This window comes from Hyla sarda, chromosome 3, assembly GCF_029499605.1.
Source record: "Hyla sarda isolate aHylSar1 chromosome 3, aHylSar1.hap1, whole genome shotgun sequence".
NCBI classification, from domain to species: Eukaryota; Metazoa; Chordata; class Amphibia; order Anura; family Hylidae; genus Hyla; species Hyla sarda.
In genome coordinates, this window is record NC_079191.1 from 261,528,517 (window position 1) to 261,672,695 (window position 144,179).

At 41.4% G+C, this 144,179-nt stretch overlaps 2 protein-coding genes across 5 annotated transcripts in view; one reads left to right on the top strand and one right to left on the bottom strand.

Moving 5' to 3' along the window:
* LOC130362296 (enoyl-[acyl-carrier-protein] reductase, mitochondrial-like) overlaps positions 1–3,892 on the top strand; it is a 90,260-nt gene extending 86,368 nt beyond the window's left edge. The window contains exon 10 of one of the 2 annotated variants that reach the window (XM_056566524.1): positions 2,642–3,892. In XM_056566524.1, coding sequence (XP_056422499.1) covers positions 2,642–2,805 — 164 coding nt within the window. In that variant the 3' untranslated portion in view covers positions 2,806–3,892. The remainder of the gene's footprint in view (positions 1–2,641) is intronic. The other variant, XM_056566523.1, reaches the window with a different exon arrangement.
* A 3,363-nt stretch (positions 3,893–7,255) lies between these two features.
* ARHGAP18 (Rho GTPase activating protein 18) lies at positions 7,256–115,514 on the bottom strand. 3 transcript variants are annotated; one of them, XM_056566525.1, is made up of 15 exons: positions 115,280–115,514; positions 43,512–43,708; positions 43,044–43,279; positions 39,702–39,777; positions 36,310–36,470; positions 35,671–35,836; positions 34,756–34,847; positions 33,943–34,020; positions 28,798–28,957; positions 23,082–23,164; positions 21,600–21,806; positions 15,657–15,791; positions 13,046–13,170; positions 9,263–9,324; positions 7,256–7,667 (listed from the first exon to the last, which is right to left on the bottom strand). In XM_056566525.1, the coding sequence occupies exons 1-15, from the start codon at positions 115,396–115,398 to the stop codon at positions 7,573–7,575; spliced, it is 1,992 nt and encodes a 663-aa protein (XP_056422500.1). In that variant the 5' UTR covers positions 115,399–115,514; the 3' UTR covers positions 7,256–7,572. The 3 variants fall into 3 exon arrangements, with proteins under 3 accessions (XP_056422500.1, XP_056422502.1, XP_056422501.1); XM_056566527.1 differs by lacking the exon at positions 115,280–115,514 and adding an exon at positions 105,421–105,574; XM_056566526.1 differs by lacking the exon at positions 115,280–115,514 and adding an exon at positions 54,381–54,566.
* Positions 115,515–144,179: the final 28,665 nt, after the last annotated feature.

Consider the following 144,179-nt stretch of genomic DNA (forward strand, 5'->3'; position numbering starts at 1 on the left):
TAAAAAGGCTCTCTAATAGAAAGGGCCTGAATTCCCCTAATAATTCGGACTGGTGTAATTGCAATTAAAAGGATACTTTCCATGAAGGGAATTTAATTTCTGCTGAAACTGGCTCAAATGAACACTGTTATATCAAATATCACTATATTTAGATCCCAGCTGGGCACAGAGGGTCTAGACCTTGGTTTATTGATACCGGCACCCTTTTAACTAGCTTGTCCTCAGCTAGAGACACCCCTAAGAAACCCCTTGATAGATCTGCCACCTGTCCTTTAATAGTGCTACAACTAAGACTCTTCTGCAGTACTTACTGAAAGACATCTAGGACTAAAGGAATACTAGGATTATCTATTATCAAAGGGCCTATAATGCAACCAGGAATTAAACCTATGCAAAGGCCTCGAATAATCAGAGCCCTGTAGAGGGCTTACTCTTTGACTGGATAGTGGAGGTGACAGGGTCTGAAAGGCCCCTCTGCTTTAAGATCCCCCACTCAGGATCCATGCAGTGGAGTCTACTTACCTCTGAAACCATAGGGGACCTTGATGTAGAACAGCTGCTTTCACAAGGAGAAGAAGATCCTATCACTAGGATCTATGGGGGGCATTAATCATTGGCTTTACACCAATTTAATGCTCTAAATGTCCCTGTAATTTTTTTTGCACAATTTTCAGTAGAACATCTTTCAAGTTGTCTACTGTTTGGTGCACTGTACACCACTTTTTGCAGTGGAGCTCCATTTATTATTTGCACAAATTAAATTTCCTTAGAAGTGTTTTTTTGCGCAAAGCCTACTTTTTTTTTGCACACACCTACATCACCTAGTAGAACACGTACAAATGTGTCAGATGCCAGAGCACAAAGCTTAAACCTCACTCTGCAGCTCACTGGTTTCTATAATTGTGCAGAATTTAGTCTGTGCACCTTTTTTGGTAAATTTTGAGAAACAGTGTAAAAAAATACACCAAGCAAACAGGGGTAAAATCTATACTACCTCTTAGCAACATTGATAAATGTCCCCTTATGTGAGGAAGACCTCAACTCTGGACGATCATGTTAAACATTGCTTCTTGGAGGTCCTTCTCCCCTGGGTCTACTCTCGTTCCACTTAAGAAGTCTGCTTGGACATTGTCCATTCTTCTCAGGTGTACTGCCGTGATAGATAGGACTGTCTTCTCTGCCCAGGAAAAGATCTCTCTGGTGAGACTCTGAAGATGATGGTGTATTGTCCGTCCTTGGTGAAAGAAATTGCTGTTGTATTGTCTGAGTAAATACTCATGTTTTTTTTCATATTGTCTGTTCCTAAACTTTCTGGGAACCGAGAACCTCTTATTAACATCCACTCATTCCTCCATAATGATGTCTTCTCGGTTTAAGTTCACAGTGAAGACCTTATGTTTTCTTGCTCAATTTAGGATGAGATGTTTGGGAGTCTGAGGGCAAGACTGTATCTCCTTCTCAATATTCATAGTATTGCGGAGGGCAGACAAAAGGAATCTATGTTGCCCAAGTCAAAATAGTACTTCCCCCATCATTTCTACATCCAAGCCCTGCCTTTCTCCAATTCTACATCTGCGGAAACATCCGCCACAGGGGTCTCCTCAGGAACAGATAAGGAGTCTGAGGAGATTCTAGTGCGCTTAATGGGCACAACTTTGGGGCCTGGTTCCAAAAGTGAATGCTAAAGTTATATTTGTGTATATTGATTTTAAGTAACTCCATTGTTTGTTTTTTTTCGTATTTCAATATTTAGTCTACAGTTAGGCTGTGTTCACTTCTTGGGGGGCTATCTATGACACTCCACATGGTTTAATAGTGCAATGTTGGTATATTTACTTTTTATACACCCCCCCCCTTCCCCCCAAATTATGCGTGTTTGAGAATGCAGGCTCAGTTTTACCTTTTTAAGGTGTTTTGCAGTCCAAAGCATTTTTCCTCAATCCACTTCAAAGGTGATAAATGTGAATTGGAAGTCCAACTCCTGTGTCCCTTATCAATCACCAGAATAATTGTCAAAGGTAGAGATGAGCAAAGTTACAGTGATTCGATTCGTCATGAACTTCTCGGCTCGGCAGTTGCTGACTTTAGCCTGCATAAATTAGTTCAGCTTTCAGGTGATCCGGTGGGCTGGAAAGGGTGGATACAGTCCTAGGAGAGAGTATCCTAGGATTGTATCCACCTTTTCCAGCCCATCAGTAAAGCTGAACTAATTTATGCAGGCTAAAGTCAGCAACTGCCGAGCCGTGAGTTTCGTGACGAATTGAATCACTGTAACTTCGCTCATCTCTAGTCACAGGTCATGTGTTCCCTCCTGGCCTCAAGCCTGCAGCTAGAGGAGCTTGAATGTAGTAGCCATAATGGATGTTCTTTCCATCTCAATTCAAGGTCTTTGGCACTGACAAAACTAGCAAAGTGTTTTGCAAGGTGGAAAAATGTTTTAGTCCGGACCAATTTAATAATGTATAATAAATGTCTACACCGCTTTTCATATCTTATCAAAACCACTGCTTTCTGAAAAAAAAAATTATAGCTTTTAAAGACTAAAAATGCACTTTGTTAGGGATGTTACTTGCATGAAGATTGAACACCCCCTATAAAACGCTCCCCTATATAATACCATTATAACTTTTTATTTTGGTAGATCTAACAAAACTAAACATGATGCTGTCCGAATTATCAGAGATGGCAAGAAGAGGACAGCTGCTGGAACCCATATGCACAGAAGTACCATTCCATGACTATCAAAAAGCACTACAAGCCTGCATGGATCCCTATAGTGTCAAACATGTAATGATCATGAAGTAATACAGATGTGTCTTTAATATATATTTATGCACAAAGTGTTAAAGGCATCTCTTACCCATTGCTCCAGTGCTGACATGACATCGAATGGATTGAGAATCATCTGATAAAAACATTTAGGTCTATTTATCTTGAAGTTTGAAAGACACAATGTTACTTATCAGAATTCTTCACATGAAACTACAGTGTTGATGCTTGCTTCTTATGCAAATATATATATTTTCAAAAATCTAAAAAAAGTATTTAATAAATTAAATTTCATTGTTGATTTGGGTAAAGAAGACCAAAACTTGAGCACCAATATAGTTGGAAACCTGCATTATTATAATTTTTTTTAAACTTTAATTCCTCTGTATTAAAACCAATTATTACAATGCAGTTTTTACTTGCACATTTTATGTTGTGGCCTTTTGCTAAAATAAAATATAAACACAGTGTCAAGGTTTTCCCCATCAACCTGCACCCAATACATCAAAAAGTTTAAATCTTTCTTGCTCTTGCCCTTTAGGTGTTCTCTTGCAAACACCAGGCAGGCTTTCATGTGTTAAACTAAAAAGAAGCTTTGTTCTGGTTACTGTGCCATGAAGCACAGATTGGTAGGGTGCTGCACTGATGGTTGACCCTTTGGAAATTTCTCCCATCTACAGACATGATTTTTGGAGCTCAGCCACAGTTACCATTTTTTTCTTACTCATCTCCCTTACCAAGGCCCTTCTCCCCTGTTTACTTAGATTGGTAGGGCGACCAGCTCCAAAAAAGTCTTCATTGTTTCAAACTTCTTCCATTTATGAATTATGGAGGCCACTGTGCTCGGAGACTTTTAGTGCAGCAGACATATTTTCTCACCCCTCTCCAGGTCTGTACCGCCGCACAATCATGTTTCTGAACTCTATAGGTAGTTCTTTCCTGCTCATGGACTCCTATCAAGGTGTAGAAACATCTGAAAGATGATCAAGAGAAGTGGGAGGCCACAGAGCTAAATTTAAAGTATACATGGCAGGAGTATATAGCAAGGATAGCATGCAGAATAATGGGGGAAACTATATTTTTAATACTTATTTCAGCAGAAGGCCGCAACATAACAAAAATGTGGAAAAAGTCAAAGGGTCTGAAGACTTTCTGAATGCACTGTATCTTAAGTATGAGGTTTAAAGTGTTTCACCAGAAAGTGACCTAATGTTTAAATAATGACCTTATTAAAAATAATAATAATAATTATTATTATTATTATTATTTTTATTCTGCAGTTCTCAATTTAACCACTAAGCCTGCAGCCTGTCCTGTAGAGAAAATCTTTCAGCAATCTCCTCCTTATCATTACAGGAAGTATAACTGTGAAAAGGGACACCAGTATAGAGATAAAATGGGATCAGAGAATTCAAAACAGAACATAGTTAGAACTTCCTCTCTATCTCCACGCACAATGACCACTGTACACGACATAGTTCATGTCTTAAGAACTCTCCCAAAGAGGTCAATAAATCTCTTCCAGTCTACCTTGTCCATGGGGCTTGCTTTAAAGGGGTACTCCACTGGACAGCCTTCTGGCTGCATTCAGAACTAATGTTCCGAACTCTGTGCGCGCGCTGCGGGGGTCGGCCATGCCCCCTCAATGTAAGTCTATGGAAGGGGGCGTGACGTCCGCTACGCCCTCTCCCATATACTTATTGGGGGTGTGGCCTGACATCACGAGGAGCCGTGACAGACCCCACAGCGGGGGCACAGCCTTCGGAACTGCATGTTCCGAACTCAGTCGGAAGGCTGCCCAGTGGAGTACCCATTTAAAGCATACATTTATCACTATTGGTATATTAGAATGGGAAAAGATTTTAAAAAATAATTATCAGTATTTTAAGCTAGATTAGAAAAACCGACAAGTTTCATTATCTGGCTCTAGTCAGTAAAAAAATTATAGGCGACACATTCCCTTTTAGTAACCTGTAATAGAGAAAAGGGAAAAGGAGATCCAATGGTGAAGAATCACCGGTACATGGATAAGGAGACCGGGAACTTTGCTTACCACAGTTGGTTGTGTCAATCAATACACAACAATGGAATGAGTGTAGGAGACATAAGTCCTGTCTGCAGCCTTTCCAGGAATCATGATAGGTCAGAACTAGAGATGACCGAACTTACAGTAAATTCGATTCGTCACGAACTTCTCGGCTCGGCAGTTGATAACTTATCCTGCGAAAATTAGTTCAGCCTTCAGGTGCTCCAGTGGGCTGGAAAAGGTGGATACATTCCTAGGAAAGAGTCTCCTAGGACTGTATCCACCTTTTCCAGCCCACAGGAGCACCTGAAAGCTGAACTAATTTATGTAGGAAAAGTCATCAACTGCCGAGCCGAGAAGTTAGTGACGAATCGAATTTACTGTAGGTTCGCTCATCTCTAGTCAGAACAGGTAACTTCGCGCACAGGTGGGAATATGATGGCGCTGACCAGGAAGGCGTTACGAGGAGCCAAGGTAAAACCCAACTCGTTTATTTAGGACCAAGATGCAACGCGTTTCACTGCACATGTTACCTGTTTTGATCTATCTTTTAGTAACCTGGTATTCCACCAAAGAGAGTACAAAGAAGGGCTCCTACTGTAGAAAGAGGTCTTCTAGACAGATTTCTTTGAAAAGATAAATTTAAAGAAATGCCTCACATGACACAAATAATATTGTTATTTATTTACATTCTGTATTGCAATGTGGGATAGCATGACAGCAAAACAGATAGTGTGTGTTGGTTGAAATTTTCTTTATTACATCTATTGTTTCTTTGAGGTCCAAGTCGTTACTATATTAGCAGATTCAAACAATGCTGGGTAGTTGGGCATACTCAGATTGCTAATTTAGAAATAAAACAAATCCTAAACTTTCTCTTAAAAGAATATGCAAAATAATACTATGTCACACAAATTAAACTCAATGGGCAACATTTACCCAAGTCAGTCTAGGTGCTCTGATGTTATACACAGGTTTTGATGGTGTAGTTGGAGTGTACATACACCAAATTTAATAAATGGTGATAAATATGAGGTTAGCACACATTTTTGTGAAATTTCACTTCAGAACACTCATTGTATGACTTCTTTTCTGAGACTTTTTCACCCTTGTGACTTTTTGAAACTGCTGTCTACAGCCAGGTCTGGGCTGGGGTACGTTTGTAGTGTAATTGAGGGCTAGGAGACAAATCTGCAAATTTTTGAGAAAAGTCGTATTTAATAATGTCTTACCACTGCAAAGTGAAAAAAGCTAAAGTGTGTACCTAAGGCTTTTTAGCCAAAATCACGCAAATGTGACAAAACTATATTATATAAAAGTGTAAAATGCTTGATAAATGCCCCACATTGTTTTTGTCTCTTGTTTGATAAAAAGGGTTTATCATATTACATTCAATCCTACTAACCCCACAACAGCCTTGGTACAGACCGGAATAATATGTCTGATACACAAGTTTTTAGTTTACCAACAAAGTTTTAATCTAGATAACAAAAACATGGTCACAACTATTGACAAATCATAAATTAAACAGAATCTTTCTACGGGATTATGCTGGATTAGCAATATATACACAGATCTGATGATCATATTTCGCTATAAAGGTCTGGTGCATTTTAAACATAGCATACCACTGGGTCACACAATGCTATATGCTGGACTCAGGGGAGGTGTCCGCAGAGCAGCTCCCCTCAGGCTACCCCTGACTAATTCCCTATGATGGACAGTTTCCTATTTGTAACCCCAGGCACAGCACATGCAGCTCTCTGCAATATGGAGATTTTTATTATTAGACCTTATACTAGTCATACTTCTTGCAGGAAGAGCATTATATGGGCGACATACTCCCTTTAGGGACTGCTAGATTTGTTATGCAGTGCACTATACAGTAGAAAATCTAACAATATTTGCAAAATACAATAAAAGTCCATTGGTACAGACGCTATGTTATTTCTCTTATTGTTACAGATACTGTATCAAGGAGAACGGTGTTCACAGTATCTGTCATCATTTTACGTCCTACAAAATGCATTTTCTAACTGGAAGTACCCAAATCGATTTTCTGCGCTTATAAATTAATCTAATGCAGCTTCCAGGTTTCAGTCCAAGTCCGCCTGAGAAGTCACATTAAGAATTTAGTGACGGTACATGAATGACATTTAAACCTGAACAGGTAACCATACATTTACATGAAGGTCAGGCAGGGGCTCGTGTATTGTAAAAGAAAAAGAGTGCATAAAGCTATATAAAAACAAGTAAAATAAGGTACACACAAGTCCCACAAGTTCTTCATACAGTCCTTTTAAAAATACTGTATATAATTATATGTACATGTATAACAAAATAGTATCTATACAAAAAAGAAAATACAAAGAAAATATAGTCCTACAATAGTTCCTTCATGTACTTAGGAGTAAGGCAAAATTTGTTTTCTGGAAAGCTAAACCATCAAAGTATTTGGAGTTTTGCACTGATAAAATACCTTTTTTTTTTTTTTTTAACCGAAAGGATTTCATGAGCAATATAGCAATTACTCCTGAAAGATGGCGGCCTACCAGAAAGGGCAGAGGATAATCTGCATTATTGTGAATAAATGAACAGAACTGGTCATCACTTGTGGTGAAATGTGCATTGCCATGGCTATAACTTATGTGCTTTACTGTACCCTGAAATGAAACAGAACATTCTGTGCACACTGTCATTTTCATTGCAATGAATCTTTTGCTTTATACTATATTATGCTTGTTTTGAACACTATGCTGTTTTCTATGCCAGGCAGCTCATTCCTTGGGCTTTGGTTTTATAACCCATTCTGCATTTGGATTCAGGAGAGACAGATCTTTCATGTACGTTGTGTCTTCAAGGCATCGCTCACCTAGAGTAATATACAGAAAAGATTAGAACATGATTACATAATCTGAAGCAGCTGCACGTTACGGGAAAGGGAGTGCGGGTCGGCAGACACTTTGGATATGATGCTAAGACTAAATAGTTGTATTCAGCCCTGACATACAGTACTTTGTGTAGGATTACACTGATTGTATTTTATGTTATCATACCTTTCAGACTACTTTTTCAGTTCAGTGTAAATGGGAGTACAGACACCAAACTTGACAAAGGGCTTATTACATTACACAGGGCAATTATGGGCCAAACAGGCTGATATTGCCCGTTGTAATAGGCCTGGCGGTCAGACGACAAACAATCGAACACTTGCTTGTTGGCTGATCACAATTTTTTAAGTAGGTTAAAAATCATAACTTATCGGCCCCACATCACCTCATGTAATAGAAGATGTTCAGCAGACAATGTATATGTATTGTTCCTGTTGCCCTGCCTACATGATAATCGAGCCATGTAATAGGCTCCTTGAATGAGCGTCAATCTACTTGATCAGTGCTTGCATCGGACGCAGATCTCCCTGTGTAATACCTTCGGAGGGTATAGTGATGGGGTCACTCATCAGCATCTACCAACCCACTGTATTCTGATGTTGAAGACAAAAAGGGGCTTTCGGGTATGAAAAGCAATCACTTTAACTGAGAGTATAATGTTCTATTTCACAACAAATTTCAAGTTTTTTTTATTATTCTATCCTATTATATCTTTCTAGAGCAGTTCTACTATTATTTGATTTGTTTTCTTTAATGTCTGATCATTTCTAGCAGAGTGTTGGACACACATATGATATCTATGGTAGATTTGAAAACGTCAAGCAAACCGCTATTCATTTATCTCACAAATGGGTTGTTTAAAGGAAGCACATGCATTCAGCATGTTACAGAGGAGGAAACCCCAACTGATTTATGTATAGTTGTCTAAGAGAAGATTTAGCAGAACTTTTTGTTTTATTTATTCATTTAAGTTTCTGATCATTCAAGGCTTTGGAGTCCCACTCAGTGATTGACAGCTTTAACTATATACAAAAAAAGTAATGTGCAGACACCGGCCAATCACGTAGTAGGACCACCCACTGGACTCCTAAGCATAGAAAGAGAAGAGGTTTAAATGAATACTAAATCTTTTGCCACATTAACTATATATCCCAGCTTCTTCTGTTCAAAATATGGTCTCCATAGAAAACATCTCCACAACAACAAGTTCTTTTCAAAGCAGATAAAAAAAACATTGGGGGAGATGAATCAAAACCAGAAAGAAGCAATTTGATTTGATTGGTTGCTATGGGTAACTGCTCCACTCTTTCTCTACATGGGTTTTGATTTATCTCCCCCATTGATATTTCCCATTAAGAAGTAGGGCATCATCAGAAGCAGAAGATAACAGAAAAACTGCCTGGTCAGTGAAGCTACCACCCAGTTCATGTCATGTGACTATGGCTGACAATGGCTCACATAACATGGCATCTAACCGAGTTGGCTATCAGTAAACATGACAAGTATTCATGCTTCATTGCAAACAAAGGCCAAGTGAAGAATCCAAAGAAAGGTGGCACGTTAAATGTCCACTTACCAATATTTCCTCCAATTTCATATAAGCTAACTTCTTCTTTTCTTAGATTTCTTGATGAACCACTGTCAATATGAAAAAATACAATAATAATAATAACAACAACTAAACAATATAACATATAAGAGTCTACAGTTAAAATAGATGTTCTGTTTTACATCTGCAATGCTATATTTACAATACTTAAAGGAGATCGGTATATAACTTATCTCCTATCCACAGGATAGGGGATAAGTGTTTTATCGAGGAGGGGGGGTCCGACCGCTGGGACTCCGCACGATCTCCCATACGGGGACCCAGCAATGCCGTGGCTCTGCGCGGCTAATGCATGTGTCCCTTCCTGAGAGGTCGACTGACATGCCTACGCTATTTAGCTCTATGGTAGAGATGGGGATGCATGAATGCTGCATCTCCGCCTCTCCCATAGGGATACACGGAGGGAGCGTGTCTGCCGTGGCATCATGCTGTGGCTGACACGCCTTCTACATGGGGAGAGTCGGGGCCTCATACAGGAGATCGCGGGGGTTCCCAGTGGTCAGAACCCTCCCCCCCCCCCCCAGTCAAACACTTAAGTTACATGCCGCAGCAGATCTCCTTTAACTCTTAAACAAATAAAACCATTAAAAGTGGAACATTGAGTCCCACTTGTCAAGCTTAGCTAACAACTAAAAAAGGTGTATATTATGTTAATTATGAATACAGTCATAAAAGGACAATTTTTCTAAGCTGCTCTATTCAATGTAGAAACAGAGAGTTCTGGATGGCACTCACCATGAGTCAGGTAATAAAACTTGTTTATAAACATTGGAGAAATAAGCTGTACCAGCTGCTACAATGACACTAGTCGGGTGGCTGAAGTGAATGAGGTTTGCTGGAGAGTTAAGAGTGTATTTTAGGTGCTGAAGGCCTAAATACTGTATTTTCTACATTTCATATGTGTCTTTCCAGATTTTTTTGTCATAACCTGCATACACTGACTTCTACAATGTTCAGATGGATAACTATTGTACTGCTTTACTTGTACAGCTCAAACTAGAATCTAGTCACATTTTGGACTCCTATATAATTAGTGCAGGAATTGTCTCAGCTCTACCCCTAGCCTGGAAATAAAGGTGGCTCTCTCGTCAGTCATTTCTGCATCCTAATAATAACTAATTCTATGAGTCTGGGTACAGCTAAAGTCAGGCATACTTTTTACAAATAAACCACATTGTCACCAGTCCTGTCTTCAATCAAGTTAAGCATGTGTCTAGCCCAAAGTCCCGCTGTGGGGATTGTTAATCTTTTCAGAATTCTATTCAAGGGATTTGCAAGTTGTACAAGAATCTTGTATTCTTCACACCTGCTCTTGTATTTGTCTTTGGATGGACCAGTGCCCAACCATGAAACCAGGGAAAGTTCACCTGGATACGTTTCTCGTGTCACAGCTTGCCAGAAATGAGTGAAGTGGAGTTCTACGGTCTCTTTTCCCATGCTAAATCCCTGTGAGCACCGTTATCGCCAAAAATTAGGACATTAAGCTAATACAACAGCACGTTGTCTACGTCTGTATATGTCTGCTTTGGGCATACTTAAATGGTAACTCTCATTGAAACTATTTTTTGCTATTGCCCTGCTTATGGTAAATAAAAAATATTTCTAATTATACTTTGTTTTAAAAAAAATTAAGTTTTCTATGTTTTATTTGAGCTTAAAAAAGCTCAAGAGCACATTTCTTCCATCTCATACACAGACTTTGGACCGAAGCCCAAACACAGGAAGTGCCGCCTGAAGTGCTAAAGGGTGTGTGTCCAACCAACAGCCTATGACAGTTAAGGGTGAGAGGAGCTATGATTGGATGAGGCTGGACACCCCCCCCCCCTCAGCACTCCAGGCTACACTTTGTGTTTGGGCTTCGGACCAAAGTCTGTGTAGGAGATGGGGGAAAATGTGCTCTTGAGCATTTTTAAGCACAAATAAAACATAGAAAATTTTATTTTTTTCAAACAAAGTATATTACAAATATTTTTTATTTACCATAAGGAGTGCAATAGCAAAAATTAGTTTTAATGAGAGTGCCCATTTAAGTTTATGTGCCAAAGCTCCAAAAAGATATTTCTGCTAAAATCATAGTCTGCGAAAGTTTCATCACCTTCAAGGGACCATGATTAAGTTCAGCAAAATTGTATCAACAAAGTTTTACTGTTCCAAGCTGAATCTAAAGTATATGTTCTATACTTGTCTGCATCACAGGTTAAATATAGTTCAAGTTGTTTCACAAAACCCTGGTTTTCAGAGGTCTCATTACTGGCCTTTGGCATAACAGTTTTAATAGAAAAAAAGGTTTTGGTAAACCGAGGACCTTTGGGTTACACCACCAAGCTATGTGACAATACACTTCAGAGACTACTACCCTCATCATCAACCACAACATAATTCCAGTGCCCATCACATACACATGTTGGTCTAAGTATTTGAGAAGTTATTTTTTAATTTCTGGTAGTAAGCACAAACTACAGCAAAGAGTGCCCCAAAACAGGCCATATCAATGTAAAAATCGGGAGGGAGACACACCTAAATAAACTTTTAATAAGTTATGTGTTTTCATAAGTTATATGCTAGCTTATTAAAAGTTAAGTTCTATTAAAGTGTGTCTCCTCTTAATTTAATTTCTCTTGTCAATTTCTTTAGAAATACATCAGATGTAGGATAAAGAATAATTTGGCCACATCCTAACCACAGCTTCCTCAAAAGTGTTGCTTAGAAACCGATGAAAATAATTTACAAACTGTTATAGGACATTTTTTTGTCACTGCAATTTAGTAATGATGACCATTATTAATCCAATTATCAATTGTCTTCCTCTATATTATTCAGATCATAGTATGACAATAGAACCTGCACTACCTGCAAGAACATCTGAGTGATTATAATTCATTTGCCTTTTTTAAAGCATAAACTTATGGAAATTTGTCCTATATTAAAGGAGATCTGCAGCCATAGACACTTATCCCCTATCAACAGGATAGGGGATAAGTGTCTGATCGCGAGGGGTCCGAATGCTGGGACCCCACTCTATCTCCTGTACTGGGCCCTGGCTCTGCCGCAGCTTTCCTGTGCAGAAGGCGTGTCGACCGACACTTCCATGCATCTCTATGGAAGAGGCGGAGATGCAGCTTTAGCGCATCCTCGCCTCTCCCATAGAGTTGTATGCAAGGGGCGTGTTGTCAACCTCAGGGTGGTCCACGACACATGAATTAGCCATTCAAAACCGCTGCAATGCTGGGTCCCCATACGGAAGGTCACGGGACCCCCGCGATCAGACCCTTATCCCCTATTTGCAGGATAAGTGTCTAAGACTGCAGTACTTCTTTAAGATATTGTATTTCATGTCATAGGAAATATACATAACGTACATTGTATTCTTCAAGTAAGACGGTGCAGCTAGAACAGGCCCATGCAGACCTAAAAAAAACATGGCCGTTTAGGCAGGGGAAGGCACAGGATGGTTGAGTTTTGTGCTGACATGTAAACAGGAGCAAACCTCCCACAGTGTGGACAAGTCTTAAGCGTGTGTGACCACCAGCAATGGACACATTAGGTGGACGTGAGAAAATATCAAAAGAACACCAGGGGGCACCACAACAAGTATGTAACAGGCATATCTATACACAGGAGGGTTATTTGTAAATTGTTCTAATGTAAAACTTACATTTTGTGCAGTCTAGTATTGTAAATAAATATTCATTTGGGAAAGAATCTGTTTAGAGCGGATAAATAAATAAAATAAAATAAATAAATAAATACCTTTCCTGGTTAAGAAACCGGGCTAAAATGTCACCAGCTTTTAAATCTTCTGTTAGTTGTACAGCCATTGAAACCTTGGAAAACTGTGGTGCGTGTACCCGTATGAATCCCTGAGATATGTCACTCTATTATTACAGGGAAAAGAAAGAGGGAAAGAAAATGAACATCTATTTAAATACACACAGATGCGATACTGCAGTGGTACACGAATAACTACAATGAGGGCAGAGGCGGCATCAGTTGTGATGTTGGACTGCACCAGAGGCCACATACAACTGATACAGAATATGTGCACTCATTCTTCATTTCTTATATTGCTGAAAATGATAAATATTTATCATCATCATCATCTAAATATATTTATCTAAAATAAAATGTTCTATTCTTTTAGAAGAAGCAATGTAATCTGAAAAGACCATACTAAAAAACACTATTTGACGAGCTAATGTGTTCTAGGGGATGACATTGTCTAATTTGTTATTGAAAAGATTATTAATATAATAGGGAAGCTATGGGACAATATGTGTTAATGCAATTGCTGAATTAAAGAGATCAACTTCCGTATTCTTCCACAAGAGGGCATATGAGTCCTAGTTAAAATATTTCACCAATGCACAGATACAGTTATATTTGCAAAGTATATAATTATATAATGGTATCACCATGGTAGATGTTGTGGGTATGTGTATACAATTTTACAGTAATAATAAAAGAACTATAAAGCTGAGATATACTGTGTGTGTGTGTGTATATATGTGTATATATATATATATATATGTGTATATATATATATATATATATATAGATAGATAGTAAATTTGAGTAGCCGTATTAGTCCAGTGATGCAGATGCAAATCATAAAATGTTGCAGTATCTTGTAATACCTTTTTTTATTGGACTAACAGCATTTTGTCCTCGACTCTGTGCACCGAGGACAAGCAGGGCTCTGTGCACCGAGGACAAGCAGGGCTCTGTGCACCGAGGACAAGCAGGGCTCTGTGCACCAAGGACAAGCAGGGCTCTGTGCACCGAGGACAAGCAGGGCTCTGTGCACCGAGGACAAGCAGGGCTCTGTGCACCGAGGACAAGCAGGGCTCTGTGCACCGAGGACAAGCAGGGCTCTGTGCACCGAGGACAAGCAGGGCTCTGTGCACCGAGGACAAGCAGGGCTCTGTGCACCGAGGACAAGCTGTTTATCCTCAGTGCAGAGAGCCCTGCTTGTCCCGCCCTCACTTACTGTATTTGGTCTCCTCATAGAGAAACACAGGCAATAGCTGCAGGGACATTATTATTTCACCCAAAAATATACACATTTTTTAACCAACTTATATTACAAATATGCATATAATGGTTTTATCTACATTATATAAAAAGTTTTTGCTAGCGACAGGTACAATTTAAAAGGGTTATCCAGGCAGAACTATTTTTTTATCATAACAAATGAAATTTTATAAAAAAAAAAAAAAATATGCATAACTTACCTTCCTAGCTGCCCTGCCAATGCTGGTACCATGGATTTCCGCTCTCTGCTGCGCATCGTTTCCAAGCTCGGAGACACGGCATCATAGGTCCACTCAGCAGCCATTCAGCAATGGTTTCCAGGTCGAGGGGGCTTATGATGTTATGTCCCTGAACCGGGAAGGATCTCCATGACACTGGTGTATCTGTAACATGTGTCCCTACCCAACTCCGGAATGAAGGGGGTGTAAACAAAGTAGACACCTTTGGAGACTGCAAACTGTTATAAATATAAAGAAACTAATTTTTCTTCAAACTGATCCATTAAGAATGCATACTGTACTATACTAGTTAGTACAGTGCAGCCTTGGCATATGCCCTATTGAAGCACATGAATGTCAGAAAGAAAACTGCTCAAACCCCCCTTTACTCCATAAGAAAACATTTTTTTTTAATCAACTGGTGCCAGAAAGATTAAATAGATTTGTAAATTATGTTTATTAAAAAAAGATGAACCCTTCCAGTTCTTATCAGCTGCTGTTATGATCCACAGGAAGTTCTTTTCTTTTTGAATTTCCTGTCTGTCTGACCACAGTGCTCTCTGCTGACACCTCTGTCCATGTCAGGAACTGTCCAGAGCAAGATAGGTTTGCTATGGGGATTTGCTCCTACTCTGGACAGTTCCTGACAGACAGAGGCGTCAGCAGAGAGCACTGTGGTCAGACAGATGGGGAATTCAAAAAGAAAAGAACTTCCTGTGGATCATACAGCAGCTGATAAGTACTGGAAGGACTAAGATTTTTAAGTAGAAGTTATTTACAAATATGTTAAACTTTCTGGCACCAGTTGATTAAAAAAAAAAAAAAAAAAAAAAAAAAAAAAAAAAAATGTTTTCCAGTTGAGTACCCCCTTTAACCTTAATCAACTAGAACAGAAATCTTCTCTGCTAGACCCTGCCATATTTCTGATGTTTGGCCACACTCATGCCACCTCACTAAAAGATCAACAATGATTGTGGCGTTTATTGGGTTAACGGCTGAGATCAGATGTGTGTTTGGCAGACTTAAAGTCACTGTGTATGGCAAGGAGTTAATTTTATCCTGCAGAACAATATGGCAAAAAAAAAAAATCTCAATGTATAATCGACGCTTACATCTGCATTCTTTTCTGTCTTCTCGGACTTCTCTCTGTCGTACGCCATTCTTTTCAGTAGCCTCTTCATGGCTCTTTCCTTGGAATTTTTTTTCTGGTTTTGTTGTCTTACTTGTGCGACAAGAAATTTGGGAATCTGTAAAAACAAATTATACTTTAATCATAATATAATAAATGAATAAAAAAAAATAATACTTACATTGCCACAAGCTACATGACCAGATGGGAAATGGGACCAACAAGTAGATCAGTGTTTCCCAAACAATGCATCTCCATCTATTGCAAAACTACAACTCCCAGTATGCCCTGGACAGCCTTTGACTGTCCGGGCATGCTGGGAGTTGTACTTTTGCAACAGCTGGAGGTGCACTGATTTAGATATTAATATGAGCCTTTAACCAAATAAATATTCTACAATACCTAAAATATAATAAAGGTCAACTATTCAGCATGTCACATAGCATTAAGTAGTAATCTATCCTTTTTGTGTCCAAAGAATGTGTAAGATGATGCTTGGAAACAGCAGTCCCAATGAATGGGTGTGGTAGAATGTGCTAGAGGATGTGTCTTCACGCAACCTAGTACACATACAATACTGCCACAAAAAAAAAAAAAAAATAATGAAAAAAAGAACCTGGCCCACACAACAAAAGCATAGCATTCATGGTTTCTATTTAAAATCAACTCTAAAAAAATCCATGGGGTGAGGGGGAGTTTATTCTGATATTTTGTAACAGCAAGAAACTCTCTCTCTGGACTCGATGGTTAGAATAGTGCAGTCTACAAAGTGCGACTGCACCCCAGAGCCTTAGGCACTATTCACACTAATGCACACCAAGATGCTAGGTGTAATAGTGGATTCCTATTAATCCACTGCAGTTTTGTAAAAAAGGCATCTATAGACACACTATTTCTATTCTTTCTTTGTTTCTTTCTTGTGGGGGAAAATGAACATGTAAGATTTTGATATGCAGTTATTAATGGTAAATAGTTTAAACATATCCTCGAGCTATAAGCATGACAGTGAAGGTGACTGATCTGAGATCGACACAATTACTTTATTGCAGATGGAATGCTAGGCTTGGAGCAGAATTGAAGAGGAATCATTTTGGCCAGAATATTTTTTTTATTTTTGGCATTGTATCCCTTCTGCGGAATTGGCGCAGAATTTTCACATGGAAATGAAGAGGATTAAAAGGAGGAGGAGAAATGCTGTGGGAAGGGAAATTCTCCTTTTCAAAACTTGGCATGTAAATTCTGTGTGAATTCCATGCAAACTCATTTCCTCAGAAAAAAAAATCCCATTGACTTCACTGGGCTTTTAGCCACATACAGTCATGGCCGTAATTGTTGGCGCCCTTGGAATTTTGCACGAAAATTAAGTATTTCTAACATAAAAGGATTGCAGTTACACATGTTTTGCTATACAATTGTTTATTTCCTTTGTGTGTATTGAACTAAACCAAAAAAGGGAGAAAAAAAAGCAAATTGGACATAATGTCACACCAAACTCCAAAAATGGGTTGCACAAAATTATTGGCACCCTTAACTTAATATTTGGTTGCGTACCCTTTGGAAAAAGTAACTGAAATCAGTTACTTCCTATAACCATCAATAAGCTTCTTACACCTCTCAGCCGGAATGTTGGACCACTCTTCCTTTGCAAACTGCTCCAGGTCTCTCTTATTGGAAGGGTGCCTTTTCCAAACAGCAACTTTAAAGGGGTTCTCCACTGCTTTAACCTTCTTGGGGCAGTTGGGTAGTACTGTGGCTATATGTTATTACCCCTTTGTTTCCTGCTGGTAACGCTGCTGTAGTTGGGTTATTTTTTACCTTATTTTCAAACCCGCAAGCTGGTTACTTCATTAGTTTGCTGGCTTTTTTCGACCACTGTTTTTTTTCAGCTGCCGCCATCTTTCCATCGCTACGTCACCCTGCAGGGTGTTGTGTTGGAGGCCGGCCTGCCCCACGCTCCCTACGTGCCTGCCTCCTGCGCTGATGAATATTCCACCGTCATAATCGCGACCTGCTTCCTTTCAGCTTCTTATAAGCTGATTGCTGATTGGGCTGCTCGCGGCGAATCGACTCCGTTGTTGGGCGCATGCGCAGTTAGTCCTCGGTCGGGAGGGTCATCTGCGCATGTGCCATTGTGTTTTCAGCTTTGGGACTGACGCGCTGGGGTATTGTTAACACTCCCGAAGATTTGCTAGGCGCTCTCTGGCAGATGACCCTCCCGACCGAGGATGAACTGCACATGCACCCAACAACGGAGCCGATTCGCTGCGTGCAGCCCAATCAGCAATCAGCTTATAAGAAGCTGAAAGGAAGGAGGTCCGCGATTATGATGGTGGAATATTCATCAGCACGGGAGGTGGGCACATACGGAGCATGGGGCAGGCTGGCCTCCAACACAACACCCTGCAGGGTGACGTAGCGATGGAACGATGGCGGTGGCTGAAAAAAAACTGTGGTCGAAAAAAGCCAACAAACTAATGAAGTAACCAGCTTCCAGGTTTGAAAATAAGATAAAAAATAACTAAACTACAGTAGCGTTACCAGCAGGAAACAAAAGGGGTAATAACATATAGCCACAGTACTACCTAACTGCCCCAAGAAGGTTAAAGCAGTGGAGAACCCTTTAAGATCTCTCCACAGGTGTTCAATGGAATTTAGATCTGGACTCATTGCTGGCCACTTCAGAACTCTCCAGCGCTTTGTTGCCATCCATTTCTGGGTGCTTTTTGATGTATGTTCGGGGTCATTGCCCTGCTGAAAGATCTTGGACGCAAACCCAGCTTTCTGACACTGGGCTGTACAGAGCGCCCCAAAATCCATTAGTAATCCTCAGATTTCATGATGCCTTGCACACATTCACGACACCCAGTGCCAGAGGCAGCAAAACAACCCCAAAACATAAATTGAACCTCCACGATATTTCACTGTAGGTACTGTGTTCTTTTCTTTGTAGGCCTCATTCTGTTTTCAGTAAACAGTAGAATGATGTGCTTTACCAAAAAGCTCTATCTTGGTCTCATCTGTCCATAAGACATTTTCTCAAAAGGATTTTGGCTTACTCAAGTTCATTTTGGCAAAATGTAGTCTTGCTTTTTTAGGTCTCTGTGTCAGCAGTGGGGTCCTCCTGGGTCTCCTGCCATAGCGTTTCATTTAATTTAAATTTTGACGGATAGTTTGCGCTGTCACTGATGCTCCCTGATACTGCAGGACAGCTTGAATAACTTTGGAACTTGTTTGGGGCTGCTTATTCACCATCCGGGCTATCCTGCGTTGACACCTTTCATCAATTTTTCTGTTCCGTCCACACCCAAGGAGATTAGATACAGTGCCACGGGTTGCAAACTTCTTGATAATGTTGCGCACTGTGGACAAAGGCAAATCTAGATCTCTGGAGATGGACTTTTAACCTTGAGATTGTTGATATTTTTACACAATTTTGGTTCTCAAGTCCTCAGACAGTTCTCTTCTCCTCTGTTGTCCATGCTAAGTGTGGCACACACAGACACACAATGCAAAGACTAAGTGAACTTCTCTCTATTTTATCTGCTTTCAGGTGTGATTTTTTTTTATTGCCCACACCCATACTTGCCCCAGGTGAGTTTAAAGGAGCATCATATGCTTGAAACAATCTTATTTTTCCACAATTTTGAAAGGGTGGCAATACATTTGCTTTTTTCCCCTCCCTTTTTTGGTTTAGTTCCAATACACACAAAGGGAATAAACATGTTTATAGCAAAACATGTGTTACTGCAATCCTTTTCTGTGAGAAATACTTCATTTTCTTGAAAAATGTCAGGGGTGCCAACATTTATGGCCATGACTGTATTATGGGTGAAGAATGAACATGTTCAATCCCCAGGCAGAAAAGAATTCAGCGTCTGAATGCTGGAAACGGAAAGTACATTAAATCAATGGAACTAACATTTAAAGGGGTTATCCACCATAAGGTGATTTTAGTACGTACCTGCCAGACAGTAATGGACATGCTTAGAAAGGATCTGCGCTTGTCTTGGGGCTAAATGGCTATGTTGTGAGATTACCATAATACTATGGATAGCTTTTTGTGAACTGGTATTTCCTGTTTGAGTTTTCTTTTTTGCCTACAAATCCCATAATTCCATTTTCCTCCCTCCCACACATCGGCCACCCCACCCATTAAAACATAAATGAGCTACAGCCATTCAAAAGACCTTTGGTTTTCAATCAGCTTTTGCATTAGTTGCAGATTGATCACTCTCTCACCAATCGATCCCTCCACCCATTGAAGCAGACAGGCTCCCTGTCATCAGCTGACTAGTGAGTCAGGTCTCGGCCGCATTGCAACCTGGGAAAAATCTGAGACAACAGTCATTTTGTATGCTGTTAAAAATAAATATTGGGGTGAATATCACAGAAGAATTGTGAGAAAACCCTCACACACAGGTAAAGACACTATATTATGAACTACATTAACTTTAACCCCTTAAGGACTCAGGGTTTTTCCGTTTTTGCATTTTCGTTTTTTCCTCCATACCTTTTAAAAATCATAACCCTTTCAATTTTCCACCTAAAAATCCATATTATGGCTTATTTTTTGCGTCGCCAATTCTACTTTGCAGTGACATTAGTCATTTTACCCAAAAATGCACGGCGAAACGGAAAAAAAAATCATTGTGCGACAAAATTGAAAAAAAAACACGCCATTTTGTAACTTTTGGGGGCTTCCGTTTCTACGCAGTGCATATTTCGGTAAAAATTACACCTTATTATTCTGTAGGTCCATACGGTTAAAATGATATCCTACTTATATAGGTTTAATTTTGTCGCACTTCTGGAAAAAATCATAACTACATGCAGGAAAATTTATACGTTTAAAAATGTCATCTTCTGACCCCTATAACTTTTTTTATTTTTCCACGTACAGGGCGCTATGAGGACTCATTTTTTGCGCCGTGATCTGAAGTTTTTATCGGTATGATTTTTGTTTTGATCGGACTTTTTGATCACTTTTTATTCATTTTTTTAATGGTATAAAAAGTGACCAAAATACGCTTTTTTGGACTTTGGAATTTTTTTGCGCGTACGCCATTGACCGTGCGGTTTAATTACTGATATATTTTTATAGTTCGGACATTTACACACGCGGCGATACCACATATGTTAATTTATTATTTTTTTTACACTGTTTTATTTTTTTTATGGGAAAAGGGGGGTGATTCAAACTTTTATTAGGGAAGGGGTTAAATGACCTTTATTAACACTTTTTTTTTACATTTTTTTTGCAGTGTTATAGGTCCCATAGGGACCTATAACACTGCACACACTGATCTCTCATCCTGATCACAGGCGTGTATTAACACGCCTGTGATCAGCATTATCGGCGCTTGACTGCTCCTGCCTGGATCTCAGGCACGGAGCAGTCATTCGTCGATCGGACACCGAGGAGGCAGGTAAGGGCCCTCCCGGTGTCCGGTCAGCTGTTCGGGATGCCGCGGCGGTCCCGAACAGCCCAACTGAGCAGCCGGGTCACTTTCAGTTTCACTTTAGAAGCGGCGGTCAGCTTTGCCCGCCGCTTCTAAAGGGTTAATACCGCACATCGCCGCGATCGGCGATGTGTGGTATTAGCCGCGGGTCCCGTCCGTTGATGAGCGCCTCGACAGACGCGATCCCGCTTCATATCGCGCGAACTGGCGCAGGACGTAAATATACGTCCTGCGTCGTTAAGGGGTTAAGCCCCTGTAGCATAGTCAAATAAAAAAAATTCCTGGAATACTCCTTAAAGGATAATTTGGATTAGAAAAAGCGAGCAGAATTACTTGAGTAAATTCCTCACCTATTCCTCAGTGTGAACATACCCTAAAGTGTATTTTCATTGTGGTTGTCACCCCCTATGCCTCCATGTACAAAGAAGTAATATTTCTCCATATAACAGACTGGACTTATAACATACCGTCCACAGAAGTTTTTGGTATTTGATCATGAAAAGCATGACAGATGCCGTCCGGGCTGCGCTGGTAACAGCGTCCTGATCGAGAGATTTTACAGGAGATGTGTGGAGAGAAAAGAGGTTAGGTGCCATGATCATAGCCACGTTTTTCAGAGTCATTTTATTTTGTTCTCTGTGATCAACGACCCTTTGAAGGAATTCAAGTAGAGCCTAAAACAAAGAGGAAACACTGCATGCTTTATGTCCCAAATAACAGGATCGAGTTTATTATTCGGCTTTTTCTTACAGATGCCTTGAGAGTAGGCCAATTATTTTTTTTTTTTTTAAGCACTAGTTCCTTTAACTCCTGTGCTGCCAAATATGAGAGCTTTGTTAACATTTAATTCATTTAGCTGTCCCTTTCTCTCTAATTTATTTACTGATTTCTAACACCAATTACCCATAACAATAAAGGGGTTATACAACTATTAAAAATGTATCCCCACCATCTCCAGAACTTGGCGCGACTCTCCCTTCTGAATGCTCTGGCTCCCACCTTCTCAGCAGTGATGGCCCGCTCAGCCAATCATTGGCTGCATTGGTGTCAGTCGGTTATTGGCCAGGCTCTGACCATTGGGATTCTAAGGATCAGTTTTTGATAGATGGATAACCTCTTCAAACCCTTCAGCTTGATATTGTGTAAGTCTCCCTTGTGCTGTCAAAAGAGCTTAGGCTTGTGAAGACATGGATTGCACAAGGTCTGTGGTATCTGGCACTAGACATTAGTGCCAGATATTGACGTTACAGATACTGTATGCTGCACGGTAAAGAAAGCATGGATTTGACTTGTCATCTCCTCTCACAGATGCTCTATCAGAAACCTTAAATTCCTCCTCATATTCCTTAAACCATTTTTTCTCTAAATCACTCAATTTCTAGTAAAGGGGCCAATGCCATAAGAGAACACCACTACCATAAAGGGGTTTGCTAGGTCTGTTCAATATTTAGGTAGGGGATATGTGCTAAAGTACCATACACATGATGCCAGGACCCAAGCCTTCCCAGCAGGGCATTGCCCAAAGCACCAATGTCTTCTCCAGCTTGTTTTTTTTCCCGCTATCTGCAGATTCCTTATTCTAATCCTAAACCATCCCTTAGAAGAGGTTATCCACAAATAGAAAAACAGACCAAATTTCTTCCAAAAATTGCACCACCTCTGTCCTCAGGTTGTGTGTGGTATAAAAAAATTGAGTCCAATTACTTCAACGGAACTGAGCTGCAATATCACATACAACATGAGAACAGGTGTGGTGTTGCTTTTGGAAGAAATTAGGTCTGTTTTTTTCTATTCCTGGATAACCCCTATAAAAGATTGGTACATTATTTTATTTCTTTTTCAGTAGAACCACTTATGTGGTCTATGAAATAAAGGCTAAAATGCAGCTACATCATATCATGACTGTAAAACTGGCTTTAGTATATAAGTTACTGAATGAAGGTGCTTACCTTTAGAGCATCACGGTGTACATCAGGGAGAAGGATGACCAGGAGATTCAAAGCTTGGAGGCGATGCTTTTTACTTGGGAGGTCTGAAAAAAGGAGGAAAAAAAAGGAAAAAAGATACAGTCCTCTACTGCTACAGTTGCTTTACTGTTTCTGTAATGGTTGCTACTTGTTATTTCTATTCACTAAATGAAATTATCTAAAAAGGCAGAATTTAAAGGGGTTCTCTAAACATATTTCTTTTTAATGGTTCAGAAAGGGGTATAATAATAAAGCCCTCATACTCGTCTTACCAATCCCCTGCTTCTCCCATGACAAGGATATTCCTGCCCAAGTCCTGACAGTGTCTATACTTAGAGTACCTGTCATAATCTTGTTAAATTTCAAAATCCTCCCAGTTCACTGCCCATATCATGATAAACCACCCCCTGCCTTTATTTTTGTTATTTTTTTTAGTTTCTACCTTGATATGGCTCTGTATTTTCTGCTCAGTCTCAGTCAGATTTACAGACTGGGAAGGGGCGTTCCCCAGCAGGCGTGACATCATCTGAAGCCATACAGGGGAGACCTTCCCTCACTCTGCTACACACAGCCCAGAGCAATTCATTGTGAGATGAGCTATGATTGGTTAAAGGAGTAGTCCAGTGGTGAACAACTTATCCCCTATCCTAAGGATAGGGGATAAGTTTGAGATCGCAGGGGGTCCGACCGCTGGGGCCCCCTGCGATCTTCTGTACGGAGCCCCGACAGCCCGCGGGAAGGGGGCGTGTCGACCTCCGCACGAAGCGGCGGCCGGCACGCCCCCTCAATACAACTCTATGGCAGAGCCGAAGCGCTGCCTTCGGCAATCTCCGGCTCTGCCATAGAGATGTATTGAGGGGGCGTGTTGGCCGCCGCTTCGTGCGGAGGTTGACACCCGCTATCTGGTCGGAGAGCCTGGCCCCCGTACAGAGAGATTGCAGGGGGCCCCAGTGGTCGGACCCCCCGCGATCTCAAACTTATCCCCTATCTTTAGGATAGGGGATAAGTTTTTCACCACTGGACTACCCCTTTAAGGCTGCACACCCCCCCCCCCCCCCTCAGCATTTCCTGCATTTGGACTTCCTCCAGGCCAGCAGGAGTCCAAAGTCTGTGAAAAAGATGGGGGAAAATGTGCTCTGGACAAGTAGGGAAACACCTGGTGGCAGCTTTTTTTAAACACAAATAAAATATAGAAAACTTCATTATTTTTTTTTTTTAAACAAAGTACATTAGAAAGATTTTTTATGTACCATATCGAGTGCAACAGCAAAAATTAGTTTTACTGAGATGAGAGTGCCCATTAAAAACTTCCCCTTGTCATGGACAAGTGACTGCTTCAGACTAGACATGTACACGACAGGAAAATGTGGTTCTATTCATTTAGTTTAGTTAAAATAATTTAAAAATATTCCTTATTACCGTAGACAGTTTTCATTTTCGTCATTTTAGTCTTCTGCATCATTCAGATTTTAGTTATTTCATTCTTCATATTCATATTTTCTATTTGGATTATCGGATTTGTACAAATATATGAATACATATGTTTGTAGTTTCGCATAAATCTGAATGTGCTAGTAAGTACATTTTTGTACAAAAATATGTACCAAACAACTTGCACGTCTTCAGACAATGACTAGCTGTCCTTGGTCATCATTGAGGCAAGTGATTGGCTGCAGCAGTGACATATAGAAGTAGAGACCATAAACTACAGAGACCAGCAGAATACGGCTGGGTTCACACTACGATTTGACTCATTTTTGCCCCATATCCGGTTTTGTGAGCGGTGTGTGACATATTTTCATAAATTTACTATTATATTTTGCTACAAAAGTTTATCAGTAAAGAGTAGTCCAAAGGAATCCTTAAAAGAATATTTCACAGGATTGGATACTTTTTAGATTATAAAAGTATATACATTTTAGTGTGGTATATTAAAAATATTTTCCCCCAGAATACCCCTTTAATGCTTCTGAAGAATAACATGATTTGACTATTGCCGAGCTGCTATCCCCCTTCTCCACTGTCAGCACAGTACCAGTCCAGCTTTGAGATGATCTGCTGACTCATATCTGACAGTCCAGGTCCTAGATACACAGCCAAACAACCAGTCTTTGAATACCCTTCAGCTCGAGGCAGATGTGTTACTGAAATTCAAATAGAACCTGTCACATTGAAAAAGCTGTCTGTCTGATCTGCTAGCATCATGTTATAGAACAGAAAGAACTGGGCAAATGATACATAGTTTTATTGGAAACACAATCAGCATATGTTGTATTTTATTCATTTAAATGTCTGTTACTGTGGACTTAGCAGTCAAGTTGTCCGTCCTTATTACTAACTGGCAGCTATCTCATGCATACCTGCTTATGCAAGAAAGGCTGTCAATCACTAAATGGGACCACCCACTGGACTCTTAAGCCCAGATTAAGCAGGGACTTCAACCAATAGGTTAATAGTTACAGTGAATCTTTTTATACAAAAGTATAAAACAATCTGTTCCACTCCTTCTGCTCTTTGACATGATGTCAGAAGATTAGAGCCAGATGCTGAAACATGCTCTTTTTTTCTTATCTGTTTCTATTTTTGTTTTAAATTCTTTTTATTTCATTTTTTTTTTTTTTTCATTATTAGGGGGGAAACCATAATGGCTGAGCATTTTTTTTTATAGCATATAGAGATATGATTTAAGGCCGGACCAATGGACACAGACAACAATAGACAGGAGCTGTGTGACCTTCTCACCTTTAATGTGTCATTTCACCGGAGAGGGGGGTTGAGTTGTAAGCTTCATCTATCGTCTTCTCCATCTACCTGTGTCACTATTCACTGTAATGCTATAGACTTTGTATAAACTTTTGACATATTGTCCAGGCATGTCAAAAGCTTAGCTAAAGAAAAACTGTCACATGTTCACTCCTGCACTAACCACAGGTACTGACAGATAGTGCAGGGGACGCTGATTCATATGATGTCTACCTTGCCCGGACCCGTCCAGCCGTTCGCCCGCAATCTTAGTTTTTTTATATATGCAAATGTGGCTGTAACTAGCACTGTGACATCTGTGCCGTCCGCTTATGAATATTCATCCCCCTCCCTCCGGCTCTCCCCGCCGCTCCTGTCAGGAAGCGGCACATGCGCTGTGAGGACCAGTTAGGAGCTGCAGGGAGAGGGAGAGCCGGAGGGAAGGGGGATGAATATTCATAAGCGGACTGGGCGGCACAGACGTCACAGTGCCACTAGGCTCCTGAAAATCCCGCCTGTGCCAGTTACAGCCACATTTTGCATATATAGAAAAACTAAGATTGTGGGCGATTGGCCAGACGGATCCGGGCAAGGTAGGGCTCATATGAATCAGTGTCCCCCGCACTGTCTGTCAGTACCTGTGGTTAGTGCAGGAGTGAACATGTGACAGTTTTCCTTTAACTCCAAAAACATATACAGTGAAAGAGCTGGGTTTTAGTTACAGCCAGGGAGTGAGGCGCACACTGCAGCACACTTCATCTGGCTGTAACTCGCGACTCCATCGGGTCTCTCAACAGTGAGACACGAAGCAATCTAAACATTTGTCATGGCTGGACAACATGTCAAAGAATTATTCAAATGGCATTAAAGTTTTACATAAATTTGTCTGAACTTTTTATTTATATATTTGGGTCAGGTTTAGGAGTGGCATTTACTAGCAGGTCCCTCAAAGGGTCCCTGGGAGCAAACCAAAATCATCTAGTGATATTTAGCAACTGACTTTGATTATGAGGGCTATTATTCAACAATGTCACATTATATGGACATTATTTATAAATCACACATAAGCAAAACCCAGGAAACCCTCTTACAAAAGCATTTTTTAAAGCAGAAAAGTTTTCCCTTATGTTAATAGCTGAAGTTCTTTATCTACCCTTTATTACCAGTAGCGTTGCTAGAGAGTGACCGGGGGGGGGGGGATACCGCATCGGGTGAAAGCACTAAATAGCTGCACTGCAACTATCCCGCAACAACCCATCCACCCTCCTCAGAAATAAAAAAAAATATTAAAACAGACTATGCCGCACCATGAATATCCGTACTCTGGAGGCTTTTTTTTTTTTAAGGAAAAATTTTAGTGCCACATATGGGTTATTTACGTAGTCTGTAAAAATTCTTACACAATTATTTTGTGCCTTATTCTATTTTAACACAACATTGATTTTAAAATTTAGTGGGTATGCCAGCATGTATGTGTTCTAAAATTAACAAGGTGTGCAGTGTGTATTTTCAACCTTAAAATTAATAGAGTTATTAGTTATATAATAAATTTTTTCTATAATTAACATTAACATTAATGTAGTAGGTTTGTTTCATGATGCAGAACAAGAACAGTTGTTAAAGTGGGTGTTAATTTCCTTTTCTGCAGACGTTTGCACTTTCTGTAAGCCAGGTTGGACCTGGAATACATATGCGACTTTTAAATGGAGCAAAAAAAAAAAAAAAAATGACTATGTGAGCAGATTTCAGAAATGTGCTTTGGAATAAGCTAAAATCAAAAAGTCGCAGCATGTATAGAAAAGTTGCACGTGCGCAAGTACGTGCGGCTTTTTTACGCAAAAGAAATCTACTACTGAGCTTGATAAATCTCCTTCTATATGGTGGAATAAATGTTGTATACGGCAGTATTAACTTTGCCCCAAATGGTCGTAATAAGTGGGCTGTAATTTAAATGGGCACTCTCATTAAAACTATTTTTTGCTATTGCTTTCTTAATGGTAAATAAAAACATTTTCTAATGTACTGTTTAAAAAAAAAAAAAAAAAAAAAGTTTTCTATGTTTTGTGTTTAAAAAAAAGCTTCCACTAGGTGTCTCCCTACTTGTCCAGAGCACATTTTCCCCAATCTTTTGCACAGACTTTGGACTCCTGTTGGCCTGGCAGAAGTCCAAAAGCAGGAAATGCTGAGGGGTGTGTGTGCAGCATTGGCCAATCACAGCTCATCTCACACTGAACTGCTCTGGGTTGTGTGTAGCAGAGTGAAGTTCTCCCCTGTATGGCTTCATATGATGTCACATCTGCTGGGTAACGCCCCTTCCCAGTCTGTGAGGCTGACTGAGCAGAAAATACAGAGCAATATCAAGGTAGAAAACTAACAAATAATACAAATAAAGGCATGTTTATCATGATGGGGGAATGTGTACTGGGCGTATTATAACATTTAACAAAATAATAAGGGGTACTCTTTAAGGGAAAACGGTCTTAAATGGCAAGAACTTTCTTGAACCACTTGTTAACTGTATGTTTACAAAAGTAACATTAGATGGCATCTAAACATAAAATGTTAGAATCTATTCTGTTTGTGTTTATAATGTTCTGTATGTTAGCAGATTGCTGTCCAGCTAAATTCAGTTAAAGTCTTAATCTATTATAATATGTTCAGCATTGTGAGTAATCATATAATCCCTTGACCTGCAGTGTTTATGGGTTCTGTATTCCAGCAATGAAGCAATAAATGTCACAATGTCATGCACAGCAATAAAAGGCAAAATTGAAGGGCCTGAAAGAGAGCGCCAGCTTTCTGTGGTTTCATTATTTTCTAAATAAAGGTCCTTTTATCCAACTTTATATGTGGGATCACAAATAAAATGATGACTGCAGCAAATACACAAGATTTCAGATGGTAAGAAGCGCAAAAGCCAAACACTATATTAAATTAAACAATAAAATGATCTCACGCTGCACAGAATGGAAAGCTTTCATATATTCCACCGTAAGCAATGGGAGAGGGAGCTCTCGGATGAAGAACTTCAGGATACTGGCTGCATCATGCTGCTTTACGTTATCCCAGTTGAATGTTCCCTCATAAAACTTGCCTTCTAATTCCGCACATAGAGACTGAAAAAAATAGTACATTATGATTTGTTATGTACTGTGTTGATTTTACACCGAACTATTAAAACTATTTACAATAAATAAACTAAATAAATAGTGTAAATAAAATTAAATACACAGATGCAAAATAGTTCATTGTAGGCCTGACTTGCACAATAGTGCAAACATTTTTTTTATATTATATACATATATACATACACACACACACACACACACACATATATATACACACACACACACACACACACACACACACACACTCATGGCCGGAAATGTTGGCACCCCTGAAATTTTTCAAGAAAATGAAGTATTTCTCACAGAAAAGGATTGCAGTAACACTTGTTTTGCTATACACATGTTTATTCCCTTTATGTGTATTGGAACTAAACCAAAAAAGGGAGGGAAAAAAAGCAAATTGGACATAATGTCACACTGAGCTCCAAAAATGGTCTGGACAAAATTATTGGCACCTTTTCAAAATTGTGGAAAAATAAGATTGTTTCACGCATGTGATGCTCCTTTAAACTCACCTGGGGCAAGTAACAGGAGTGGGCAATATAAAAATAACACCTGAAAGCAGATAAAAAGGAGCATGGACAACAGAAAGAAGAGAAGAGAACTGTTTGAGGACTCGAGAACCTAAATTGTGGAAAAATATCAACAATCTCAAGGTTACAAGTCCATCTCCAGAGATCTAGATTTGCCTTTGTCCACAGTGCGCAACATTATCAAGAAGCTTGCAACCCATGGCACTGTAGCTAATCTCCCTGAGCATCGATGGAATAGAAAAATAGATTTTTTAGGGCCGATACCGATAATCTGTGGCCTTTCAGTCCAATAGCTGATAACTTAGACCGGAATATCGATATAAGTTATCGGCTATTTCTCCACCCCCCAACCCCGAAGAAGTGTCTGCAGATCATTGATTTAAAGCGGGCGCTTTAAATCAAGGAACTGAAGCAGCTTTTGCGGGGCCAGAGACCGCTGCCGCCCGCTTCTCTCCCCCTGCCGGTCGTCAGTACAACCACCGCCGCTGCCCCATTGCCTCTCCCATCCCCTGTTTTATAATTACCAGTTCCCGGGGACCTCCTGAGTCCAACACCCCCCCCCCCCTACCCTCTAGCCAGAGACTGCCACCGCAACCGCTTCTCTCCCCCTGCCTATCCTGAGGTCCTCCTGAGTCCAATTCCCCCCCGCCTTATCCTCGGGCCAGAGACCGCCACCCACTTATCTCCCCCTGCCGGTCCTTAGTCCAACCACCGCCGCTGCCCCATTGCCTCTCCCATCCTCGGTTTTATAATTACCAGTTCCCGGGGCCCGGGTCCGCACTACTTCTGGCTCCTGCGGCATCCTGAGCTGTCACTGTGCGCACTGACAGTGACATCATTGCGCAGCGCACAGCGTAATGCAGGACGCCGCAGGAGCCAGAAGAAGCGTGGACCCCAGGAACAGGTAATTATGGGGGAAGCAATGGGGCAGCAGCAGTCTCTGGCCGGGGCGGTGAGGGTGCGGTGGTGGGGGTGTGGGCGCATTATCGGCAATGTAATTGCCGATTCCGATAACATCCAAAATTGTGAATATCGGCTGATAATATCAGCCAAACCGATAATCGGTCAATCCCTAGTCTGGATGGTGGATAAGCAGTCACTTACCAAGTTCCAAAGATATTCAAGCTGTCCTGCAGGCTCAGGGACCATCAGTGTCAGCGCTAACTATCTGTTGACATTTAAATGAAATGAAATGCTATGGCAGGAGACCAAGGAGGACCCCACTGATGACACAGACATAAAAAAGCAAGACTACATTTTGCCAAAATGAATTTGAGTAAGCCAAAATCCTTCTGGGAAAATGTCTTGTGGACAGATGAGACCAAGATAGAGCTTTTTGGTAAAGCACATAATTCTACTGTTTACTGAAAATGGAATGAGGCCTACAAAGAAAAGAACACAGTACCTACAGTGAAATATGGTGGAGGTTTCATGATGTTTTGGGGTTGTTTTGCTGCCTCTGGCACTGGGTGGCTTGAATGTGTGCAAGGCATCATGAAATCTGAGGATTACCAACAGATTTTGGGTCACACTATACAGCTCAGTGTCAGAAAGCTGGGTTTACATCCGAGATATGGGGTCTTCCAGCAGGACAATGATCCCAAACGTAGGTAAAAAGCACCCAGAAATGGATGGCAACAAAGCGCTGGAGAGTTCTGAAGTGGCCAACAATGAGTCCAGATCTAAATCCCATTGAACACCTGTGGAGAGATCTTCAAATTGCTGTTGGGAAAAGGCGCCCTTCCAATAAAAGAGACCTGTAGCAGTTTGCAAAAGAAGAGTGGTCTAACATTCCGGCTGAGAGGTGTAAGAAGCTTATTGATATAGGAAGCCACTGATTTCAGTTACTTTTTCCAAATATTAAGTTAAAGGTGTACTCCACTGAAAACTATTTTTTTTTAATCAACTGGTGCAAGAAAGTTAAACAGATTTGTAAATTACTTTAATAAAAAAAAAATCTTAAACCTTAATCCTGCTCTTTTCTTTTTTAATTTCCTTTTCAGTCTGACCACAGTGCTCTCTGCTGACACTTCTGTCCATTTTAGGAACTGTCTGTCGCAGGAGAGGTTTGCTATAGGGATTTACTCCTACTCTGGACAGTTCTTAAAATGAACAGAGATGTCAGCAGAGAGCACTGTGGTCAGACAGAAAGGAAATTCAAAAATAAAAGAACTTCCTGTGGAGCAAATAGAAGCTGATAATTACTAGAAGGATTAAGATTTTTAAATAGAAGTAATTTAAAAATCTGTTTAACTTTCTGGCACCAGTTGATTAAAAATAAATATATGTTTTCCAGGGGAGTACCAGTTTAAGGATGCCAATAATTTTGTCCAAACCATTTTTGGAGTTTGTTGTGACATTATTTGCAATTTGATTTTTTTTCCTCCTTTTTTGGTTTAATTCCAATACACACAAAGAGAATAAACATGTGCAAAGCGAAACTTGTGTTACTGCCATCCTTTTCTGTGAGAAATACTTAATTTCCGAGAAAAATTTCAGGGGTGCCAACATTTATGGTCATGACTGTGTGCATATATATATATATATATATATATATATATATATATATATATGTAGGTTGTTGTTAAACTTTCACAATTACCTGCAGGATATTGTGGTTTTTAAAGCGGAATTTGAAGTTTAGGTCTAAATAATTATGTTTAAAGAACTACATCCTGACACACATCTGCTGTTTATTGTCTTGTGTTGGAGCGATTTCCTTTCATATTGTCCTGGGGAAATGTTTTAGGTGCTGCACAAGAGAAGATCCTTGTGCAGGTCCTCACATGTTACACCTGTGCTCAGTACAGGAAAAATAAGCTGTCTGCTTTAATTCATACGTGATTGGTAAGAGAATGTCTAACTGTTCTATCTGTATTATCTGTCCGTCTCTCTCTCACTCTCATATTTATCTATGCACTGTCTTTTGGAGCGTACTGTATCTCGGACTCGGTCTGGAGATCACAGGAAGTCTCAGCTGTCCGACCCCTCATAATCAGACTTATCCCATATGCTGCGGCTAGGGGTTAAGTTTAAAGGTAGAGGAGTACTCCATTGAAATTATGCCCCTCTGCAAAAATGTCTGCAACCCCCCTCCCCATGTCATTGACTGCAGCTCAAAACTATTAAGATTAGAAAGACATTTTATGTCAGTAGTAACCAACAAAAACATAAACACAAAACACAGAAAAAAACCAGACAATGGTTTACCACATCTATAAAAAGGCTAAATTTCAAAAGCAAAAGAATTTTTATCTACAGGTGACTCAGATTTCCCGTTAATCCTTCTCCATAAGCATGGCGGATACCATATACTTTAGCACCCTTACAATGTTTAACACTAAGGAAAAATAACTCCACTATATAGAATTACAACTGAAATAATCCACTACATTTCACAACTGCAATGTATCACCAAGAAAAAATCTCAGTGGAATATAATGGAGGTCACATACAGCACAAAGCAATAGTCACATTGCAAACATACAGGCTCTGGAGGAGATTTATCAAAACCTGTGCAGAAGAAAAGTTATCCAGTTTCAAAAGTTATCCAGTATAGTCTTCAACTGTTGTTTGTGTGTCTCGATGAGGAGTCCAATACAGAAAGTGTGGGTGGACAAGCAGGGTTCTGTGCACTTAGGACAAGCAGAACTCTGCACACTGAGCCTCTATGACATGCTCTTGGCTCACACAGCAGGATAATTGACAAGCCAGGAGCCTAAACAGAGCCCTTCTTATCTTGCTCTGACTTCCTTTATTTGGACTCTTCATATACGCACACAGGCAATAGCTGCAGGGACAGCATTTTTTCATCCCAAAATATACACATTTTTAAATCAATGTATATTACAAATATACATATAATAGTATTATCTACATTATATCAAAAGTTTTTTTTGGTGACAGGTACACTTTAAAGGAAGTCTGTTACCAGTGTCACCTGCACTTACCAGACAGGTAGTGCAGGTGACACTGATGACAACTATACTTACCATGTCCCGGTTCGTGCAGTCGATCTTCGGTAATCTTCTCCGATATCTTCAGCTCCAGGCCCGGCTTGGAACATGGGCGGAGCTTAGCGACGTCACCACTGCCATGCTCTAGCAGCGTGACCCAGCACAGTACTGCACTTTTGACGTCACTAAGCTCTGCCCATGCTACAAGCCTGTCACAGAGCTGAAGATACCAGAGAAGATTAAGAAGAACGACTGCATGGACCGGGACAAGGTAAGTACTGTTATCAGTGTCTCCTGCCCTACCTGTCTGTACCGACAGGTTAGTGCAGGTGACACTGGTGACAGATTTCCTTTAAAGGAAATCTGTCATCAGTTTCACCTGCACTAACCTGTCGATACAAACAGACCAAATATCTTTGGTTCAGTCTCATTATGAATAAATAAAGTCACAGCAACAGAATAGTATATTAATAAATGATGTTACTTTAATCCTTGAAGCTACTCCAGGTATCCTTAGGACGCCTTCTGTCTCCAGTCCTCCCTTCTCTATTTGTTCAATCAGCTACAAATAAATACAAATCATTACAAAAAGAGAGTATAATACATTTTTTGTCAAAGCAACTTGATGGCTCATGATCTGCAACAATCCTCTTTACACCATTTTTAAACCAAAAGAGAAATAAGTCAGGAATATTTGCATAATATTCACACTGCAGCGAAACAAGAGTCAGAGTACACAAGTATGGAGAAAATGTACAGCTTATCCATTTATTTTTTCATCCACCTTGGACCCCTTAAAATTACCTATAAACCTGGATGCTCTAATATACTATACATATAACTGATCTGAATCCAAGATACTAAAGTTTTGGGTTGATTCACACAGCCTTTGTGCCTCTGTAAAGGGAGCTCTGATGCAGCGTTCATTGGAAGGGCGGGAGTGAAGTTGAGAAACAAAAAAAGTGCATGTACTATTTTTTTTCTCCGCTCCTGTAAAATACTGGATCCCTGATGGACCCTTTTCAAATAAATGTGATCTGTTGGGACCCAGTGGTGTCAGTTGTGCTCCGACCTGTTCTGTGTCCTTTTAGGGCAAAAATAAGGCTTAGGGTGCCTATTAAGATCATGGTAAACCTGCTCTTTACTTGTCTAGACAAGAGTTGGATGGACTGATGGTCTAAAGTGACTCTTTTGGTGACAAAGTACATACATTGGATGTTTTGGACCTGTTTATTTGCCAATAAGTGCAAAATATATCCAGGATTTACTTAAAACTAGTATGGAAATGAAAACTTACACTTTGAAAGATGAGTGGGACTTTGGTGCCTGGAACTTTCCTCTGATCTAACTCCAGCAAAACAGACAAAGGAACCTGAAAGACTCCGGATTCTAATTGGGGGGAAAAAAAATTCAACTATATGTAAAAGTGGAACATTTCTTTACATACAAAAAGAAAATAAGCAGTAACTATGTAAATTCTATCCATTTAGTGAGCTGTCTAGGAGCAAGAAAAAAAAAAAAAAAAAAAAATACAGATTTTCATGTTTCTTACATATTTGGATTGTATATTATCCCACTTCTGCTATATTTTAAGTGCCAACCTTAGCCTGTAATTCACGTACAGTATCCTCTACAGACAACCTCCCATGATGTACTTCATAGCAATGATACAAGTAACTGTATGATAAATACAGTGTCCACATAATATTCTCAAGGTTCTCAAATAATATTTGTAGTCTGCTGTCTAAATAACACTGAACCGCCTGTTGGTGACAAAGCAGAACATGTACAATATACTGTAGGCTCTAAAAGAGTTATCCAGTATAAAAAAAAAGGAACCCCTATTTGCAGGATAGGGGATAAGTGTAAGATCGAGGGAGGTAGGACCGCTGGGACCCAACGCGATCTTCCACCCAGCACCAAGGCTCTCTGCATGAATGAAGTGTGTTAACCATGGCACGTAGCTGTTATCAACATACCCCCTCTATGCATCTCTATGAGATAGCCGGAGAAACCACGTTCATGTCCCAGAGGTCGGACCCCCCGGAGATCTGACACTTATCCCCTACATTTTTTATACTTGACTACTCCTTTAAGACATCCCCTTAATGACTTTAAATTATATTAATAGGTTATCCTAATTCTATCTGACCAGCAGAATGTTCTTTTTTGTAGTCAAAACACAGACTATTTGTTCTCTTTACTTATTTACCTTTAACTTTTATTTTGGCAGCTCGTTGAAGTTTTAGTTCTGTACCCAGGACGTCAAATAAGGCAGTAAGCTCGATAAGAGCTAAAGAAGTCACCTTCTTCATATCCTGAGGTGCCAAATCCCCGATCTTTGTGATGCCAGTCTTGTCTTGAGGAAGCCTGTAGTTCTGTACATAAACAGTGTCATTGGTTTGTTGAACTTCAAAAATAAATATTACAGTAACACATAACTAAATTAACTAGCGACATTAGTCACGGGGACAAAATACATATTTATGCTACAGAACAAAAAAGTTTTCCAGCGACTTCAAAACTACAACTCCTGGCATGCTGGGAGTTGAAGTTCTGCAAAATCTGAAGGTACACAATGGAAAACAATGCATTAGAAGATCTAAAAACCTTTAAATATCCAACAAGACATATACATTTTTCAATCCATTTTTACAGACCGGATCACATATTGGAAAATCAATACTTTCTATTACAAAGGTAGACTGTTTGTAAGAGAGAAAAGCACAAAGCACTCTCATAGGGATCCTTAAACTCCGGGAGGAGTACTCACTCTTTAAATGGAAGCTGAAGCATTATATCACATTGGCAAATATTCATGATACATTGCAGACTATAGGGGAATACGCACTGGTAATAAAGAGTCATCTTCCTTCTCGTTCCTAATAGTAGTGAACTCTCGGAGATTAGAGGCCTGCTCAGCAAATGAAATCTCCAGATTGATGTCAGTTTCAGAAGTGGGAATATCTTTTACTGTATTTTCTGCTCCATCTGTATTTTCATTTACTAGTCCTAGGTTTACAGGAAGAGTAAGGGTGAGGTCAGATTTTTTTTTTCCACAATAAATTCACTATAGATTCACTATCAATTTGCAACACACTTAGACATATTAATATTGTTAAAATAGTTATGCAAAGACATCACCATATCTGTCCTCAGGTTGTATGTGGTATTATAACTTGGCTCTTTTCACTTTAATGGAATGAAGCTGCAATACCACACACAACCTGAGGACAGGTGTGTTGCTGTTTTTGGAAGAAAACAGCTCTTGTTTTTCTATCCCTGGATAACCCCTTTAATTTACAAAAACTATTTAAAGTGGTACTCCACCCCTAGATATCTTATCCCCTATCATTTGATGCTTGCTGCGGGGAAATGAAATGAAACAATGAAACATCTTATCGCCTATCCTTTGGATAGGGGATAAGATGTCTAGGGGTTGAGTACCCCTTTAAACAAAACAATTTCCATACATGTTAATTCACCCTGTTACAAATTTTAGTGCCACTACTGGGTTTCTGCACCAAAAAAAAAACTTTACTATTCATTTGTACTGGCCAAGCATTCAGAGGAGGCAATAGAACAAAGAAAGAGAAGAAGAATATACTCTCTTCATGATATACTGTATTTTCTCCTCACCGAGTGAGCAGCAAAGCAGTAGAGGTGGGTGGAGGGAAACAACAATCAGCACCCCATTCACAACAGTAAAAAAGGGGCATGTAATTGGCACTTGGGACTGGTGGGATACTGAGGTGCTGAGTACAATGCTGTATAATGCGCTGTAATGGTCTTGGTAATTGTTTATTTGTATCTTTCACCTCTCTTTTAATGCTTTGTATCCCTTGTGTCTCTATCTTACATCCTTCGGCAAGGATGAGAACTAGGAAATAGTCTGTAATGCTTTGCATATCCCCAGGGAGTTAGGTTTGTGGTTTTCTTCAGCATGCTTGGATTTACAATAGGGAAATGTTTTTATTTCTACAAAACATTTTAGTCTGCCAACCAAACAGTCTCAGTAAATATCACATGCAACTGAAAAAATAGAAATGTTGTGTGCAGTCCACAGGGACACTATCCACAAAATTCTTCTCCCCAAATAAAAAACAAAACCAGAATCTAAAAGGACTCCCAGCATTCACTGTTGCCAACTTATTAACGAATCTTTGAAGTCTTTAGTCAAACTAAAAAGGCATATAAAAAGGCATATAAAAAGGCATCTTTTTCCCTCAAATAGTGGTGTAGCCATAGGAAGTGTACAGGTAGCTGGCACACCCGGGCTTCTCCATCACCAAAGAAGATACAGATATTCTTAATGGCACATGGTAGGTAGGAAGCCTTGTAAATTTTGCATTGAAGCATGACAGCTTCATGTTACGCCTCTGTTCTCCAAAGAGAATGAGTAGTAAAACATTTTAAAAGAGGGAAGGAAAAGGGTTAGTGTAAGAGAACTACTTCCCATTTCAGAAATGAAATCCAAGAAAAGTGTGAACATAGAACAAGCATCTTTTCCAGTGTTGTGCTATATGGTTATAGCTATAGTTGAGCAAACATTTCAAAACTTCAGCTTGGGGGGCTCCCCAAACCTTCCGAAAAAATTTGGTTCGTACTGAACGGGCAATAGAATAATCCTCAAACACGTGTACAATGCTGTCTTAGAGCTTAAAATTTCTGTATAACACTGCTAGAATCACCTAGGAATGTATTAAAGTAGTTTGAAAATGATTTTAAGTTAAGTTAATGTCAATGTTATAGTGGCATGAGGTCACTCATGGTAACTAAATGCTTGTTTAAAAACACACTGCACCAGATTTTGTATGCTTTGTAACTGTAAAATGAAGCTGGATAATGTATCCTTGGTTGTTGACAGATGTCTGCCAGGGATAAAATGCACACTGAGGTATCGCAGTGGCTTTTTCCAAGCTTTACATACATTCTCCCATTAGAGTAGCCACAGGTTTTAAGTCTGGAAAGTAAAGATGCCATAGATTTTTCTAAAAATTGGAAGTTGCAAGAGGATTAGTGTATTTGTAAACAGTGGACCGGACAGCAGGTCTGGTGGGACTAATAGTGTCTGGTGGGACTAATAGTAGCCAGAGGACAGGACAGTAGGGCTGGGCAGTATACCCGTTCATACCGAATACCGAAATTTTTGTGCTGCACGATATGAATTTTTCCCCATACCGCAATACTGGTATGGGGAAGTTGTAGTTTTGCAACAGCTGGAGGTTGGCAGGTTTGAGACCACTGCTGTATGCTGTATCCCTATGCCCAGGCTTCAAAAGATAAAGAAAATAAACTACGTCGGCCTTATGCTGGGGACGGTAACGTAGGCAAGTCAAAGTTTATTTTCTTTATCTTTTGAAGCCTGGGCATAGGGATACAGTGTACAGCAGTGGTCTCAAACCTGCGGACCTCCAGCTGTTGCAAAACTACAACTCCCAGCATGCCGGGAGTTGTAGTTTTGCAACATTTGGAGGTCCGCAGGTTGGAGACCACTGGCGTACAGTATAGAGTTCCAGCGTCGGTGGCCCGCAACAAAGAGGAGGACGACAGTGCTTGCGGGTGACATATGTGAGTAGTACCCCGCTGGGCTGATAATTTATTGGGGGGAGCAGAACAGCGCTCGCGGGTCACATGATTTGGGGGGTGAAAGAAATACTGTTATATACCGTGGAACCGCCATAAGTTACAAAAATACCGTGATACACATTTTTGGTCATACCACCCAGCTCTACAGGACAGCAGCAAATGATGGAACAGACTGTAGGATGAACATTTTTGTTGCGTCACGTAACTATAGACAAAGAGAAATCCACAGACAACTGGTTCATTGTCATATCGTCGGACTTTTTTTTCCCTCCTCCTGAGAAGACTTTGAACCAGTTAACCAGACCACAAGGGCCATACTATCCTCCAAAACTACACAATCCCTGGAAGACAGTGAGAACTTTTGCTTGCTGATGCAGTTGCTACTACTACCACCTGGCTGTTGCTGCTGCTACTAGTGCTGGTACTGCCACCAATGTCTATAGTTACATAACTTAACATGCACTAAGCCAATAATGTAACAAAAAGTGTTAATACATTTACACAAGCAAAGACTGCACTTTTACAGTTGAATGGCAATCCCTCACACATACAAACACCTCACAATAACCCACTCAGGACCACCCACTATTAACCACAGTGGAGAGTTGAGTGAAAAGAGTGGGCCTCACATATCAGATAAAGTAAAAACAATACCATCAGATTTTTCATGTTGTTCTTCACTAGTTGCTTCACTTTTTTCTGTAGATTCAAATCCATTCAAGTCTTCCACCTAAAATGCACAGCAAGGGGTTGTTAGATGGTTGAAGAATTTTTTTTTTTTTTTTTTACTCCTTTTTTAACAGCAATAATTTTACCCTACAGTGGCTTGGAATGGAGATAACTCTAAACTTCACGATTTAACCCCTCAAATGAAGCATAGTAGGGGCCAGACATTCCTAAGGGGCCCAGTCTGTTACCCAACTGTGGCCCACATGATAGTACTGCATAAAGCTATTTGGCTTTTATGGCAACCAAGAGCCTGATTAAGGCCTCAAGGCCTGGTTTCTTAGTAATTTATATTGCCCCATTCCCAAATGTCTAGACTGTTCAATGGCACCATTGCTTCTTTTCAGACAAGGTGACTGACACCCACAAAAAAAACAAAAAAAACAACAACATTATAGTAAGACAATTTTTTTTCCTTTAAAACATTTTTTTAAACCCAGTAAAACACCATTGCATTATTATTAAACATCATAGGGAACCTACCTGATCACACACCTTTTTACAGTTTCTTGATACATCCTTCTATTCCTAATATATGAAGGTTTGAAATTTGTCTGAAAATTCAGGGAATCAGTCAGATGAGTCTGAATTTTATTTGAATAATGGAAGTGAATATCAGATAATGGGCGGGATTATACACGTCCCTTAATGTTAAACATTTGCACCTTCTGACTGTATAATCCCGCCCAACACCTGATATTCACTCCCATTATTAAAACTAAGTTTACACTGACCGTCTGACTGATTCCCTGAATTGTCAGACAAAATTATAAACCCCAATATCTCAGAAATGGAAGCGCATATCAAGAAACTGCAACAAGATGTGTGATCAGGGTACCCTATCTAATATTTTTTGGGGTTGGCCACAGGGCCCAACCTCTCTTGTTCAGATACAGACTATTTCTCAATCAATTCCAAACTTTGAATCTAAATCCATATTGGTCTGTTTTGCTTCCCTAGGATTAAACTTATTAGAAGAAAAGAATCAAATAAACCCAACTTGAGCAGTTACCAAATAAATTAGAGATATTAAACTACAACTCTCATATACATAAAAAAAATCCCAGAATGGCTCTCCAATGGACCATACTCTGTATTTTAACTTGCTTAAAGGGGTATTCAGGCCCTAATACATCTTATCCCCTATCCAAAGGATAGGGGATAAGATGTCTAATCACGGGGGTCCAGCACAGGGCGTCATGATACTCTGGCCCCGTGGTCGTCACGTTGCACACTCGGAGCCTCTAGCGCTGCAGAGAACTCATGGGTGCTGAATGACAGATTGTGGGGGGCCCCAGCGGCAGCTATAGATAGGGGATAAGATGTATTAGAGGAGAGTACCCCTTTAGCAAGTTAAATAACTTATTAGCAAAACTCCAAGAACAAGAATGCACAAACACTGTCCACTCCATGAAATATGCCATAAATTCCACCAAAACTTAAATACATCTCAAAACACCCTGTATACCCCTCCATTCCTCAAAATGAACTCCTTTAAAAGCTGCACCCTAACAACTATTAGAAAAACATTCTCCATCTTATTCAGAACATTTTAATCTTTACCAAAATTTCTCTTATTATCAATTATCTCTTAAAACCTCCAACAAGCACCAAGACCTCCTCATATGAAGTAATAGGCATGTATCAACCCAGTTGTAATACTTTTCTTATTATACTCTTCCATGACACAACCACATCCACAAACTATCCATAGGTTTTATCTTCCCTTCTAACAATATTTAGGGTCATGGAACCTGCTAACCTGTTCTTTACCTGCTCCTCTTGTAGTATTCACCATAATGGATCACTATGTCACCATTATAAGTGGTTCCACTAGGAGTTTAAGGCCTATGGGGGAGATTTATCACAACCTGTCCAGAGGAAAAGTTGCTGGGTTGCCCAAAGCAACCAATCAGATCGATTCTTTCATTTTTCAGAGGCCATTTTTACAAATGTAAGAAGAAATCCGATTGGTTGCTGTGGGCAACTGGTCAACTCTACCTCTGGACAGGTTTTGATAAATCTACCCCTATCTGTTTTGCATAGATTAATTCATTTGCATACTGTATAATCTTACACCATCACGATATGTACCACATGCATGGGGCTACTTCACCAACATCTTGCTTTAAGAGTCAGTCACATGCATGAGTCCTAAAAAGTTAACCTTTGCCAACAGTGCTGTGGACAGTCATACTCCAGTAGAAGCCAACACCATGAAAGTCATGTGACATTTAAACTATCAATATAGATGGCTGACTATAGCATTAATCTCGCATGGAGCAACATACATTTTATGTCACTTGCACTGATATCACAAGTTGCTCCGTATATAACAAATATATCATGAAAATTGCTTTGTACCAAATCCTTTTAAATATAGCATACTTTTTATACTATTATATGTCAATATTAATCATTGGTTTACATAATGATTACCGTATTTATCATCGTATAACACATACCTAAAATAAATAAATAAAAAACAAGGCAAAAACCCTACCTACGTGTTATACACAAATAAATCCACTGGTCACTGATTGAAAGTGGCCACAGCACTAGCTGCTTGTTAAAGATCAGCAGCCCTCAGTTTAGGTGTCACGTCAGGGCCTGCAGCCGCCGCTGGTCACTGTTCTAACATCAAGCAGCCGCTGCTTTGGCCACTTTTAATCAGCTGCGGCTGCAGGGGACAAAGGAGCCGGCAGAGGATGTCACATGTCAGTGGCGCTGAACCTGCACGAGCATGGCAAGGTAAGGAAAGGTAAAAAGAAAAGGAAAAAAAGCAGGGGAGAAGTGGGGAAATGATGAGAGGGTGATCACATACACAAGGGGAAAATGCTGAGGGGGTGATCACAGGGGGAAATGAGGCACAAGGGAAATATGCTGAGGGGGAGTTCACAGGGGGAAATGATGAGGCTCAGGGGAATCACATGGGGAAATGATGAGGCACGGGGATAAGGGGAATGTTGTGGCACAGGGGCTGGTAAGGGGGATGAATGATGTGGCACAGGGGGGGGGATCAGACTGGGGAGGAATTGCAAATAGAGAGAATCAAAGTTGGGTGAATGATGTGGCGTTAAGTTATTTCTTTTACATTTATTTGTTTTACTCAAATTTCACTGTTAAACTGAGGATGTGTGTAATACCCGATAAACACAGTATATATTTCACCTTTAAACCATAATAGGATGTTTAATATTTTTTTAAAGAACACTATTGCTAAGAATTATTTACAATTATGGCGATCTGAGTTCAGTCGCTTGTACATACTTTGTCCTTTGAGCTTGCTGGCTGCTTAAAGACATCCCGGACATCAGGGATCTGATGGTGTTTGTTTTTTTTCCTCAAGGTCTGAGAGAAAGTATCGATCCGTTTTTGGACAGCTGCGGACTGAGTCCTTGTTAGCGTAGATAGGAACACCATGCTGTCCTGGGAGTCTGCTGAACTCTCTCCAAATAAATTGGAAAGCCCGGCTTCTTTAAGCCATTCCTCTTCCAGTTCACCCTCTAAAAATAAGCATGAGTCAAATACAAAGTTGTCATTAGTTCTTAATAAACATTACATATAAAAATTTTTTATCCTATATGGATTTATATCATAGTGCATATTACAAAAATCTAAAGGAAAATTCCACTCAGTGAAGGTTCAAATGTGTTTTTTTATAGAGGCTAGCTACACATAAATACTAATAAAGAAATAATGGAAATGTTCCTCAACAGGCTCTTGACAAATTCTTACCATCCGGCTCTTTAACCACCACACGCTGTTCCTCGTGAGCATTATCAGAGCTCTTTTTGATGTTTTCTACTTCTGTCCAGTAGTCATCGAGAGATAGCTCATCTAAGGAGTCTTGTGATCCCGATCTGTTGAAAGCTATTTTATCTAAGGCACTGTTCATGCTCCCGTGGTTCATCATATATTGCCCAGATTTACGACTGAAAAAAACAAGAAATTTTATTATAAGATTGCCATATATTAATAACTGCAAAACACACTAGTATCATGCTTGATGTGACAACATTACTGCTTTAGATCTCAATCAGAGGGGAAGATAAAAGAGGTGACACTCCATTATAAAAGTCCTAAGATCAAACCCCAAGTTCTGACAACACTAGACTCAATGCTAGTTAGGAAGGTCTGGAACCTATTGGACCTGTCTGCTGATTCTTTAATTACAATTACTATTCTGACTTTCAGGGTACGTTCACCCTGGGGACATCCCGCCGACAGAATTCTGCTGCAGAAATCCGCTTGCAGCAGCTTGTCTCAATCCATTTGTATCAATGGGATTCTGTTTCTCTGTGCACGCTGCAGATTTTGTGACAGAGTTCTGCTGGCGGAAAGTTCATCTGGCCAAAAAATGAACAAGTTCACTCATTTGGCGAAATTTCGCTGGAATGCATTGCTGTCTATAAGATGGCACATGTACACATGATGATTTACGCAGAACCTGCTGCAAGAAGCCTGTATGCCAGGAGCCTGCTTTCTTGCATATAATGCATTCAAAATTTTACACTATAACTTTTTTTTATTATTATTTTGAAGTCTTGAGTTGAAATTAAAAAAATACTTCAGTCTCTCCTAATCATTCTGCACTTACCACATAAAACCGAAATAAAAAGGAAAAACTAAAATATTGCATTGACCCAAGTATTTAGATGCTTATTACTCATTACCCTTTCTGCCATTCTTCTCTGCAGATCCTCTCAAGGTCTGTCAGGTTGGATGGGGACCAACGGTGTACATCAACAGAAAGGGCTCTGCTGGCCACTCAAGTACATTCACAGAGTAGTGCCTGAGACATTTCTGTGTTGTCTTGGCTGTGTGCTTAGGGTCATTGGCCCACATTTATCATTGTAGGTGTAAGTGAAGCATTTTTCTACACTTTTTTTGTGTGCTGGTAATGTGTAGGAGCACCACATTTATTAAATGGTTGCAGAGCATTTGATAAATAATGTGCAAGCACACAATTTCTCTCTTCTCATCCACCAAAAAGCTAAGCTAAGTCTGGGCTGATGTAGTTTTAGAGACTTTTTAATGGCTTTGCGCCTTTTCACAAAAAGGCGCAGTTCATAAAACCCTTCCATATCATGTGTATTGCCAAAATCAGTGGATCGCAACTCAAAATCAGCAGAAATGTGCAAACCAAAAGTCACAAATAAACCTTGCTTGCGCCTTTTTTGCACCTTTTCTAGACACAAAAAAAGTCTAAAGACAATGATAAATGTTGGCCATTGTCTTGTTGGAAAACAAAGTTGATGTTCAGAGTACTCTAGATAAAGTTTCTATATATAATTTCTCCGAGTGTGCTAGTCAGCTCACCTGTCCACCACGCTCAGTTGAATAATACAAAATCTCTATTCCCTTTCTGTTAAAATGCCATAGAGAGAAGTGCAATATAAGATGATAGGAAAATGTCATATAGAGAAGTGCACTATAAGAGGATAGGAAAATGCCATATAGAGAAGTGCAATATAAAATGATAGGAAAATGCCATACAGAGAAGTGCACTATAAGAGGATAGGAAAATGCCATATAGAGAAGTGCAATATAAAATGATAGGAAAATGTCATACAGAGAAGTGCAATATAAGAGGATAGGAAAATGCCATATAGAGAAGTGCAATATAAAATGATAGGAAAATGCCATACAGAGAAGTGCACTATAAGAGGATAGGAAAATGCCATATAGAGAAGTGCAATATAAAATGATAGGAAAATGCCATACAGAGAAGTGCACTATAAGAGGATAGGAAAATGTAATACAGAGAAGTGCAATATAAGAGGATAGGAAAATGTAATACAGAGAAGTGCAATATAAGAGGACAAGAAAACGCCATATAGAGAAGTGCAATATAAGAGGATAGGAAAATGTCATATAGAGAAGTACAATATAAGAGGATAAGAAAACGCCATATAGAGAAGTGCAATATAAGAGGATAGGAAAATGTAATACAGAGAAGTACAATATAAGAGGATAGGAAAATGCCATATAGAGAAGTGCACTATAAGAGGATAGGAAAATGCCATATAGAGAAGTGCACTATAAGAGGATAGGAAAATGCCATATAGAGAAGTGCACTATAATAGTATAGGAAAATGCCATACAGAGAAGTGCACTATAAGGGTGCATTCACACGGGCGTATTTGTCAGCGGATCCGCAGCTGCGGATCTGCTTACAAAGGCCCCTAAAGTGCTGCCCTCTTTGTGCCTGCTAATAGCGGCAATCCTCCGCTACCAGCAGACACTGCGATGTGCGAGTTACCCTGCAGTGTACTCGCACACATCTCGGCCTCTCTCTGTGTAGCTCAGGGAGCCGGGGGAGCGGCCGCGATGTGCGGGATGTGCGGATACACTGCGACTCGCACTTCACAGTGTGTCTGCTGGTAGCGGCGGATTGCCGCTATTAGCAGGCACAAAGAGGGCAGCACTTTAGGGGCCTTTGTCAGCGGATCCGCAGCTGCAGATCCGCTGACAAATACGCCCTTGTGAACGCACCCTAAGAGGGCACAAGATAGGAAAAACCCATCAACATGTTTTCAGCTGCACTCTCTCTTAGATGAATCATGACTAAAGACTATTGTAGCTGGAAAGGAGTTAAAAGTTTTTTTTGCTTTCTTAGGGCTGGTTCACATCATGTTTTCTGCAATACGGGACCGCATACGGCAGGGGAGAGCTAAAAACTAGCACTCCTGTATTGAGCTGTATGCGCTCCCGTATGGAATTCATTTCAATGAGCCCGCCGGAGTGAAACGTTCGGTCCGGTCGGCTCATTTTTCTCCCATATGCGCTTTTACACGCGTACCGAAAACCATGGTTGACCACAGTTTTAAGTACGGTTGTAAAAACGCATATGGGAGAAAAATGAGCCGTCCGGACCAAACGTTTCTCTCGGAACGGCTCATTGAAATGAATTACAAACGGGACCGCATACAGCTCAATACGGGAGTGCTAGCTTTTAGCTCTCCCCTGCCGTATGCGGTCCCGTATTGCGGAAAACATGATGTTAACCAGCCATTATATTGCACTTTTTGATGTGGCATTGATGTAGCCGAAAAGCAATAAAGCTTTTGTATTTCACAAGTGTTGGAGCTTTTTCGTGGAATTCACTTCTACAATAAAAAAATCAGCCATTTGTGGGTCACCTGGGAGCCGTATCCCCAATGTTGCTGCTCTTTCTTTAAAGGGGTACTCCCGTGGAAAACTCCTGGACAGTGCTCTCTGCTGACCTCTGCTGTCCTTTTTTGGAACTGTCCAGAGCAGCATATGTTTGCTATGGGGATTTTCTTCTTCTCTGGACAGTTCCTAAAATGGACAGCAGAGGTCAGCAGAGAGCACTGTGGTCAGGACATCACAGGAAATGCATTTCTTTTGGGATTTCTCTTTAGTATACAGCCCCTAAAAAGTACTGGAAGGATTAAGATTTTTTTTAATAGAAGTGATTAACAAATCTGTTTAACTTTCTGGCACCAGTTGATTTAAAAAAAAAAAAAAGTTTTCCACGGGAGTACCCCTTTAAAACACATTTTTAAGAGAGGGTGTTATGTATAACTAAAGGCATGGAAAAGTATTTTCAGTATTCTCTTTTGTTTGGATGATTCAGAATTTGACATGTTTATTGCAACATTTATCACATCTACTTCCGCATTCTGTTAAAACAATTATACGTATTCACAGGAAGTGAAGATAAGACTCACTTTTTATCATGAGATCTATAAACACTTAAAGGAGATCTGCAGTGGTATATAAAACTCATCCCCTTTCCGAAGGATAAGTGTTTGATCGGGGGGGGGGGGGACTCTGTTTAAATCACATTTATGGTGTCCATATACATCATGGCTTTTTATATGATACATGCTATACAGATGCCTCCAATAGATACCATAGATTAAAATTCATCATCTATATAGTCTTATTATAAGAGAATCGCACACCTTTTATTTTTTTTACATACCATTGTATGGGTAAGCCTAGTCTACTACACTATTCCAGGCTTTTTCTGTGGTATTCTGACAATTACCATCAGTCCCCACAGCTGCTTGGTCCTTCACTGGTGTCCACCTTTTTTCCTGTGATGTCCTGACCACACAGTAACTGGCTTGCTTAATTACTAACTGAGATGGGACACTGCTGTGGCCCACAGCCATGGAGCAAATTTTTAGTTTTTTTGTTAATCAAGGAGGGTCTGGGAGGTGAAGACAGCGAGGAGGTATGCCAGGTTGTGGCACCTGAGCAGCTCGGCCCCACTCCCTTAACACTTGGTTGAGAAATTAAAAGGCAATTTTATAGTTGTATGTTTATCAACCACCATCAGCTCTAGGAAATATAATATTTGCTTCTATACCCTTTCCGCTATCCAATGGTGTCTGCCACATTTAGCACTATATACACAACTGAGGGATTCCCTTTAAAGGGGTACTCCGGCGCTAAGACATCTTATCCCATATCCAAAGGATAGGGGATAAGATGCCTGATTGCGGGGGTCCCGCTGCTAGGGACCCCCGTGATCTTTCACGCAACCCCCGCAGCATGTTCGCTCCTAGTCTGATGACCACCGATCACGGGGCTGGAGTATCGTGACATCACGGCTCCGCCCCATGTGATGTCAACACAACCCCCTCTCCACCCCGTCATTGCAAGCCTATGGGAGAGGGCGTGACAACTGTGTGAAAGATCACAGGGGTGCTGCGTGAAAGATCACGGGGGTCCCCAGCGGCAGGACCCCCACCATCAGGCATCTTATCTCTTATCCTTTGGATAGGGGATAAGATGTCTTAGCGCCGGAGTACCCCTTTAAAGATGATTTTTCATTGCATTTTATATTGAAGGCCTATCCTCAGGATAGGCAATGTTTGGTCGGGTGCAGACATCCAGAATCCCCAATTTTAAGCAGTTTGTCAAAGCTGCAACTCCAGCATATACACAATAAACAGTGCCAGAAGTCTTGGTACACTTCAGTGGGAGCTGAGCTGCACTAACTCATCACAATCACCACACAATAAACAAAGACAACTGTACCCTGTTCCTAACATAAATGCCTGAAGTGTGGCTCTGCTGATCAGCTGATCGGCAGTAGTGCCGGGTGTTGTCATCCCACTGATCAGACATGGATTACCTATCCTTATATGTAAAGCTCCCTGGAACCAAGGGCACTATATTAATAAATAATAATAATAATCCTGATGATGATAGATCATTAAAGGGGTATTCCAGGCCAAAACTTTTTTTTTTATACATCAACTGGCTCCGGAAAGTTAAACAGATTTGTAAATTACTTCTATTAAAAAATCGTAATCCTTCCAATAGTTATTAGCTTCTGAAGTTGAGTTGTTGTTTTATGTAACTGCTTTCTGATGACTCATGTCCCAGGAGCTGTGCAGTTCCTATGGGGATATTCTCCCATCATGCACAGCTCCCGGGACGTGACATCATCATTGAGCAGTTAGACAGAAAACTTCAGAAGCTAATAACTATTGGAAGGATTAAGATTTTTTTAATAGAAGTAATTTACAAATCTGTTTAACTTTCCGGAGCCAGTTGATATATATAAAAAAAGGTTTTGCCTGGAATACCCCTTTAATGTAAAAGTCCTAGAAAACCCCTGCTCATCAACATAGCGGAGAGGACTTGCTCATGAGTATACAAGTGCATGTCCTGTTTGTGAGCTACAGAGAAGGACTGGAAATACATTGTAAATAACCTGATTCTCATTTAGGATTTCTCATTTTTAGAGTACTCATGTTTAAGGAGTTTTTTTAAGGAGGTGGCAAAGTCTCTGTAAACTTTAATAGGTCACCGTCTTCCTCAAACAAACCTCAGGTCATGTGTTGCCGTCACAAATCTCTTTCAAAATTGCTCAAATAACTGGCAACTATGTCCTCTTGTGGTAGTTTCTCTTCTTTTAAATATACTCTCCTCCTTTTAAGTATTTAAAAGACTCTATCATATCCCTTCTGTCTCTTCTTTCTTCCAAGCTATACATGTTAAGGTCCTTTAACCTTTCCTGGTAAGTTTTATCCTGCAATCCATGTACTAGTTTAGTAGCTCTTCTCTGAACTCTCTCTAGAGTATCTATATCCTTTTGGTGATACAGCCTCCAGTACTGCGCACAATACTCCAAGTGAGGTCTCACCAGTGTTCTGTACAGAGGCATGAGCACTTCTCTCTTTCTACTGCTTATACCTCTCCCTATAAATCCAAGCATTCTGCTAGCGTTTCCTGCTGCTCTATTACATTGTCTTCCTACCTTTAAGGCTTCTGAAATAATTTCTCCTTAATCTCTTTCCTCAGATACTGAGGTCAGGACTGTGTCAGATATTATCTTGCACTTATCTACATTAAATTTCAGTTGCCAGAATTCTGACCATTCTTCTAGTTTTCCTACATCCTTTTCCATTTGGCGGATCCCTCCAGGAACATCAACCCTGTTACATATCTTTGTGTCATTAGCAACGAGACCTACCCTACCATCGAGACCTTTCGCAATATCACTAATGAAGATATTACACAAAATTGGTCCCAGTACAGACACCTGAGGTACCCCACTGGTAAAAAGCATACTGTATTTGGATTGGCTTATCTTCAAGCTGGAATGCCACACAGCTCTAGCAAACTCCCTAAAACTGACCCCTCTTAATTCAGATGGCATGATTAATCTAGGTCACTTCACCATTTCTAGATTCCTAGGACCTAAAGGTGTATACTCCGTATATAACACAATATCACATGAATACAGTATAAGGTACATAGAGTAATAAGCCACATATACATTACAAATTGTACCAAATAAAAATGGACCAATATAGCCGTTACCGTATATATTCGAGTATAAGTATAACACCCCCCTCGGCTTATACTCGAGTGAATTCTCCGCCCTCAGTGGTCTTCAACCTGCAGACCTCCAGATGTTTCAAAACTACAACTCCCAGCAAGCCCAGATAGCCATCGGGGTGGGATGATGACAGGGGGATGATGACAGGTGGTGATGATGAAGGGGGGGGTGTGGGATGATGACAGGGGGATGATGATAGGCGGTGATGATGAAGGGGGGATGATGACAGGGTAATGATGAAGGGGGGGATGATGACAGGCGGGGATGATGACAGGCGGTGATGATGACAGGGTGATGATGATGAGGGTGTTAATGATGGGGGGATGATGTATTTCCCACCCTAGGCTTATAGTCGAGTCAATAACTTTTCCTGGGTTTTGGGGGTGAAATTAGGGGCCTTGGCTTATATTCGGGTCGGCTTATACTCGAGTATATACAGTATTTTAAACAATCTGGGAAACATACAGCATTTTACCTAAGGAGAGGAGTAGATGATTTACCCCCACCCCCCTCCTCCTCTTAAAGTTCAGTCAGGTAAATGTTACATAGCAAATGTGTCATTGAAGGTCATTTTATCATTAGGAAAATAAAGATAAAATGTTTCCAAATATAAAGCAAAGTGCAAGATATCTGATAATGATGTAAATACTGGATACCAAGTAAACGTAACTCTAATGAAGCGCCCCCAGTAACCAGAAAGGCCAGGAGAGCCCCTGCCAGCTACAAAAAGAAAGACATCCAGGATTAGGCCACATTCACACTACTGTTGAGACCTCACATAACGGGTCCGTTAGGCTCTTTTCTTCTTTTTCTTTTTTTGGCCTTTAACAGCCTTTATCGGGACAGGTTATAACGGGCACAGCCGGATCCCATTGATTATAATGAGGTCTGTTGTTTTAGATAAGTATAGCGGGAGAAAAAGATGGTGCATGTACTCATTTTTATACCGCTATACTCCCATCGTTTTGTAATGGCCGGTTTACTGCCATGACATAACAGCAGTGTGAAAGTAGCCTTAGATAATATTTAAGGCTACTAGTGTTTTTTACCAAAATTCTTACCTGAGAGACACATTCAAAATCACTTTAAACATTAAAATAAACCTATTCTCTTTCACTTAACGAGTTATTTCAATCTTCAGCAGTTATTCCCAACCACAGGTTAGGGGATAAACTCTCGATCAAGGAGATAAAATGTACTACTTATGGAAGTTCTACTCCAGAAGGCTGCAGTCTCAAAAAACGGATTTGGTGAAAACTTCCAGTTGTGTGAAGTGACATTTAAATAAATACAGGTACTACGCAACCTGTAGGTGATAACTTAGTGCTGAACAAGCAGGTATTGTTTTGTGCCAATGTGAATATGGCTGTATTTTCTGTAAGGAAAAAAAAAGCATAGCAGGAGCGCTGCATTTCAAGTCACTGTCTAAGCTATTTGCTGCCGTTTGCCCTTCTCAACTGAGCTAAACTCTTGCAATATTCAAGCAACAACTGTAAAGGCAGACATACCATATATTTTGTCTGTAAAACTCGACATTACTTTAATAGTAAATTTAGCTGTAGTGATCAGTGTCGGGCAGCTGCTGCCAAAGCAAATAAAATCATGGGGTGCATCAATAAGGGCATAGATGCCCACGACAAGGAAATAATTCTACCACTGTACAAATCACTAGTCAGACCACACAGAATACTGTGTACAGTACTGGGCACCAGTGTACAAGAAAGTTATAGTGGAGCTGGAGAGGGTTCAAAGACGGCAACCAAGGTAATACGAGGAATGGGAGGACTACAGTACCCAGAAAGATTATCAGTATCAGGGTTATTTAGTTTAGAAAAAAAGACGGCTTAGAGGAGACCTAATAACTATGTAAACTATGTATAAATATATCAGGGGGCCGTACAGTGATCTCTCCCATGATCTATTTATACCCAGGACTGTATCTATAACAAGGGGGCATCCTCTACGTCTAGAGGAAAGAAGGTTTCTACACCAGCACAGACAGGGTTCTTTACTGTAAGAGCAGTGAGACACTGGAATTCTCTGCCTGAGGAGATGGTCATGGTGAGCTCTGTAAAATAATTTAAAAGGGGTCTGGATGCATTTTTGGAAAATAACATTACAGGTTATGGATTCTAGATCTATATCCACTCAGTAGGGACTCATTAGGGTTATAGGTTGAACTTGATGGACTCTTGTCTTTTTTCGACCTTATGAACTATATTACTATAAAATGTTATATTTCCCTGAAGCAACCATATAAAAGTGGTTGTCTGTGATTACTAACTGTATTAAAGGGGTTATGTTATCAGGCACACAGCTATTCCATTAGCATGGACTCCTAAGAAGGTAAAGGGCTCTTTAGCACCATTTTGCCATTTGGTGCCTTTCATACTCCGGATGCATGTGACATACAATAATACGGATGAGAGCATAAGACCTTATCTGATGGCCAAGTCCCATATACTTTTCAACAATAGGAAAAACTTTTAGTACCTTAGATTTTTTTTTTGTATCGTTTCTACATTAAAAAAAATCTTATTCATAAATGTTTCTTTCCAACTTAAAGGGGTATTCCTGGAATAAATTAAAAAACAGGCCTTTTCTTTCAAAAACAGCGCCCTCCTTGTCTCCACTTTGGGTGTGGTATTACCACTTGGCTCTGGAACGGAGGAACTGAGTGGAACTGAGCCGCAGAACCACACCCAACCTGGAGAAAAACAGGGAGAGGTCTTTGAAAGAAAAAAAGGCCTGTTTTTTTCATTCCTGGAATACCCCTTTAAAGGGGTTATCCGCCATAAGGTGATTTTAGTACGTATCTGCCAGACAGTATTGGACATACTTAGGAAGGATCTGTGTTTTCCTTGAGGCGAAATGGATATGTTGTGAGATTACCATAATGCTGTGGCTGTCTTTTTGTAAACTGGCTATTTCATGTTGGAGTTTATTCTCTCAAATTACATGTCCCATAATTCCTTGTTTGTAAGTGTGAGGTCACTTTCCTCCAGCCACCCCACCCATTGAAACACAAATGACTTCAGTCCATTCAAAAGACCAGTGTTTTCTAACCAGGGTGCCTCCAGCTGTTGCAAAAATACAATTAGTTGCAGAATTATCTTCCTCCCACCCAGCGGCCGCTTCACCCATTGCAGCAGGACAGGCTCCCTTTGCACCCCTGACTAGTGATGACATGTCTCAGTAGCACTGCAACCTGGGAAAACCTGAGGCCTGAGTAATTTTGTATGCTGTTAAAAATAAATATTGGGCTAAAATCACAGAAGAATTGCGAGACCACCGCCAGACACAGGTGCAGATATTATATTATGAACTACACTAACTTTACAGCCCCTGTAGCACAGTCAAATAAAAAAAATCCTAGAATACCCCTTTAGCTCTCTGGTTCATTGTATAGTCTTTCAGAGACATTCTTTACTCAGAATTCATTACTCAGTCCATTATGATCCTTCCACTATTCCTTTCCCCACATGCCATTGTTCCAATCACATGCTCTTATGAACACAGTCATATGGAAAAGTGGAAATATCTGTGCGTACACTTACTCTGTTGCTTACTATCATGGTGACCTTGCTCCCCACTAATCTAATTTCCTACAGTTAGATAAGAACTGAAATCCAGATTGAGCAAAACATTTATAATAAACGGTGAGGTAATAATATGCCACGTTAAGGTGCCCATACACCTTATTCTAAAGTCAGCCAAAGCTGCTGACGTGTTTGCCTGGTTAGAGTGAATGACAGCCTCCCGATTCACAAACATACCGTCGGTAGAGAGAGGGATCGAGCATGCTAGATTATTGCCGCCCTTATGTTCAGGGAGAGAAGCAGTCATCGGAGTAGTCCGGCTGCCACTTATCTCTTCTCATATAGGACACATGAAAATTCAAGCATGCTAAATGTTCATATGTATGGGAAAGCTAGAAGAAATAAGGATAGTCCAGTTGACAGTTCTTGAAAACTGACAGTTAAAAATAATTGAAAACATTGAGCAACTGACAGTGCCATGGGTGACAGAGCAGGACAAAATCCCCATAGCAAACATATGCAGCTCTGGAAAGTTCCTGACATGGACAGAGGTGTCAGCAGAGAGCACTGTGGTCGTGACAGAAAAGACATTCAAAAAGAAAATTTTTTTCCTCTGTAGTATTCAGCAGCTGATAAGTACTGAAAGGATTAAGATTTCTTAATAGAAGTTACCGTATTTATCGGCGTATAACACGCACTTTTTAGGCTAAAAATTTTAGCCTAAAGTCTGTGTGCGTGTTATACGCCGATACACCCCCAGGAAAGGCAGGGGGAGAGAGGCCGTCGCTGCCCGCTTCTCTCTCCCTGCCTTTCCTGGGGTCTAGAGCGCTGCTGTCGGCCCTTCTCACCCCCTGGTTATCGGCGCCGCTGCCCGTTCTGTCCCCCTGACTATCGGTGCCGGCGCCGATAGCCAGGGGGAGAGAAGGGGCAGCGGCACCCATTGCCGGCGCCGCTGCCCCGTTGCCTCCCCCCATCCCCGGTGGCATAATTACCTGAGTCGGGTCCGCGCTGCTGCAGGCCTCCGGCGTGCGTCCCCGGCGTCATTGCTATGCGCTGAACGGCGCGGTGCATGACGTCAGTGCGCCGCGCCGTGCATAGCAACGACGCTGGGGACGCACGACAGAGGCCTGCAGCAGCGCGGACCCGACTCAGGTAATTATGCCACCGGGGATGGGGGGAGGCAACGGGGCAGCGGCGCCGGCAATGGGTGCCGCTGCCCCTTCTCTCCCCCTGGCTATCGGCGCCGATAACCAGGGGGTGAGAAGGGCCGACAGCAGCGCTCTAGACCCCAGGAAAGGCAGGGGGAGAGAAGCGGGCAGCGACGGCCTCTCTCCCCCTGCCTTTCCTGGGGGTATATCGGGGTATACACGCGCACACACGCACCCTCATTTTACCATGGATATTTGGGTAAAAAACTTTTTTTACCCAAATATCCTTGGTAAAATGAGGGTGCGTGTTATAGGCCGGTGCGTGGTATACCCCGATAAATACGGTATTTACAAATCTGTTTAAAGGGGTATTCCAGGAAAAACAAAAATGTATATATCAACTGGCTCCAGAAAGTTAAACAGATTTGTAAATTACTTCTATTAAAAAATCTTAATCCTTTCAGTACTTATGAGCTTCTGAAGTTAAGGTTGTTCTTTTCTGTCTAAGTGTTCTCTGATGACACGTGTCTCGGGAAACGCCCAGTTTAGAAGAGGTTTGCTTTGGGGATCTGCTTCTAAACTGGGCGTTTCCCGAGATAGGTGTCATCAGAGAGCACTTAGACAGAAAAGAACAACCTTAACTTCAGAAGCTCATAAGTACTGAAAAGATTAAGATTTTTTTAATAGAAGTAATTTACAAGCCAGTTGATATATAAAAAAAAGTTTTTTTCCTGGATAACCCCTTTAACTTTTTTGGCACCAGTTGAGTACCCCTTTAAATCTATCCCATACACTTGAATAAGATTGTTTCTGCAGCATTCAAAAATGATATTTTCTATCAGTAAGAATACACCCTTAGGGAGTCTACTTTTGTATAGACATACATCGGAGGGGTTAGTGTGTTTGTAACACCTCCTCCCCCCACTTTGACGGATTCTGCATTGTAGGCTCATAATGGAACAATTACGGAAGATTTAAATGCAGCCTTTGGTGTTCCACACAAGCATCTGATCGGCACCCTGGCTGGTGAGATTTCTTGAGTAAGATAGCTGTTCCTTTCAGTGTGTAGACTGTGAACTAGCATAGCATATACAGTGCATGAGTGAATTACTGGCAAATTAAGAGAAAACGTTAGGAAAGCCAGACACAAAATGTATATTTTGATACATACAAATATTAATAATCCAAAAATATAGCACTAATTCCAGTAGGTACTTGGGCGTGTAAACAAAAAAATTGCTTTAAGGTTTATTCTGCTTTATTGCCACCCTTAGTCATACAGAAAAAACATTCTATTTAGAAGTTGGTTTAATTATAAAACATACAAAATTCCAAACATAAGTTGCAGTTAAATTTTATAACCTAGCAAACTTTTATAATATACGCTTTACTACAGCTTGACCTTCACACCAAAACCATAAATTTTGCACAACAATCTTTTTTACCATTTATAGCATAAAGCAGGCACACATAATCATGTTTAATGTTTTAACTTAAATGTTCACTGTCACTTCAAACAGCATCCCTCCATTTAATAGCCTATGTAAATAACATCATTTACCAAAAATGATTCCTTTCCTGCAATCTGTCTAGGTAGAGAAAGAACAGAATACAAGAATTGGGGGCAGGGTTTAGCATGTGCTTTGTGCAGGAGGAGAGAGATCAAGACAGAACCGGTCTGCCTGCTGCAGAGGATCCATACTGTTCATAACATTACAGGTTATGGATATTAGATTTATAAGGATAAAAAGTTGATCCAGGGGCTTATTCTGATATTCATTAATTTATTCACAAAGGAATTTACCCCCTGATATGGGACAATTGTCATCAGCCTCATAAGGGGTTTTTGTCTCTCTTTGGATCAACACAGTGGAAATAAAATAGGAATATAGGTTGACCTTGATGGACTGTTGTCTTTTTCAACCTTATTAACTACGTTACTGTGTTGCATATGTAAATTGTGGTTTGTCCACCATGCTGTAGTGTAATCTCCCCTCCCCCATTTTAGTCTAAGTTTTTCATCATTGTCAGAGGTTCAATGCTTAGTGTTAGCACTTTCTTAATGTGCTGCTGAAATACAGTAGAGGGAAGTCTGTGCCGTGCTGGGATTGGTTAGAAAAATGAGGGGAAAGGAAATTCTGTGTGTCTACAACTGGCAAACAGTCTAGCTCATGAATAACTAAACCATGGAGGGGACCTCTCAAGGGCTCAATAACGGCAGCGAGTCCAATAATCACTGTCCTAAGCATTCTAGTTATCTATACATCTAGAATTGTTTGCTATTTTGTGGAAATATGGTAGAAAAAAAAAATAACTCATTCATTTTGGAGATGTCCTGTGAGTTTTACTGGTTAACCAAAGTTCTGAGGCAAATTCATTTCACCCGTCTTATACGTTTGTTCTATTATTCTTACAATAGTTTTATTTCTAGGGTACCATAAAATTTAACGGGTATATAGTTTAATTGGCTCCTAATTATTTCAGTGTTTGTTCACACAATTAAACTGTTGTAAGAAATCAATGGGTGTGGACCCGCCATGCTGCTAACCAGTTTTGGGAATTTTGAAGCAGGGTCTAAACACCTCTTGGGTTTTCACACTTTATCACACTCCTGGATACAATCTTAGTTGCCAGGTCCCTTCCAAAGAGCTGTCCTAGTGTGGTAGCTGCTGACCCAGGGGAGCCAGTGCAATACAAGGAGTAGTCAAGCAGGAAAACATCCTCAGCAAGCTGTGACATACATTGTAGAATCCAAATAGGATATATTCAGAAGACTGAGGTGTAGTTGACATTATGGTAGATGATCAGGGCAGGTGGAACAGTTTAAAATCAATAATCTCTAGGTCAACAGGAAAGGTTATACAGTACAGATGGACCAGGCTGGATACAGTACAGATGGTTCAGGCTGAAACAGACAGGCCAAAATCATAAATGGAAACGCAGGATCAGAATACACAGCATACCTTCTCAATGGATAAACCACAGAGATGCTCAGGCACATAGGAGAGGGCGGGACAACCTTAAAAAGGAAAAGCCGAGCTAAGAAAGATGGAATACAGATGAATGCCAGAAAGAATAGGCACCTGCCCCCTTAAAGGGGTTATCCAGGATTTTTATATATATATATATATATATATATATATATATATATATATATATATATCTCAACTGGCTCCAGAAAGTTAAACAGATTTGTAAATTACTTCTATAAAAAAATCTTAATCCTTTAAGTATTTATGAGCTTCTGAAGTTAAGGATGTTCTTTTCTGTCTAAGTGCTCTCTGATGACAGGTATCTTGGGAACCGCCCAGTTTAGAAGAGGTTTGCTATGGGGATTTGCTTCTAAACTGGGCGGTTCCAGAGACACGAGTCATCAGAGAGCACTTAGACAGAAAAGAACAAACAACTTCAGAAGCTCATAAGTACTGAAAGGATTAAGATTTTTTAATAGAAGTAATTTACAAATCTGTTTAACTTTCTGGAGCCAGTTGATATATAAAAAAAAAAAAATTTTTTTCCTGGAATACCCCTTTAAAGACACAGTAGAAGCAGCACGATGACAGCCAGGTATATAGAGAAGAGCATGGACAAAGACCCAGATATGATGAATGCCAGTACACAGACGGTTGCCAACCACTGGCGTCACAACTGTTTATTGCATCCAAAATATTATACCCTTAATGTCCCATGGGGAAAGGGTTTTGGCACACTGTAATGACATTTCCTGCATGTTAATATTTTGCTAACACAGCCTATATCTTTGATATCTAATAATTAAGCTGAAACAAAAAGGTTGTGCTATCACCTTTAAACTCCAGGTGTTTGCAGACACTAAGTAGCAGGATATAGCCATTTAAGTTTAAGATTTTAAGTATATACTCAACCTAGTGGCTTAGCGTACATGTTACTTGGCAGTGGAGATAAACAGTTGCCAGACAAATTCGATTCCAAGTATTTACTGAATGAACAAAGGTATGGACATGATAAAAATTGAAATACCTGATCCTTGTTTCCCTAACAGTAGAAATCAGTAGGCAATGGGGGCTGCCCAATACACATCTCCTGAAGTTATCTTATTTGTATAGTAAGCTGTGAGACAATAATATGTATGTTCCACGGTCTAATAAACATATATTGGTAAATAAAGTTATCTTACTACCTTTCTGTGGATTTTCTTAGTTTTTGATGCAAACTGCCTGCTATGTTTTGTTCAGCCCACCATCCTATCTGCTGTAACATACTCTAGCTAGGAATTCAGCCAACTGTCTCCCTCCTACTAAGCTTTCTTGACTATAGCTTCTCCTACATATACAAATTAAAATAGGTTTTATCATTGAATAAGCCATTTAGGCTTACTATAGAGGCGATGAGGGTTCCAACCAAATTTTTGGCCGAAGAGAGTCCACTAACTTGACCACAGACTACCAGAACACTATATCTATCTACACACCATGAACGCATACAATTAAACTGTTATAGTAAAAGTTTAGCTTGGTCCAAAGATGTATTTTGACCATAGAAGTTTTACTACAGTGTTAACTCCCCTCTAAGGAAGTGCTTAGCTTTACTTTTGCTTTGACTGAAACTGTGATTTAATGTTATCATTAATATATTCACAATATAACACGTTAGCAGAAACAAACACTTTTAGTGTGTTTTTATGGCACACTATAAAATAAGAAATATCATAGTCCATGCAATACTGTAGAGCTGGGAGACTAAAGTAAGTAAATGTGTAATTCTGCAAATAAAAAAAATGGTAGAAATGTTATCAGTGCCATAGGATTATCATGCACACCTTTTCTTTTTGCTCATTGAAAAGTTAGGAGGATTGCATTAAATTACAGCCAAGCAGGCCAAGACTGGCCCACCAGGGAGTCAGTAAATTCACGATAAGTCCCTGAGCTAAAAGTAGTTTAAACCTCAGCTGTCAAACCATATACTCTCCACCCTCCCACTTGCATAGAGCCTTAGCAGAGACACAGTAAGTGACTTGCTATGCATGACTGGCCCCTTTTCAGTGCAGCGGCAGAGCCCACCTCCTGAACTCATAGTATGCTCTCCGATCTCTTCTTCCCCAACCACTGCGCATCTTGCTGAGCTGCCTGCTTTCTTCTTGGATCGGAGAATGTCAGCAGGATCAGATCAAAGTTCCATTTAGCCCATTTCAGAGCAAAATTTAGTGGGAAGTCCCATTGATTTTAAAGGGGTACTCCACTGGAAAACATTTTTTTGTTACATCAACTGGTGCCAGAAAGTTAAACAGATTTGTAAATTAGCACAATAGACGAATGAAGCCAGCACATTAAAATCCGGAGTTTATTGAAATCTGGTTAAACGTTCCATAGAAAGGCAGGTAGGGGAGTACATCAGGCAATATTACGTACAGTAGACAGCTTGGAGATAGGTCCCTTCACGCCAACGCGTTTCGAGTCAAGGACCCTTAGTCATGGTATACATGGTATATACGGCGCTACATTGCCATTTATGAAGATAGCGCATATCTTAAGGGTGGACATTTCGCACATTTTTGGCCATATGAACATGGCCTCAAGAGTCTTGGTCTCATAGTCCAGTGTATTGCCCAGGGCTCATGAGCAGAACAGGGTGTCTCAAACCCAGCCATTGTAAGACATACTGTATGCTTATGTTTTTTTTTTCTTCCTCTATGTTGGAAAACAAGTTTCATTATGTCCTGACAGCTGAAGACTTTCAAAACCTACAGGTCGTGGCAGTTACACTTACAGCTGAGAAGTAATCCATCTTATGGCCACTTTATCACGGCACAGGGATGTTGCAGAGTTGCCGTAGTGGATTTGCATGTGGAAATTCTGCAGCGTATAACTGTACCAATATGTGAATGACATTTTAAGAAATCACTTTTACACATGGAAAAAATCAGCAACCAAATGGATATGCAGTATGGATTTTAAAAGGGGTATTCCAGGAAAATAAACTTTTTTTTTTTTTATATATATATATATATATATATATATATATATATATATATATATATATATCAACTGGCTCCAGAAAGTTAAACAGATTTGTAAATTACTTCTATTAAAAAATCTTAATCCTTCCAATAATTATCAGCTATTGAAGTTGAGTTGTTCTTTTCTGTCTGGCAACAGTGCTCTCTGCTGACATCTGTGCTTGTCTCAGGAACTGCACAGAGCAGAATAGATTTGCTATGGAAATGTGCTTCTACTCTAGACAGCTCCCGAGACACGTGTCATCAGAGAGCACTTAGACAGAAAAGAACAACTCAACTTCAGCAGCTCATACGTACTGAAAGGATTAATATTTTTTTATAGAAGTCATTTACAAATCTGTTTAACTTTCTGGAGCCAGTTGATATATATATATATATATATATATATATATATATATATATATATATATATATATATATATATATATATATAAGTTTTTTCCTGGATAACCCCTTTAAATCCACAGCATGTCAATTTCTACTGCATATTTAGTATGAATTGACTATTTAAAACAGATTTTCCTAAGGAAATGCTGCGGAATTACAGAAAAAAAATACAACAATTTCACCTCCTTTTCTCATTTTCCAAGGAAAAAAAAATTATGAAAAAAAGAACATAATTGGCACCACAAAATGTAAAAATGTCCAGACTTTTACAATCTCACATCCCCCAATGTGAATGCCATGAAAATATAGAATACTAATGAACGAAATATTCTTTTTTTTCCCACCTTGCTCTTAGAAAATATAGATTAAAAAGCCCCATCTACTGTACCCTATTGTTTACTATAATGCACCAACATTAAAAACACAACAGCAGAGCTCAATATAAAATATATACATTTTATATTGAACTTAAATGAAAAAGTAAACATGCTGTAATTGTTAAAAAAAATTTTTAATGCAACTTAAAAAAATAAAGAAAAAAAGAAAGGTGCTGTGGAATCTCTATGCCTAGCAAATAAAATATGTCAGCAGAAAATACTCAAAACTACATGCATAAGCCCCAGAATATTAAATGGTCATGACAGGTATACATGATCACATCATCCTAATAACAAGGTGTAAATGCAACAGATAGAATAGCACATGTAGTGAGTACATGTTACAGATTTTTAGCAAGAAGAATGGATATTTGGTCACGGTCCCTCTAAGCACTAAATTCAGTAAAGCTGCTAAATAGCATACATTTTTTTGTTTTTGTTTAGGTGCCTTTTAGCACATATAAGGACTAATGCAGGTGTAATAAGTACTCGGGTTCTCAAGGTCTCAGTCCAAAGCTACTGAAACTACTGAGGATCTTTACATGTTGGTTCACTATGGTACAAGGTGAAGAATGTAGGCTTCTCTATACTCGATGGTTGTCCTGCGACACGATACCTGGAAAGACATTTCCCATTTAAAGGGCCAGTACGCCTATAATTAAGTCTACACCTGTGCCTCACTTATAAATTCCTGCACCTCCCACACGTCCCTGCAGGATCTTTATTGCCTTGTGCCATTGTGAAAGCGTTACTTGCCTTGCCATGTTTCTGACCTATTGTTCTGTGACCTGACCTTGCTCCTGTGCCGCCTGCCTGCCGACCTCCTGCTACGTTCCTGACTACGCTCCTGTGCTGCCAGCCCTGACCTTCTGCTATCCTGACTATGAGTTGCTGTATCCCTCCTGTGCCTCAAATCTTCTCAGCCTCCTGTGTGGTTGAGTCGTGCCAGGGGTAGTGACCTGGGTGCTGCCAGCCGCAGCATGACCATCCCGCTTTGCGGCGGGCTCTGATGAAAACCAGCAGCACCTTAGACCTGGTACGGCCCCCGTCATCTGCCACACAGGTCCAGTGGATCCACTACCTCCTGTATTCCTATCTAACCGTTAGTGTTACAGTATTCAATGTCCACATATTTCTGTAAAATATTATTAGAACAATACAATGGTGTAGATATAAAGTATGTAGAATACTGTAAAACAGGCTGTTACAAAATATCATAACACTATAAAAGGTTATTCAAAGCAAGCCAAGCTCTTTGGTAATCTACTGTATGTACAGTTTGACATTACCAGCCAATACTAATACATAAGATCAAGCAAAATCCTTGCTGTTCTTAAGGTTTACTACACAGTGTGACCTTGGTGGTTCATTTCATAGACTCAAGAAAAGCAAGTTCAGACATGCTTTACTGTAAATCCCACTTTAAATACGCTGAGGCAGAGGGATGGAAATTAACAGACTAAATTTAATGCAAAAGTACCTGGATTTAGAGATAAATGCACAGAAATACATAAGCTTGCTCTAATAATTTGTTGTACAGGTTTGCAGTCATCTGAATGTATTTTTAATTTCCAAAATAGAAAAAAAAAAAAAGGTCTTGGGAATAATTTGAGGAATTGAATTCAAACAACTTCTTGGTGATGCTGTGTATGTGGGATTCATAGGGGACCTGTGTTATGATAACACTGTCCAGAGTGGGCGGCAAGTCCCCAGGGTCTTTGTGATGAGAAAATATATGAGACCAAGGAGAGTTCGCAGGCACAGTGGTACAAAGTAGGGCTTAAGCGACAAACACGCACAGCTTAAAGGGGTACTCCGCTCTTAGACAGTTTATACCCTATCCAAATCATTGGGGATAAGATGTCTGATCGCCTCGGGTCGGGGGTGGCACCCTGGCGTTCTGAACATTTATGTTCAGAACGCCGGGTTCTGGCAGCCGTGGTCATGACGTCATGCCATGCCCCCTCCATACATGTCTATAGTAGGGGGCGTGAAAACATGAATGGAGGGAGGTGTCGGTCTAAAGATTGCGATCAGACATCTTATCTCATATCCTTTGGATAGGGGATATGATGTCTAGGGGTGGAGAACTACTTTAACTGTTTTGAGTTTTTTTTTTGTATTTTTGGCGCAGAAATTTGTGTGTCAAAAGTGTGCTCTTTTGAAATTGATACATTTATAAGGTGTTCTATAGAATTCAGTTTTTTTGTTTGATTACTGCAGCGGTCATGAATTTACAATGTGCACCTTTTAATTATGGCACAAACAGCTCTCAAAAGGCGCAGACCCCACGTAACCCCAACCCACACTTAGGAAAGTCTGTGCAGAGAAATTGTTGGATGTTGTTTATTCTGCAACAAATTTACCACATTCTGTGTTCCAAATTGGGGGTTGTTGCTCAAAGTAGACACTTGTTTTTACGTAGGATTCTTGCAAGCCCTGGACTCAACCTCTTATGGATCTCTTACATGGCAGGCATTTAACTTGGCACATAAAACCTACTTCCCACCAGGTAACTGTCATCTGGAGTAGTGGGTTGTGAAACCCAAAGTGAAACCAAGCCTGGCACACAGACTTCCACTCCGCAGTTTGCAGTCTATCATTTGTGGTCGCTGCAACCTTCTATGCTTAATCTGGACTTGGAAACAGTAAAAGTGCATAGGTAGGTGGCCTTCCATAGAAGATATCCCATTGACCAATTAAGGTCATGTCCTGTGATGACCATTTATAAGCAGAAGTGGCGACAGCAATTTATACCATGTAGTACAGGTTGTGTACAGATTCACAGAAAGTGCATAAACTCTCAGATATGGGCAACGTGAGCAGCTACATTATGGGTCCAGAAACTAAAAGGGTATTGTGGTGACTAGGACCTCTGGAATTTCATACAGAAATTCTAAGCAGAAACACACCTCAACCCCAAACTTGCTTAGGACTCTTAGCGGAAGCTGTAGATATCCCAGGCTATCCTCAGCAATTCTCCCATCTGACACAATCCTATTTTTCCTCAATTGGAAAGGCTAAATCTGCAGGATTTTTAATAGAGAGACTTCCTGAACACATCTTACTAGAGAGGCTAAACTATAAACTCCCTGTTCTTCCGTTCCCTCAGTAGAGAGGCCAGACCAGAGCAAGCTACTCCTTTAACTTATGAAGATTCTTAGGTGTGTGTGTGTGTGTTAAAGGGCTACTACCGTGCCGACAACTTATCCCCTTATCTAAAGGATAGAGGATAAGTTGCTTGATCGTGCTGGGTCCCGCCGCTGGGCATCCCCGCGATCTCGCACACAGCACCCTGCTCTCATCAGGCCCCAGAGCGAACATCCGCTCCGGGTCTGATGACGGGGTCGGTGATTGTGACATCACAGCTCCGCCCCGTGTGACGGCACCCTCTGCCCCCTCAATGCAAGTCTATGGCAGGGGCGAGACAGCTGCCCCGCCCCCTGCCATAGACTTATATTGAGGAGGCGGAGTATGACATCACACGGGGGCAGAGCCGTGACGTCACTATACTCCGGCCCTGTGATCGGCAGTCATCAGACCCGGAGCGATGTTCGCTCCGGGACCTGATGAGAGTGGGGTGCTGCGTGCAAGATTGCGGGGGTCCCCAGCGGCGATAAGTTGTCAGCACGGTAGTACCCCTTTAACTTTTCTGGCCTTAGCCATAGCTAGTGCAATGCAGTTTAAAACATAATTTACATATCATGAGATAATATAAATACATGATCAAACTTTACACAGGTTGGACCACATCAAATTAATGTACTCTTTCAATAGTACAATACAAAATAATTTATAGTCATGGCCGTAAATGTTGGCACCCCTGAAATTTTTCAAGAGAATTAAGTATTTCTCACAGAAAAGGATTGAAGTAACACATGTTTTGCTATACACATGTTTATTGCACATGTTTATTCCCTTTGTATGTATTGGAAATAAACCAAAAAAGGGTGGAAAAAAAGCTAATTGGACATAATGTCACGCCAAACTCCAAAAATGGGCTGGACAAAATTATTGGCACCCTTAACTTAAAGCGTACCTATCATCTCCCCCAAATAATAAAAAACTGTTATGTGTTACCCAGTACCTCACCCTGATAATGTACATCTATGTTTTATGTGTTTAGCCCCTATATTTCTAATAAAAAACAGCACACATCAGTTGCAGTCTGGATTCTCATCTTCTCTCTGGATTCTCATCTTCTCTACATAACTAAACTTCCTCCCTCACTGTGTGTCAATGAGTCTGGGAGGGAGCCTGGCAGTCAGCCAATCACTGCAGGCTGCTCTGTAACCCTTTCCTCTCTGGATCTCCTCATCCTCTGATCCTCTTACATATTGCATAAGATATCATGTGTAGGGGACTACAAATCCCAACCAGTCGTGAAATATGCAAGAGGAGCAGAGGATAATATATATAATCTTCTGATCCTCTTACATATTGCATGACAGGCTGGGATTTATAGTCCCTACACACAATATATTATGCAATATGAAAGAGGAGCAGAGGATAATATATATATAATCCTCTGCTCCTCTTACATATTGAATAATGGGACTACAAATCCCAGCCAGTCTGATTGGGATAGAGCTATATCCCCATGCAGTACCTGTGATTGATGAATGAGCAGCTGCAGCACGGCGCGCGGCACAGGAATACATGCCTCTGTTTCTCCTTGTGGTGAGTGACAGGCCGGGAGCAGAGACTTCTAAAGCCCACCCTCACTTCCTGTATTCTAACGGGCCAGAGCTGTTGCCACCGTCGGTTTTCATATAGCGACGGCCAGAGATCAGCGTGAGCCTCTTTTGTGAGGACCCCTAGTGGTCACTTTTATACATGTGATTTTTAAGTTACATCAATGAAAAAAATTATTGAAGGTATTTACAAATAATCATATTTTATAGTGCTCTATTGTATTTAACAAAAAAAATTTTTGTGAGAGTGGCCATTTAATATTTGGTTGCACACCCTCTGGAAAAAATAACTGAAATCAGTCACTTCCTATAACCATCAATAAGCTTCTTACACCTCTCATCTGGAATGTTGGACCACTCTTCCTTTGCAAACTGCTCCAGGTCTCTCTTATTGGAAGGGCACCTTTTCCCAAAAGCAATTTTAAGATCTCTCCACAGGTGTTCAATGGGATTTAGATCTGGACTCATTGCTGAACACTTCAGAACTCTCCTGCGCAGCATAGCAGCTGCAGTGTCTCTCTTTAATGAAAGTTCACCCTTAATTTTCAGCACAAAAGAGTTCCTATAACTTATCAGTCTCTAGGAGCCGAGTATCATATATGCAAATGTAGGTTAATAATTTGGCACTGTAATATTTACACTTCTCTGTCTTAATAATAATCTTAAGAGGCTGAGCAATACAGGACCTATGATCTGCACATTCTGGAGAAATGTATTACTGTTCTAACTAGGTATAGTTGATACTTAACAGGTGCACTGCACAGCGTAGCAAATAAAAGGCCATGCAAAGTGATATCTAATCTCTTCCCACATGTCTAACACTGAAAAGGTTGTGTGAGACCAATATATGCTACGACTGAGTACTAGGTGCTTCATGCTACAAGATTCCTATTTTATAGTATTCTTCAATGTAGTAAATGCATATTTAAACAATTTTTACATTATCTAAAAACCTTTTTGTCGGTATATGGCTGATCCTTGGATTTCAGTTTAGCATGATGCACTACAGAAGATTCGAAAAGCTAGAGGGTTGGAAAAACACATGAATGTACACTACAATATTGTGCCTTCTCTTCAAAAATGCATTTCTTAAATAACGTAGATGCATTTCCTACATTGACCAAAAGTGTAAAACATGAAGCTTGTAGTGGAGACAACTTTGGCTGGATATTATAATACGATAGAGAAAAAAGTGGGAAAATGAGCCACCCTAGTATAAGAGTTCTGCCAAAAAGTGTTTGCCCTGACATGGCAAACTTGGTCTGTTCATGTATTGCCCAAATTTTAATTGCTTAAAATACTGTAATAGGACATGCCCCATGTAGTGGCAGCTGTTTAGGAAATGAGAAACTTATTAGAGATATCTTTTAAACTAGGAACTTCTTTTTTATTCAATAGTAAAGAGTTCTAACAGAGTAAAAAAGTAAAAGAAAGGACGTTTGGAAGTAAACCATGCATTTTAAAGGCATCCGTATGCTATAAATAACAAACCTCCAAGTCCAATAGGCAATGCCAGTTATACCTCTGGAAAGATTACTACATTGACTATTCTAGTAATGGCAACAGACAGTACATAAAAAAAACTCTGTATATCAGTACCGAAATCACTAGAAATGTAACTACTTTAAATATTTTATTAAAGTGAACATAAAAAAAGGTTATTAAATACCGTAGCTGCAACAATTCATAAAATAAACAAACTACAGTAAGCATGGGTATTGCTTAACACTATTTTTTTCCTCCTCATCTTCTAAAAATCTTAACACTTGCAGTTTTCCACCTACAGAAATATATGGGGGGGGGGCTTGTTTTATGCGCTACTAATTTTACTTTATAATGACAGTGATTTCACCGCAGAATCTATGGCAAAACAAAAAAAAAAAAAACATTTGTGGGACAAAATTGAAAAAAAATACGCCATTTTGTAATTTTTAGCAGCTTCCGTTTCTACACAGTGCACTTTTCGGTTAGAGTGACACATTATATTTATTCTGTAGGTCTATATGGTTACAAGGATACCCAATTTATGCAGGTTTTATTTTATTTTACGACTTAAAAAAATTAATACCTACATGCACCAAAATTTGTATGTTTAAAATAGTCATCTTTTACATATTTTTTTATATGGAATTTGGGAAAAGGGGGATGATTTAAACTTTTAGTATGGAAGGGGTTAATTCACATTTATTAATTTTTATTTTTTTTAAACACCATTTTTTTGTCCTCATTAGGGGACTATTACATGCAATCTTCTGATTGCATACACTGTTCATAGCATAGATCAGTGTAATCTGCGCTCGATTGTTCCAGCTTGGTGAGCCAGGCTGGAGCACCACAGATGAGATCGGACAGCGAGGAGGCAGGTAAGGGCTCTCCCGCAGTGATCCCGATCAGCCCGACTGAGCTGCCGGGAATGCTTTTTTTTTCTCTTCATTTTAGATGTGGCGATCAACTTGATCACCACGTCTAAGGGGTTAATATCAGGCATCACCACGATCGGTGTTGTCCGGCGTTAGACAGAGGTCCCAACTGCTCATAGCCGCCAGGACCACCCCGTTATGATGCAGGGTCCGTTAGTGACCCCACGTCATAGCAGGAGAGCGGGTGCAGGGCATACAGGTACGCCCTGCATCCTTAAGAGATTAAAGGAGAGCTGTACACCTGTTCACCCACACTAAACCCAGTACACTAGGTTATAGCATGGGTGGACAGGAGTCCAACAAGGGTTACCTTACTAATATCCATCTAGTAGCTCCTGAGATATGTCCCCCAGAAAATATTCTGCTGAATTCAGTGAATTGTGTGCCAGAGGCGGGGCCCCAGAGCTCAATTTAAATATTCATGGTCTGTTGCTCGACATGCTAGTGAAGTGGAGTTGCTGGTCACAAGAGTGCTCTCCTTTTGCATAGAGTACATGCCCCGACTGAGTGCTCCGGTGACCAGCGAGTGACTCCACATCACTAGGACATTGAGTCACAGACCATGGATGTGTAAATTGAGCCAGCGGGGTCCCACCTCTAGTGCACAATTCACTGAATTCACTTGGTTTAGTGTGGGTGAACAGGCTGACTGTTTTCCTTTAGGGGATACTAGGTGCCGCCAGGTTTATGTTTGCTTCCCATGGGTTCGCATTACCCAGCATTAAAACATTTCTAGTTTTTTGGAGTCTGAGTATTCAGACCTCTGCTGATCAGGAGAATGAGCGGGAGAAGTCCGTGCTGATGCGCGCTCCTCAACACTCTCAATAGGCTTACCTAGCGAGTATGTCTCAATCTTGTGACACGGAGACGAGAGAGAACTAACTTAGCTCGAACTTCTCCCGGCTGGTTATGATCAGTGGAGGTCTAAATAATCTAACCCCTGCCGATCAAAACTTTTGACATGTCACTAGAAGATATTAATAGTTTTTCCAAATAACAGTACAGGATGTAACTATCCTTTTCTCAATTCTAGTTTAGTCCCGTGTAGTTTATAATCTTTCTGTTCTTGCTGACAAAGTTATATTGATATGCACGGAGTTTCTGCTGAGCACATACACAATAAAAAAAGATAATAGGTAAAGCTGCAGTGCCGAACATGAACATAAATAGATCTTAGATGCTGTATTATACAGCTGTAAAACACCAATATGACCAAGATAAAAGCAGGGGAAAAACAAACAATAGTCTGGATTCAATGATCAGACTATGCAGCATTTCTCAGTGCATGAAAAATACCCATGATGCACAAAAGACTGGACACGTAATGGTTAGTTGTATACTAAAGTGATATTAGTTGAAAACCGCAGAGCTGTTTAACCTCTACCTTATGCCCAGAAGTTCTATAATTAGTCAGATTCTCTGTAAAGCTGCGCCAGCTGCACTTTGCCCTCTGTCACGCTTAGCAGAATTGTAAATACATTTTGTAATATACCCATAAGTGCTTTTCAGCTGCATGCAGTGTTTTCAGAACAAAGATCAAACAACTTATCAGTAAAAACATTCGACTTCAAGAACACTAGAAGAGTAGATAGCATGAAAATGAAGCAACTTTCTCCTTGCAGCCATCTACTGTATATGTCGCAGCAGAAACTAGTGAATGCTGTACATTAAGATAACAATACATTGCAGCTAGATCTTCCACTTAGATGAGCAATTGGCATTTAAAAGCAATGGGAAACATAAAAATACCACCTTTCAGCATTTAGCCACTTCCTAGTACATACAGTAGTGGTCATATGACAAATAAATTATGAAGAATGAGATCTGTCAATGGTCAGTGACATTAAAGGGGTACGGTGGAAATTTTTTTTTTTAAATCAACTGGTGCCAGAAAGTTAAACAGATTTGTAAATTGCTTCAATTAAAATTTTTTAATCCTTCCAGTACTTATTAGCGGCTGTATACTACAGAGGAAATGTTCTTCTTTTGGGATTTCTTTTCTGTCACGACCACAGTGCTCTCTGCTGACACCTCTGTCTATTTTAGGAACTGTCCAGAGCAGCATATGTTTGCTATGGGGATTTATTCCTGCTCCCGCTTTCCTCTCAGTTCCTGACATGGACAGAGGTATCATCAGAGAGAACTGTGGTCGTCACAGAAAAGAAATCCAAAAATAAAATAATTTCCTCTGTAGTATACAGCCACTAATAAGTACCGGAAGGATCAAGTTTTTTTTTTAATAGAAGTAATTTACAAATCCGTTTACCTTTCTGGCATCGGTTGATCCACCAGAGTACCCCTTTAACCCCTTGGGGACCGAGCCCATTTTGACCCTAATGACCAGAGCATTTTTTGCAATTCTGACCACTGTCACTTTAAGCATTAATAACTCTGGAATGCTTTTATCTTTCATTCTGATTCCGAAATAGTTTTCTCATGACATATTTTACTTTAACATAGTGGTAAATTTTTGTCGTTATTTGCATCTTTGGTGAAATATCCCAAAATTTTGAAAATTTAGCATTTTGCAAAACTCTCTGCTTGTAAGGAAAATGGATATTCCAAATAAATTATACCGTATATTGATTCACAAATATAATAAGTCTACTTTATGTTGGAATCAGAAAGTTGACACGTTTTTACTTTTTGAAGACGTCAGCGGGCTTCAAAGTATAGCAGCAATTTTCAAAATGTTCACGAAAATTTCAAAATCTGAATTTTTCAGGGACCAGTTAAGTTTTAAGTGGTTTTGAGGGGCCTTTCTGTGAGAAATACCCCATTATAGAAACCGCACCCCTCAAAGAATTCAAAATGACATTCAGAAAGTTTGTAAACCCTTTAGGTGTTTCACAAGAATAGCATCAAAGTGGAGGAGAAAAATCAAAATCTGCATTTTTTACATTAACATGTTCTTGTAGACCCATATTTTTTTTATTTTTACAAGGGGTAAAATGTGTTACCCAATTTCTCTCGAGTAAGGAAATACCTCATATGTGGATGTAAAGTGCTTTGTGGGCGCACTAGAGGGCTCAGAAGAGAAGGAGTGACAATGGGATTTTAAAGAGCGAATTTTGCTGAAATGGTATTTGGAGGGCATGTCGCATTTAGAAAGCCCCCATGGTGACAGAACAGCAAAAAACACCCCACATGGCAAACTATTTTGGAAACTACACCCCTCAAGGAACATAACAAGGGGTACAGTGAGCCTTTACACCCCACAGGAAGTTGACGACTTTGCGTTGAAGTTGGACGGGAAAATGAAATTGTTTTATTTTATTTTTACTAAAATGCTAATGCTACCCCAATTTTTTTCATTTTCACAAGGGGTAATAGGTGAAAATGTCCCCCAAAATTTTTAACCCCATTTCTCTTGAGTAAGGAAATACCTCATATGAGGATGTAAAGTGATCTGCGGGTGCATTAGAGAGCTCAGAAGGGAAGGAGTGACATTTTGAAAAGCAAACTTTGCTGAAATGGTTTTTGGGGGGCACATCTCATTTAGAAAGCCCCAATGGTGCCAGAACAGCGAAAAACACCCCACATGGCATACTATTTGGAAAACTAAATCCCCTCAAGGAACGTAACAAGGGGTACAGTGAGCATTTACACCCCGCTGGCGTTTGACAGATCTTTGTAACAGTGGGCTGTCCAAATGAAAAATTACATTCTTCATTTTCACGGACCACTGTTCCAAAAATCTGTCAGACACGTTCCGTGAGGGGGGTAGTTTCCGAAATGGGGTCACATGTGGGTGTTTATTTATTTGCATTTATGTCAGAACCGCTGTAACCAGCAGCCACCCCTGTGCAAATCACCAGTTTAGGTCTCAAATGTACATGGCGCTCTCTCACTCCTGAGCCTTTTTGTGCGCCCGCAGAGCATTTTACATCCACATATGCGGTATTTCTGTACTTGGGAGATATTGCGTTACAAATTTTGGGGGTCTGGTTTTTTCCATTTACCTCTTATGAAAATGAAAGTAAGGGGAAACACCAGCATGTTGGTGTAAAAAATAAAACATTTTTACACTAACATGCTGGTGCAGACCCCCAACTTTACATTTTCATAAGGGGTAAAAGGAAAAAAAGCCACCAAAAATTTGTAGCGCAATTTCTCCCGAGTACGGAGATACCCCATATGTGACCCTAAACTGTTGCCTTGAAATACGACAGGGATCTGAAGTGAGAGAGTGCCATGCGCATTTGAGGCCTAAATTAGGGATTTTCATAGGGGTGGACCCGGATGCAAGCGTTACACTTGCCTCCGCCACCAAAAATACTGTACGTCAGTTTTCCCCAAACAGGCTGCTTCCAGCTGTTGCAAAAATCCCAACATTCCTGGACAGTCAATGACTGTCCGGCAATACTGGGAGTTATTTTGCAACAGCTGGAGGCTCTGTTTTGGAAAAACTGACGTACAAGACATTTTTTTATTTTATTGAGGGGGTGGGGGCACAGTGTAAGGTTGTGGTGTATATGTAGTGTTTTACTCTTTATTTAGGGTTAGTGTAGTGTAGTGTTTTTAGGGTACATTCACACGGGCGGAGGTTTACAGTGTGTTTCCCGCTGCAGCGGAAAATGTGCGGCATCTCAAACTCGAAGCGGGAAACTTGCTGTAACCCCCCCCCCCCGTGTGAATGTACACGTTGAGGAGGGGGTGGGGACCGTGCATGCTGGGAGTTGTAGTTATGCAACAGCTGGAGGCACACTGGTTGGGATTGGGAAACACTGAGTTAGGTAACAGACCACTGCAGTGTTGCCGCACCACTGTCTTTTTCCTAACTCAGTGTTTCCCAACCCGCGTGCCTCCGGCTGTTGCAAGACTACAACTCCCAGCATGCATGGCCGGTCAGTGCATGCTGGGAGTTATAGTTTTGCAACAGCAGGAGGCACACAGGTTGGGAAACACTGAGTTAGGAAAAATACAATGTTTTACAACCAGTGTGCCTCCAGTTGTTGCAATACCACAACTCCCAGCATGCCCAGACAGCTGAAGGACATGTTGAGAGTTGTGGTTATGCAACAACTGAAGGAGAACAGTTTGGAGACCACTGTGTAGTGGTCTCCAAACTGTAGCCCTCCAGATGTTAAAAAAATTCAAATCCAAGCATGCCCAGACTGCCCAGGCATGCTGAGAGCTGTAGTTTGGCAACATCTGAAGGGCCAGATGTTGCTGAGCTACAACTCCCAGCATGCCTGGACAGTCTCGGCATGCCTTGAATTGACATCTGGAGCGCTACAGTTTGGACACCACTGTATAGTGGTCTCCAAACTGTGCCCTTCCAGATGTTGCAAAACTACAACTCCCAGCATGCTCAGACAGCCAAAGGCTGTCTGGGCATGCTGGGAGTTGTAGTTTTGAAACCCCTAGAAGCTGCAGTGAAGATCACTTTACGACAATCTTCACTGCAGCATCTGACACCACCGCCGCAGCACTTGGCTGCCGCCGGTCCTGGGCCCCACGGTCGGGACCGAAATTCCCACGGGCGTACAGGTACGCCCTTGGTCCTTAAGTACCAGGGAGCAAGGGCGTACCTGTACACCCTTCGTCCCCAAGAGGTTAAAGTTGTCAATAACATTTTTTTTATATTCTTTTGTAACCTTGGGTGCCCCAATTTAAAAATCTGTTTATTTTGTTTTAGAAACAGTATGGATGTTTTTCAGCAGAAAGACACAGCTCAAGTTTTGTCAGGCTCCCTCATTCTCTCTCCTACACATAACACAAGGTAAACCCCACCCCTACTTCCTGAATTTTTTGCCTGATTTATCTGTTACTAGAGAAAGATTTCCCCTGACAATAGGCAGTGGGCAACAGATTGTAGAAAAGAGAGACACCTATTGGGCGTGGCAAAGGAGTAAGGATTCATTTCTGGTAAATGAAGCGATTTACAAATAGAGGGTGATTGAACAAGAATGCTGCAAAGTCATAATCGAGAGAGAGCATAAGACAAACATAACATGAAAAGCCACTGGCCCTTATTTACTAAGCCAAACCCGACCGTGCTTATCGGGTTTTGTGGACTAAACTTAGGCGCACACCTGTGCGACACTTTTTGCGACATGTTTGGACCAAAAAAATTGTCTACATTCTCCCAAATCACTCAATCTCCCAATTGAGAAAATCCTACAAAGGGGCGTGGCTTATCACAAATGGGCATAACCCGACAGTTTTCAAAAATCACTCAGTTTTTTGTCCATAAACTGACGAAAAAGCAGAGAAGAGTGATTTCTGAATAACCGACTGCCAGATGCTGGTGCAAAAACAGCTAAAATGGTCGGTTTTTCACAAAGCATGTTTATCATGGGTAATATGAATAAACTATGTAAACAAACATTTAAAAGACTGGTTCACTTAACTTGCCTTTCATCGGGATTTATATTCCTTACTTGATATGATATAGACTTTTTTTTTTTTACCTTTAATGTGTTGAGATTGAAAATAAATGTATTATTCTAAAATGGTTTACTTTGATGTTTGCATTGTTTCATGTTGTTACTTTTTTTATGTTATCTGTGATTTACTCAATATCTATTGCCCAAGTGTATTTGTAGCATTGCTAACATAATCCACGTTCATCCTTTTCCTTCATCTGGTATGTAGAATGTTGTTGCTATGGCTGGCAGCCTCAGTGTCCAAATGAATGCATAAAAGTTTTTCTAAAATTTTGTGAAAAAAAAAAAAAATGTTATTCGCCATGGTTCAAAGAACACATTTGGCACCCAAATTTAAAAGGTGTACTCCAGTGGAGCACAATTTTCAACTGGCTCCATAAAGTTAAACATATTTGTAAATTACTTCTATTAAAAATCTTAATTTCCAGTACTTATCAGCAGCTGTATCAGCTGCTGTATGCTACAGGAACTTTAGTTGTTCTTTTCTGTTTGACCACAGTGCTCTCTGCTGACACCTCTGTCTGGTTGTTGTGGTGTGGTCTCTTTCCTCAGTTGCTCACAGACCAGAAGAGACACTTGTTTATTCACTCTTATTTTTGTCCCTTCCGTTGAGGACAAAATTAAACCCTCCTGCGCCCCCCAAAAAAATACAGACAAAATAGTAAATAACTAACAGAAAACAAGAGGGGAAAAAAAACGACAGACAAAAATGAGGGCCACTATGTATACAAGCTTTATCTATTGTACTACAAATGTTCAAAGTAATTTCCATAAGTAATACAGTAGATATCTTAGCGGTAGTCCAGTTCTGTCCAGAGGTGTGACCTTCGATATGGTTCTACTGTTTCAGTGATGCATTGTCTTAGGTTCTTCAGATCCTGAGGGGGGTGGGGGGGGGGGGGGCTTGCTGCAGTCTCAGGGGAAGAAGTTACAGGGTGCTAGATCTGGGAATTGTGGAGGCAAGTGCAGCATTGTTGAATTATTTTAAGCACAGCCGATCCAACGTTTCCACAGAGTTTCATTCAGGTGTTGGCGAACATCCAAATGGAAATATGAGGTGCACGAGGTGCTGATAGAGAAAGATCTGCCATATGTAGTCTGTTTCTTTAACATGTCCAGGTAGGAGTGGCCAGTGACGGTATCTTCTGGCAAAAAAGAAGGAACCATAGACTGCAGCTGCTCATTGCCCAGAACATGTTTACTTTGGGTAAGTCCCACATGTGCTCAAGAAGGGCAAATGTTTTTCTAAGCCCCAAATGCTAACATGACAAATGACCAGGGAGGTAAAAGCTAGCCTCACGACTAAACACCAGCCTGTAAGCACATTTTTCTTCTTCTAATCAGCCAGTCATTGTGTTTCAATTTGTTGCCTGGTTTCAACTCCTGAAGAAGATGTAATCCTATAAGTTACGCCATAACGTGGTTTGTGGCACCTGTAGTTCCATACTAGTCAGGCTGTTTTTGCTATGATTTTCTGCCACTGGCCATTCACCCCTGATGTGATTCTTTAACTACAGGCCTTTACTTGTTGCACTCTTTTTAAATTCCCCATAGGTTAGGAATCACATAGGCTATGAAGTAAAGTTTTTGAACTGACAGGTAATGGGAAGTGGAAATTGTATTTATTGCCTGAGCATAGTCAGCTATGCTCAGGCAATAAAGCTATTGATATTCTTCATTATCTAGATTACTCTATATCTGCATATCTAGAAAGCAGTATGAAAATCTTCATCCCTATATCATCACAGGGCTTATAGTCACATGATAACATTACCTGTACAGAACATTTATAAAAAGGAGATTTTTTTATACTTACCGTAAAATCTCTTTCTTGAATGATCCATTGGGGGACACAGACCGTGGGTGTATGCTGCTGTCTCTAGGAGGTATGACACTATGGCAACAAAGAAGTCGGCTCCTCCTAGCAGGATATACCGCCTCCAGGCCCTGAGGTAATCATTTTTAGTACCAGAGCGATAGGAGAGGACCGATAGGTCAAGGAAAAAACACGAAAATATATAAATGAACACACCCTCGGACAGAGAACCAAAGAGAAACCCAAATGGGCTGGAGCTGTGTCCCCCAATGGATCCTTCGAGAAAGAGATTTTACGGTAAGTGTTAAAAAATCTCCTTTTCTCTATCGGCTCCATTGGTGGACACAGACCGTGGGACGTACCAAAGCCGTCCCTTGGGTGGGCAGATAGTCAGGCAGACGGCTGTTCCACTGCCACCTGCAGCAGTCTACTGCCCAGACTAGCATCAGCCGATGCGAAAGTATGAACCCAGTAGAACCTCGAGAAAGTGTGCAAAGACAACCAAGTAGCAGCCTTGCAAATCTGCGAGGCCGAGGCTTTGTTCTGGAGAGCCCAGGATGCCCCAACAGAAACGGGTAGGATGAGCCACAGCCCTGAAGGAATGAATCTTTCCCCTACAGCGATAGGCTTCCGAAATGGCAGACCGGATCCACTGAGAAGTGGTAGCCTTGGAAGCAGGTTGTACCTTACGACGACCTTCCGTAAGGACGAAAAAGGAATCGCACTGACGAAACGAAGAAGAGATAGAGAGGTAATACATAACAGCCCAAACCACATCCAGTATGTGGAGTAAATGCTCCTAGAATGAGAAGGAGCGGGATAAAAGGACGAAAGAACAATGTCCTCATTGAGATGAAAGGCCGAAACAACCTTAGGCAAAAAGGAAGGATCTAGCCGGAAGACAACCTTGTCCCGGTGAAGCACCAGAAACGGAGAACGGCAGGAGAGAGCTGCCAATTCAGACACTCTCCGAATGGAGGAGATAACAACAAGAAAACGCCACTTTCCAAGAAAGGAGGCGCAGGGACCCCTCCCCAAGGGGTTCAAAAGGTTCACCTTGGAGTACCCCCCGAACCAGATTCAAGTCTCAAGGGGGAGAAGGTGACCGATAAGGAGGGCAGCATGCACCACTCCTTGAAGGAAGGTCTGGACATGAGAATTAGAAGCCAGAGGACGCTGGAAATGAAAGAAAGAAAGGGCCGAAACCTGACCCTTAAAGGGGTACTCCGGTGAAAACCTTTTTTCTTTTAAATCAACTGGTGGCAGAAAGTTAAACATATTTGTTAATTACTTCTATTAAAAAATCTTAATCCTTCCAGTACTTATTAGCTGCTGAATGCTACAGAGGAAATTCCTTTCTTTTTGCAACACTGATGACATCACGAGCACAGTGCTCTCTGCTGACATTTCTGTCCATTTTAGCAACCATGCATAGCAGATGCATGCTAAGGGCAGCATGGTGGCTCAGTGGTTAGCACTGCTGCCATGCAGTGCTGGGGACTTGGGTTCAAATCCCACTAAGGACAACAATAAATAAATGAGTTATTATTATTATAATAACATCAGCAGAGAGAACTGTGCTCGTGATGTCATCAGAGAGCATTCCAAAAAGAAAAGAATTTCCTCTGTAGTATTCAGCAGCTAATAAGTACAGGAAGGATTAAGATTTTTTAATAGAAGTAATTTACAAACATGTTTAACTTTCTGCCACCAGTTGATTTAAAAGAAAAAAGGTTTTCACCGGAGTACCCCTTTAAGGGAACTGAGAGACAACCCCAGTTCCAATCCCAACTGCAAGAAAGAGAGAAGACGGGAAATCAAAATGGTAACAGGACACAAGACCTGAGCTTCAGACCAACTAAAATAAGACCGCCAGGTACGGCGGTAAATTTTTGCCGAGGAGGACTTATGAGTCTTGAGGAAACTCTCAGTAGGACATGCTCAAGACCCCGAAAAGAGAAGAAAGGGAGGAAACAAATAAGGTAGGGCAAAGCCCGATCACCAAATAGACAAGGTAGGGCAAGGCTCGACCAAGAGAGAGGAACGCTTCGGTTGTGGCGGGACAAGCAGAGGTCCACGCCTGGAGCGCCCCAGGGGTTGCAGATCACAGCAAACACCCCTGGATGTAGGGACCAGTGCCTTGGATGACTGAGGACCGGCCGAGAAGATCATATCCCAGGGACGGCCAGACTGAAGATAACTGAGATGGCCGGAAACCTGAGTTCCGCCCAAGAGGGAAATTCCCAAGAAGCAAGCGAAGAAAGAAATGCCCTAGGCCCCAAAATGTTGAAGGGGAAAAAGTTTCTCGGGGGGTCAAGACCCCAGAAAACACCTCCCCAATCTGACCGACTGGCAGGGATGGACAGGAAGGAACACCCCCGAAAAAAAAATGAGGGGGAAAACGAAGCCACCATAGAAGGGACCAACAAGACTGATGAGAGAGGACGATCGTGCGGCCGAGAGACAATGGAGACCTGTCACACAGGAAGAAAATCACCAGTTGAAGAGGTCGTGATGAAACTGGGCAAATGGCCGCCGACCCAGGACATCCATGCAAAAGCGAATGGAAACTGGAGCAGGGAGCTGAAGGCATCAGACTCTTGAAAAGAGTCGGCGGAGTCGAAAGCGGGCAGAGGCCGCATCAAACTGGAGCCCCAGGAGAGCGGTTGGGCTTGTCCCAAATGACCATCCAACCTAAGTGAGACAAGGTCTGGAGGTTGAGACTAAGACTCTCCAGGATCTGGGTCCTGACTGGAGCTCAGATCAGGAGGTAGTCCAAATAAGGAATCACGGAAACAACTGTTGTCCGTAAAAAATTGATTACCTCAGGGCCTGGAGGCGGGTATGTCCTGCTGGGAGGAGCAGACTTCTTTGTTGCCATAGTGTCATACCTCCTAGAGACAGCAGCATACACCCACGGTCTGTGTCCCCCAATGGAGCCGATAGAGAAAATAGTTCAGTGTTTCCCAACCAGGGTGTCCCCATCATGCTGGGGGATATAGTTTGGCAACAGCTGGCAGCAACTTGCTTGGGAAACATTGGAATAGTGGGTCTGTATAGATTATGGCATCACAAGACAGATTACTAATCACAGTTTAGCTTTCAGAATCTTACTATAAGACATCTCCCTAAATCTAAAACTAAATCTCTCTGTTTTTAGTTAAAATAACATAGGTCTAAACATGAAAGGACGACAATTATATAAAGCAAAGAGCAGTAGGCAGGAAGCTGAATACAATGCACTACTGAATCCGACTATGTGCTCGGCCTTACACGAAGGACGTTACCCACCTTTGCCTCTCACTATAACACCTTCTTGAATAATGAAGAATTATATCCTGACACCTCCAATGCATTGTAAGCTTAATGTAATCAACAAAGACTGCTTATTACCCAAATGTTTTGTCAACAGTGAGAAGCTCCTCTTAACCTTTACATGCGCTGCAGACTGACTACTGTGGCACTGTTTCTAACCATGCTAGAGAACGCAAACTGAGAGGTCTATTGAGGTCTCATTTGTAAATAGTAAAGTATGAGGTAGGAACATCAATCCAATAACCTTTATGTTTGTACCAGGAATACGGAGCAGTGGGGAAAAAAAAAAAAAAAAGAGGCATGGGTATGTCAGGAAAATATCAAAATGACATGCCGACGTATCCTAGCTCGGACAGGCACAGGCCCATTCATTTCAATAGTCTGAACATAGTCAGCAAGTGACTAAGTTCGGGTCATTTTCCCCAATGTTTTTTGTTGAAATAAAAAACCCTGCAAGCCATGTTTCTCAGTCTGATTCAAAACTTGAAATGACCCACACAATCACTGCTCCTGACTACACTAAGCCATTGAAAATAGTGGGACCCATGCCTGTGCGACCTCAGAAACATTGGCATATCATTTTTCCGACGTATCCGTGCCTTGGAGGCACAATCGGGATGTGAACCTAGTCTAAGTTATTAGAAGCCTTATGCTGTCAGCTTGTTTCTGGTCTCCTTTGTGTTTTATCTACATTAAACAAGCAGATGACATAAGACTTCTTCTAAAATTATATTTTATACCAAAAATTCATAAAATAACCTGAAAATGAGAAGGGTTCTCCTACATTACAGGATGTTTTATCTGAATGGTCATAGCAAGACTCTTCTTATGGCATAACATGAATGAGAAAAGAAAGACTCGTCGACTCACCAAAGCTGAAGGATGAGACAAACATCATAGCCAAGGAGGGAAAGGATGGAGGCAGGGGGTGCTGGTGGAACTGTGCGGTTTTGTGCCTTGTTGGTACTTCTTCAAGCCACAAGTGCCTTGAAGTTCCAGCAAGGCACAAAACTGCACAGCACCCCCTGCCTCCATTTTTATCCTCCCTGGCTATGATGGTTTGTCTCATCTTACCTCTTGGAATAAAGAGAAGTTGTTCCTGCAGCTTTGGTGAGTCGCCGAGTCTTTCCTTTCTCATTCATGTTATGCCTGGATTGCTTTTACTCTGAACACCACTCAGCTGCATTCATCAGCTCTGGACCACATAGCATGCTCAGTGTATTGGGGCTCAGTAGTGCCGGTCTTCTGTGAACTTCCACTCTACTTATGGTACTTGCAGCCTTGGGTTATGAATATACAAGACCATTATACTAGCAATTCTTCTGCAGGAATACTGTGCACCAGCGCACCAATAGTTTCACTGTGCTCATCTCCCAAGACACTGACCTTAGCAACATGCCACCCAAAAAAATGGCTGGTTACTATGTGACCATATCATATTGCTTTTAACACATCACTAGTATGCTCTAGACATTCCAGGGATAAGGTTTATAAACTGGCTTGAAATAATGTATAACCACAATTGATGGAGAACATGTAATATGCACAAGCCTTTATCCCATGCCCATTAAGGAGGTAAAAGAGAATTGGAGTTTTAATTTAAACTTCTTAAAAGGGGATTGTTTTGAAAGGGAAAGACATCTTTAAAACTCTTTATGTAAGCAAGGTGTCATTCCAAAAGAAAGTATTTGACGCAATACTGTATTATCAACTGCACCTTTGCACTAGGATTAATGGATGTTAGAATGCTTAAAGCCATAATAAATTGTTACCATCCATTGTCAGGGGTCGCAATCCTTACTTCTAGTGCAGGTAGCAATCTTCTGAAAATTTTTCTTACTCTAATAATTAGGTTAAAACAGGCTATAAATAATGTACTGTGTGGAACTACTACCAGTATGTCCAGACCATGCCAACTTCTTCCAGCTATTTATGGCCAGACTGCAGAATTTCCTGGCCACATCTGAGGCTTCTCCCTTTTACAGCAGACCTTTACCTATTCTACTAGCACCTAATGCTGCCACAAACCGTGCCTATGAATATAATTTTGCAAACACACTGTATCCACTGAATATAATAATGCCCCAAGATGTGTCTTCTGAAAATAACTGTCCACATTCTCAACAGAAAACAGCCCTACTTACTATGCACCCTAAAAATGGTCCCAAGCTCTGTGCCTCTAAAATGAATAAAATGGCTAATATGTACCCTAAAATTAATAGGGACATCTGGCTCAGGCATTTTGGCACCCAACTCGACAAAATCCGGCCAGATTTCCAATAGTACATCAGGGCCATAGTGTCATTGTGCTGCCTGCATCACAACCTTGAATCACTTTTCATTATTATCAGAAAGAATATCTTTGGGTCCAGAACACATATTCCATAAATCATCCAACTTTATTGCTTGAAGGGGTACTCCGGTGGAAAACTTTTTTGTTAAAATCGACTGGTGTCAGAAAGTTAAACAGATTTGAAAATTACTTCTATTAAAAAATCTTTATCCTTCCAGTACTTTTTAACAGTTGTATGCTACAGAGGAAATTCTTTGCCTTTTGAATTTATTTTGTCTTGTCCACAGTGCTCTCTGCTGACACCTGATGCCCGTAATAGGAACTGTCCAGAGCAGGAGAAAATCCTCATAGCAAACCTATGCTTCACTGGACAGTTCGTTACATGGACAGAGTTGTCAGCAGAGAGCATGTGGACAAGACAAAAAATAAATTCAAAAAGCAAAGAATTTCCTCTGTAGCATACAGCTGCTAATAAGTACTGGAAGGATAAATATTTTTTTAATAGAAGTAATTTACAAATCTGTTTACATTTCTGGCACCATTTCATTTAAAAAAAAAAAATAATAATTTCCACTGGAGTACCCCTTTAAGGGCCCGTTACCACCTGGCGTACACGCAGCATATTTCACACTGCACAAAATCTTCAGCAGCAGCGGGAAATACGCTGCGTATCCCTCGCTCACCATATACACAGGGCTTTTCGGCGGCAGGCCTGTGTGCAGTGAGTTTTGGAGAAAGAGCCCCGGGTCACAGTCACTCCGACACAGAGCCCCACCTCCAAAACTCACTGCACGCATAGGGCGGCCGCCGGAAAGCCCTGTGTGTATGTTGAGCGAGGGATACGCAGCGTATTTCCCGCTGCTGCTGCAGATTTTGTATATGTCAGGTGGGAACATGACGTAAGGGCACATTCCCACATGCCGTATTTTGCTGCTGCGTATTTTTTTCTCATTGAAGTCAATGGGTAGCAAAATAATAAAAAATAAAAAAAAATAGAAAAAACATTTAAAGGGGTTAACCTGTGGAAAAAAAATGTTTTTCTAATCAACGGGTGGCAAAGTTGAACAAATGTGTAAATTACTTTTATTTAAAGGAATACTGTAGTGGAATATAACTTATCCTCTATCCAAAGGATAGGGGGTAAGTTATAGATCACGGGAGGTCCGATCTCCTGAACGGGTCCGCAGCAGTCCGCAGGAAGGGGACGTTCCATTCCCCAATGATGCATTGGCCGACACGCCCCCTCCATGTATCCCATAGAGATACATGGAGGGGGCGAGTTTGCCACGGCTTCCTGTGGGGTTGGGTACAGCGCTTCCTGTGGACTGCCGCAGCCCCGTACAGGAGATCGCAGGGAGTCACAGTGGTCGGACCCCCCACGATCTATAACTTATCCCCTATCCTTCGGATAGAGGATACGTTATATTCCACTTTAGTACTCCTTTAAAAATCTTAATAATTCCAGTACTTATTAGCTGCTCCAATACTACACAGGAAGTTAGTTGTTCTTTTCTGTCTGATCACAGTGCTCTCTGCTGACACCTCTGTCCATGTCAGAAACTGTCTAGAGCAGTAGAGGTTTGCTATGTGGAATTGCCCCTACTCTGGACAGTTCCTGAAATGGACAGAGGTGTCAGCAGAGAGCACTGTAGTCAGACAGAAAAGAACTATACATCTTCCTCTGGAGCATACATCAGCTAATAAGTACTGGAAGGATTAAGATTTTTATCTAGAAGTCATTTACAAATCTGTAAAAAAAATAGTTTGGAGTACCCCTTCAAAAGTGTTTGTAAGGCCCTTAGTCATATGACCAACTGGAGAAAAAAGGATTGGATATTTTATGGAATACATGTGCTGGACCCAAAGATCTTTTCCTCGATACAGTGAAGCATTTGGGACAGCAACCAGGAAAATCTGTGCAAGTCTGCTGAAAAATACATCTATGAGATGATCCCTCACATGATTCTGAGGGCACTTTAGTTCATTTAACCATGTTCTTTTAAGGGTTATGTAATATGACTAATGTTAAATACTATTCACGTCTTAAGACACAGTAAAGATTCTTTTTTTAATAAAATACAAAGCAAGTAACACAGAAAATGTTACCACACTAATGCAACTTAATACTGTTGTTATTTGATGATTCTTCATGCTATACAAATCTATTATTCAATATTTTTCTTACAGTAGTTATTTCATCTCGTAGTCTGTACTACTTATTTAACATACAGTAGATTTCTCTTCTTGAACTGGATTTTCTACTGATCTCACTCTTTTTTTGCATTCCATTTGGGTCCATGCATGCAATTTTAAGACAAACCAGTAAAAATTATCTTTATAATTCTACACTGGAGTCTCCAGCTAACTGTCTTTGGGAAGCCACATTAATGGCTTTTTGCTGGTTGAAAGACTGAAATCACTGAAACATGGGGAATACAATGCATGCTACTAAAGATAAAGCAGAATTTAAAAAGTCCTGCTTTAATATGCATTCTTCCTTTATAGGAGAAATAAAGCTTTTATATCTCTAAGAAATGGATTGCAGAATGTATGCAAAGGAGACAGGACTAATGGAAAGTCCTTAAATCATTTTTTTTTACATTAACAATTTTAGCAAACTTGTAACATGGCGCTAAAGTAGTCCCATGTACCGATTGGGGACTGTAACAGTTGATAATGGTTACAGTTTACTTTAAAAGGCACAATAAGTATGGTGGTTACAGTACACCAGAAGGACACACACATTTTATGGAACCCACAATCACAATCTATAACACTAAACTTTCACTTCACGCAGGTTACTTCCCCTCTCACTCGATCTGAATCAACCAAACCTCAACTCTTCATATCATTGCGATGGACAAAACGTCATTGTTATTGTTATTCCTGGTCCTTATCTCAAGCATCCTTCCATTACCAATACCATACCAGTATTCTTAGTCCACAATGTGCCTGGGCTGAACTACACTGCTCAAAAAAATAAAGGGAACACTAAAATAACACATCCTAGATCTGAATGAATGAACTAATCATATAAAATACTTTCATCTTTACATAGTACAAAGTGCTGACAACAAAAATTATCAATGGAAATCAAATTTATTAACCCATGGAGGTCTGGATATGGAGTCACACTCAAAATTAAAGTGAAAAACCACACTACAGGCTGATCCAACTTTGATGTAATGTCCTTAAAACAAGTCAAAATGAGGCTCAGTAATGTGTGTGGCCTCCACGTGCCAGTATGACCTCCCTACCAACGCCTGGGCATGCTCCTGAGGGACGTCCTCCAGGCCTGGACTAAAGCATCCGCCAACTCCTGGACAGTCTGTGGTGCAACGTGGCATTGGTGGATGGAGCGAGACTTGATGTCCCATCGGATACAGGTCTGGGGAATGGGCGGGCCAGTCCATAGCATCAATGCCTTCTTCTTGGAGGAACTGCTGACACACTCCAGCCACATGAGGTCTAGCATTGTCTTGCATTAGGAGGAATTCAGGGCCAACCACACAAGCATATGGTCTCACAAGGAGTCTGAGGATCCCATCTCCGTACCTAATGGCAGTCAGGCTACCTCTGGCAAGCACATGGAAGGCAAGGCGGCCCCCCAAAGACATGCCACCCCACACCATTACTGAACCACCACCAAACAGGTCATGTTGGAAGATATTGCAGGCAGTAGAACGTTCTCCATGGCATCTCCAGACTCTGTCACATGTGCTCAGTGTGAACCTGCTTTCATCTGTGAAGAGCACAGCGCACCAGTGGCGAATTTGTCAATCTTGGTATTCTCTGGCAAATGCCAAACGTCCTGCATGGTGTTGGGTTGTAAGCACAACCCCGCCCTGTGGACATTGGACCCTCATATCACGCTCATGGAGTCTGTTTCTGACCGTTTGAGTGGACACATGCACATTTGTGGCCTGCTGGAGGTCATTTTGCAGGTCTCTGGCGGTGCTCCTCCTTGCACAAAGGCAGAGGTAGTGGTCCTGCTGCTGGGTTGTTGTCCTCCTACGGCCTCCTCCACATCTCCTGATATACTAGCCTGTCTCCTGGTAGCGCCTCCATGCTCTGGACACTATGCTGACAGACACAGAAAACTTTCTTGCCACAGCTTGCATTGATGTGCCATCCTTGAATGAGCTGCACTACCTGAGCCACTTGTGTGGGTTGTAGACTCCGTCTCATGCTACCACTAGAGTGAAAGCACCGCCAGCATTCAAAAGTGACCTAAACATCAGCAAGGAAGCATAGGAACTGAGAAGTTGTCTGTGGTCATCACCTGCAGAACCACTCCTTTTATGGGGGTGTCTTGCTAATTGCTTATAATTTCTTCCTGTTGTCTGTTCCATTTGCACATCAGCATGTGAAATTGATTGTCAATCAGTGTTGCTTCCTGAGTGGACAGTGTGATTTCACAGAAGTGTGATTGACTTGGAGTTACATTGTGTTGTTTAAGTGTTACCTTTATTTTTTTGAGCAGTGTATTTTACTTAAAGGGGTACTCCGGCGCTAAGACATCTTATCCCCTATCCAAAGGATAGGGGATAAGATGCCTGATTGCGGGGGTCCCGCTATTGGGGACCCCCGTGATCTTGCACGCAGCACCCAGTTAGAATCAGTCCCCAGAGCACGTTCGCTCCGGGTCTGATTACTAGTGATAATGGGGGCCGGAGCATTGTGACGTCACGGCCCCGCCCCTGAATGCAAGCCTATTTGAGGGGGCGTACAGCAGCTGATAAGTACTAGAAGGATTAAGATATTTAAATAGAAGTAATTTACAAATCTGTTTAAACTGCATAAGTTGATTTTAAAAAAATAATAATAATTTCCAGTGGAGCACCCCTTTAAAGAGTCACTCGCACAAAAAGGTTTAATCTGGACCAATTATGGTCCTCAGTCGTACCACACGTTCAACACTGAGCCTGAGAATTTAACAATTTGTCATAGGCTGGGTTCACACTAGTGTAATACGGACTTATTTTTGCATTTGTAATACAGCAGCAAGTCCTCAGCTCGACTGAGGGTCTGTTGACCCAAATTGACAGCTGTCAGAGTCATAAGGACCACTGTCAGGCCAGGACTTGAAGTAACTTACGTTGTACACAGGGGTGGTCCTGCTAATGGAAATGGTGTTCATGCTGTGGAAAAAGTGCAGGAACTCAGTTCCCACGCGTTCCTGCAGGACTTGAGCCCTGGTTGTACATTTTTATAAATATTTTTAATCAAACACTGTAATTCTAACCATATCTAACCAATGCAAAAGAGAAGTAAGTCGCTCTCACCCAATTGTAGTGAAGTTCATATTCAATGAATTTATTCAAAGCATGCGTGCAGATGTACAGTGAAGCACATGCAGGGAGGGAGAGGAGACACTCTCAGACATGGGGGTATACCACAGAAGGCTACTAGTTTCACATCATGGAGACGCTTCTTCCAGCCCAGGTACACCCTCGAGGAGATTCCTTCTGTGTATCCAGTGTGTAGGGAGTTTAACCCTTTGGCTAGCAGAGTGCAGCAGTGCCTCATTGCCTTTGTTTCTACATTGTTGCTAACCATATCTAAACCAAAAGGGAAGGCAAAATCCTGCACACATGAAAAGCATTTTTATGAAGACTGAGGACATCAGGTAGCGCCTGGATTGTAGATGTGCGACGTGGGTGGGTGATGTGAACTTAGCCGAAGTGCATTGTAGGATTACATGAACCTGTGCAGAAAGGGTCTACAATCTATTATTTTCTGTATTTGATCCTGTTTTTCCCTAAACAGATATAAATAGGATGGTAATACTGTAGATAAATATACCCCAGCCATTAATTACTGTTATACCTATGATCAGGTGTGTTTGGATAGACAACATACAGTAAGAATATAAGCACAGGATGTACAGGTCTGAGGCATAAATCGTACAGGTGCAAATTATATTATTTCATAAGCCAAACAAACATTGCATCACTAATAGCCAATGCTTCCTTTTATTTTGGTAGGGTTTTTTCTTCTGGTGCTCTTCACATAAAAATCATGTTAAGGTTATAATGTGAAAAAATGCAGAGCTTCTATGGGAGCAACATTCTACAAAAAACACCATACTCAAGCTGCATTGTAAGTAGTGTGTCATATTTTCTATTTCATTATATACTTACTATACTCAAACTACTATGTCTATGGCTATGTGCATTATAGCTTCATACAGAAACTATATTACCTGCCAAAATGGGATTATATTCCATTATGTCCAAGCAGATCTTGGCACCCCAACATATATGCCTATGATATGCTTGCATCATGTGCCATATGCTCCCAAATGATGTAACCAAGACATGTCAAAACAAATTATCAGGAATGATTACTATATTTAGATCTCTGGGCAACAAACTATAAGTATGATGTAAAGGAATATTTAACCATACTATACAAGATTTAATAGGTCCCATAAGACAATACACAATCTGAGAGGTGGATATGCATTTTGTAATCAAACTGTTCTAAAGCTCAGAATGTTTTTTTATCAGCAACTACATCTGAGCCTCTCTATAGACAATAAGGCAAGGGTAAACGATCATGATTAACCCCTTAAGGACTCAGCCCATTTGGACCTTAAGGACTAAGACAATTTTATTTTTCCATTTTTGTTTTTTCCTCCTCCCCTTCAAAAAATCATAACTCTTCTATATTTTCATCCACAGACTAGTATGAGGACTTGTTTTTTGTGTGACCAGTTGTCCGTTGTAATGCCATCACTCACTTTACCATAAAATGTATGGCGTAACCAAAAAAATACTATTTGTGTGGGGAAATTAAAAAGAAAACCGCAATTTTGCAAATTTTGGAAGGTTTTGTTTTCACGCCGTACAATTTATGGTAAAAAGGACATGAAAATTCTCTGGGTCAATACTATTAAAATGACTGTTGCGCTTAAAAAAAAAAACGCAAACTTTTTAACCAAAATAGTACGTTTAAAATCCCCCTATTTTGAAGGCCTATAACTTTTAAATTTTTCCGTATAAGCGGTGGTATGAGGGCTCATTTTTTGCGCCGTGATCTGTACTTTTTATTAATATCATATTTGCTTATACGAAACTTTTATTACATTTTTTATAAATTTTTTTTGGAATAAAATGTTATAAAAAAGCAGCTATTTTGGACTTTTTTTTTTACGTTCACGCCATTCACCGTACGGGATCATTTACATTTTATTTTAATAGTTCACATATTTACGCACGCGGCGATACCAAATATGTATATAAAATAAATAAAAATGAAACTTTTTGGGGGTAAAATAGGGAAAATGGGACAATTTACGTTTTTATTGGGGGAGGGGGTTTTTCACATTTTTTTACTTAATTTTTTTACTTTTATTTTTACACTCTTATAGTCCCCATAGGGGACTATTTATAGCAACCATTCGATTGCTAATGCTGTTCAGTGCAATGTATAGGACACAGCACTGATCAGCATTATCGGGAAGGCAGATCAGAGCAGACGAAGCCAGGTGAGGGGACCTTGGTCTGCCGTGCAGGATGATTGGATCGCCGCGGCAGCGCTGTGGGCGATCTGATCATCCTGTTAAGTGACCGCGATGCTGCAGATGCCGTGATCTGTATTGAAGGCATGGCATCTGAGGGGTTAATGGTGGACATCCGCGGGATCGCGGGTGTCCGCCATTACCAGCGGGTCCCTGGCTGCGATCCACAGCCAGGACCTGCCGCGCATGATGCCGGCTCCGATGCCCGTGGTTATGCTCAGGACGTAAATGTACGTCCTGGTGGGTTAAGTACCACATCACCAGGAAGTACATTTACGTCCTGCGTCGTTAAGGGGTTAAAAGGGTACTCCGCCCCTAGACATCTTATCCCCTATCCAAAGCATAGGGGATAAAGATGTGTGATCGCGGGGATCCTGCAGCTGGGACCAGCGCAACCTCTGTGCAGCACCTGGCATTCGTTTAGAACGCTGGGTGCAGGTGGCGTGATGTCACGCCACACCCCCTCAATGCAAGTCTATGGGAGGGAGCGTGGCGTGACATCACAAGGGGCGTGTTCGTGACGTCAAGACCCCCGCCGCCTGCTCCAAGCGTTCAGAACAAAATGTTCTGAATGCTGGGGCAGCGGAGTACCCCTTTAATAGGGTATTTCAGTGATAGAAAATGTAATGCCCAAGTTTACTTTCTGTAACGTGTTGTACCCGTAAGAAATGCACACTTAGCCAATCAGTTGAAAAGGACGTTCCTACAATGCAAGGTGTTGGAATGGCAGCTGTGTGTGAACAGAGAAGGCAAGTACGGTTTATTTTTTTACATGCGGTTTCCTGACCAGACCTAAAACCGTAGTATACTACAGTTTTAGGTCCGGTCACAAAACCGGTTAAAAATGAACCGACCGGAGTCACCGTTTGACTCCGGTCGGCTCATTGAAGTAAATGGAGTTTAGAGCTGGTCTGGCTGGGGTATGGGAGAGCACGGCGGGTTGCCCCTCCCCCAGCCGGATATGGCACCCGTAATGTAAAAACGAAGTGTGAATGCAGCCTAAGTAGACTGTATACCTTCATACAATAGGCATTCAATTACCAAAATACTGCTTCTGCTGCTACTACTACGAGAAAAAAATATCACCATATATATTACAATTGTTACAAACCCCACTGCACTGAGATCAACAAAAATGTATACAGTGGTCCATCAACATACGATGGTAATTCGTTCCAAACGAGCCATCGTTTGTCGAACCCATCATATGTTGAGGGATTTGTGCAATGTAAAGTATAGGAAGCTGTACTCACATGTCCCCGCCGCTCGAGATGGTGTCCCCGCCGCTTCCGATGGTGACCCCGGCCTCCGCTGGGCTCTCCGCTGTCTTTTCTGGTCCTCTGCTGTTTTCTCCGGTCCTCTTCTGTCTTCCGCAAGGCCTTACTGGGCCTGCGTAGCAACGTCATTACGCCGCTGCGTACGCCATTCCTATTGGATGACGTACGCAGCAGCGTATGGACGTCATCGGAGAGGGCCGAGAAGACACCGGAAGACCAGCGCTGGACCCGGAGGGCACCCCGGAGCATCGTGGAGGGGTAAGTAATACTTACCGCACCACACGGGGAACATTAAGCTGCTATCCGGCAGCAGCTTAAGCATTTGGCACGGCCGGATAGCACTTAATGCGATGGCCCCAACATAAAAAAGCATTGTATGTCGATGCTGACATCGACATGCGATGGCCTCTGAGAGGCCATCGTATGTCGATTTCATCATATGTCGGGGCCATCGTAGGTCGGGGGGGGGGGTCACTGTATGTATGTATATATATATATATACACATACATACATACATACACACACCACATAATACTGCAACACCATAATCATAAACTACCACCAATATATATGAATAGTGATACCTATAAATAGCATACTGTTACTTATTAAAACCCAGTACACTAAGGCCAATATCACTTGTACCAACACTATACAAGGGATTATCCCCACATCCTGACTACATATTACCACCACCTATTAACTAAAAAATACTACCAATACTGCTACTGAATAACAATCATTATATACAGACCAATATTACCCCAACATAATGACCATATTGGGAGAGATTTATCAAAATCTGTCCAGAGGAAAAGTTGCTGAGTTGCCCATAGCAACCAATCAGATGGCTACTTTAATTTTTAACAAGGCCTCTGCAAAATGAAAGAAGCGATCTGATTGGTTGCTATGGTCAACTCGGCAACTTTTCCTCTGGACAGGTTTTGATAAATCTACCCCATTGTGATTACAGTCAAATATATCCAGTGACTTACAGGGGACATGTTCTCTGTTGGACAAATACCTTAGGCTCAATTTTCAAACACTACCCTCACATTTGCCCCACCCAGAGTGTATTATACGGTAATAATGCCCCCCTTGGTAGGTGCCCCCTAGTAGGTAGAGCTGCACCATAGTAAGCCGAGCTGACCTACATTGTTGTAAATTTATTATAAAGGAAAAAGTAACATTTTGGACATAAGTATTCAGACCCTTTACTTTGACAGTTATTTATCTCTGGCTCCTCCCATTTCTCTTGATCATCTCTGAGATGTTTCTACACCTTGATTGGAGTCACTGGTGAAAAATGTACTGGACGAAAAACTATCTGAGCTCCGAAGATTTTGTATGCAGATGTGGAGAAACTTCTGTAAGGTCAACCATGATTGCAGCATTTCACAATCTGGGCTTCATGCAGCTAGAAAGAAGCCTCAGTAAAAGATGCATGAAAGCCTCTCAGGAGTTTGCACACAGAAAGAAAGATCGAGAGGATCTGCAGGGAAGAATGGTAGAAAACCCCAAAATCCAGGTCAACTATTGTAGCATCATACACAAGAAGACTGGATGCTGTAATGATGGCCAAAGGGGCTTTAATTTAGTATTAAAGAGTGCCTGTCTTAAAACCATATTTTCTAAACTAATTTAGATTATATTCCCTAACTACTCCTAACACTTCTCCTGCCCTTAAATTTTTTTTCAAAGCTTTAAAAAGCTGTGTATCATACCTTTCCCCTTGCTGACATTGTGTGAGCTCCCAGCAGGAAAAAGTGGGCGTTCCCCAGAAGGCGTAACGTCATTGAAGCCTGCGAGAGCTGTGCCTCACCATGCCTGGCACGCACTTCCTGAGTTTGGTCTTCTGCCAGTCCAGGAGGAGACCAAACTGTTTGATTTGCTGGCCACCTAGTGGCCATTTCTTTCAGTCACATTTAAAAACATAAGGGTTCAAAAAGTAAACAGCAAAGTGTCTTATAATTACATAAGGAACAATATAATAAAAGTTTAGTTTGGTGTAAGATACTCTAAGTATAGGGTCTGAATACTGTAGTTACGTATGTGGACCTTTCCAAGTTATGTGATAATGTCAAAATAAAGGGAACACTAGGATAACACATCCTAGATCTGAATGAATGAACTAATCGAATGAAATACTTTCGTCTTTACATAGTTGAATGTGCTGACAACAAAATCACAAAAATTATCAATGGAAATCAAATTTATCAACCCATGGAGGTCTGGATATGGAGTCACACTCAAAATCAAAGTGGAAAACAACACTACAGGCTGATCCAACTTTGATGTAATGTCCTTAAAGGGGTACTCTGCCCCTAGACATTTTATCCCCTATCCAAAATGATAGGGGATAAGATGTCAGATCGCCGGGGTCCCGCTGCTGGGGAACCCTGGGATCTACCATGCGGCACCCACCTTTAGCGGCTTCCAGAACCACTGACGTCACGATCTTCCGTACCCGTGGTCGAGATGGACTCAGCCCGAGGACCTCCAGCGGTTCCGGAAGCCGCTAAAGGTGGATGCCGCATGGTAGATCCCGGGGGTCCCCAGCAGCAGGACCCCGGCGATCTGACATCTTAACCCCTATCCTTTGGATAGGGGATAAGATGTCTAGGGGCAGAGTACCCTTTAAAACAAGTCAAAATGAGGCTCAGTAGTGTGTGTTGCCTCCACATGCCCGTATGACCTCCCAACAACGCCTGGGCATTCTCCTGATGAGGTAGCTGGACTAAAGCATCTGCCAACTCCTGGACAGTCTGTGGTGCAATGTGGCGTTGGTGGATGGAGCGAGATATGATGTCCCAGATGTTCTTGATTAGATTCAGGACTGGAGAACGGGTGGCCCAGTCCATAGCATCAATGCCTTCTTTTGCAGGAACTGGTGACACACTCCAGCCAAATGAGGTCTAGCAACCACACCAGCATATGGTCTCACAAGGGGTCGGAGGATTACATCTCGGTACCTAACGGCAGTCAGGCTTCCTCTGGCAAGCACATGGAGGGCAAGGCGGCCCCCCAAAGAAATGTCACCCCACACCATTACTGACCCACCTCCAAACCGGTCATGCTGGAGGATGTTGCAGGCAGCAGAACGTTTTCCACGGTGTCTCCAGACTCTGTCACATCTGTCACATGTGCTCAGTGTGAACCTGCTTTCATCTGTAAAGAGCACAGGGCGCCAGACAGGAATTTGCCAATCTTGGTGTTCTCTTGCAAATGCCAAACATCCTGCATTGTGTTGGGTTATAAGCACAACCCCCACCTGTGGATGTCGGGCCCTCATACCACCCTCATGGAGTCTGTTTCTGACCGTTTGAGTGGACACATGCACATTTGTGGCCTGCTGGAGGTCATTTTGCAGGGCTCTGGCAGTGCTCCTCCTTGCACTATGGCGGAGGTAGCAGTCCTGCTACTGGTTTGTTGCCCTCCTACACCTCCTTCATGTCCCCTGATGTACTGGCCTGTCTCCTGGTAGCACCTCCATGCTCTGGACCCTATGCTGACAGACACAGCAAACCTTCTTGCCACAGCTCACATTGATGTGCCATCCTGGATGAGCTGTACTACCTGAGCTGCTTGAGTGGGTTGTAGACTCCGTCTCATGCTACCACTAAAGTGAAAGCACAGACTTTTCATTCAAAAGTGACCAAATCATCAGCAAGGAAGTATAGGTACTGAGAAATGGTCTGTGGTCACCACCTGCAGAACCACTCCCTTATTGGGGGTGTCTTTCTAATTGCCTATAATTTCCACCTGTTGTCTGTTCCATTTGCACAACAGCATGTGAAATTTATGGTCAATCAGTGTTGCTTCCTGAGTGGACAGTGTGATTTCACAGAAGTGTGATTGACTTGGAGTTACATTGTGTTGTTTAAGTGTTCCCTTTATTTTTGAGCAGTGTATTACAGAGGGATCTTATGAAGCTGGAGGCTTGGCCACAGACATGGAAAATTAAGTCTAATGTGGATAAATGTAATGTTATGCACTTGAGCTGTAAAAACTACATGTACAATTATGTGCTAAATGATAAACTACTGGGTAAAATCGCTACCAAAGAGAACTTGTGGGTATTGGTGGACCAGTGCCAGGCAGCGGCTTCCAAGGCTAATACAATCATGGGATGTATGAAGAGAGGCATAGAGGCTCATGAGAAGAACATAGTTTTGCCTCTGTATATATCACTAGTCAGACTACATATAGAGTAGAGGAGAGCGACCAAGGTAATTAAAGAAATGGCTGGATTACAGTACCGAGACAGGTTATCATGCCTGGTGTTATTTGGTATGAATTGACAGCACAGAGATCTTTCTAGTGATTTTTTTATACCTAGGCCGGGAACCATAACAAGGTGGAATCCTTTATGTCTAGAGTAAAGACCATCGTCACAGATAGAGATTCTTTACTGTAAAAGCAGTGACACTATTGAATTCTCTGCCCCATGATATTGTGTTGTCCGACTCCATGAACAAGTTCAAGGGGGGCCTGGATGTTTTGCTTAAAAATGTTACTGGATACTAGATTTAAGGAAACCGGGCATTGATTCAAGATTTTTTTTTCACTCTACCTTTGGATTAACATAGTAACGTTATAGATTGAAGTTGATGAACTCTTGGAATGTTTTAACCTTATGAACTATGTTATATTTTGCCTTTTCCTTATGTTTAATAAATTAGCAAAGCATATATACTCGAGTATAAGCCGACCCGAATATAAGCCGAGGGCCCCAAAAACCCAGGAAAAGTTATTGACTCAACTATAAGCCTATGGTGGGAAATACATCATCCCCCCTGTCATCATCCAGACCCTCGTCATCATCCCCCCTTCATCATCACCGCCTGTCATCACCGCCTGTCATCATCCCCCCCTTCATCATCCCCCCCTTCATCATCCCCCCCCTTCATCATCCCCCCCCTTCATCACCACCGCCTGTCATCATCACCCTGCCTGTCATCATCACCACCACCGCCTGTCATCATCCCACCCCCCCTTCATCACTGCCTGTCATCATCCCCTTGTCATCATCCCACACCCCCCCCTTCATCATCACCGCCTGTCATCATCCCCCTGTCATCATCCCACACCCCCCCCTTCATCATCACCGCCTGTCATCATCCCCCTGCCATCATCACACCCCCCCCTTCATCATCCCCCCTTCATTACCGCCTGTCATCATCCCCTTGTCATCATCCCACACCCCTCTTCATCATCACCGCCTGCCATCATCCCCTTGTCATCATCCCACACCCCCTTCATCATCACCACCTGTCATCAGCCCCCTGCCCCCCCTTCATCATCACCGCTTGTCAATGTCTGATTTAACAGTGGTCTTCAACCTGCGGACCTCCAGATGTTCCAAAACTACAACTCCCAGCATGCCCGGATGGGCATGCTGGGAGTTGTAGTTTTGAAACATCTGGAGGTCCGCAGGTTGAAGAGCACTGCGGCCTTCGACATCATCCAGACCCCCCCCCCTCACCCCCTTTAGTTTTGTACTCACCTACGCTCGGCGGTATATTAGGGTGAGCTGGTCCGAGCCATCTGTGCTGCAGGGACAGTCCGGTGGGGAGGGATAGCCTTTTAGGGCTGTCCATCTTCACCGGGTGGGGGCCTCTTCTCCGCGCTTCGGGCCCGGCCCCGGAATAGTCCCATTGCCTTGACGACGACGCACAGTGACGTTCATGAGCAACGTCCCTGTGCGTCGTCGTCAAGGCAACGTCTCTATTCCGGGCCCGAAGCGTGGAGAAGAGGCCCCCCCGGTGAAGATGGACAGCCAGGAACGACTATCCCTCCCCACCGGACGGTCCCTGCAGCACAGATGGCTCGGACCAGCTCACCCTAACGTCCCACCGAGCGGAGGGGAGTACAAAACTAAAGGGGTGAGGGGGGGGGGGGGTCTGGATGATGTCGAAGGCCGGAGTGGTCTTCAACCAGCGGACCTCCAGATGTTTCAAAACTACAACTCCTTGCATGCCCGGACAGCCGATGGCTGCCCGGGATTGCTGGGAGTTGTAGTTTTGAAACATCTGGAGGTCTGCAGGTTGAAGACCACTGAGGGCGGAGAGTTCACTCGAGTATAAGCCGAGGGGGGTGTTTTCAGGCCGAAAAATCGTGCTCAAAAACTCGGCTTATACTCTAGTATATACGGTAGTACAATAAGTTAGCTGGAAAAAAAAAGATCTAAACTGGCACTTATTTTAATTAACATTAGGACAATGATGTAAATATTTATTAAACAATAAATAGCAAAAAATAAATAAAAGCAAAAATGTGGTGGCAATGTGTTACTAGTTCTGAACGAACCCCCCTCCGACATGTGCAACCAATAATCATTTTGCAAATATTTTAAACATTCTGTTTCCACTTTGTCATTATGGAGTAGTTTTGTTTTGTTTTGGTACAAGGCTGCAAAATAACAAAATGTGTTAAAGATAAAGTGTCTAAAGACTTTCCAAATGCATTGTATAGAGTTGCCCCCAGTAGGTAGTTGCCCCTTAGCATAGTAGGAGCAAGAGCAGAGTTGGGTATACTTATGATGTGCTGACATCATTTTGAGCACTCGCCATTACTGCCTCCAATGGGAAAGTAGAAGGCACTAGTCTTGTAGGATAGCTTACATAAGGTATGTTCACACAGTGGAATGTATGTGCAGGACTGCAGTAGAGTCAAATTGATTTCAATGGGATTCTGCTGCACTGTGCACATGGTGGAATTTCTGCGGCAGAAATCCTGATTCCGCGGAATGCCATCTATGAAACCAAGCATTCCTAGCGCTCACCAGATCATGCAAATGTGCGTTATGTCTGCCCAGAAATTCCACATATTTTCCATAAAGTGCAAAAAAACTCACTAATAGGACAACAAAGATAAATGGAAATATCTCACAACCACAGCCGAGAAACTTAAAAAGGAGTACTCCTCCCCTATACATCTTATCCCCTATACAAAGGATCTCTGCTGCGGCACCGCAGGCATCAGGTGCACTAAGCAAACTTCACTCCACGCCTGATGACTAGCAATGTGGTGCTAACGTCACGGCCATGCCCCCTTCACGATGCTACGCCTTCCCTCTCAATGCAAGTCTATGGGAGGGGGCGTGATTGCCGCAACTCCTGTTCCCATAGACTTGCAATGAGGGGGCATGGCTATATCACGAGAGGGCGTGGATGTGGTTGTATGTGGTATTGCAATTCTGGATGGAAATAGATATGTTTTTCTATTTCTGAATAACCATTTTAACCCCTTAAGGACTCAGGGTTTTTCCGTTTTTGCACTTTCGTTTTTTCCTCCTTACCTTTTAAAAATCATAACCCTTTCAATTTTCCACCTAAAAATCCATATTATGGCTTATTTTTTGCATCGCCAATTCTACTTTGCAGTGCGATTAGTCATTTTACCCAAAAATGCACGGCGAAACGGAAAAAAAAATCATTGTGCGACAAAATCGAAAAAAAAACGCCATTTTGTAACTTTTGGGGGCTTCCGTTTCTACGCAGTGCATATTTCGGTACAAATTACACCTTATCATTATTCTGTAGGTCCATACGGTTAAAATGATACCCTACTTATATAGGTTTGATTCTGTCGCACTTCTGGAAAAAATCATAACTACATGCAGGAAAATTTATACGTTTAAAAATGTCATCTTCTGACCCCTATAACTTTTTTATTTTTCCATGTACAGGGCGGTATGAGGACTAATGTTTTGCACCGTGATCAGAAGTTTTTAACGGTATGATTTTTGTTTTGATCGGACTTTTTGATCACTTTTTATTCATTTTTTTAATGGTATAAAAAGTGACCAAAATACGCTTTTTTGGACTTTGGAATTTTTTTGCGCGTACGCCATTGACCGTGCGGTTTAATTAATTATATATTTTTATAGTTCGGACATTTACGCACGTGGCGATACCACATATATATTTTTTTTTTATGGGAAAAGGGGGGTGCTTCAAACTTTTATTAGGGAAGGGGTTAAATGACCTTTATTAACGCTTTAAAAAAAAAAAAAATTTGCAGTGTTATAGGTCCCATAGGGACTTATAACACTGCACACACTGATCTCCTATGCTGATCACTGGCATGTATTAACACGCCTGTGATCAGCATTATCGGCACTTGACTGCTCCTGCCTGGATCTCAGGCATGGAGCAGTCATCCGTCGATCGGACTCCGAGGAGGCAGGTAAGGGCCCTCCCAGTGTCCGGTCAGCTGTTCGGGACGCCGCGATTTCACCGCGGCGGTCCCGAACAGCCCGACTAAGCAGCCGGGTCACTTTCAGTTTCACTTTAGAAGCGGCGGTCAGCTTTGACCGCCGCTTCTAAAGGGTTAATACCGCACATCGCCGCGATCGGCGATGTGTGGTATTAGCCGTGGGTCCCGGCCGTTGATGAGCGCCGGGACCGACGCGATATGATGCAGGATCGCGGCGCGATCCCGCTTCATATCGCGTGAGCCGGTGCAGGACGTAAATATACGTCCTGCGTCGTTAAGGGGTTAAAAGACAGGAGAAGAGGACACAGAAGAACCAGTCCTGCTATGCATAACACTCACTGAATGCTATTAACAGAGCCAAGCAGAAGGTCAGGCAACATGGCTTCCCTATAATAATGAACATTGAAATGAAATCAGAAAATAGAAGTAGATTAGGAAAAAAAAAAAAAAAGAGATCTAATATACATATATATATATATATATATATATACACACACATATATATATATATATATATATATATATATATATATATATATATATATATATATATATATATGTGTGTGAGTTTTAATATCTTACTTAACCCCTTCCCTACCCAGGATGCACTGGTAGATCCTGGGTCCTCTCCATTTCCATAACCCGTGGACACTGATCGCGGTGCCGCGCACTATTAACCCTTTAGACGCGGCATTCAAAGTTGACTGCCGCGTCTAAAGTGAAAGCTAATAAGTGCTGTTTAGCTCAGTGGGCTGTTCGGGACCGCTGCTGCAAAATTGCGGCGTCCCAAACAGCTGGAGGACACGAGGAGGGTGCCTTGCCTTCCTCCTCCATGTCCGATCGCTGAATGGCTGCTCTGTGCCTGAAATCCAGGCATGAGCAGTCAAGCGGCAGAAACACTGATCACTGCTATGCTATGGCATAGCATTGAACAGTATGAGAGATCAATGTACTATGGGGGCTATAACATCGCAAAAAAGTGAAAAAAATCACCCCCCTTTTCACATTTAAAAAACAAACAAAAAAAAACGGTGTAAATAAAAATATATATGTGGTATCGCCTCATACAGAAATGTCCGAATTATAAAAATATATCATTCATTAAACCGCACGGTCAATGGCGTACGTGCAAAAAAAATTCCAAAGTCCAAAATAGCGTATTTTTGGTCACTTTTTATACTATGAAAAAAATTTATAAAAAGCGATCAAAAAGTCCAATTAATACAAAAATGGTACTGGTAAAACTTTAAAGTGCTCAGAAGATGACAATTAACTTATAAAATTTTCATGCATGAAGTTATGATTTTTCTCAGAAGTACGACAAAATCAAACCTATATAAGTAGGGTATCATTTTAATCGTATGGACATACAGAATAAAGATCAGATGTCATTTTTACCGAAAAATGTACTACGTAGAAACAGAAGCCCCCAAAAGTATGTTTTTTCTTCAATTTTGTTGCACAATGATTTTTCTTTCCGCTTCGCTGTAGATTTTGGGGTAAAATGACTGATGTAATTACAAAGTAGAGTTGGTGGCACAAAAAATAAGCCATCATATGGACTTTTAGATGCAAAATTGAAAGAGTTATGATTTTTTAAAGGTAAGGAGGAAAAAACAAAAATGCAAAAATGGAAAAACCCCTGGCCTTGAAGGTGACAACTTTCCTGTGCCATTAGTACAGCACAGTATATGAAGAGCTCAAAGTGATACCGAATGCACCTTCAAGCACCTGAAGAATCTTCATGGGCCTACACCATGGATAATAAGTAATGAGTCCATATAAAGAGGAGCCCCTGGCCACAGAATTATTTATAACTCCAAAATCCACAGAATCATTTTACCTTTTGGCCATAAGTTAAAACTTTTACAAATGACGTTCCATCCATTGCCCCATAGGCTAAAATGGGGCACAATGTCAGACCTATGGACCATTCAGATTAGTTGCCCTCCATCGTAGTTTCAAGAGACCAAAAAACACTGCATGCATTTTTTTTTCATTGTCCATTTTAGGAACTGTCCAGAGTAGGAGCAAATCCCCATAGCAAACCTATCCTGCCCTGGACAGTTCTTAAAATGGACAGAGGTGTCAGCAGAGAGCACTGTGGTGAGACAGAAAGGGAATTCAAACAGAAAAGAACTTCCTGCAGCTGTTAAGTACTGCAAGAGTTAAGATTTTTAAATAGAAGTAATTTACAAATCTGTTTAATTTTCTGGCACCAGTTGATTTGAAAAAAAAAAAAATGTTTCCCAGGGAAGTACCCCTTTTAAGGAACTTAAGAGTTTTATTTTTACACAGTTTTTCCCTCTGGGACTAATATAGTAGGACAATACAATAGTGTGTAGTACAAACATGTTTGTGTTCTCAGTAGCCAAATAGAAGCACCTCCATTGTTTTGTTAAGAATGTCTTCAACTATTGAGCAGTGTGTGGACGACCAGCTGCTTCACCTATTGTTTTATAAGGTACATGATTCCATTTATCCTGTTTAAAGTCACGTGATTCTTCGTGTTTACAGTCATAACAAATAATGGAATATATTTTTATATAACGCTTCCTCTGCCTGCAGTCTTCCACCTAAGCTAAGTATACTCTATAAAACAATCAAGCTGTCTCTATGAAGAAAGGGTCAGATAGAAAGGAAATTCAAAAAGAAAAGAGCTTCCTATGGAACATACAGCAGCTGATAAGTACTGGAAGGATTATGATTTTTAAATAGAAGTAATTTACAAATATGTTTAACTTTCTGGAACCAGTTGATCTATAAAATAAATAAATAAAGGGGGAGTACCCCTTTAACCCCTTAAGGACTCAGCCCATTTTGGCCTTAAAGGGGTATTCCGGGCAAAAACATCTTATCCCCTATCCAAATGACTTGCATTGGGCGATGGGGCGTGACATCATGAGGGGTGGGGCTATGACATCACGAGCTCCCGGCGCCGACTCCAGCATTTGGAACAGTTTGTTCCAAACGCTGAGCAGCAGAGTATCCATTTAATAGAGGACCAACCAACCTAATGGTGGAGATACTTACCTACCCACTTTTACTATGTGAGACACCAAGGGGGATATTATTACTCTTTGGTGTTCTATATATAGATGGGGAGATTGTAGAGAGGAGAATGGGTATTGGTGTCACTCTAGAGTAATCGTTGGTATCTACTACTATTTGGTCACACTATGGATAATATTAGGTAAGGGGGGGGATGTCAGGTCACAAATTTGCCCTGGGATTCTAGTTATGCCCCTGGCTCTGAGCATGATCTAGAGCTAACAGATTCTCTTCAACAAGCAGGAAATGCCTGTTCAGCCAAGCACCAACTGTCTGCTACCTGTGCGCAACACGATTATATATATATTATATATTTATTTTCTGTTATTCTTAAAATAAACAACTTACATTTACTATACATTTTTGTGTAACATTGTGCAAGTATAATGTCACAAGAAAAGGTCATGCTCCCCCTTCTATGGTTATATAGTGGCCTCCTTTTTATTAGTCTTGGTTATGTTACCAACCATTGTTACCACACTATTCTTATACACATCTGACTTTACAGGTATATCCTATAACTAAAATAAGCATTCATGTGGGAGTGCAAAGTGCAGACAATATACACATACGGTATAAGCTATATAACTACAAGCCCACACATTCCACATGAAACCTTTGTCCTCTAAGTGAATGCATGAGACAATAAGCAAACAGCCTGTCGGAGGCTTCTCATCACTGATGCACATGTCTCTGCTGTTATCTTCTAGGAAGACATACTGTAAGCAGACACATCAAATTACGTTACATAGATCTCTAAGGGACATCATTTATTTAGATTCATTCACAAAAACAAAACTAAGACATTAAAGTGTACCTGTCGTCAACAAAAACTTTTGATATAATGTAGATAATACCATTATATGTATATTTGTAATATACATTGGTTAAATATTGTGTATATTTTAAGGTGAAAAAATGCTGTCCCTGCAGCGATTGCCTGTGTGTCTCTATGAGGAGTCCAAATACAGGAAGTGAGGGTAGGACAAGCAGGGCTCTGTGCAGGCTCCTGGCTTGTCAATCATCCTCATGTATAAGCAATAGCTGTAGGGACAAAAATATACACTTTTTTTAACCAATGTATATTACAGATATACATATAATCTGTACATTGTATCAAAAGTTTTTGTTGATGACAGGTACACTTTAAAACAACATCACAATAAGACCGCTATGCTCTTTATGCAAGGAAGCCTACACATTAAAGAACTCCTCTGACATGTCTTCTTCCTTAAGAAATACTGAACTATACCCTATGAAATAACTATTTAGGAGCACTAGGTTTTGCCAAGTGGAGTTTAGACCGTATACCAGTGTTTCCCAACCAGGGTGCCTCCAGCTGTTGCAAAACTACAACTCCCAGCTCCCATGCTGATAGTTGTAGTTTTGCAACAGCTGAAGGCACACTGGTTGGAAAACACTGCCCTACAAACAGAGAAAAGAAATGTACAGCTCACCAGTGAGTCACATAACTTCATGCGCCCCCAAATGCCGTCAATTTCAGTTTAGTGCAGTGCTTCTCAACCAGGGTGCCTCCATCTGTTGCAAAACTATAACTTCCAGCAAGCCTGGACAGCCAAAGGCTGGGAGTTGTAGTTTTGCAACAGCTGGAGGCACTCTGGTTGAGAAGCACTGGTCTAGTGCATAGAAAAACAGCTGGAGATTTTGGATAGGAGATAAGAAGTCTATGGCCGGAATGTCCCTTTAAAGGGGTACTCCAGCACTAAGACATCTTATCCCCTATCCAAAGGATAGGGGATAAGATGCCTGATCGCAGGGGTCCCGCCCTGCCCCCTCAATGCAAGCCTATGGGAGGGTGCGTGACAGCTGTCATCACAATGCTCCGGCACCCGTGATTGCCAGTTATCAGACCCGGAGCATACATGCTCCGGGATACTGATTATAACGGGGTGCTGCGTGCAAGATCACGGGGGTCCCCAGCATCGGGACCACCACGATCAGGCATCTTATCCCCTATCCTTTGGATAGGGGATAAGATGTCTTAGCACCGGAGAACCCCTTTAAGTCTATGGAGTCCATGTCCTCCAAGTGGATGGAGTTTGCAGCAAGCCAGTGAGTGAAGCGATAAGCTACACGTTTCCTGACGCTCATTCTAACAATTGGTTGGTATTTGAACAGCCGAACCGATCAAAACTTTTTAACATGTCTCAGTGACAATTCAAAAGTGTTTTTATTTGAAATGAAAGGGACACTTAAAGGTGTGATCCTGCAGTGTTTTTTTTTTTCATGTATACTAGCTGTGGCTTTTTTTCATGGAATCAAAATCTTCATGAAATCCACACTGATTTTATGTTAGGAAGCATATAACATTGATAGATAAGGCCCCTTCAACAATATAAAAATACCTCCGTCATAAACGTCCGTCATCAAGATCTTGAAAATCGGCCATTAACCGTCCGTCAGATAATCCCATTATAGTCTATGGGGGAGATTTATCAAAACCTGTCCACAGGAAAAGTTGCCCAGTTGCCCATAGCAACCAGCTTGTTTCTTTCATTGTTAACAAGGCCTCTGCAAAATGAAAGAAGCAATCTGATTGGTTGCCATGGGCAACTGCACCACTCTTCCTCTACACAACTTTTCATAAATCTTCCCCCCCCCCCTATGGGATTTTTCTAAAAGCCGTTTTAACCCGTTATCAATAAAGGCCGTTATTTTGTGACGGGCGATAGTAACGGGAGAAATAGTGTATGCACTAACGGGTTAAAACGGTTATTAGAAAAATCCCATAGACTATAATGGGATTTTCTAACGGACGATTTTCAAGATTTCTATGAAGGACGTTTATAACGGAGGTACTTTTATAGTGTGAAAGGGGCCTAACTCTATGACCTGCTTTGTTTCGTACGAAAGAGACAACAGGAAACAGCAAGATAACCCCTAAGGGCCCATGCACACTGAGGAAATTCAGCAGTACAAAGTGATACTTCAAGCCATGGGTTTCTGCATGGAGAAGTAAAGGATTTTAAAAGGGGCTATCAAGGAATATAAAAACAGAGCTAATTTTTTCAGATGCTCCCCGTCTGTCTCCAGGTTGGATGTGGTTCTGCAGCTCAGTTCCATTGAAGTGAATGCAGCCAAGTTGTAATACCTCCACCTGGGGACAGACATGGAGCAGTTTTTAAAAGAAATTAGTTCTGTTTTTCTATTCCTCTATAACCCCTTTAACTTTTGTTATCAAATGGTATTACAGGTGGTGTCCACAGACTATTATTCTCTGGTCATCCTTCCTGACTAATGCTTCTCTAGTTTTATGTTCCATTAGTGTCCCTGTCACCACTGGTAGCCTGAGGCAATACCTGCAGCACATTTAGGTTGTACAGGTAGTCCAGTTCCTTGAGGATGGCACATTCATTAAAAGGGGTACTCCACCCCTAGACATCTTATCTATCCAAAGGAACCCTCGCGATCTCTCCTGCAGCACCCCCTGTCATTTGGTGCACGGGACGAGCTTCGCCCTGATGACTGGCGATGAGGGGGCCGGAGGATTGTAACATCACGGCCCCGTCCACTTGTGACGTCACCCCCAGCTCCTTTAATGCAAGTCTGTGGGAGGGGGGCGTGGCGGCCATCACGCCCCCTCCCATAGACTTGCATTGAGGGGGTGGGGCATGACGTCATGATCCTCCAGCCCCTGCTTCGCCAGTCATCAAGCATTAAGGCGAAGCTCCGTGTACCAGATGAAAGGGGGTGCTGCGGAAGAGATCGCAGGGGTTCCCAGCGGCGGTTCCCGCACAGACATCTTGTCACCTATCCTTTGGATAGGGAATAAGATGTCTAGGGGCGGATTACCCCTTTAATGCTGGCACAAGGTTTGCTGTGTCTTCCAGCACAGTCTCAAGAGCACAGAGCAGACACCTGGACACAGGCCATTACATGGGGAAAGCTGGACAGTGACATAGAAGGGCACCAAACCAGCAGCAGGACCAGTATTTGCTCCTTTGTGCATGACAGATTACCTCCAGGGGGCTACTAGTGTTCATTTTTAGGTAACTCCATACGGGTGGCAAAAGGGCTTGACAACCTCTAGTGGGACCTGTGCTCACAATAACACATTCACCATGCAGGTACCGGGGGGAAATCCTCAGGGTCATTGTCAGGCCTCATGCTTTGTGCAGGCAGCTGTGGGTAAGGACAATCCCTGGTCTTATCCAAATAGCACCGCAGAGTCTCCAGGAGCTCATTGATGTCCTTATTCAGGTTGGGAAGCAGTTCCCCCAGTGCATACCCAGATATTGGCATAATTTTATTATTTTTACTTGGATGGCTCACATACAGTATAATAGTATGCTGGGATATGTTTTTACATCCGAACGTGCCCTAATGAAGGATCTGTGCTTGTCTTGGGGCTAAACGGCTATTTTGTGAGATTACTATAATGCTGTGCTATCTTTTTGTGAACTGTTATTTCCTGTTGGATTTCATTCTCAGACTACACATCCCATAGTTCCATGCTTGTAAGTTTGAGGTCACTTTCCTCCCTCCCACACATCAGTCACCCCACCCATTGAAACATGAGTTGCATTCCATTCAAAAGACCAGTGTTTTCTAACCAGGGTGCCTCCAGCTGTTGCAAAATGATTTCTGTCCCCCCCAGAGGTCACTCCACCCATTGAAACAGAAGGGCTCCCTGTCATTACCCGATTAGTGAAGTCACGTATTGACGCATTGCAACCTGGGAAAACCCGAGACCTGAGTAATTTTGTGTGCTTTTAAAAATAAATAGTGGGGCGAAAATCACAGAAGAATGGCGAGACCACCGTCACACACAGGTACAGACACTATATTATTAACTACACTAACTTTACAGCCCCTGTAGCATAGTCAAATAAAAAAAAAATCCTGGAATACTCATACATAAAGATGAAACAATCTGATTGGTTGCTATGAGCAACTGCTCCACATTCCCTCTGCATATGATTTGACAAATCTCCTTCAATTAGGTTATGCAGCTTTTAGAGCGGCTCACAATTAAGACACTTCTGAGGGGCGGCTTCCAAGTACAGTGTTTCCTAACCAGTGCATCTTCAGCTTTTGCATAACTACAGCCAAAGGCTGTCAGGGCATGCGGGGAGTTGCAATTTTGCAACAGCTAGGTGCACACTGGTTGGGAAACACTGTTCTAGTCTTAGTACATTATTTAAATGTAAAAGACAAAATATAGTCACCATGTGCCAAATCACATTTTAATAAATATGTCATTGCGTCCGTCAGGATATTTTCCGTTTTTGCACTTTCGTTTTTTCCTTCTTACCTTTTAAAAAGCATAACCCTTAAAATTTTCCACCTAAAAATCCATATTATGGCTTATTTTTTGCGTCGCCAATTCTACTTTGCAGTGACATTAGTCATTTTACCCAAAAATGCATGGCGAAACGGAAAAAAAATCATTGTGCAACAAAATCGAAGAAAAAACGCTATTTTGTAACTTTTGGGGGCTTCCGTTTCTACACAGTGCATATTTCGGTAAAAATTACACCTTATCATTATTCTGTAGGTCCATACGGTTAAAATGATACCCTACTTATATAGGTTTGATTTTGTCGCACTTCTGGGAAAAATCATAACTACATACAGGAAAATTTATACGTTTAAAAATGTCATCTTCTGACCCCTATAACTTTTTTATTTTTCCATGTACAGGGCGGTATGAGGACTAATTTTTTGCGCCATGATCTGAAGATTTTATCGGTATGAATTTTGTTTTGATCGGACTTTTTGATCACTTTTTATAAATTTTTTAATGGTATAAAAAATGACCAAAAGACGCTTTTTTGGACTTTGGAATTTTTTTGCGCGTACGCCATTGACCGTGCCGTTTAATTAATGATATATTTTTATAGTTCGGACATTTACGCACGCGGCGATACCACATATGTTTATTTATTTTATTTTTTTTACACTGTTATTTTTTTTATGGGAAAAGGGGGGTGATTCAAACTTTTATTAGGGAAGGGGTTAAATGATCTTTATTAACACTTTTTTTTTTACATTTTTTTTGCAGTGTTATATGTCCAATAGGGACCTATAACACGGCACACACTGATCTTTTACACAGATCACAGGCGTGTATTAACACGCCTGTGATCAGTGTTATCGGCGCTTGACTCCTCCTGCCTGGATCTCAGGCACGGAGCAGTCATTCGTCGATCGGACACCGAGGAGGCAGGTAAGGGCCCTCCCGGTGTCCTGTCAGCTGTTCGGGACGCCGCGATTTCACCACGGCGGTCCCGAACAGCCCGACTGAGCAGCCGGGTCACTTTCACTTTCACTTTAGAAGCGGCGGTCAGCTTTGACCGCCGCTTCTAAAGGGTTAATACCGCACATTGCCGCGATCGGCAATGTGTGGTATTAACCGCGGATCCCGGCCGTTGATGAGCGTCGGGACCGACGCTTCATATCGCGGGAGCCGGCGCGTTAAGGGGTTAAACATTGAAAGCCTATCCTATGGAACTACTGCTTGCACAGGTACAGTGGCTCATCCATATAGTCAGTCTCTTGACTGTGATCATCACTGCGTTGTTAAGGGGTTAAACATTGAAAGCCTATCCTATGGAACTACTGCTTGCACAGGTACAGTGGCTCATCCATATAGTCAGTCTCTTGACTGTGATCATCACTGCGTTGTTAAGGGGTTAAACATTGAAAGCCTATCCCATGGAACTACTGCTTGCACAGGTACAGTGGCTCATCCATATAGTCAGTCTCTTGACTGTGATCATCACTGGAGTCTTAACCCCTTTAAACATCTATTGACAAGTTACTGTTGATAACATTACTGACCTTATCTGCATGGATCCACAAGCAGAAGCATCCTCTGGTTTTGCAATTTTCTTTAAAGGGGCCCCTAGACATCTTATCCAAAAGGATAGGAGATAAGATGTCTGATCGTGGGTGTCCCGCCGCTTGGGACCCCCGCGATATCTGCTGCGTCACCCGAGACATCCGATGCACAGCGCGAACTTCGCTCCATGCCGGATGACTGGCGATGCGGAGGCTCTTGATGTCACGGCCATGCCCCCTCAATGAAGTTCTATTGGAGGGGGCGTGACGTCACGAGCCTCTGGTGCTGCACCCGACACTCTAATTGAACACCGGGTGCAGCAGGGAGATCGCGGTGGTTCTTTGGATAGAGCATAAGATGTCTAGGGGCGGAGTACCCCTTTAATTGCGTTTTAGTTGCAACACAAGACTTGGCTTACAGACTGATGTGGTGCTGTTTCTGTCAAAAAATGTATTCTTTTATCCTAATCCTGGACAACTCTTTTTAGGGAACATGGTATACATTGGGGGGGCATTTATCATTGTCTTTAGAGCTGTTTTGTGTGTAGATTTGTCTCTATTTTGGCGCAGCACTGCACCTCCGGCTATTTTTTGTGACTTTTTGGTTTACACTTTTTTTTTTTAATCAACTGGTGCTAGAAAGTTAAACAGATTTGTAGATTACTTCTATTAAAAAAAAAATCTTAATCCTTCCGGTACTTATTAGCTGCTGAATACTACAGAGGAAATTCTTTTCTTTTTGGAACACAGTGCTCTCTGCTGACATCACGACCACAGTGCTCTCTGCTGACACCTCTGTCCATTTTAGGAACTGTCCAGAACAGCATATCTTTGCTATGGGGATTTTCTCTTACTCTGGACAGTTCTTAAAATGGACAGAGATGTCAGCAGAGAGCACTGTGCTTGTGATTCAGCAGAGAGCTCTGTGTTCCAAAAAGAAAATAATTTCCTCTGTAGTATTCAGCAGCTAATAAGTACTGGAAGGATTAAGATTTTTTTTAATAGAAGTAATTTACAAATCTGTTTAACTTTTTGGCACCAGTTGATTTAAAAAAAAAAGTTTTCCACCGGAGTACCCCTTTAAGGTTACTCTTGTGCAATGGTACTGAATTTATCAACTGCAACTTTATTGATAAGCCACAAAGTCCCTAAAACCACCAAAAAAAGTCACAAAACTACACCAACCCAGACTTAGCTTAGCTTTTGGGTATGTTCGCTGCGGATCAGCCGCTGAAGGACCCTCTGTATTCTGCCTTCACATGTGCCTACTTGTAGCGGCAATACGCCGCTACGAGCAGACACAGTGCAATGTGTGAATCTCCGCGCACATGCGCAGTATATTCGCACATCGCGGCAGCTCTCGGCCTAGCTCATTGAGCAGGGTAGGCGGCCGCAATGTGTGCGAGTACACCGCGCATGCCCGGCAACTCGCTAATCGTTTCAATGTGTCTGCACGTTGCGGCGTATTGCCGCTCCGAGCAGGCACATGTAAAGCCAGCATATAGAGGTCCTTCAGCGGCGGATCTGCAGCGTAAAATGCGCTGCAAATCCGCTCGTCTGAACGTACCCTTTTGGGGTATGTGAAGAGTGAAATTTCAGAAAATATGTATCCTTCACAAAATTGATCAAATGCCCTGCGACCACTTAAAAAAACAAAAAAATTAACTACATCACACATATCTTAGTAAATGCCCCTATGGTATATTTGTCAAAGATTTTTCGAGCCTAATTTTTCTGTGGCTCTATGGTTTATTTATTTTTTTATTGTTTTTTTTTTAGCTGAACACTAGAGATGAGCGAATTTACAGTAAATTCGATTTGTCACGAACTTCTCGGCTCGGCAGTTGATGACTTATCCTGCATAAATTAGTTCAGCTTTCCGGTGCTCCGGTGGGCTGGAAAAAGTGGATACATTCCTTGGAAAGAGTCTCCTAGGACTGTATCCACCTTTTCCAGCCCACGGGAGCACCTGAAAGCTGAACTCATTTATGCAGGAAAAGTCATCAACTGCCGAGCCGAGAAGTTCGTGACAAATCGAATTTACTGTAAATTCGCTCATCTCTACTGAACACACGTGATACAAAAGTTGATTATTCTGTGGATTTTTTCTGCAGCCACAAAGAGAGATATGCTGTATGCAACATTTCTCTATCCAGCTCAGGGACACAAACCTGTACCCCATAGGAAGCTATGGGATCAGTTCATTCATTCTACTCCAGGGGAAGACTGCTGGGCCGGATATACAGTATGTCAATGCGTCCGGACTATTGTTAAGTCTAATGATGCACACATCCTTAAATTGACAGCTTTTACATAGTTCCTGAAATAGTGCCTAAAGTAAGGACCTTTTGTGACCATTTAACTACTATATTCTTTGTTTGCATACACATTAAACAATTATTGAAGTAACCACAGTGAAAAAGAAACTATACATCAGTGTTTCCCAACCAGGGTGCCTCCAGCTGTTTCAAAACTACAACTCCCAGCATGCCCGGACAGCCAAAGGCTGTCCGGGCATGCTGGGAGTTGTAGTTTTGAAACAGCTGGAGGCACCCTGGTTGGGAAACACTGCTATACATATAAATATATAAATACGATATTGATGAAAACAGTAACTGAAAACATTAACGGGATTTAAAACAAGCATCTCATGTTGACAAACATATCCTGCTCAATAGTTGATGCCTTAGGCCCCTTTCACACTACAAAATGACTCAGTTTTAAAGATCCGTTCGAAATTCCGTCTGAAAATCGGCTGTAAAACGGCGGTTACAAAATCCTATGTGGCCGTTAGAAAATCCAATTATAGTCTATGGGATTTTTACATTATCCTTTTTAACGCGTTATAGCCCATTATTAATAACGGACATTTTTTTGTGACAGAAGATAGTAAGGGGAGAAATAGTGCATGCACAAAATAAAGGGTTAAAAAGGATAATGTAAAAATCCCATAGACTATAATTGGATTTTCTAACGGACGTATAGGATTTTGTAACTTCTGTTTTACAGACGATTTTCAGACTGAACTTCGAACGGATCTTTAAAACGGAGTCATTTTGTAGTGTGAAAGGGGCCTTAGGCTGCGTTCTCGGCCATCTTGACTTCTCCCGTCCATCAGAAATAAAAACTGACTTTAACCCCTTAAGGACTCATCCCATTTGGGTCTTAAAGGGCTACTACCGTGCTGACAACTTATCCCTTATCTAAAGGATAGAGGATAAGTTGCCTTATCGCTGGGGACCCCCGCGATCTTGCACACAGCACCCCGCTCTCATCAGGCCCCGGAGCGAACATCGCTCCGGGTCTGATGACTGCCGATCACAGGGCCAGCGTATTGTGACATCACGGCTCCGCCCCCATGTGACGTCACGCTACGCCCCCTCAATGTAAGTCTATGGGGCAGGGGGCCATAGACTTGCACTGAGGGGGCGGAGCGTGATGTCACATGGGGAGGGAGCTGTGACGTCCCAATCACTGGCCCCAATCATCAGACCCGAAGAGGATATTCGCTCCGGGACCTGATGAGAGCAGGGTGCTGCGTGCAAGATCGCGGGGGTCCCCCAGCGGCGGGACCCCGCGCGATCAGGCAACTTATCCCCTATCCTTTAGATAGGGGTTAAGTTGTCAGCACGGTAGTACCCCTTTAAGGACTCAGACAATTTTATTTTTACGTTTTCGTTTTTTCCTCCTCGCCTTCATAGAATCATAACTCTTTTAGATTTCCATCCACAGACTAGTATGAGGACTTGTTTTTTGTGTGACCAGTTGTCTGTTGTAATGACATCACTCACTTTACCATTAAATGTATGGTGCAACCAAAAAAATACTATTTGTGTGGGGAAATTAAAAAGAAAACCGCAATTTAGCAAATTTTGGAAGGTTTCGTTTTCACGCCGTACAATTTACCGTAAAAATGATGTGTTCTTTATTCTTTGGGTCAATACGATTAAAATTATACCCATGACAACATACTTTTCTCTTACTGTTGCGCTTAAAAAAAAAAAATTGCAAACTGTTTAACCAAATTAGTACATTTAAAATCCCCCTATTTTGAAGACCTATAACTTTTTCATTTTTCCGTATAAGCAGCGGTATGAGGGCTCATTTTTTGTGCTGTGATCTGTACTTTTATTGATACCATATTTGCTTATATAAAACTTTTAATACATTTTTTATAAATTTTTGGGGGAATAAAATGTTATAAAAAAGCAGCTATTTTGGACTTTTTTTTTTTTACGTTCACCGTACGGGATCATTTACATTTTATTTTAATAGTTCGAATATTTATGCATGCGGCGATACCAAATATGTATGTGTAATATATATATTTTATTTTTTATGTTTTTTTTACACTTTTTGGGGGTGAAAGAGAAAATGGGACAATTTACGTTTTTATTGGGGAGGGGGGTTTTCACATTTTTTTTTTAAACTTTTTTTTTACTTTTATAGTCCCCATAGGGGACTATTTATGCTAATACTGTTCAGTGCTATGTATAGGACATAGCACTGATCAGTATTATCGGTCATCTTCTGCTCTGGTCTGCTCGATCTCAGACCAGAGCAGAAAACCCGTGGAAGGCAGATGAGGGGAACTCCGTCTGCCGTTCCCGATGATTGATTTTGCGCAGGCGATCCGATCATCCATTTTAGTGACCGCAATGCTGCAGATGCCATGATCTGTAGGGTTAATGGCATCTGAGGGGTTATTGGCGGACATCTGCACGATCGCGGATGTCCGACATTACCGACCTGCCACGCATGACCCGAGCATTGCTCCGATGCTCGCGGTTATGTATAGGATGTAAATGTACGACCTGGTGGGTTAAGTACCAGCTTACCAGGACATACATTTACGTCCAGCGTCGTTAAGGGGTTAAAATAAAACTGAAAACAAATGTTTTCCCTTTGGATCCATTATTGTTCAGTTAATAAAACAGAAAAAACTTTTTTTTTGTTCTGAGTATGCTCAGAAGTAAAATCGGATTGAAAAAACGGATGCAAACAGATGACATTAAAGGCTCATCCGTTCTCCATAGAGTTCAATGTTAAATTTACTGTATCCTTTTTTTTTTTCTTCAGTTTTTTTGACAGAAGAAAAAAATACTACATGTGGCGTTTTTTTCTGCCTTAAAAAAACGTAAAATGAGCACAGGCAGGTACAAACCGATGTGAAAGCATTGTAAAAAAAAATCCCATTGAAATGAATAGGATTATTTTACAACCGTTTGTAATCCGTTTACAAGCAGCAACAACGGAACCTCAACGGGGACAAAAAAAGAGGGACAGCCGGCCGTGTGACTGCAGCCTAAGACTATAATAACAGTGCAATGCTCTAAAGCTCTAGGTGTTCTGCAGTCAGCCAGGTGCTCAGCCATCACAGCTGCCCTGCTCCCAGCATGGAAACTAGTCAGCAGCTCTTACCTTCTGGGGGACACCTGAGGATTGTCCTTGGCATTGCCACCTGTTGGGGCAGCCTTGTTTTTGCCAGCATGGTAAGCTGTCAGGACTACCTTCTGGTTGCTATTAGGCCTCCAGCTCATGGTGTGTGCAGCATAATTCCTCCAGCTTCGTGAATAGATAATGCTTGTTCCTGTCGTGCCTCCTGGCAACTCTCCTCATGCAACTCCTCCTCCCTCAACATCATAGTAGGTAATGAGACATGGGAGGAGCTCATACTGCTTCCTCATGCACAACAATGACTCAGTCAAGACCAATGTTACTATTCCTCCTGTCAGCCTTTGTCTTCTTCCACTAGCTCTGGGCACAATGCAGAATCAATGCTCTTTGTGCTCTAGACATAGGTTATTTATGTCTTCAGTGTGAATGTATGTGGAAGCTGAAGTAAAATGAGCTGCAGCATATCACTCAGACACATCTGCTGCTATATGTTCCGTAATCGTTGTAATATATATATATATATATATATATATATATATATATATATATATGAGGCCACCTCCCCGTGGTGGATGGGGGACACGTTTTTGATCAAAAAAGTGCGCTAAGAGCCTCAAATTTTTGACCAATGTGTGCTGCTGCAATCTTTTTTGTATACTCTCTCTCTCTCTCTCTCTCTCTCTCTCTCTCTCTCTCTCTCTCTCTCTCTCTGTGTATACAGTGGTCCCTCAAGTTACAATATTAATTGGTTCCAGGACGACCATTGTATGTTGAAACCATTGTATGTTGAGACTAGAGATGAGCGAACTTACAGTAAATTCGATTCGTCACAAACTTCTCGGCTCGGCAGTTGATGACTTTTCCTGCATAAATTAGTTCAGCTTTCAGGTGCTCCGGTGGGCTGGAAAAGGTGGATACAGACAGTCCTAGGAGACTCTTTCCTAGGAATGTATTCACCTTTTCCAGCCCACCGGAGCACCGGAAAGCTGAACTAATTTATGCAGGAAAAGTCAGCAATCGCCGAGCCGAGAAGTTCGTGACGAATCGAGTTTACTGTAAGTTCGCTCATCTCTAGTTGAAACCATTGTAGGTTGAGACCAGAACTCTATGGAAACCTGGTAATTGGTTCTAAAGGCACCAAAATATCATCCAAAAATAGGAAAAAGTGAGAATTAAAGAAAAATAAGTAGATAGCTAATATAGATAAAGCAAATCCTTACATATAAAAGTAATAAAGATCTGCTGGGAGCTGTAAATCACTGTCTAAGTCAGTGTTTCCCAAGCGTGGAGCCTCCAGCTGTTGCAAAACTACAACTCCCAGCATGCCCGGACAGCCAACGGCTGTCCGGGCATGCTGGGATTTGTAGTTTTACAACAGCTGGGGGCACCCTGCTTGGGAAACACTGGTCTATGTAGAGGACAGGAGCTTCTTCTGGGTCCTGTACAGAACACGCAATGTCCTAAAAAATTTACATGGAGCCGCCCTTACCTGATACCCAGAGGAGCAGCTAACCCTGGTACAGGTAAAGTGTACAGAACATGTAATATCTCTCTGTACTGTAGGGGGCGCTACCAGACATCAGTCAGTGCATACACTTCAGTAATACAGGGGTTTTACCAGTGAAATGCCCATTCTGATTGGTCAGTTCTTCCAGCCATTGACACGTGTCACAGATCTGGACGGTCAGTAGCATTGTATGTTGAGTCTGGTTTCAACTTAAAATGGTCCATTGTATGTTGAAACTATTGTATGTTGAGGCCATTGTAAGTTGAGGGATCACTGCATATGCCTTAATACAGCGGTCTTCAAACTGTGGCCCTCTAGATGTTGCAAAACTACAACTCCCGGCATGCCCGGACAGCCGTTGGCTTTCCGGGCATTCTGGGAATTGTAGTTTTGCAACATCTGGAGGGCCACAGTTTGAAGACCACTGGCTTAATACCAGATGTTACTACAACAGTCAGCAATAAAAGAATGGGGCTGGTCATATTGTGCATGCGCCATCTGGTGTCAGAACAGGAGAACAATATCAGTTTGAGGATCAGACTTGGTTATTTATCTATTATGTAAGTAACATTTACCATCTGCTTTTACTTTTTAAGGGTCTATTCACACGTACAGTATTCTGCAGATTTGATGCACAGGATTTCAAGCTGTGTTCAGTCAACCAGTTTACATTGAAATCTGCAGCAGAAAATCCTGCGCATCAAATCTGCGCAGAATACTGTACGTGTGAATAGACCCTAAGGCAATGTTTCCCAATCAAGGTGCCTCCAGCTGTTGCATAACTACAACTCTCAGCATGCCAGTTCTGCAAAAGCTGGGGGCACACTGGAGCTGGAAAACACAGTCTTAAAGGGGTACTATGGTGTAAACATTTTTTTTTTACTGGTGCCAGAAAGTTAAACAGATTTGTAAATCACTACTATTCAAAAATCTTAATCATTCCAGTACTTATCAGCTGCTGTATACTACAGAGAAAGTTGAGTTGTTCTAATCTATGTGACCACAGTGCTCTCTGCTGACACCTCTGTTGGTGTCAGGAACTGCCTGGAGCAGGATAGGTTTGCTGTGAGGTTTTGCTCCTACTTTGGACAGTTCATGAGATGGACAGAGGTGTCAGCAGAGAGCACTGTGGTCAGGCAGAAAAGAACTACACAACTTCCTGTGGAGCATACAGCAGTTGATAAGTACTGGAAGGATTAGGGGGTATTCCAGGAAAAAAACTAATATATATATATATATATATATATATATATATATATATATACAGTTGATATACCGTATACATATATATATCAACTGGCTTCAGAAAGTTAAACAGATTTGTAAATTACTTCTATTAAAAAAATCTTAATCCTTCCAATAGTTGTCAGCTGCTGAAGTTGAGTTGTTCTTTTCTGTATGTGTATATATATATATATATATATATATATATATAAATATATATGTGTGTGTTTTCCTGGAATCCCCCTTTAATCCTTCTAGTTCTTATCAGCTGCTGTATGCTCCACAGGAAGTTGTGTCGTTCTTTTCTGCCTGACCACAGTGCTCTCTGCTGACAACTCTGTCCGTGTCAGGAACTGTCCAAAGTAGGAGCAAAACCTCATAGCAAACCTATCCTGCTCCAGGCAGTTCCTGACACGGACAGAGCTGTCAGCAGAGAGCACTGCGGTCAGATAGAGTAAAACAACTCAACTTTCTCTGTAGTATACAGCAGCTTATAAATACTGGAAGAATTAAGATTTTTAAATACAAGTAATTTACAATGTGTTTAACTTTTTGGCACCAGTTAATAAAAAAAATAAAAAAATGTTTTCCACCATAGTACCCCTTTAAGTGCCTCCAGCTTTTGCAAAACTGGCATGCTGAGAGTTGTAGTTTTGAATCAGCTGCTGAAGTTGAGTTGTTCTTTTCTTTTCTGACAACCGTGCTCTCTGCTGACACCTCTGCTTGTCTCAGGAACTGTCCAAAGCATTAGAGGTTTGCTATGGGGATTTGCTCCTACTCTGGACAGTTCCTGAGACAAGCAGAGGTGTCAGCAGAGAGCACTGTTGTCAGACAGAAAAGAATAACTCAATTTCAGCAACTGATAACTACTGGAAGGATTAAGATTTTTAATAGAAGTAATTTACAAATCTGTTTATCTTTTTGGAGCCAGTTGATATATATAAAAAAATAAAATAAATAAAGTTATTTCCTGGAATACCCCTTTAATAGAAGTCATTTACAAATCTAAAAACAGTTGTTTTCCACCAGAGTACCCCTTTAATGTATTGGGGAGCCTGAAAAATCTGAATGTTCACACAACAATTTCTAAATGTACTACTGTTGCCAGAATAGTGCAATTTTATATCAGAATAAATATAGTGAAAGGACAAACAGTTCATCGGATAAAATAATTTTAGCGAATTTCATATGCAGTGTCCCCAAATAAGCATCTTTTTTCACTTTTTAAGTCAGAACAAAGAATCATTGAAAATTAAAGGGAACCTGTCATCAGTTTCAGGCAGCATGAAACAGGGACAGCATGCCTTATTACAAAGATTAGAGGGTGCAGGAAAATATGTGATCTGCTGTGGCGCTGCCTTTTGGAGATCGAGATAAAGGTCCATTCGAATTCAGTAGAATCTCATTTATTAATACAATAAAAATTAGATGACAGACATGCAAGACGCGTTTCGGGTTTAAGTTCCCCCTTTCTTAATTGCAGAAATATTGTCTAGGTACATACAGTAGAATGTTGTTTAAATAGAGAAAAAGGAGCTAAAAACAAGAGGTCAGGGGTCAGCCCAAAATGGGGCATGCACATGGGATGTTGTATCTTATTTAGATAAAAACATGTCTGAATCTCAATGTGTATGATAAAAATACATTCAGTTAGGACATAAATTCTCACACTAAAAGCCAGAGCGAGGCTTGGCTATTTACTGTTCAGGACGAGGCTTGGAGCAAGTTGTGTACGTCGTGGCTTGAATAGTTCCCGCTGTTTCATTCATAAAATCAAGCAGTCAATCCGCAGGGAGATGAGTGTGACATCATCTCTTGGATGGAACGTTAGGTTTGTGTAGTCATTTGCTCAGAAAGCGACCAATGAGCAGAGTCTGGACTGAGTCTTCAGAGAGTGAGCAGCCAATAGTATTAACGCTGACGTCTAAGGGATTTTCTAAAAGACCTTGTTTTAGTCAATCATTTTGTGCCTACCTTAGGGCACCCAAGTTTTATTCTTCCAGAGAGAGCCATTCAACCAATCAGATTGTAACTGGAGTTTCTGTCTTTTCTTACTTGATCATGTCTTGTTTCTTGTGATGAGCTTATGTATGATTATGTAGTTACAATAGTCAATGAGTTTGCTTGAGTTGTAAGCTTGTGTCCAATCATTATTATGTTATTTTTCTGTTCATATTGGGAGGGAATTATGAATGAATCCACAGTATATTGCGTCCTCCGGAACTTTACTTGATATGGAATGGGTTTCAGATTGAGGCGGTGTGCTCAATATATTATTTAACGCCTAACAGAATCAAAGCTTTAAGTTAAAGTTAATATATACGGACACAATAATTGAACAACCAATCAAAATGTCACATGCTAATTGCGATGTCATAACCAACCCTCCTCTCTTTCCAAATGTAAAAACCAAATCTACTTCCTGTAATAAAACAGAACTCTTTGGGGAACAGCTTAGTTTCCTCCTAAGAACATCCACTGTGTGGTGTATATTTTCTTATGTCGACACTTAGCAAAATATATAGCAGCACAGTCAATCACATTTGAAAGCCTCCCCTCGGACCATCCTTATCACTAGTATATTTTTTAGTGATAGATTTTTTTCTAAATGTTATCTGTGGACCTGCCGGTATAATATCCTTTAGCAAAGGATCCATCAGTAGTATGTTCCAGTGTGACTGAAGTATACGCTTGATGATTTTGTGATCAATGTTGTCAAAAAATTGTATGAATATGCACTCTCTCCGGATGTGTTATCAGTGGGATTGGTAGTTCTGCGTTGGAGGCAAGTCTTCAGATCAAGGCGGCTAGCTTTGATCTTACTGTTCTTAATTAGAGACTGTGGGTAACCTTTTGCCTTGAATCAACTATACAAGATTTTGCTCTGTTTCTCAAAATCCATGCTTGATGTGCAGTTATGCCAGATCCTCTTGTGCTGTCCATAGGGGATATTTTTTGTCCATTTGTCTGAATGACAGCTCGTATTGTCCAAATAAAAAAAGTTTTGGTTTTAATGTGACCTTGAGTGTCGTGTGACGCTACAACATTGAGGAATTCAGCGTTATCAGCACCACAGCAGATCACATTTTTTCCTGTACCCTCTACTCATAACTTTGCTGACCTCAGACTGAACACTCGGCCGGATCCTGCAGGCTGCAGCCTGAGATCATATGACCCCATACGGAGGACTGATACGCCTTAACCAAGATATACCCCAGGTGCGATATACCCCAGAGTGCAACTGACACTGGGGTTCGTGTTTTGTGCTAATCCTACGGAATTACGCAAGGCGCTGTCCTCTCCTGTATTTTTTTTTTCTTTTTACAATTCCCTTTATTACAATGATGTATAATTTACTCTGAAAAGCTACAGCATTTCAAAGAGAAGGTAGATATACAAAAAACGCACTCAGATAGAAATGTATTTTTACTATAAAACTTAACATCTTAGGCAGATATGTAAATTATTACAGATGTAATGTGATTAGACACTGGGTCTTGCCAACTAGAGGCTACTTTTGGGTAATGTACCTCTTGGCGAGAGATCATTAACTTGTAGAAATGCCTAGGTGAAAGACTTTGAGAGGAGGGACATCAGTTGACCAGGATAGTCATTTTGACAAATTTCATGCGGTCTAGTCCATTCTGTCAGGAGGTGTTGGGGGCAGTGGTTACGTGAGGTCAGGGGCATAGCTATATAGAGGTAGCAGAGGTAGCAGTCGCACCAGAGCCCTGGTGCCCAAGGGGTCCCCAAAGTACATCTTCCCAATAAGAGACCAGTATTATAATTGGCATATGGGGCCCTGTTGCAGATTTTGCATCGGGGCCCAGAAGCTACAAAGTTACGCCTCTGCATGAGGTCATGCACACATGACAAACAGAATCAGGATGGTGCAGACAGACAACGAGTAGAGGGGATTGTTTAATCTGCCGACAAGCATGAGCAGCTCTCTCAATTTACTCATCCACCATCCGGACACAGGTGGCCCCTTTATTAGACACCCCTGTGTCTACCTGGACCGTTTCCAAGTGCTTAGCTGAAAGAAATTTGGTGTCATGGCAGCCATAATGTTTCCAGATATTGACAGCCATCCACCATCACATTCATTTGCAATGGTGTCATGAACAAGAAATCTAGACTGCTATGGACGGGAACCATAGAATCTGCAGCAACAAATCCAGGTTATGTTTGAGATCCGATGTCGGTATATACGAGTATGGAGGACCCGTGGTGAGCGCTTCAATCCTGCCTTTACTGCAGGGAAACAAGTTCTGGGGTGATGTTCTGGGGAGCAGTCACATACAACTGCAGCATGAAACTAATGTTCGGTTCCATTTAAGTCCACTTCCACTCCACAAGCATATTAAAGCATATTAAATACTCATTGTTGGATGCCTATGGCCATGTGTCCTTGACCACTGGGATTTATTGACCAAAACTGATCTGAACTGGCTTAACAGGCTTTTCCTGCACACATTTCTCTCCTTTTTGATCTCTTTCTGGAGGGTCTAGGGGTATTATTTGGAATTAAACAAAGTTTTTTGTAGTACTTTACCAGAAAACATCAAAGGATAGGGGGATAAGATGTCTGATCACGGGGGTCCCGCCGCTGGGGGCCTCTGCGATCTCCGGGCCTGCAGCGGCACGCCACATTACGCCATGCCCCCTCCAATCATGTCTATGGGAGGGGGCGTGACGGCTAGTACATAGCCATCATGCCTCCTCACATAGACATGAATGGAGGGGGCGTGGCGGCTGGGGTTGGGAGTCATCCGACACAGAGCTGAGTTTGCTCCGCGAACTAGATAACTGGGGTGCCACAGCGGAGATTGCAGGGGTCCCCAGCAGCGTCCCCAGGAGATTGCGGGGGACCCCTGTGATTAAACATCTTATCCCCTATCCTTTAGACAGGGGATAAGATGTTTTCCGGCTGAGTAATCCTTTGAAGGCTGTAGTCACAAATGATATTTAGGATCATTTATCGTAGCTCTTTGTGTATAAGATTTTGGCAAAAAAATTGTACTTTGAGATGTCTACATGCAGTCAAATACAGAAAGATATAGGGCAGTCCGGTCAAAACTATGTTAATGAGTGTGAATGCAAGCTTCAGTGCTTAAACCACCACCCTGTTATGAAGATCCAATTCGTAAAATATCAACAAAGTGTACATAAATAACGGTGTCTTTAGTGCTCCAAAGCACGCAGGCAGAAATGTATTAACCCTTCTATATGGTCTTTTTTAACCTAAGGACATAGGGCGTATGGATACGCCCGTGGGAATTCCGGTCCCCGATGCTAGCTGGTTGGGGACTGGACCGGGATGCCTGCTGAAATCATTCAGCTGGCATCCCGGCCCCTCGCCGAGGGGGGTCCTGAGACCCCCCCATGTCGGCGATCGCAGGAAATCACATGTCAATTCAGACATGTGATTTTCTGCTATTCCGGGCTGATCGGGTCTCTGGTGACCCGATCGCCCGGAAAATAGGGATGATTGGAGCTGTCAGTGACAGCTCCGATCATCCTAAGGGATAGGAGCGAGGTTGCAGTGCTGCAACCTCCTCCTATCCCCTGCCATTAGTCAGCAATGAGTGCTGACCAATGGCAGTTGAAGATGGGGGGTTGCCATGGAATCCCCCCACTCTGCCCACCCCTTGGGCAGAACGGAGGGGTGAGAAGATGGCGGCCGGTACCTGAGAAGAAGATGCGGTGGGGACCGGCGATCATCGGTGGCATCAGCGGAGATCAGCGGCGCAGGTAGGGAGGCAACGGTGTGTAGCATCAAGGGAGGTTGCAGTAAAGTGATCTTTACTGCTGCCTTCCTAGTGGTTGCCAAACTGCAACTCTGGGCATGCTGGGAGTTGTAGTTTTGTAACATCTGGAGGGTCACAGTTTGGAGACCACTATTACAGTGGTGCCCAAACGGTAGCCCTCCAGATGTTGCAAACCTACAACTCTCAGCATGCCTAGCCTTCCCAGGCATGCTGGGAGTTGTAGTTCTGTAACATCTGTCCTTTCAGATTTTGCAATTTTCATGAACATTTTTAAAATTGCTGCTATATTTTGAAGCCCTTTTCAAAAAGTAAAAATATGTCCATTTTATGATGCCAACATAAAGTAGACATATTGTATTTGTGAATCAATATAAATTGTATTTGGAATATCAATTTTCCTTATAAGCAGAGAGCTTCAAAGTTAGAAAAATGCAACATTTTCTCAATTTTCATGAAATTTGGGGATTTTTCACCAAGAAAGGATGCGAGTAACGACGAAAATTTACCACTAAAATAAAGTAGAATATGTCACGAAAAAACTCTCAGAATCAGAATAATCGGTAAAAGCATCTTAGAGTTATTAATGCTTAAAGTGACAGTGTTTAGAATTGCAAAAAAGGGCTGCGTCCTTAAGGTGAAAATGAGCTGCGTCCTTAAGGGGTTAAGCAAAGTGAATCATAAATCAGTTCTTTGGTATGGTTTCTATTACCACTTCTTTGTGTCTCGAAGGGGTGCCTCAGGATTAGAGGTCCCTCAACAGGTACTATAATATATGTGCTATATGTGCTATCATACCATGATCCATATGTGCTAGTGTGCGGAACTACAAGTCCTATATGGCCATTAGCATAGCATTTGCAACCCCATAGTGGCACACTACAATAGTAATGGTTTGGTGGTATAAAAAGAAGCCCAAGTGCTATCTTTTAAAAGCACTGTTAGACTAAAAATACTGCATTCATATAATTAGAAATTTGGAATGTAACATGTGCTCTGTAAGTATAGCAGTAGATATTAACAAAATAAATATAGAACCATACACACACCATAGTAGTACACACTTTTTAATTTGACTATTTGCATTAGGATTTCAACTTAGCAGGGTTAGTACTGTTCTGTGTAGAGTATTTACTTTGTAATTACATGTTGTGTAGCTGGAAAACCAAGGTAAATGAAAGATGTTAGAAATGGCTCTATTCAAGCAAACTTGAATAACTGGAAAAAGTATCTTTCCCTTGCCCTTTAACATTACCCTTGTAATAAACTCAAAAACCAAACAAATGTTAAACACATGTTTTATTTCTATTTATACAATATATTTGCATACTAATGTCATGGTATCCATATTTTGGCATCATACTGCTCATATAAACAAGTCTATTTATCCTGGGATTATTGTATTGACTCATTCTTATGCTGATACTGAACAGAGGATTTAATAGTTTGGTAAACTAAGGCATCTCAGCATCTAAAGTGTTCTGGTAAAGAAAGCTTTTACTATGATACTATTAGGCTACGATCACATCTGATGTTTTTGTTATTGTTTTTATTGATTCATTGTAAACAGGAAGTGGAAGCTTTAAATCAACTGTTAATTATTTTTTTTTTAAATATCCAATAGTTTGTGTCAATTTGTATGCCTTTTAAACTGATCTTTTTTTTTTTTTTTTTTGCCTTTTTATTTGTGTTTCACAGTTTTTGTGGCAGTTTTTTTATTCCATATAAACAAAAGTATGGGTGTATATCAGCACTTGGGTGTGACGTAGTGCACCTGAGTTTCTACAGTCTCTCAGTTTCACACAGTTCAGTAAGAATTGCACTCGTACAACCGGATTTGCGTTCAATAGTTAACACTTTACTTCAGCCTTATGCTTTCATACAAAAAACGTTAAATACAGGAACAGTGTATAAGAACACAACATATTCACCCAGTGCTCGTTCGTTGATTTGGTCTACGGCATAGGGTAAACTTCTTCTGCTCCCACCGGAACTCTGTACTGGAGTGTCCATACTAGCCATTCAACTTGCTTAACTCTGTAGACAGCGACTAGAAGCTCACTTGAAGGTGAGCGTGATTGGCGACTTCGCCAGGAAAACGATTGAAACCCTGCCTGCTTGGACACATTCTGCAAATGAAATAGATATACATACACAAAAAGAGCGTTTATGGGATTTAAAAAATAAATACTTTATTCATACAATTGGTAAAACCACATAAAAAAATGAACAAGATATACCCTGAAAACCAGGGATACAGAGAGATAACCAGTGTGATACTGAAGAAAAAGTAATGGCTCACATAGTTTAAATAACTGGTATTAGCTTAATACAAGCAATGCAAGTGCACATAAAGAATAATAGCAGCATACTACATACAATAAATAACATGGAAGACTTAATAGTTACTAAGTGGACAGAGAAAAATAGTGAGACTTGGGCCCTTACCACCCGACATTTTGCCAAGGACTGGCTTCTTCCGGGGCATGAACAATGTATGAACTACCCTCTCTAAACCCCTTAACCCCTTAAGGACTAAGCCCTTTTTCACTTTAAGGACTGAGCCCTTTTTTGCAATTCTGACCACTGTCACTTTATGCATTAATAACTCTGGCATGCTTTTATCGATTATTCTGATTCCGAGATTGTTTTTTCATGCCATACTCTACTATAACACTGTTGTAAATTTTCATCGTTACTTGCATCCTTTCTTGGTGAAAAATCCCCAAATTTCATGGAAATTTAGAAAATTTAGCATTTTTCTAACTTTGAAACTCTCTGCTTGTAAGGAAAATGGATATTCCAAATAAATTATATATTGATTCACATGTCCAATATGTCTACTTTATGTTTGCATCATAAAGTTGACATATTTTTACTTTTGGAAGACATCAGAGGGCTTCAAAGTACAGCAGCAATTTTCCAACTTTCCACAAAATTTTCAAAATCAGAATTTTTCAGGGACCAGTTCAGTTTTGAAGTGGATTTGAGGGGTCTTCTAATTAGAAATACCCCATTATAAAAACTGCAGCCCCCCCCCCAAATAATTCTAAATTACATTCAGAAAGTTTGTTAAAGGAGTACTCTGGTGCAGACTACTCCTGCTCCGTCCTGCCCTGGCTGCAAAAAAAAATGAAAATAAACCATCACTCACCTTCCTGGGTTCCCGTGGAGCGCCACTACAGCTGATCGGTCTTCCGGTCCATCTTCTTTATACTTCCGTGTGAACGAAGTGTCACATGGCGCTCATGAGGGTAGTTCTATTATTCGTTACAAATTTTGCTTTTACCGCTTGTGAAAATTAAAATTATGGGGCAACACCAGCATGATAGTGTAAAAAATTATTTTCTTTTACACTAACATGCTGGTGTAGACCCCAACATTACCTTTTCATAAAGGGTAAAAGGAGAAAAAGCCCCCACAAAATTTGTAACGCGATTTCTCCAGAGTTCGGAGATACCCCATATGTGGCCCTAAACTGTTTCCTTGAAATATGACAGGGCTCCGAAGCGAGAGAGCACCATGCGCATTTGAGGTCTAAATTGGGGATTTGAACCCGCCACAAAAATACCCTTCGGCAGTGTTTCCCAAACAGGGTATCCCCAGCTGTTGCAAAACTCACAACATGCCTTAACAGTCAGTGGCCCGTCCGGCAATATTGTGGGTTGTTGTTTTTCAACAGCTGGGGGCTCCGTTTTGGAAACAGTGTCGTACAAGAAGTTTTTTTTTATTGGGGGGGGGGGCTGTGTAGGGGTATGTAGTGTCTTTAGGGTACATTCACACGGGCAGAGGCTTACAGTGAGTTTCTAGGTGGGAGTTTGAGCAGCGGCGGAAAATTTGCAGAATCTCAAACTTGCATCAGAACTCGCTGTAATCCAGCCCATGTGAATGTACCCTACATATGCACTGACAGACCATACATGTTTGGAGTTGTAGTTATGCAACAGCTGGAGGCACATTGGTTGCGAAACACTGAGAGTTTGTTACTTATCTCAGTGTTTCGCAACCAGTATGCCTCCAGCTGTTGCAAAGACTAGAACTCCCAGCATATACAGTCTCTCATTGCATGCTGGGAGGTGTATTTTTGCAACTGCTGGAGGCACACTGGTTGCAAAACACTGAGTTAGGTAACAAACTCTGTTTCACAACCAATGTGTCTCCAGCTGTTGCAAAACTGCAACAATCAGCATGCATTGACAGTCGAAGGCCATGCTGAGAGTTGTAGTTCTGCAACAGCTGGAGGCACACTGCTACAACTCCCAGCATAGCCTTTGGTAGTCTGTGCATGTTGGGAGTTGTAGTTATGCAACAGCTGGATGCACACTTTTTCATAGAAAAATGTGCCTCCAGCTGTTGCATAACTACAACCCCCAGCATGCGCAGACTACCAAAGGGAATGCTGGGAGTTGTAATTGGAACTCCAGCTGTTGCAAAACTACAACTCCCAGCATGCCTTTAGGCTTTGCATGCCGAGAGTTGTTGATAAGCAACAGCAGGAGGTGAACAGGCCTCACCTCCTGCTGTATCCTGCCGCCGGGACCACCGCTGCTTCCATCATCGATCCTGCTGCTCCTGTCGCCGCCACCGATCCTGAGGGGACCCCCACCAGACCAGGGCAAGGTAGGAGACCCCTGCCGGCCCCGATCGCCGCCATCATCGCCGTCCTGATCACCACCCAGCAGGGTCGTGATTGGTCGGTCATTCTGACCAATCAATCATGTGATTGTGAGGCGGCACCCGTGCCACCTCACTCCTGCTGGGTAAGGGTGAATGGGGCTATCTCGAACAGCCCCATTCACCCTTTTTTTCCGGGTCACCGGGTACCAGAGACCCGATTGACCCAGAATAGCCGCAAATCGCCAGTCTGAATTGACCGATATGGGGGGATCACTGGGCGATATGCCGGGATGCCTGCTGAACAATATCAGCAGGCATCCCGGTCCCTGCCCGGCGAGCGGCAGGGAGCGAAAGAATGCAGGGCGTACCCATACTCCCTGAGTCCTTAAGGATTCGGAAACGGGAGCGGGGGGAGGGGTTAAGGACCAGGGGTTTTTCTGTTTTTTGCACTTTCATCTTTTTCTTCTTACCTTTAAAAAATCATACCTCTTTCAATTTTGCACCTAAAAATCAAAATGATGGCTTATTTTTTGTGATACCAATTCTACTTTGTGATGAAATCAGTCATTTTACCCAAAAATCTACGAAGAAACGAAAAAAAAATCGTTGTGTGACAAAATTGAATGTACGCAGTACATTTTTTTTGTAAAAATTACACATTCTCTTTATTCTGTAGCTCTATACAATTAAAATGATACCCTACTTATATAGGTTTGATTTTGTAATACTTCTGGAAAATATAACTACATGCAGGAAAATGTACACATTTAGATTTGTCATCTTCTGACCCCTATAACTTTTTTATTTTTCTGCATATGGGGCGGTATGAGAGCTCATTTTTTGTGCCATAAGCTAAAGTTTTTAGCAGTATCATATTTGTATTGATCGGACTTTTTGATTGCTTTTTATTCATATTTTCATGATATAAAAAGTGACCAAAAATACTCTATTTTGGAATTTGGAATTTTTGTTTGCGCTTACGCCATAGGCCGTGCAGTATAATTAATGAGGCATTATAATTCGGACATTTCCGCACCCGGCAATACCACATATGTTTATTTTTATTTACACTTTTTTTTTATGGGAAAAGGGTGGTGATTCAAACTTTTATTAGGGAGGGGTTAAATGATCTTTATTATCTTTTTTTTCCACTTTTTTTTTTTTTTGCAGTTTTATATCTCCCATAGGGGGCTATAACACTTCACACACTGATCTTTTACACTGATCAATGATTTCTCATAGGAAACCATTGATCAATGATTCTGCCGCTTGACTGCTGATGCCTGGATCTCAGGCACTGAGCAGTCATTCGGCGATCGGACACCAGGAGGCAAGGTAAGGGACCCTCCTGCTGTGTCACAGCTGTTCAGGATACCGCGGCCATCCTGAACAGCCCCCTGTGCTAACCAGCATTGTTTTACTTTCACTTTAGACACGGCGTTCAACTTTGAACGCCACATCTAAAGGGTTAATAGCGCAGTATCGCGATCAAAGCCACAGGTCCCGGCCGGGCCCGACCCATTATGACGTGGGGCCATGCCGTGGCCCCGCCTTATAGAAAAGGAAAGGACTTAGGACATCCCGGTATGTCCTTGGTCCTTAAAAAGTTAAATATGCCCTATAGACCAATCACTTTGTTGTGAGTCGGTCAGCTGACCCTTCCTGTAATGATGGCCCCGGAGTGGGCCCTGACTACTATGTCCTTCCGAGGGCCACTGGAAGGAGGTTGAGGGCTCCTATTATTCCACTGTGGTGAGTAGTAGGGACATGCTGATTCAGTCACGGTATGTTTTAAGGTTATATTATACGCCTGCTATGCTGAAGCATATAGGGGTGTCTTCCTCGGATTTATGTTTCCGTTGTTCTGTGGAGGTAGGTACTTTTCTACATGAGGTCTGGGAGTGTCCTGTTATAGCCTCTTTTTGAAGAGAGGTGATGGGGTTCTTGGTGTCGACTTATGGACCCACAGGGGTACTGGTTGTGGGTTGCACTTTTCTGTGCTGTTTGTTTATTTTATGCAAAATGTATAAATAAATACTATTAAAAAATTATTTTCTTTCAAAATATGATGTACCACATTTAGATCCAGAAGAGATTGCAGCCATAAATAGCCCTATCACTATCCAGGAAGTTTATAAGGCCCTAGCTACTATGGCGAATTAGGGGTATATGTAGAATTCGGGTAGGTGCTCCTGCCATCTCTCTTAAAAGAATTCAATGAATCCTATATTAGTAGGTCTCTCCCATTGACTATGCGTGAAGCAAACATAAGTCTGCTTTTAAAAAAGGGAAAGGACCCTCTTTCAGCTGATTCAGTAGCAAAATTATTGATACTGACCAAACCGGCTTTGTACCGAGCCAAAATATTCATGATAATTTGATTAAGCTGTTTGCTAATATTCATATGCCGGAGGAGGGGCTCCGATACATCCTGTCGATAGATGCCATGAAGACCTTCGACAGGGTAGATTGTAGCTACCTCAGGCAGGCGATGGAGAGGTTTGGGTTGGGTGGCAGATTTTTGGAATGGGTCAGGGTCCTGTATGATCAACCTTCAACTCGGGTTATAGTCAATGGGAATCATACAGAAACATTTAATTTGGAGAGAGGGACTAGACAGGGGTGCCCCTGCCCCCCCTTCTATTTATTTTATACATTGAACCCCTTGCAATAGCTATTAGGCAAATGAAGGAGATGGGGGGGGGTGGTATTTACGGTAAGGATAGTAAACTCTTGCTCTACGCCAACGATCTACTTCTTACGCTTCAAAATTCTGAAAAATCAATCCCGAAAGCTATGCAGACAATTGAATGTTTTGGGATTTTTTCTGGATTGAAGGTTAGTCGAGCCTACCACTGTTTGATATAGTTAGTAGTTGAGTTGGGGTCGGGCTGATAGTCTTGGAGCCTAACAATACTATTGAGTATCTTGGGATATCCATTAGAATTAACCCATGCCTTTTTTCCTGAACAAAATGTATCCCCTTTATTAAATAAAATTAAAAATAAAATTGATACGTGGGTTAGACTTCCCATAGCAATGGCAGACAGGGCCTCTATCATCAAGATTTATATTACTCCCACAGATTCTTTATACGGTAAGGTATGTCTTTTTGCTGATTACACAAAGATATGTAACAGGGTCGATGTTACTGGAGGGATACGTGAAATGGAAAAGGATTTAGGAAAACTAGAAGAATGGTCAGAACTCTGGCAATTGAAATTTTATGTGGATAAGTGCAAGATAATGCACCTGGGGCGTAAAAACCCTCGGGCAGAATATAAGATATTTGACACAGTCTTGACCTCAGTATCTGAGGAAAGGAATTAAGGAGAAATTATTTCAGAAGACTTAAAAGGTAGGAAGACAACGTAATAGAGCAGCAGGAAATGCTAGCAGAATGCTTGGATGTATAGGGAGAGGTATAAGCAGTAGAAAGAGAGAAGTGCTCATGCCGCTGTATCACCAAGGATATAGATACTCTAGAGAGAGTTCAGAGAAGAGCTACTAAACTAGTACATGGATTGCAGGATAAAACTTAACCAGGAAAGGTTAAAAGACCTTAACATGTATAGCTTGGAAGAAAGAAGAGACAGAGGGGATATGATAGAGACTTTTAAATATTTAAAGGGAATCAACACGGTAATGGAGGAGAGCATATTTAAAAGAAGAAAAACTACCAAAAGAGGACATAGTTTTAAATTAGAGGTGCAAAGGTTTAAAAGTAATATAGGGAAGTATTACTTTACTGAGAAAGTAGTGGTTGCATGGAATAGCCTTCCTGCAGAAGTGTATATAACGAGGAAAATTTCGTTGCTCTGGCGCTGCTTTCATACGATCTGCTTCAGACTCCGTAACACGGGAAATAGTATAACCAAAGTATTTTTATTTCTCCATAAAAACGGTTAAAACATATGACAAATGGCAAAACGCGTTTCGGGAATATCATTTCCCTTTCTCAATTGCTTAAAAATGGCAGTCATACACAATCCTATACACATGTTCTTTTATACACTTGTAATTGGCGCCAAAGTAAAAGGTCAAGGTGAATCCGGTCACATTGTGGCCGGTGTACTAAATAATTGTAAAAAGTAGGTAAAATAGCAATCTTAGGGTGAGGTAGTGTAACACAGTCAGGATCAGACCTAATTCTGATAAATATATATTAAAAAACTAAAATCAAAGTTGTATTCGTGGTGAGCCTCTTATAGCAAACGGGATGGTTTCCGGATCGATCTCGAGGCTTGGATAAGCAAGTACTACATGTTTATATTGTTGAAAAGTGCGCTCTCCCATTCATTAAGAGGGTTAGCCAATCGGAAGTTTTTTGGTGGACGTCACTGTACGTTCATCTGGGGCCAAAAGGAGATCAGCCGGCTTTTTTCAGTTCAGCCAGTAGGAAAGGTGCCTACTTCCAACTTGATAACAAGTGGGGACAAGTATGAATAGTTCTTATGTATAATAGTGCTTACGCGCTAATACATGATTATGAAATCGGCCAGTAGGAATGTTGTAATTTGTAGGTGGTGATTGGTGAAAATTGTCAAAGGAGCTAGCCAATCGGGGAAGCGCCTACTTCTGCTTACATGAATGGCAAGGTGTAATCGATGACAATATGCTCCTAGGTCTTCGCGCCTGTGTTGAATTTTAAACATGGGCATGTTGACCAATAGGGATGCTCGTGAGTTAGGAATCGTGATTGGTGCGGACTACATCATGGGCTGGCAAATAGGAAAAATGCCTACTTGTGGCTTCATAGACAGAAAAAAAGTCATCATCTGTATGTCCGTGTTTTTAGTGCTAATTCAGAGATATGAAGACCAATGTGTTGACCAATCCCGATGCTCTATTCGTTGACAGTGATTGGTGAGGATGACATCAGCGACCGGCCAATGGGGTTTCTATTGTTTTCTTCTCTTTTTTTCTGGATTTCGTAGTTAGTGATACCGGACGTACAGAGACGGTATTAGCAGTGGTCCACAGTTTGTGTGTCTCCAGAGGATGAAAGTGTAGAACCGCAGGTTATTACCATATGGTAGGTGTGTTTTTACTTAGTTGGGGGAGTATATATTTATATAGTATGTTCAATATACTCGTTAAGACCCTGTGGGACCAAAGTTTTTAATTTGAAAATCCAAAAGTTTTCCCTCCGACAGAGTTGTGTATACTGCCGGTGGCAGGTTATTGGAATATGTTCAATTGGCACCACTGTAAATTGGCTAAAATCATTGTTATGTTGAGCTGCAGCATGCCGGGATACACTATGTAATACATATCCTGTTTTCACATTGAACCGGAGTTTGTTAAGCCAGGCGCTCAGATTTTGAGTGGTACGCCCGACGTATTGGATGCCACAAGTGCATTCCAAGATATAGATGACAAAGGGTGTCTTACAGGACATCATGGTTTTAATCATATGTCTCTCCAGTGATGTTAGATTTGAAGTCTTTGCATCGATTCTTGATGCTGAGGCAGCATTTGCAGTTTTTTTTTACTGCATTTGTATGCACCTTTTATATCTGAACAGAGTGTTGTAGGTTTCCTTGAGGTTTTTAATTTACTAGGGGCCAGAATGTTTCTCAGCGATACATTTTTTCTGAAAGTGACCTGAGGGCGTGCAGGTATTATCTTTCAGGTAGGCATCCATTTTCAGAATATTCCAGTGATGTTGTAGGATTTTTCTGACTTCTTTATGGTCCATTGAATAGGTGGTAAGAAAATTATAGGAGAATTCTTGTTCATCCGAGGATGTCTTGATGGTAGGTTTCAGGCATGTCTTCTGGGTTAGATGGCTAGCTATCAGCTTGCTGTTTTGAATGATGGATTTCGGGTATCCTTTAGACTTAAATATGTGATCAAGTAATATGCTCTGTGTGTGGAAGTCTTCCGTGGTGGTGCAATTTCGACGGATGCGTTTATACTGGCTGTATGAAATGTTTCTTGTCCATTTGTCTGAGTGGCAGCTTGCGAAATCCAGATAGCTGTTTCCATCGATTGGTTTAAAGTAAGTTGTTGTGTTGTGAAAATCATTTTAATATTGGGGAACCAGCTGCCAGCATATTCACTGTATTTTTACAATAATTTTTTCTTGGGATCCCTCTCCTGGTAGTCTATGGCAATAAAACACCTGAACTAGGTTGCTATGATGTTCCCAAGTTTTGTTAAATTTTCCATGTCTGAAATTATTATTATGTCTGTACAGTGGTCCCTCAAGTTACAATATTAATTGGTTCCAGGACGACCATTGTATGTTGAGACCATAACTCTATGGAAACCTGGTAATTGGTTCTGAAGCCACAAAATGTCACCCAAAAAATAGGAAAATGCGAGGAATAAAGAAAAATAAGTAGATAACTAATATAGATAAAACAAATCCTTACATATAAAAGTAAGAAAAAGCTGCTGGGAACTGTAAATCACTGTCTATGTCCGTGTTTCCCAACCAGGGTGCCTCCAGCTGTTGGCTGTCCGGGCATGCTGGGAGTTGTAGTTTTGCAACAGCTGGAGGCACCCTGGTTGGGAAACAATGGTTTAAGTAGAGGACAGGAGCTTCTTCAGGGTCCTATACAGTACACACAGTGTCCCAAATGGAGCCACCCTTACTTGGTGTCCAAAGGAGCAGCTAACCCTGGCACAGGTAAGCACAGGTAAGGAGTAGTACAGAACAGTAGTTCCTCCCTGTACTGTAGGGGGCCAGACAGCCAGTCAGTGCTTGCACCTCAGTAATACAGGTGATTTCCCAGTGAATGCCCATTCTGGTTGGTCGGTTCTTCCAGCCATTGACACATTTCACAGATCTGGACTGTCTGTACATTGTATGTTGAGTCTGGTTTCAAGTTACAATGGTCCAGAAAAAATACATTGTATGTTGAAACTATTGTATGTTGAGGCCATTGTAAGTTGAGGGATGACTGTATATTCTGCCCCTTTATATGCCACTAGACTGACCTCTAATAATGAGGCAGTATAATTCCAACATGCATTATTACCATTGGTCAATACTGATTAAATAGGATCAATACTAATCATATGGATATACTGTTCCATTATGATATCATACAATTATGGGTTACACATCTATTGTTGCATGATACGATGCGCCTTACCTTTGTTTTTCCATCCTCGGCGCATGCGCATCGGGCGGTCAGTCCGCACAAGCGCCCATCACCGCTGTGTGATGCGATGCGCCTATGTTCTGTTTACCATATACTGCGCATGCGCATCACACAGATAGACTATGTCCACAAAACACAGCATTAGTGATGCGGACAGGCCGTCATGTGACCCGTCGATGCGGCCTCGTGACACAGTCATGTGACCGCCGTGTCAGAGACCAGGTACACAGCGGAAGTGCGCTGTGGAGTCCGCAAGGTTTATTGACTCACGTCATTCCCAGGTGAGTCTTTCTAGTACAGCTATGCACAGTGCAGCCATTGGTGTAACCATCAGCCATTCACTTTACTTTTCACTATGTGATTGTCTATCAGTGTTTTAGGACATGTACTTAAGGGAAGGTATAACCACACACAGACATGGCGACCGGATTATCTGGCAGCACTATCACCACCAGCCACCCTTTCACCATGATGCCATCATCTGCCCCCCCAACGTCCCCTGATGATTGGGGCAGGAAACTCGTTGGGACACCTTTGATTTTTCTTACTTACCAAGCCTTGGGTTAAGCTAAGTACCATCGGCTATATTTATATACCAAATACTGTGATCACTTACAGGCCTATCATTTTTTGTCCATGCACTTGTATGTGTTGTATCCATATGTTTATTGTGATGCCTCACAGGTCTCACTATTGTTGGTTCATATACATCCTTATCAGTATACCACTTTTGCAATGTTTATATGCTGAGTGTATCATTGTAATTGATCAGCATAAACATATATTTTATACAGTTTTTTCAGTGGTAATAGGTTAAGTAACATCACTGCTATTGACCAGTGTATTTATATATCAGCATAAGTACGTATCTCGCTGCCCATTCTTGTACGTATATGTTTGCATTTGTATCCATGTGTTTACTGTGATGATTCACAAGTTTCACTATTGCTGGTCCATATACGTGCATGCCTATACCGCTTTTGCAGTATTCATATGCTGAGTGTATCATCGTAATTGATCAGTAGTGATAAGCGGCATAGGCCATATTCGAATTTGAAATATTTCACGAATATATGGACGAATATTGGTCATATATTCGCGAAATTCGCATATTCGTTATATATACTTTTTTTTCTCTATGCGCATTTGCGAAAATGTATGTGCATATGCGAAAATCAATGTGCAAATGCGAACATTCGCGAATATTAAGCCCTCCCTTTAATGGTATAGGGAACTAATGTGTTAGTGCATTAACTCTGTGATTTTTTGCCCGTTGAAACCAATAGGCCCGTTGTTGTCTATGGGTATCTCACGGTATGTAAAACTGTAAGATAAGCAGGAGGGTCTCGACAGTACAGTGGATGGGAGACCGTGCGGTGGTTCAAGTCCTGGGGTGGGATGGAGTGTTACAGTGTTGTGGTTCAACTTTACTTTCCTGGAAAAGCTGCTGAGTTGCCCACAGCAACCAATCAGATCCCATTTTTCACAAGGTCTCTGCAAAATGAAAGAAGCGATCTGATTGGTTGCTATGGGTAACTCCGCAGCTTTTCCAGGAAAAGCTGCTGAGTTGCCCAAAGCAACCAATCAGATCACTTCTTTCATTTTTCACAAGGCCTCTGCAAAATGAAAGAAGCAATCTGATTGGTTGCTATGGGCAACTCAGCAGCTTTTCCAGGAAAAACTGCTGAGTTGCCCATAGCAACCAATCAGATTGCTTCTTTCATTTTTCACAAGGCCTCTGCAAAATGAAAGAAGCGATCTGATTGGTTGCTATGGGCAACTGGACAACTTTTCCTTTGCACAGAGGAAAAGTTTCTGAGTTACCCATAGCAACCAATCAGATTGCTTCTTTCATTTTTGACAAGGCCTCTGAAAAATGAAGGAAGCAATCTGATTGGTTGCTATGGGCAACACAGAAAATTTTCCTCTGGACAGTTTTTGATAAATCTCCCTCTATGGGGGAGATTCATAAAAAACAGTTTAGAGGAAGAGTGGTGCAGTTGCCCATAGCAACCAATCAGATTTCTTCTTTCATTTTTAACAAGGCCTTTGAAAAATGAAAGAAGCAATCTGATTGGTTGTTATGTGCAACTGGGCAACCTTTACTCTGCACAGGTATTGATAAATATCCCAGTATGTTCCTTAATCTCCCATTCATTCATTCATACCCAGCCTTACACATTACATCCAGTTTTAATGAACCCCAATACCCATATTTGGAACCCCATTAACCTACCCTGTTTCTCCGAAAATAAGACCAAGTCTTATATAAATTTTAGTCACAAAAAACACACTAGGGCTTATTTTCAGGGTAGGGCATTGTACATTGTATGTACATTGAACAACATGGTGGTTCCACGGTATTTAACGGTATTTACACCCCCCCATTATCATCATATGATGGGCGCAGCTCTGCCCCCCCAATGTCCCCCCCCCCCCTCCGGTTTATCAGACCAGCGCTGCACCTCACATCAGGGGACTAATCGTATGTCACCCGCGAGCGCAGCTTCTCTCCCTCCTGCCAAATAATTATCAGCCGCTGCGCTGTATTTTGTATTCCTGTGCCCGGGCTGCAAATATTAAAAAACAAACTTTAACTTACCTTCGTCCTCTGTTGCTAAGGAACCGGCCTCATGGTCCCTCCGCTGTTCTTGCTGCTTCCTGGTGTTGGGACGTCACAGAGCCTTCAGCCTATCACCGGCCGCAGCGATGTCCCGCCTCGGCCGATGATAGGCTGAGCCGACTGTTATGTAAGAAGCCGGCCGGCTTCTTACATCACAGTGGGCTCAACATATCATCGGCCGAGGCAGGACATTGCTGCGGCCGGTGATAGGCTGAAGGTTCTCTGACGTTCCCATCCCCAGGACCGCAGCAAGAACAGCGGAGGACAGTGAAGCCGTTTCCTTAGCAATGGGAGAACGGAGGACGAAGGTAAGTTAAAGTTTGTTTTTTAATATTTGCAGCCCAGGCATTGTCTAGGTCAGTGGTCTTCAACCTGCGGACCTCCAGATGTTGCAAACGCAACAAACGCAGGTTGGAGACCACTGGTCTAGGTCTTATTTTCGGGGTAGGGCTTATATTGCAGCCCACCCCGATAATCCAGCTAGGGCTTATTTTTGGGGTAGAGTGTATTTTTGGGGAAACACGGTAGTTCCCACGGTTCAAACACTCAGTTAATTGCCAATTGACCTAGTTCCCACAGTTCAAAGGCTTTCTTAATTACAAATTGACCTACATTTGTCAATCATGAGTAAAAAAAAGTTAAACCACAACACTGTAACACACCGCCCCACCCCGGGACTCGAACCACCGCACAGTCTCCATCCATTGTACTGCCGAGACCCTCCGGCAGTTTTACATACCGTGAGATCCCCATAGAGCACAATGGGCCTATTGGTTTCAATGGGCAAAAAATCACAGAGTTAATACACCTGTCGACTAGCCCATTAGTTCCCTATACCATTAAAGAAGGGAGGGCTCAATATTCGCACATATGCGCATATGCGAAGAGCAGAGAGGGATGATCAGTGATCACTGTGATGTGTACTGTGAACAAAAAAAAACGAATATCCGTAATTGCGAATATATAGTGCTATATTCGCAATATTCGTGAATTCACGAATATGCAATATTTGCAATTAAAATTCGAATTGCGAATATTCGCGAGCAACACTATTGATCAGCATAAACATATATTTCACACTGGTTTTTCAGTAGAAGTGAGCTAAGTAACATCATTGCTACATATATCAGTATAAATATTTTGCTGCCCACACTTGTTGTGGACATATGCAGTTTGACCTGATCCTCTATATACAAGAAATGAGTCACATGTATACAGTACTATCATCTAATATTTTTCTCTAGACATATCCAGATAAGCCCCCCACCATCTACCATTGAGACCATAGGTCCTTTTCTCCTTCTCCTATCCCACTGACATTTAGTGAGACAGTAAGCCTCCTCACTGTCATTTAATGAGTGTGAATATAGGCTAATCAGGGGTAGGTCCCAGAGCGGGACCGTCCTTATAAGGACGTCAACTCTGCCTAGGAGTAGGGGTAGTATCATGGACCTCAGATATAGGGTTAACAGGTAGAGGCCGCACATCTATAGGCCGATTGCTCCCTAGGTCCTCCCCCCATTCCATTCAGCCTATTCCCCCATCTTTACCCTTTAGCTACCTACCTTGTACCCATTGGCTTGGTAAATCTCCAGCGTGGTTGGAGCAATTTGAACATGCACAAGTTGCTGTTATAGATTTAGCACATCAACATTTTTATCCGTTATACCGTGTTGGGACTGTTGGTCCAAGCATTATTTTAATGTTCTTTGGTTATGGGTAACCAGATTGATTTGGGTAGTTTTGTTTTGGTTAACATCCATTTTTTCATCTGCAGGCTCCAAGTTGGGATCAGTACCATGTGGAGACCGTTCCATTTGCAATCAGATCGTAAGAACAGATACATTTGTGGACTCAAGTGGTGACAAGCAGTTCAAGATTGTAAATCACATCAATTGCAAAACGTCGTCCGGTAATATACTATGCGACTTGTCCATGTGGACTTATTTATGTTGGCATGACTACAAGCCAATTGAGGGTAAGGATCCAGTAACAATTAAAGGATATTAAGGCTGCAATGAGAACTGACTTGATGGATGTGAATGGCATACAAAAGTTGAAACCTGTTCCTCGTCATTTTAGAGTGGCACACAATGGGCAGAAATTCAGAGGTATAAACAGCATACATCTGGGAATCCGAGGAGGTGACGTTCAAAAATTACTTGGAAGAAAAGAATATAAGTGGATCTTTACTCTTAAAACAACATCTCCTCTGGGGCTCAATGAGAACACTAGATTCTCGTGCTTTTTGTAGTTCTATCCACCTTCCGTTCTCTTTTATAGTTTCTTATATATTTTCAGATTTGTTTTTTATTTAGGGGCACCTTGGAGCTTGGGATTGGTTCTTGTATTGGTGGTCGTTATTTGTTCATTAGGCTTTGTCCCTTTTTTCTTTTTTGATTACAGGTTCTGGGACTTGGATCACGCATGAAGAAAAAGGACCCTCCGATGCCGAACTGGGCGGTCTGCCATGTTCTGTTTCCCAATTTATGGAAAAATAAGAGACACACTATCTAATTTTGTACAGTAATAAAGGGGTTGTTTTTTGTTTTTTTTTATATTTTCTCACCATACTTTATTTCATTTGATTTTATTTATTTTATTTAATCTATTTTAATTCATTTATTTATTTCATGTTATATTTTTTATACATAATTTTCCTTTATTTCATAAGTATGAGGGTTGGATTATACATTATATTTTATTTTATTGTCTACACATTTATAAATTATGTATTGTTTCCCATTCAATTGTTACACTATTTGTACACTAGGAATATCATTATGGACACCATATTTGCTCACATATTATTTCTCACCCATTTATGAGAGTTGCCCAGTTGCCCATAGCAACCAATCAGATCACTTCTTTCATTTTCCAGTCGCCTTGTTAAAAGGGAAAGTAGCGATCTGATTGGTTGCTATGGGCAACTCAGCAGCTTTTCCTCTGGACAGGTTTTGCTAAATCTCCCCCATTATTTCTACACTAACCATCATGAATTATTTACATTTTTATATTCATTTATGTATTTATTGAACATTATGAATTATGTAATTTATTTATATGTACTTGTTTAATATGATATTTAGCACTTTTGAATGTATTTTGATATGTGTTTTGGCACTTTTTACATGTTTTTTATTTTATCACTAATCACTTTATTTATGTCCACATCACACTAATATAGCGGTGAGGTTTTATTCATTGTTTATTATTTATCATTAAGTGGCCCCTTTTCCTTTCCCCCTTTTTTTTAATCCCCTTACTTATTTTCTACTTTTGGTTATAAATGTACATAGTCACTATAGAAATGTATGAAATTATTGCTGTTTAACACGGTTCTGTGCATTCCCAGCATCTGTGGGCAATGTTCATGTAACGCCGGGCGCTCCTGGTCCCACTGCTTCTTCGGAGCACTCGCGGCATTACTCTGCTTGCAGCGCTCTGGTCGGCGCTGCTTACCGAGAGCGCTGCTACCCTGTCACAGTAGGGGATGCGATCCGCGGGACGGGACGTGCCCGCTCACTGATCGCATCCCATGTCTCTTCTCACCTGCCCCGTCCTTCCTCTGTCCCGTCCTGGCACGCGCGGCCCCGCTCTCTAGGGCACGCGTGCGCTGGCTCTCTTAAATTTAAAGGGCCAGTGCAACACTAATTGGTGCCTGGCCCAATCAAGTCCAATCACTGTTTTCCCTATAAAACATCACTTCCCCTTCCTGTCCCTGCCGGATCTTGTTGCCTAGTGCCTAGTGAAAGCGTTCCAGTGTTTCCTTTGCCTGTGTTCCAGAATCTTTGCTGTTGCCCTTGACTACGAACCCTGTTGCCTGCCCTGACTTTTCTGCTACGTCTGACCTTGCCTTGCCTTGTCCTTTTGACCCGCGCCATCTCAGCTGCCAGAGAGGTTGAGTCGCTACCGGGTGGAACGACCTGGGGGTTACCTGCCGCAGCAAGACCATCCTGCTTTGCGGCGGGCTCAGGTGAATACCAGTAACCCCTTAGACTCCATTCCCCTGGTAGGGCCAAGCCATCACCTCTCTGGCACAGAGGATCCACTTCCAGTGTCCTCACCCTCCACCATTTCGCATCCTGACAGTTCCCTTTCTTTATATGGTGTGATGTGTGCTGGGCGCTTGGGTGCGCATGCCCGGACCCTCCGCTTCCTTGGACTGCGTTCTCCTCCCTTGGGTGACGTCACGCTATGTGGCTGATCTCGTGGGATGATGACACAGTTCCGGGTGGCGTGTGGACTCCGGGCATGTCACGCCAAGCGCTGTTATAGTTGGCGTCATCACTTCTATTTCCGATTGGTGAGTACAATGATGCCTCCCCCATAAATAGCTCCAGGTGTCCCCCCTCCTCATCACTCCCGTACGAAGCAGGGCGAAACGCGTTGAGTGTGAGGTGGGGGAACACTGGAGTAGGCCATACTATTTTGGTCAGTATTGTGCTGCTATAGTGCAGCACTCCATATCTATGCTGTTCTACTATGTGACTCTTTAGTGACATGCTAAATATAGATTGCATACTTATAGAACACTGCTGTGCACCTTCCTGATGTTTGTTCAAATATAGATTGTGCATACTCTCATCATATGGTATTCAGTGGGTGGAAGCCGCATGCGTATTACTATATAAATTCTTGGTTACGAGCTTGGTCATCTATTATTAATTCTACTTGCACTGATATAATTTATATTATCTACTCAGTGTTCCCCCCACTGTGATATTTTTTTTATCTTGTGTGAGTGTTATGTGTTTTTTATGGGGCATTTATTTGTTGTCATATTGATTATGGATATTTAATAAAGATAATGTATTTTTTGATACCATTTGTGTATATTTATTCTTCAAGGATCTATTTAGGCTATATAGGGTGCAGACTTTTTGTAGGTTATATATTTGATTGTTTCTGCCCCGTTTTCTAATTTTTTTGCTTTCCATTTTTTGTATTTAGTTGCCTTATTTATGTAGGTGTGTACTTTTGCCTGGTCTTTCACGGTATCTAGACCCTTAAGACTTTAACAGGAAGAAAACACTACACCACTTAGATGTACGTATGTGGTATGCACTTATGAGGGGAGGACAATGTGCTCCAGTACGCTTAAAACAGTATATTACAACACCAGCAGGTGTGTACTTTTGCCTGGCCTTTCACAGTATCTAGGCCCTTAAGATTTAGACAGGAACAAAACAGTACACCACTTAGATGTACGTATGTGGTATGCACTTATGAGTGGAGGACAATGCGCTCCAGTAAGCATAAAACAGCACCACCAGCAGCACCACCAACAACACCAGCAGGTGTGTGCTTTTGCCTGGCCTTTCACAGTATCTAGGCCCTTAAGACTTTAACAGGAACAAAACAGTAAAGCATTTAGATGTACGTATGTGGTATGCACTTATGAGGGGAGGACAGTGTGCTCCAGTACGCTTATAACAGTATATTACAACACCAGCAGGTGTGTACTTTTGCCTGGCCTTTCACAGTATCTAGGCCCTTAAGATTTAGACAGGAACAAAACAGTACACCACTTAGATGTACGTATGTGGTATGCACTTATGAGTGGAGGACAATGCGCTCCAGTAAGCATAAAACAGCACCACCAGCAGCACCACCAACAACACCAGCAGGTGTGTGCTTTTGCCTGGCCTTTCACAGTATCTAGGCCCTTAAGACTTTAACAGGAACAAAATGCTATACCACTTAGATGTACGCACAGGTTACACTTAATAGAGGACAATATGCTGTTAGTGCTCTGCTGACCCTAACTGGCTGGCTACTATTAGCTTTTCAGATGTTGTACACACCAGTGCTGCACCACACAGTCGCTGTGCATTACAACCAAAATTGCACTTTCTCTCTCAATCTCACTCTCTTCCCTATCAGTGCTTCTAGGCTGAATTTGGGCTTGAGGTGAATCGCTGCTGTAAAAAAGCTTTTCTGTGCAACACACTGCTCTCTGTCCCTCTCTACAATAGAAGGCTGGTGTAACTGGGAGGGGAATCACTGCTGTAAAAAAGCTTTTCTGTGAAACACACACTGCTCTCTGTCCCTCTCTCTCTCTTTGCAA

What these genes read in the sequence shown, in the direction of transcription:
- ARHGAP18 (XM_056566525.1), bottom strand. Translation starts at nt 115,398, where the DNA reads ATGAGCTGGAGGCCTAATAGCAACCAGAAGGTAGTCCTGACAGCTTAC. An exon ending in GAGTAGCTTCAAGGATTAAA is followed by an intron (nt 28,958 to 33,942) that starts GTAACATCATTT and finishes TATTTTTTTCAG; the next exon opens with TCTCTATGTGCGGAATTAGA. An exon ending in AGACAGAAAAGAATGCAGAT is followed by an intron (nt 13,171 to 15,656) that starts GTAAGCGTCGAT and finishes CTGTAATAATAG; the next exon opens with AGTGACATATCTCAGGGATT.